Below are 144,179 nucleotides of genomic sequence, written 5' to 3' on the forward strand. Positions count from 1 at the left end.
CGCTGCTTTCTCTGTTTAAGAGATAAAAGGCCAGAATGTACAGTATAATGAGAACAGTGTTTCATTGTGTTCAAAGGCAAGCTCTGTTCGCCTCCTACTAATTTCCTTTAATTGGATTAAATACTTTGGCCTAAATGGTGTCATACTATTTCAAATGTGTCACCGCATTCAAGAAACGCACAATTTTCTAAAGCTCTAAATTGTTCAGGTAGAGTTGCCACAGTATTAGTAGTCTGTAACAATACCAGTAAAAATTCACAGTTCTCTCTTTCATTCAAATTATTAATGGGTTATGTACAGAAAAGTTATAGGCTATAAAAAAACAAGCAACGAGTGCTCCCTTTATAATCAGTGAAGCTGATATCACTCATGTCAGGCAAAGCACAAGCTCACTTTGTGAAAACTCCCATTATAATCAAAACAATCTGTCTATATTCAGAGGCAGCCGTTACAATTCAGAGGCCTGTTTCAAAGAAACAGGTGGTGACATTTGCAATTTAGCTGATATTTGGGAAAACAGCAGTCTTGCTCAGATGCTTATAACTAGATCCTTAAATATTATAAACAAGAACTCACACAGAGACTTTTTGCCGCATATCTAGAATTTTTGGGCCATTTTTATTTTGGTGGCATTTTTTACTCCAATCCCCCCTTTTTTGAGTGCAAGTTTCAGTTGAAACGTATAGTGTCACTTCTCAATGTTTTCTTGCAGATTTAGTTACAGGAAACAGTGCAAAAGACCATGTGAAAAACTATTTTACACATTTATTTGAGCAAAATATCTCAATTGGATGAACAACTACTGCTAATGCTTTTAAACAGTGGTTACATCCCAAATAGTGGTAACTCTGCTTCAGTATAAAGGCCCAAAAACACCAAGCCAACTTCAAAGAACTAGCAGCGATGTTAGCCGATGGTATTGTTGACTTGCGTCGACAGCGTTGGACCAAAAAGCTGCGCTGGAACACACTGCACAGACTACAACCGACGGCAAACTAACAAGTGCATTCTGCACATGCATGACAGGAACAAGCTGTTCATATCAGCAGCTATTAATAGTATACATTCGTCATTCAAAAGGAGAAATCAAAACAAAGTTATACAAAATAAACGCAGATATACGAAATGTACACAAAGCAGCACTTGCTTAAATGCTGAATCGGGCAAACTGCCACCGATGTGAGCCCAAGGAGAGCCGACTAGTGGAACACACCACACAAGCTCGACCGTCGCTGGGCTTGGTGTGTCCCGGGCTTTACTTTAACACTAGATTGGGACAATATACTCTGAGCAGAGTTGATTTAACTCTAGGGAACTTGCTGTGCGGGAAACACTGTATAGTTGGCAAAAAACAGTATGTGAATGGGATAGTATAATTTATTAACCTGTTAACTGTCACTTCACGTTTTTGAAGATAGACATGAATGTGCATGATACAAACCTACATTTTTATAATTCATGACTGAAAACATTTTGTAGCATGATTTTGATGTACCATTTACATGGTAATGCAATGTCTGATTTTAAAATGGGTTTTGAAGGATGAATTTTGATATTTTATGTTTTCAAGTGATATATAACTTCTGATGATTTCTAAAAAGTGATAGGGAAAAAGGCAACGAGGAAGTCTTTTTTTAAAAACAAAGGTAAAAGCTCCTTTTGTAATGTAGATTTCTGAGGGTGCACTCTTGTCATAAATTCATCTATTACTTTTCCTACATAATTTTTAACAAAAAATATTGGTAAAATATATATTTGGGAGTCTTAGACCTTTCCAACAATATATAGTTTGTCAAGATTAGATTAGATTTGATTGTAATATAGTATAGTCAATGTAGGCGTCCCGTATACGGGACGGGGTGACATTTAACAGGTTAAACAGTAGGCAAAAATCCCCGGATGACCTAATATTTCCCCCAATATTTTGCAGTGCCCATCCAGGGGACACTTTAATATCTCATGAGGCCACAGGAGAGGATTTTTGGTTGAGAGACTCTCTTAGGTCACATGACAATGACAACATGAAACATATAATACATCTGTATTAAATTCATACGACACAAATTCATACAATGGAATGCAAAGTAATTACTTATTACTAAGGAAGTACCAAAAGAAGGACACAGCCAAGGGCTTAAATACACAGAGGGTAACTGACAAACAACGAACTCCGGATGGTGTGTCAGTACTATCAAGGAGTAATGAGGGGAACCAAAAGAACTAAAGGACTACAGAACAGAAAACTAATTTCTTCAAATGTAATTATTGACTTGTACCTGAAGTAACAAGGTACTTTTAACAATGTGTTTTACAACGATTTAAACAGGTAGCATCACCATGACACAGCAGGTCATAAATGCAACAGCAGACTAGTGAGCTGTATCAATGTGCTCCTTCAGGCAAATGAGGGAAGAACAGTTCCTTGGGGACTGAATTAGTCTTTCTGATCTCTTAATCAGTTTTGAAAGTATAGGAATAAGTAACAGAATTCTACTTTCATAGCCGAAGAAAAAAAATCAGGTTGGTTGCGGGCAATTGGGTGGCAGTAAGAACGTTAATTTGCTTCTGAGTTTATCAGGTGCACTCTTATTCCACATCTATGCTTTTGATCTGTGCGGCCACACAATATGCTCGTAACACAAGCTGTGAGAAGAATAATCTATAACTTCAGGAGACCTTAATGTGGCAGGTGATCTTGCTCAGCCTGGAGGATTTGTTCACAAGTAGAATTATGTGTGTGGTGGTCTTTTGCAAACCTATATAAATCATAACCTATGGCAGAGTCAGAGCATTTGCATATATATAATGTAATATTCAAATGTGCCAGAGCACTCGTAGATGGAGCAGGTGAGTGTGTAATGATGACACAAAACCCTATGAGGAACAGAAGTGATTAATGATGACTGAACGCAACTCACCAACCTTAACACGCACATGCCAGAAAAATGGGGTCAAACTCACAGGTTAACACTCAGTCAACCAGCTGAACGCTGAATTATCAGCAGCCATTACTAGTCTTCAGAGTCACGTGATCCTTCAGAAACCATTCTAATATGCTGATTTTGTACACATTTAAGAAACAATTAAGAGACATTTCTTGTGATCATCAATGTCAAAACTGTTGTGCTACTTAATATTTAAGATACATTTTTTCATGAGTCTTTGATGAATAGAAATGTGGTTTTATTAACAAAGTTCGGGAGAAGCACGATCAGATAATCATCCATTTTGGCACAGCTAATCATCTTAAATAGCACACAAGCGTATATATATATATATATATATATATATATATATATATATATATATATATATATATATATATATATATATATATATATATATATATATATATATATATATCCAGTCTTCCTACCTCTTGTCCCATGGCAGTTTTTCGGCATCCCTCCTCCACCCCAACTCCTCACTTCTAATCTATTTATTCCAAATTAGGGATAGGGGGAGTTATTTGGGTTCGGGCTATGCTCCGGGCCCGGACCCCTCCCCCAGGACAGCACGCCAAAATATGCCTACTATTTGCCTTCAGATTAGATGTAAGGGTGAACTCGTGAATGGCCAAAAAAACAGTTTTATTTGAAATAGATATTCTTGGTAACATTATAAATGTCTTTACTATGATGTTACTTCACAATTATCTATTTGATTTATTACTCTTAAGATGGGGGGAAACGTACAGTAACTATAATAATATTTAAATACAATAGAACTGAATGACCACCTGGCGACCCCTTATAAGTGAGCAAGTTGAAGGAAGTAAGAAGAGTAACTGAATGACCATCATATTCATGTACCTTGCCATTTACATGGTAATTCAGAAAAGGTACTTTAAAGAATACCATGGTACAAAGCATGGTTTTACCATGGAATAAAAAAAAAAAAAAAAAAAAACTTATTTTCAAAGTCAAAGCTTACTTTTTTCATTTGCAGTTATCTTACAGCATAAAACTTATCTTCCAAGTAACTTAAACTGCAATAAATATACATGAATAAGTCATCTCTTGAGATAAAATGTTTACTGTTTTGCGAAAACATACTGTACTTTTCAAAACTATGCTTACTTAAACTTAGCTCAAAAAAGCATTGCATCTACTTTTTTAAAGAAGTTATGGAATGTTTGTACCAAGTAGGATTCATTTACAACACTATCAAATCCTTGGTATCTGCCAAACGGTGACAGCTGTCATGAAACTCTGACAAAACATTTAAATGTCTTAAAATACAGCCTAGTTACAAGCATACCTTGCTACATTTACAGAACTTGCACTTTTCACACTTCTAGAAACAAATCACTCACATACTAACCCATTCCCTTAACAAAAACAATAAAGATTTATTTTTACGTAATATCTACGCTACATTAAGAACCCCCAAAAATAAAAGTGCTTGGCTAAGCTGCTTATATGCTTTATTGGCTAGCTTGATTAGGCAGGAATTAATTTTTACCAAGACGGCAGGTCTCTGAAGTGTGTCTTAGTGGTTTTCCTTTTTAAAACTGTCGAGGATCTCCAGACAGCAATTTAGCACTTTAGCTCTTATAGCCCCGCTGTCTGAGATATAACTGGAGTCAGTCGCTGGAGACACCAACATTAAAGCCCAGCTCTTCCAGAGAGTCTCATTGGCTGCCAGTGTACCAGCATGCAGATGAGGCCAGATGGCAGGAGGCCCCCGCTGAGGCCCTGTCAGGTGAGCACCAGAATTTTCAATGAGGGCGGAAAGGGACAAAACTGAGGGGGGAGACAGGTAATGCTGCTGCCCTACTCAACCAACCTGACAGTTCCAAGAGAGAGAGAGGAAAAAAAATGTCTGCTGCCAGAGAGGATGTGGGGCCCTTGGACGATGCAATGTGTCTCCCTCTATTTTGCCTCATGGCAGAACTAACAAGGCATGACTGGAGAAGGTGTGTGTCAGAGACCTCCCCACAGCCCTGTGAGCCGAGAATCCAGCTGTGATGAGTAAAGCTCACCGAGGTGCCTCAACAGATGACTTCACCTGATTTTAAGCAAATGCAGCTAATGAATAAGCAGCAGATCTTTCATGAGGGTCACTGATTGCATACTGTATATATACATACACACACACACACACACATATATATATATATATATATATATATATATATATATATATATATATATATATGTGTGTGTGTGTGTGTGTGTGTGTGTGTGTGTGTATGTTTTTTTTTTATAGTAAAAAAAGAAAAAGCATTAACAGCAATAGTTCAAGTGTGCTTTGGTGTACTGACAAAGAAAAACTGCTTTAGAGAGATTCAAATTGTTCAAATTCCCATATACTTCAACTCAAAAAACTTTGTTTAAGTAACTTAATCAATATTTCAAATGAAATTGTATTGTGATTTAAAAAAAAGTTAAATCTTGTATAACTTAAAAATGCAGGTAAAAAATAATTTGATAAGAAAAAACGAATGGAAAAAAAAATATGTTGGCATGATTTACTGATCATATAATTTTTTACAGTGTACAAGAGCATTAATGATGTCATTTCTCCATTTATAAAAAAACAAAAAAAAAGCCAGGTTTTTTTTTTTTTTTTTTTTTTTTTTTACAGTAAATTTAGCAGGATATGTTTAGTGTTGCCATTCTTTTAAAAGGAGTTTAAATTCAGTGCCATTATTGTCATCAAATGGAATCACAAAAATAATGTATTTTTCCAAATGGGTTTCCCATGTCCTAACTCAAAAGCACACCATTCACTGAGTCAACATTACATTAGGGATAGAAGCAATTATTTTAACATGGGGCAAAAAAATATATATATCAGCATTTATATATATATATATATATATATATATATATATATATATATATATATATATATATATATATATATATATATATATATATATATATATATATATATATATATATATATATATATATATATATATAATAACAATAAAAGAAAATGTATGATTGTTTTTGCTGAACTAAGGTAGATAATGTTTTCAATAATACCAATGTTGACGCAGATAGTTTATCCAAAAATGAAAGAAAAAAATCACTATTTGCTTACCCTCATTTCATTCCAAACCTGAATGGCTATTTCCTTTGTGGAATGACTATCCCATTTTTAGGTGTTTTGAAACAGATAAAAAATTACTTATTGGATTTGAATATATAAGAAATACAAATGTAATCTGCTCTTAATGTACCTTTACCTCCGAACATGGTGTCTAGGGCACTGGATCTTTATCCTTTGCTTCTGATTTTGTCAGGGAATCTTCATTATCCAGGATTATTTAGACAGAGGTGACTGGCCTTTCATCCACCACCCCTGCAATTAATCGAAAAGATTTCAAAAGGCAGTGAGGCAGATCCCTTGATATAGCCATCAACTCTGTCTTACCCAGCTAAGAAACTCTGCAACAGAGACAATGATTTAGTGGCTGTTCTTAAAGGAAAGGTCATAGCTTTCTGTATCACTGCAGTGGACCCCCTGTAAATACCTCTCAGCTTCAGCTCACACCAACCAAACTACCTTAACTCACAGAGGTGCCTCATATTTCATTTTTCCCAAGCAAACTGGCTTGAGGTGTCTCTCTCTCTCTATGTGTGTGTCTGTGTGTGTTTACAGCTTTCTTCACAATTTAGCTCATAAATTGTAGCTACTAGACAACAGGTGCAGATGTTTGTAATGGACAGAATAATGTGCAATAAAAATCTTGCATAAATCACAGAGGTGTGAAGTAACGAATTACATTTACTCGCGTTACTGTAATTGAGTAGATTTTTTATGTGTTGGCCCTACTTTTTAAAGCAGTTTTTAAAATGTGTAATTTTACTTAATGACATAATGTGCTTTGCTACATTTGAAAACACATTAGCCTAATTACTCAGGAAATAAATTTAAAAAAGTATCGGATAAAAAAAACTACTCAAGTAGTTAGGTACTAGTTACTTTGGATCATATACTGTATATGTATATATATATATATATATATATAGATAACATTTCTGTAATGTGTGTGTTTTTGTATGTTTTTTTTTTTCAGCAGCCTTTATGCCAGTCTTGAGTGTCACACAATCTTTTGTCATTCATAATCGGAGTCTGATAGTCCCTCCCCATTCGTTACGTAATTAAAGCTGTGACAGTTGAGTGCATTAAGTGTCCAAGGATGTGTTAGAAATGGCATACTTGCTTACTCCTTATTGCTTACTAGCTAGTACACAGTGAATACTGCCTACTATTTTTTAAAGAATAGTGTGTGAAGCAGTATACAATAAGCAACAAATGTTTCAGAGTAGTATGCTAAAGTATTGTCACATGACATAACATTAATTCAGCACAGCTGCGGAGGTTTTATTTATTTTATTTCTTTATTTATTTGAACAGGACACTGTAAAATATATATTAACCTTAGAAAGGAGAGATGCATTATACCAGCTGTAGTCCCTGGGCAGGCTGATGACAAACAGATACATGTGTTAATAATATATTTACCCCAAAACAGCATTAAAATTACCACACCCTTAATTGATTCCTCAGCACTCTCACATACACATCAATTACAATACATTATGTGAACATGTTTGTTTTAGAAGAAGCCATTTTTTGGCCCGATGTGAGAAAGTGTTAAAATTTACACATGTGGTCAACTCTATTGGCAACTGATTCCACTGTCTGATCTCCACACTTGAGAAAGCTGAGTTGCCGAATGCTGTTTTACACTGAGGAATCCTACACTTGCCCCGAACAGCCCACAGAGTGGCTCAAGATGTAATTTCTGAACTCAGTGAGATTAACTTTTTTAACAGAGGAGCTGCAATACCATTTATTATCTTGAACAAAAGACAGAGGTTTGAATATATAATTATGTTTTCAAAACTTAATATACTATGTTTTTTAAGAATATGACAGTGATGAAATAGCCAATATATCTTGTCATGAACCTTAAGAGAACTTTTATACAATGATTCCAGGGGTCTTAATGCTGTTTTACATGCCTGTGACCAACTCGTCATGCAGTAACAAAAGTGCGGAATTATCATCGCATTTAGATATAAATTAGACGCATCTATAGTCAGAGAGTTCCTAATATATCTAAAATGTGCTATGTTGATTTTCATCATGTTAGTTATCTTTTTAATACGTTTTTTGACATTTTAATTTGGGTCAAGAATGACTACTAAATATTTAATTTGGTCAACCCTTGAGATTTCCTGACCTTCAATTATGATTTTTGGTTCAGTCATAGCAAGAACTTATCGCGGTTTGTAAAACACATAGAAACCATTTTGTCAACATTCAAAGTAAAATGAGAGTTTTTCAGCCAAATGGAAATCTTTTTCATTTCCTCGGTTAACTTTCGGGCAACATCCTTAGCAGTTTTACCATGAATATACACTGTGTCATCAGCATACATTATTGTTTTAGCATTAATACACACAAATGGAAAATCATTGATGTAAAGAGAAAACAACAAGGGTCCTATATAGAGCCCTGTGGCAAACCCATAGTGTACGCTCATAAGGAAGATAATATATTATTTATTGATACACACTTCTGCCCTGCACTGAGAAAGAATTTAATCCAATTTATTGTACTTATACTAATAGAAAAATGTGTTATCTATCAGCAGTTAATGGTTTACTAGTTGTTACCTCAAAAATAAATGTACTAACCATACGTTTTAAAAAGGCTTGTTAATTAAGGATTCTTAGTAAAGAATAATATATTGTCCAATTTAACTCACTTTATAATTAATAGACTACATACTGAACAGAACTAATAATAATTGTGTAAATAATAGTTAGGTGGTAGATATTTATATTTCAGTACTGTAGTACATTATAAAACAGTATGCAATAACATAGTGTGTTTAAATTATCATACATAAAAATATTATAAAATGAATGCAACTTTATTGGGGCAAACACCTCCCTATACCTATACTGCTAACCACCTAATAACACTGTATTATTAATGAGTCGTTTAATTTCTAACTTTAAAATATTTCCTTTATTTTTATTGAAAATAAATGCATTTCTAATCTGATATGTGGTGGGAAAAGGAGTAACTTAGAACAAGTTTTGGTAAAGAAAGGCCTCGAACTCGGGTCGCTCCTGTCAAAATCTTTCATCATATGTCTTTTACCCGCTGCGTTACTGATATTAAAGATTAATGGGCATATTTTGCAGTGCTGTTTATCGCAGCCAGGCATTGGTGAGCAGAGTCAATGGCAACAAATTATTTATATTTACTTATTATTTATATTATTCAATATCTTTAAAATAATCTTTACTGTATAAAGCACTATAGAGATAAAGGTGACATAATTTGACTAGAGATTAAAGTACAATTTAAGTCTTACTTACGATATTGGTTTTAGATACACAGCGATAGTTTGTAGTTTACAGTAACATGTATGGATAAAAGTGTTTTATAATTACCATTCCCCGCCTCCAGTTCACTCACGCGTTTGAAGATGAAACATTACATGGAGCGCATTGCATTCTGGGAAACAGTATCCCATGCAGTGTCTTCAGATGCATACATCAAATTTCAGCAAATGTAGCAGGTAATCTGGGCATTCCATGAATACAGAACATTCACTTACTATTCACAGTATACACTCAGCATACTGCAATATAGTAGGAGTTGTGTGGTAGTATGCCATTCTGAACACAGCCTCTGCACTGATTTCACTTTGTACTGATGGACTTGAGTTATATTTAGCAGATTCTGGTAAATATAGTAGGTCAACCGGGTATTTGATGCATACAGAACATTTGCCCACTATTGACAGCATATAAACTGGATACTGCAGCAATAGTAAGAGTAGTATGATAGAGTGGCATTTCGAACATAGCACAACATTCCACACTTTTGCCTTCTCCAAATACTGCCATTTGCCACTTTAAAGCCCGTTTGCGGACAGGAAATAAGTGTGCCAGACTGTTCAGATCTAAAAAATGCCAAAGTGCAGTGCCCTTAACCAGAGCAGTATTCAAGGCTTAGTGTATCCCATCATGCAACATGTTGTGGAAATAAATCGCGAGACTTAGAAGTATTGAAAATAAAAATTACAACTGAAAACAATTGTATTTTTACAATACTATAAGTGTGTCCCTTCAGGTAATGAAAAGTTTGACACACAGTTGTGGTCTTCATCCTCACTTGAAAACTTGGGCCAAATTTAGGAAATGTGTCATAGAGGTAGTCAAGTAGTCAAGTGCAAAGACCGCAACTGTGGGTATTTGGACACTTTTTCTTTTTGGAATTTTCAGTATGAATGCACTACTCACACTACTTATAACTAACTTTATAGAATAGTCCAAATGTATGCGATTTGGGACATACCTATAGATTTTTTTTTAACAGTTCAGTAAACGAGAAGTCAGTTAAGAGAATTGCATTTTTACACCATATTGCCTGTTTTGGCTCTATTCAACAACAAAAATAATTCCAAACACAACCACCGTAGCATTGTTTTGCATCTCTGAACAAAGATGGTGTTTAGTTCCTGAATTAGTCCAACCATGTAAATGATTCGATTTAATCGCAACGACTCACTTAGTGACTTGCTGAAACCTACTGCCAGTTTTAATTTCACATTTAGAGTATCTTTTCATTTTATATATATATATAATTTCAAATGAGTATTCAACATTTTATGTCTTATATATTAAAACATGATTTCTGTATTTGTAACTGCAGGTTAAATGCATTGATGTCCTGCATTATACATTATATATAATGTACATAATTTTAAACAAGCTACTTTTTTTACTTTTACCTGAATAGACTTTAAGACTTCTACTTTTGCTTGTACTTAAGTAAAATTTCATTAATGTAATGGTACTTTTACTTGAGAAGAATATTTTCATACTCTTTCCACCTCTAATAACTCATAAAAGACCATTTCATAAGCCATTAAAGCAGAACACTACAGTAGAACACTAATATGTCAAATATCAACAACACCAGTATTACTTAAATAACAACAAATTAAAATTAATTAATTCATTAAATAAATTATTAAATAATAACAACAATGATAATGATAATAATAATAATTATTATTATTATTATTATTGATATTAAGTGTTACTATAGCATAAAAAAAAAAAAATAATAATAATAATAATAATAATAATAATAATAATGCAGATTTAGTAGACGTTTAAAAAATACTTAGTGCATCTTTAATATTTGCCTTATTCCTTGGTCCAAGGTTCCCTGTCACACTAGATCAGTGGATATAGGGCACTTTCTTCTCTACAATATGACTGATGACAGCTATTACTCTTTAAAGCAAATGGAAATTGCCTACAGGATATTTTGTATGGTTACTCATATTCATATTTTAGGCCCTTTGATATCTCTTGTATGTAAAGACATCTCTGACATCAGAGGTGTGTGTAGTCCACTATTCAGACCTCTTATACATTTTCAAGTACCCAAGGGATTTCTATCTCTGTGTAAGTTAGAAACGATTAGCGTTTCTGGAGTGCCTACAAAAGTACAATGGCATATACAGGGTTACTTGTGAACATTTGTACCATGGGAACAGAAAAGGGCTCAGAGGAACACAGAAAATCATACTGCCATATGAGTGACAAGTGATGTGGTGCCCCATCAAGTACTATGCAGTTTTAATTTCATTAACGCGAAGGACACAGGCAGATAATGGATCCATACATCTGGCTGATATTAAAAGTAGTGTTTTAAATTACAGCCTTCATAATAATTTTGAAATGTGCAGCTCTTTAGATGTTAAAATCTTTCAATTTTATCAAAACAAAAGAATAAAAAAGATTCAAATATTAATTTAGGTAATATAATTCAATGATAATACATTTTACATATTATTTATATTTCATTTGATCATGGAGATTGTAGATGTAATACACGTACAAAGAAACAAATAACAAATCCTTATGTTTAGAGAAAACGTGGTTTCAGTGTTGAACACAAGGCTTCAGAGAGCACTTATTCTAGAAATGATCAATAGAGAAAATGGAAAAACAAAAGGTTGTTCATGGTGGGGAACATTCGTTCTCATGAAATACCTGCGCTTTAATCAACACAGATTCTTGGGAAAAGAAGAGGTACAGGGGCCAGTTGCAAAAACTGTTAAAAAGTTAAAAAGTCATAAATTGTTTTTTTCTTCAAGACTGGTCAAAACTTTTTTTATTAAGTTATGAATTGGTAGATTGGTCTTATTTGTATTGAAAAAAGAAGGACTGATTTTCCCTTGGCAACTGCTAACTGGCTAAGTTTATGCAGCTAGCCCCAGAATTTACAAAAAGCCTTTAAAAACCAACATAACATTCACATTTATTGATTTAACACACTTTTATTCAAACTGGCAATTAAGGGATGCTACAGCACAAGCAATTCATCCTAACTGAGACATAAGGGCCGCAATGCAACATGCCTAAATTCACACATATTCAAAGACACAAATGCAAGAGCTAAAATTGTGAGCAACATGCTTACATTTATCTTGCCCAGTTATTTGGAACATTTGTATCAATGTTCACATTGATGGATTTTTCTATATTATGCAAGAATGCTTGCATTCATCCGCCTGCAGTGAGCTGATAGCCCCTCAACAAGTGCTGTCCGAAGATTTCAAAACCGCCTTTAAAATATGCCTGAATGCTGTGTGAACTCAACATTATCTGAGGCCTCAATGCATGCTCTACTTCACAGACTCTGAAAGCTCCCATTCAATCAATGTTCTTCCTCTAAACAGCCTTCAAAGGACAGCTCTCTGAGGGGCATTTTAAAGTTTTCAAAGAAGGGCAAATATGTAGCACTGAGGTTATAAACATGTCCGTCCATTGGGTTTCCTGTGAGTTTAAAAAAATTCATACAAATTTCATACTGCTAACATCACTCTAACTGAATAAATCTAACATATTAAAGTATATTATATTATATATAATAACAAAAAATAAAAAAAAACAGTTAAGAGGTTCATAAAAGTTGTCTCATAAAGGCTTATCCTAAAACGGTCTTTATTAATTAGACAAAGACTTTTTTATGCTGCTCGAAAGAGGGGATTAAACCTAAAATATGGTTTGATGTAAATTCACTAAGCCACAGAAAACTCAACATCTTTACCTGTTAAGTTAAATGTTTTCAAAGAAAAGCCACTATTTATTCATCAACGGGGGACCTGTTCAGAGCCAACTCAAATAAAATGCAGTTTAAGCTTGAAACCTGCTTGAACAGATCGATCAACTGTAGGGGAACCTTGAAAAAAACAGTCAACATAAAACTGTTGTTTTATCAATTCTGCTCAGTGGGAATTGCTCACAAACAGTGTACAAGATGAAAAAGCAACAAAACTGACAGCAATGAACAACTAGCTGTTTACATCTCTTTTATTTTCTTACCACTTCACTTTTCACTATCACAGAGCACAAAATCACTCTGTCCAGAGAGCACACAACAATATTATGAATCTTATGAGGAAAATGTGCCAGTATATGCACAATAAAACTCTTATAGTCTCCACTAACACATTATCCAAGCCAATACAAAGTCTCTTTTGGCAAAGACAATGCACAAAATGGCTTAATTCATGCAAATTTTAACATTAATCTTTGATGGTACAATTAATGCAATGTCATAAAACATATGAAATATTGTTTAACAATATCTAATAGTCAGAGAGGCACAAATTTGTGTGATTGGACATTGAGTAACCTCCAAATATCTCATGACATTTCTCACACTTGCAGACTGAATATGTCCAGTTTCGTAACATTATGCTGAGCCGGTACTTATCCAATATGACTGCAATCAGCTGTAATGCTCACTTTTTACCTTTTTACCTTTAAGTGTAGTTACCTTTAAGTGTTAGAAAATGTCCACAGATATTCTTGAATTGAAAACTAAATTCATCTGAAACTGCTTTCAGCTTTCAGACATCTATCTAAAATAAACCTATAATGAAAACCAGTGCATAGTTGCCATGAAAAAAAAAAATGTAGAATTGTAAGAATATTATCAAAAATGGCATCAAAATAGCTTGCCACATTAGGTTTGAACATAATCACAGAGTTTAATATATATATACAGTACAGACCAAAAGTTTGGACACACCTTCTCATTCAAAGAGTTTTCTTTATTTTCATGACTATGAAAATTGTAGAGTCACACTGAAGGCGTCAAGGGTTATTTGACCAAGGAGAGTGATGGGGTGCTGCGCCAGATGACCTGGCCTCCACAGTCACCGGACCTGAACCCAATCCAGATGGTTTAGGGGTGTGCTGGACCGCAGACAGAAGACAAAAGGGCCAACAAGTGCTAAGCATCTCTCGGGGAACTCCTTCAAGACTGTTGGAAGACCATTTCAGGTGACTACCTCTTGAAGCTCATCAAGAGAATGCCAAGAGTGTGCAAAGCAGAAATCAAAAGCAAAAGGTTGCTACTTTGAAGAACCCAGAATATGACATATTTTCAGTTGTTTCACACTTTTTTGCTATGTATATAATTCCACATGTGTTAATTCATAGTTTTGATGCCTTCAGTGTGAATCTAAAATTTTCATAGTCATGAAAATAAAGAAAACTCTTTGAATGAGAAGGTGTGTCCAAACTTTTGGCCTGTACTGTATATCTTAACATCCATTTAAAAACTCACCATAGGGACCAGGATCCAATCAGCAGTGTTTTGCCCTTTAAGATCTCTATCAGACAAAGCGTACAGGCAGATTCACAGAAATCCAGACATGCCAGCTCCTAATTCAAGCTTTATCTCAGTAAAAATATTCTCACCTCTCTGATTGTTGAAAATCATAATTCACAGAGCTCACAAGTGAACAGAGACACCCATGTGCAAATTTCAAATAATCACTACACATGATGCTAGCAGAATATAGCGATATACAGACACAAAACCAAAAGTATTACAGTAATCCAAAGCTGAAAATGTCAAAATCATGCAAGTGCTATATTCCACCCTTTATATAAGCAGACACCAAGCAGGGATCTAAGAATATTCTCAAATTTCAGTGTATGTGACTAAAGTGTGATTGTGATTTAATCATATTCCAAAAATAACTAAATTTTGACTTAACTGGGCAGCTTTTGACGTGCATCTCTCTCGTTTGTATTTTGGTGTTTCCTTGTGATCACTTTTTCCTTTCGATTCAAGTCCACATCTGTCCACGTTTGGTCTGATCTCTGTTTTGAGATCTTTTAATGTGAATTTTTTAACTTAAAAAGGATTGCTTTGGTGACTGGGAGATGAAAAAGAAAACAGTCTTCAAAAGAGTAATCTTTCAATTACTTAAACAGTTTTCTACAATGCCAACTCCAGGTTCAAGCTACTCAGGGAAGGTCGTCAAAGAAACAAGCTTCTTTTTTGACAACTATCATTTTTGCTTGTACTATTTCCAATGCAGACTATTTGGGTGCTTTTGGTTTTCACAACACAACAATTATCTTGAAACAGGCATTGCCATAGCAACTGTGACAGTTCCGGAGCAATACTGTGAGAGGTGGTTTGTTTTCAGGGGGTTGGGACAAGGTTGAGGGTCGTTGACATGGACACAGATCTTATACGGTAAATGTCATGGGCAGTAGCTGCACTAATAAGGGTTAGATATAGAATGGACCCTTCAAGCTTTTCTTGGAAGGGTATTGATTTTGCTGTGTGCAGCTGATGGGCAAGTTTTGGATCAGCAGCAGGAGACAATGGCAGACTGGAGCTCTAATGAGAGCAGGGCATACACAGGAAGTGATGATGACATAGAATGGCGGCTGGCAGAGTGCGTAGGATACCATATCTGATCCATGTCTGCTCTGCTCTTTAAATAGTGGGTTGAATAAAGATTTGGCAATTAAGAGAAGATAAGAAGAATATGGGGGAGGGAACACAGGATGCTTCCGATAGCTGTTGCTTGTGATCAATGTCTTGCTGAGATGTCTGTTCCATATCACTGTCCTGGCAGTGTTTGAGCATCTAAATAAAGGGCTGTTGGGGCTTATTAGGACCATTTAACCAAGGCATGAGCCTTCATTGTCAAAAAGATAAATAGATAAATAAACAGAATTTTGGAAAAATATTTAGATTGCTGGACATTTTGCATCTCCCCCCCAAAAAAGGAATATATATTATATCATCATATAAATTTTTTATATAAATATTCATGTAAAAATTCAGTTGTACACACACACAGACATTTAGGGATATTATAGTTCACTAAAAATAATTCATATTTATCATATTTAACTATATACTTAATAAAATAAATATAAACATTAACTGACACATAAAGTAAAATATAATAAAACTTTTAATATAAGCTACACGTCATTTTATCTTTAACTAAAACTGAAATAAAAATGAATAAACACAGAAATAAACATAGAATAAACAAAGAAATACGTTCAAAATAAAAAAAAAACTGCCAAAAAATTACAAAAACATATGACCAAATGTTTACTAAAACTTTAACTAAAATTAAAATGAAAAATATATATATATATATATATATATATATATATATATATATATATATATATATATATATATATATATATATATATATATATATATATATATATATATATATATATATATATATATTAAAAAATGATTTGGTATATTAATATAAACTACAATAGTATCAAAATGATCCTAAAATAACATCCACTGTTAAACTAAACTGTGACTGCATAAATGTTATACTCCCAAGTCTCCTTTTTTTGCCACCTCTGTATTCCCCGGAGAAATAGACAGACATGCAGGATCAATTTTTGAAAAGTGTTCATCAAACTGCTGTCACAATATTTGCTTGTGAATATTTGTCTTACCATCAGTCTCTGAGACTGGCACTCCATTGCCCTGTGACTTTTGAATGTCATAATATTATGATGTATGTGTCTGCTGTGCACAGGTATTGATCCGGCACAGTTAAACCAGAGCTATAGATCAAGCTTCAGCTTGTCCAGTGTTGAGTAATTGCTCAATCTCTGATCAATAACAATCTAACATATATGAGCTGAAACCCTCTTACTATGCATATTTTCATTTTCAGGGTCCAGTCACACTATGTAGGGGCCATCGTGTGGTTTACTATTATTCAAAAACTGATGGTAAAGGAAACTTTTAAAAGATAGTCTCTTTAAAAATACATCATTTCAGAACAATGAAGCTGTAGCAAAAATGGGTTTTCCAAAGTGCCATGGGAATAGATCCATTTCAGCTATGAAAAAGTGAAAGAAGAGAAGCACAGAGAGCTCAATTTTGAAACAGAAAATGTCAGGCTATCAAGAAATGATGAAACATAAAACGTTCATTCAAAGCTGCCACTTATCATCCTGTTTCACACCAAGGATGATAACTATAAAGATTTAATAATCATTCTAAAAAAAGTGATGTCGAACCATTTTTTCCAGCTGTGGATGATAAAAAAATTGACAGATAATCAGAATCCACCCGATTTTGAAGAGTACGAGTATTTAAAATGGCAGACAACATAACTGGAGTGTCTACTCATAATATAACAAATTGTATAATTCCTGGTGTGGATGCTAAACATTATATTTATCTTTATAGCATTCTTGGTGTGAACAGGCCTTAAAAATAAAAGTGCTTCACGATGCCTTTTGTCTAAATGGTTCCATAAAGAACCTTTGACTGAATAGTTCTTTGTGGAACCAAAAATGGTTCTTCTATGGCATCGCTTGAAGAACCTTTTGAAGCACCGTAAATTTTTAGAGTGCACATGGTTAATCAATGATACATTGCAATTGCTGATTATACACAGTATATTTTATAAACATACAATCATTATGATATTAATTACTTGTATTTTACACTGTTGTAATGTGCATCTGGACCTTATCATAATAATAAGTCATTGAGAATTTCTATATTTTCTGCTGCTGAACAGAAAGAAAGATATTATAAAGAAAGAACAAGTTGACAGTAGCCACTGAATTCCTTATAGCATTTTTTCCAAGCTATGGAAGTCAATGGTTACCGTCAACTATTGGGTTACCAACATTCTTCAAAATATGTTCTTTTGTGTTCAGCAAGACAAAAAAATTCAAGTTTAAAAACAACATGAGAGTGAGCAACTTATGACAAAATCTTCATTTCTGGGTGGAACTATATAAATAAAGGTGACTTGACTTGACTTGACTATACGTGCTGTGTAGAAAAGTCCCGCTGAGACAGTTTAGTCCAGCAGCACTAAGACCGTTTTCTTTCAGGTAAAGCAGGGAGTTTTGTTCAGGTCGAAAAAATAAAAAAATTGGTCTGTATTGACAAAATCTTGAAAGTAGGTTCAGATTCAAACAGAATCAATTTTCATTCCATTGGGTCCCAAAAACATTTAAATGTTTAGAACAGGATAAGAATAAACGTCTTTAAGATGAATTTATATCATGCAATTTGGCAGAACTCTTATACATTTTATACAATGAATCTAATTTATGAATCCATAGAGAGACGGATGCCTCTTAAGGTGGTAGCCTGGTATAACAGGTACGCCTCTGCTCTAGTTAGAATAATGAAATGAAAGTTATGACAAAAGAAGTCAAGGCAATTTTATATAGATAACTAAATATTCATCAGTTTGACCCTAAAACCATGCAATGATTAATTGCATCCCTGATGAGATCAAAATTTATACACAATTTCAAAACCATGAACTCACTGAGCTGATACATCCCAAATTAGCAATTTGTGCTTAATGCATGAAATATGCAGTGTGCGGCACAGCTTTGAGTAGTCCAGGTCTTTCTGCTCCTGATAGCACTGATTTTTTCAATCAGGATGTCCTTCAAGAGAGATTATATGATTTTTGATACATAAGTATATTTTGTTCTATAACCAAATTTTGCACAAAAGACAAAAAAAAAAATAATAATAATTGCGTAAGATGCAAAATGTAGCCCTTATTCCACTAATTTACTGTTCCAGTAATTTTAACCATGAGAGAATATTCTTTCTTCTGAAAATACTAGTTAATGTTATCGTATTGGACTAAAGCTTAATTACTTTACTCACATTAAGCTCAATGACTTTGTGACAAAAAGCCGGTTATTTTTGATTGGGAACACGAAATTAGGATTTTCAGCACAACACCCGGGTTAATTAACTTAGTTTGGTCTGGATATTGCATAGATGTTGTTCCAAAGCAGCTTTATGCAGAAATCAATGCAGCATTACAAAGAAAACCAAAGCTGCTTTAAAGCGAAAATCCATAAATAAAGCAGTTATATAAAACTATAAAAAGAACATACAGGCAAGCTAAGCATTCTTTATGTTTTAGGATGCATGCTTATAATAGATTTGAATGACATGAGGGTAAGTAAATGATGAACATATAATAATTTCTATTAAGTATTCTACTCAACTTCTGTTCCGACAAGTATTATATGAAAATTTGGGTCTGACCCTGTGTTCTGCCTTGTTTGGTGTGTAAGATTGGTGTGGGTTGTCTTCAGTCCTCATTAATCACTTCTGGTTCTCTTAGGGCTTTGTGTCATCGTCACACACTCACCTGCTCCATCCTTCCATATTTCAATATGCCATCAGTTGCATGCAAATTTCTAAAGTCTGCCCCGTAAAATTGATTAATATTGCTTAATATGGAGCTGTGCGCATTGAGAGTAAATACATCAAGAGATGTAAATACATTTGCAGTATCATGAATAGTTCATAGTGAAAATGAATAGATGCCACCCCAAAAACATATCCATACTGTACACACACACACTTTTGTTTTTGTGAAAAGTGGGGACATCCCATAGGCGTAATGGTTTTTATACTGTACAAACTGTATATTCTATGGCCCTAAAAATGGGGACATGGGCTATGTCCTAATAAGTCACCCTCTTCTTGTAATACCTGTGTCATACCCATGTCATTATACAGAGTTGTGTCCTGATATGTCACAAAAACAAGAGCACACACACACACACACACACACACACACACACACACACACAAACAGATATATATATATATATATATATGAGTTTTGTAATCAAACAGTAAATAACTCAAATATACAACATTTACAAAGTGGGTCCTAGAAATTACAATCATACTGTACATCATTATGAAAAACTCAGAATAATCATCATAATGAATAAGGATGTGAAGTATCCATACACCAGTTTGAAAAAAACAGGTGAAAAGAACAGCATTTTCCCAACAGCTTCTTACTGCTAGCAGCCAAAAGTGATTTATTTCTTAAATGCTTACTAGTTGAAAACTCCAGTGTTTCTTTTTCTTTATAGCAGATTAGCAGATCAAAAGACTAATTCAATCCATGAGGAGCTGTGCTTAGACAGATATTCCCTAGGAGCCTAGAGTAACTCATCCATAAAACATTGAAGTCAATTGTGTCATTCACATCTCCGCTGTTAAACACTGGCTAGCCTACGCTAACCATTCTGAGCACGTTGCTGCAAGTCAGCCCTCTAAGTGTTTGCTTTTGAGGTAATTAAACTTCATTTGATAGATAACCTTGTTAAAGAGTGAAGTTTAGGTAATGACAATCCAATGAGATGTTTTTATCTACTGGAACAAATACAAATACACTCTAAAAAAATCCATGGGCTATTTGTTTAACCCAAATGCTGGGTTGAGCCTTTTTTGGGTTGTTTTTTCGGTGTTTGGGTAGTTTGTGTGTTACCAAGCTCATGGGTCAAATGTAACAGCCCGGTTTTTGGGTTGTTTTGCAGCTCCTGGGTCAGACATAAAGACCCAATGTTTGAGTACTTTTTAGTTATTTATCACAGGGGTGTTGCATCGAGAGAGAGAGAGAGAGAGTTCTCTTCATGAGAGAGTTAGTCGTTCCCCCGTTGAACACGACTCCAGCTCGGGCACAAGATCCAGCTCTGTCACAGTGGAAACAGAAAAATAGAAACTGTTCAATTACATGTAAATTATTTCTGTTTAATGTGATTTTTTTCTAATGTTTGTTAAATGAGTTTCTAAGGCCTATTAAAAATGATAAATAAATCAAGTTATCATACAAACTATTGGTTGTGTGGAGTATTTTAGAAAAGCTGAGAGGATTAAAGTCAGTCTGTAAACATTATTTAATGTATGAAGTAAAACAGAAATAAGATAGTGATGTAGTAAAAATGAATAAACCTATTAGCTGGGTTAAATAGACCCATTTTGCTGGGTTAAATAAACAAAACCAATTTGCTGGGTAAATTTAACCTAAGATGGGTTCTGTCCTATATTTACCCACCCCTTGGGTTAATAACAACCCAAATTGGATTGTTTTTAACGCAGTGTTTTTAAGAGTGATATAGTCTAAAATTATATAGCACTAGCTGCTGATGTTAATGAGAACAAAGCACATTAAACAAATTTTGACAAGAAGTGTACCAACATATTAGTAACTTACTCTCTTTGAAGAAGAAATAATATATGTAATTAAAAAAGTCATGATTTCTCTACTGACAAGAATTTAACAAGCAAGGATTGACTATTTCAACAATAGCTATAATGCCGTACATAATGATATTTGGCACAGACAGTTTGTTTGTAATAATGATGAGCTTCAAGGCTCTGTGTAATAACTTAAGAACAATTGGACGGCATCTGTTGTTATGGAGGAGGTTTATCTCAGAGGCTTGAGAAATCTCGCAGAAACAGTGTGATTTTCCATTATGTTACGTTGTTTAGCACCACCGAGGTCCAAACTCTGTTTAACAGCCTTACTGCCCTCACGGGGAGAAAAAGGCATTAGAAAGGACTCCGCTGTTTTTGAAAAATATTTATCTGTCTGAGAAGTTTCTGAATTATTCCCCAAGCAGAGCAAAGTTTCATTTTCCAGTATAAAAAAGTACTGTCAAGTGTGACTATTCCTTTTTTCAGTACAGTGCAGTTTTCTTTTTCTAATGCACAGTGCTCATGTGTTTTTAATGTACTTGTTTCTTGCCTTAATGTTAAAATACATTTATTAAATCTAATTCAGACATGGATAGCATTTCCAAAACTTTAAATGCAAATGAACACAAATGCCTTGTAATTAGAACTGTCAAAGAAACCCAATTGGATATCTTGCATCATTCTGAATATATTTGTCAAAAAATGGGAAGCACAAGGGAGTATCATGGTGAGATTTCAACAATAATTCCCAAAACAACACATAACACACACACACACACACACACTCAGGGCCCTATTTTAACGATCTAAATGCAAAGTGTAAAGCGTATGTGTGATCGACCAATTAAATTTAAAAAACGCAAGATGCAGCAGAATGCAGTGTCTTGAGACATGTTTGTTAAACATCTATTTTAATTTCCGTGGAGAAGCGGAAGAAGTATTTTGGTTGAAGGCTGAATGCTTGCCTTCCAGTGGCTATGATTATGACATTCCAATCTAAACCGACTAATAGGAGAACACCCACTAGATTAATGTGGAAAACGTCAGGTTAAGGAGACTGCAATAATTATTATCTCATGCAATCATTGAATATACTAAACAAACAGGAAAGACGTAATATGATGGAAGAAATCACAAACAAAAGAAGTTTGGGGATTAAGTTAAAGGCACAATATGTACTGTAAGATTTTTGTAAAAAAATATAAAAACACTACTTGCACATTGTTATATAAAGTGAGAGTGAAAAGTGGAAGTGAAAAAATTTAACAAATTAAAAAAATATATAAAAACAAATAAAAATTAAAAATATTTAATGCAGTTGTACACATACATTATCCCAAAAGTTCCCAAGGATTTGTAAATCCAGTGAAGATCCAGTTTTAAATAATGTCTCATCCTGATTCATTGTTGCCTATCAATTACGTAATATCCATGCTATCAGTTTCGCTTGTAGAAACTATGGCAACACACATGGACAAAAATGCTGCTGTAGTTAAACTAAATCCACTGCGGCAGTCGCAAATAATTCATTTTACAGACCTGTTGCTATGACAGCAAGTCCAGGATGAGCTTCGAAGAACCAAATAATCCAAGATCATGCCAAATAGTCAACAATCAAATTCAGCCATGTATGAAGAACGGGCCCCAGGACTCTGTATCGGGGGCAAAAAATAAAATAGATGATCGTGTTAAGTACCTGTCACATAGAGAAGCAACATACTGATTGGAGACTTCCTGGCTGTTTTTAGCTGTAGGAAATTATGAATTTATTAAGACAACAGTATCTCCTAAATATCCTTCAATGATCAAACAGTGTTACAAAATACCCGTGCAGCTCCAGGTAAATAAGGAAGTTACTCACCTTAGTTGGTTGCACAGGCATATACAGTACACTCTGTAATGTCGTGATTTAAATTATTATTTATTTTTTTATTATAGACCGTATTAATGAAAATATTATCTTCCTCTTTGTTCTCTGTCAAGGAACACTTAAAATCATACAAAAACAAGCTTACCAGCGAGAGTGTAAAAATGCATAATGCATAGGCTAACAGAAAATGTGTTTTAGTGAACAAACAATTTATGAATGCAATCTGAAAAATCCTCATATAAATAAAAACGTTTTATTCTTCAGGTTTATCAAGGGCCTTGTTGAGATGCAAATTTTGTTCACTCGGTTTAACAAATCGTACCCAGGAATTCAGTGTGTACCTCTGCTGCTGAGCATGTTTGTCTTGTGCATTTATTTTTCACTAATTGTAATTTGTACCATTTAATAATTGTTAAATATTAACACGATTCATTCTCTCTCCGTTCCTCTGCTTCCTTGGTTAGATGCAATTCAGTCTCTATTATCTCTCACATCATTGAAAAACATGGTGCATTCATGGTCCAGCGGTGAATTACATATTCCAGACTATTGATTGGGGTCATATGATATGTGTGTCAAGCTCCTTTATCAGTTGTAACTGTCCTTATTGATTTGGATACTGAGTGTGTGGGCCGTCACAGAGAGAACTTTGCAGAAGTGACCCTTGGAGCAAGTGTCTACCTTTAAAACCTCTGACCTTTTCCCACTTGCATATTTTATGGCAACCAAATTGGTTAACACGAATCAACCATGCATGGTGGAAAATATGGCAGAGTATGATATGAAATGTCAAGGGTTTGTTTAGAATATTGCCTGATTGATGTTTCCTTAAAGAAGAGATCTGTGCAGCACATCTGGATATTGCCTGTAAGTGTCTCTCTTTTCTCACTGCCTCCTCTGTGTAGAGAGAAGAGTGGATTGCCTTCTTAAAGATTCCATGAACTACCAGGCTGGAGGCTTTTGTGGATCTCTTACGACTCACTCCTCGCATACATACTCCTTTACAAACCCATCATTCTTTTTAATAATGCCCTCGAAGCAGATGACTTTATTTGAATACAACAGGATGAATAAATAACAATGCACAATCTTCTGAGAACGGATTGAGATTTTAACAAAGATGATTTATCAGAATATGAGATTATGCAACTTGCCTGTTTCACTTAATGGGAAATAGTAGCAAACAATATTATGCAAATATTAAAATTCAAAAGTCATCACAAAAATAAGTTGGATATAATAAATTCTCTTAATGTGATTATTTAATATTATTTTCCTGCACACTTTGAGGCCTGTATTGCGACTGCTGGAGGGCTGCTGAGAATTGTGGGAACGAAGGAAGTGCAACATCATACTGAACAACAGAAAGGTGTGACATGATGTTCATCTTGCTGCTTAGCCTTTAGAAAAACTTTTCCTTAAAAGTGCTGCAGGGGAATGTTCAAAGTATTACATGTATGAATCAACTTAATATTAAAAGAATCAATAATAACAAACAAAACCATAAATGCCTGGCATTTTGTATACATAGTACATCTTTTAAAATATGGACTATAAATCATATTGGTGTACTGAAAATGCATTTTTAGAAATCGTGACTATTCAAACTCTTAAAGAAATAGTTCACCCAAAAATAATACTTCTGCAGTAAATGGGTGCCGTCAGAATGAGAGATTTAAACTGCTGATAAAAACAATAATCCACAAGTAATCCACGCGACTCCAGTTCATCACTTAACAAAAAAAAACTGTTTTGTCTGAATCAGGAGAGAAATATGCACAGATGAAGCATTTCAAACATTTCGAAACAGGCAACAATTTAAAGTGAAAATGCTTTAATGGAGGATTTGTTTCTTACAAACACACAGCATTTCACTTCACAAAATGTTAATTGATGGACTGGAGCTGTGTGGTTTCTTGTTTTTTATTGTGATATTTTTATCAGCTGTTTGGACTCTCCTTCTGAAAGCATTCATTTCTTCTGTCAAGGTTGATCTATTGGTGAGCAAGTAATGTAATGTTAAATTTCTTCAAATCTGTTCAGATGGGAAATAAACTGCTCTTGGATGGAGTTCATTTTCAGTAAATTTTCATTTTTGGGTGAACTATGACCTTAAACTCAAGTTTATGAAGTCACCTTTTGTATTAATGCCACAGATACCCAGCAAATTTAGTCTAAAGTGAATAGGGCTCTGTGCAAACTTCAAATGTCAAAAGCACCATTTCCTGCTTTCACTGATCCTTTGAGACTCCCGAGCAATAAAAAGATAGACCTATACAAATATTTGTAAAACATAGGGAACTATTTTTATGAGCATAATAAAGAAATGATTAAAGTGATTGTTCCCTCTAATATTCTTAAATTGTGTACAATATGATCAGGAATCTGCATTTAGTAAATAAATAGGGTACATTTTTATTTTATGTATATATATATATATATATATATATATATATATATACATTAAAATACAGTGTCTTAAAAAACATTTATTGACTATATTTCAGTGGAATTAATTATGCATTCTACTGAATAATGGAAAGAAAACTGTACAGAGGAGAAGGTATGCAAAAAAAAAACATTACTTGGAGAATTATCGTGTCTGCAAAGATGATGAATCTTTGTCATAATAAATGCATTAAGTGAAATGATGATCTAAACTTGTCTTAATTGCTTGAAGTTGAGTACAGCTTTTGTGAGCTGGAACACCAAGAACATTTAACTAATCACTGAATCTTATGGTTGGGATCATTTATATTATCCCTGAGGCATGTCCCTGCAGCTCTTATAACAATTTGCTGAAGTTGCTGACTTCACAAAGCAAAACATATGTATATAGCTTTAGGAAAAAAAACTAACTGATATTTTCTAGTTAGGTGTGTGGTTTTATATGATTGCCCGGATTTAATGGATTTATCTGTGGGATTTGTTGAAATGAAGCTGTTTACAAACATAATTTAGAATGTAAGTATCACTACATTAGATGGTAAAGTTTAGGTGATTGCAAATGCAAGGGAAGTAGTCAAAAACACCCACATTAACCAAAATTAACACCTTGCACCCACCAACATGCAGTAATATGCTATGCTCAAGCCATGACAAGAAATATCAGAATGAGTTGGTGCACAGCATGGCCAGCCCTCAACGGCTCTCTCGCTGCAGATTTATGGGACAACCTCCAATCATTTCCCTCTGGAATCCATTATTCCTGCCTCCTTTCTTCTGTCAAGGTTGTGGTTGTCAAGTTGAAACAACTTTTCAACCGAAGCGTGCAGTTAAATTTAGCAACTGTTTGTATTTTACTTTCTGTTGGCTGTCTGTACCAGAACCAAAAAAAAAGAAATTAGATCACCCATAGGTTTTTTTTTCTATTTCCTATCTTCTTCACCAAATTGAGATTTACGGTCACAAAGCTGTGAAAAAGCAAATACAACGATAATACACCAACATTTACAAATCAAGTCCAATGGCAGTTTTACTTTCTTCATCTATGCTGCCAAAATAGCGATTTACTGGAAAATTAGCTTTTGGTTGAATCCTGATAGGAATGCAGATTAAGGAAATTTCTCTTAAGGATGTGTGTCATGTGACAGTTCAAGTTATATCCAATAAAGCATTTCTTCTTCTCTTCGAAAAATAATGAAGCAAGGAGAAGAATTACCCTATCTGCATATCATCAATTTTGTTGATTAAAATTATACCTCAAGGGTGCCTTGGAAGATTTTATTGCAATAGATCTGATAGTGGTGAAAAATGCACATGGTTTGATTGCACAGGTCGATTTGATTAATGAATTCATAAATCTTGAATTAGGGTTTTGTGTTGTTGTGTTGGTTAAATGCTGTAAAGATCTAGATTACTGGGTGCTGTGAAAGATTTTCAGATTAATGTATACATATAATTGTGAATGCAGTATCAAAAGCCATCCTTGTGTGTGGCATTCATTTAGCTTTGTGAAATCTTAAGTGTGGCCTTTAATATCTGAGGAAATCAAGGACGTTATAATCCTAAATAAATTACTCTGTGTTTGAATTGTCTGAACAGTGTCTGAACAGTGTTTTCATGTAAGCTTATCAAAAGTTCTGATCATCACTTTATTTCTTTGAAATAAAAGAAATGTTCCTTTTTTGTTGAAGAGAGAGAACTGGCTTTTCATGTGCAAATCTAAAAGGATGATATTTCCAATACAGGAAATAAAAGGCCCTAGGGGTCATCGTGCTAATGCAGAAACTCCCAGAAAAAAAGTACACTCCACTGATAAAAAATGATTTTGTGTTTCTTCCCAGACTTTCATGTACGTTATGTCTGTAGCATAAAATAAAGACTCCCCCTTGATCCTCAGACATGAATATTAACACTCCTATGTGTTCCAAAAAAATATATGCCAATAGTAATGCTGAGGGCAGATGAAAGAAAATTTCCTTGTGTCCTATATTTGAATATAAATCAGTTGATATTACAATGAATTTCTAATTTTATTGCTGTCCTTTTGAAGAATAATTTCAAGATATTACTTAACATATCTGAATAACGTCTTTGTAATATAGAAAATGCAATGCATGACACATTTAAAGTCAACAAGAAATCAAAATTGACCCTATACTTTCCTTAATGCATGGTCTCACTGAATGATTTAGATGTTTTACCAAATTAATAATAATAATAATTATAAGTGTATGTCTTGTGGGTCAAATTAAAGGAATAGTTCACCCAAAATTTTACAAAGGTTTTACTCATCAAGAACATAAAAGGGCTTTGTTTAAAAGCAATTATTGGACTCAGCTTATCAATTGCTCACAATATAATTAATCATGGCCAGTTGCAAATATCATATTTCTGCGATGATGTTAAAAATATGTGTGTGTGAGAGAGAGACAAAGGAGAGCTGTTTAAGCTTGACACATTATTGTCTCAACTCATGATTCTTCATAGTTTTCAAAGAATTTATGTTCCATTAGCCCTTGCCCTTTCTTGATTTTCCTCCATTTTTGCAGCTCTAAATAACCTTGTATTCATCCTTCCTATGGATTCTCTTGGTGTTAAAACACACCAAAATTCAACCTTTAGGAAACCTTGAGATCACAATTCATCTCCTAATTTGGAGGTGAGGCTATCATCTGAAACACATCTTGGAGACACAGCCCTCTGACTGCCACCCAACTGGTGCTCGTTCCCTCCAGCGGATAAAATCCATGAGCTTGAAGGGTTTTAATGAGGCAGAAGATTCCTGTTAGCTATGGCTTTTTAATTATCACAAGGACCATTTTGCTCATCTTAAGGAGGGGAAGGAAATGATTGGAAGCATCACATTTTGTTGAGGTTTTGGCGCTATTATTGCAGGACCTGGGGAAATACACCAAGGTTTAGCTGTTTATTCAACAGCAGTGTCTGTGATTTCACTAATCAGATTGAGTGGGTAAAAATATGAGGGTCCCCTCCCCAGTGACCAAAGTTTCATTTCTTCTTTATGACAGTGAAAGCAGATAGAAGGAGAAGGTTTCAGCAAACACTGAAAATAACCCAAGGAAAATATTCTGTGCAAAGATCAGCTGTCAACAAGACCGGCCTTGAATATTTAAGAAAACATGTGAAATAGATCTTTGTTGCCGTTGTCTGGGTCTGAGTGACTTTTATCTTCAGGGTTCACACACTTTTGTATACTCACAAAAATATGCACTTGCACTTGCAAACTGACTGTAAAAGCTCAATCCTTATTAAATTAAGACACAACAGCAGAAAACTAGTTTTTAAGTTCATCCTCAGGCATTACAACAATCACATATAAAGTTATATTTATTGGTCTTTTGTGTGTGTTTGAAATACTTCAATTCCATTTTTTACATCGAATCGATGCAATACATTGCAAAACAACATTCTGTATTCAGAAAAACCCTTACAGGAGAAGTTGTTTCACTTATATTGTGTCAAATTAATTTTTCCCTATATAGGTAAACCAAAAAATGGCCATTCCCGCTGAACACATTTTCCGATATACAGTTAGTGCCTGGGTTAGCACATCTGAAAACAAATGAGGTGTCTTTAGTTTACATCATTACTTCTAAATCATGTCGCAGTTGAAGGACAAAACAGCAGTGGGACGTAAACAAGAAATCAAGTGGCTGTTCCCAAAGCACATTTATTTTTGTCAGTGTGTATCCTTCGTAGTTCAATGGGCCTGCAGTACAAACACAATACAAAGTCATACTGTGAGGGACACCCAAGAGACTGGATTTGACTTTGAACATTATTACATCAGGGACCTTATGAACATATTGTTTTAAACTAGAGGTAATGTGCTCAAATCTCCATGTCCCTATGATGAATGCACACTCTTTGATAAATGCATTCTCTGTTTTTGGAAATGATTTGTTATGAGAAAGCCGATTCCCAATTTCAGAAACTTATTTGTGGTTTGCTGGCTTATGGACCTTTGAAATGTCGATCAAAAAATTTGCATTCAACAGGGAAAATTATAAAGGAAAAAAAAAGGGAACGCAGTGCACCTTGAGGGATGAGTGCACTATGGGGCTGCTTTACATTTTCACACTTTATTAACATTAACACTTGCAAAAACAGTTGTTTACAGACATTATGTACAATAGTAACTGTATGCAAGATTTCAGGCATCTGAAATCATAAGCTATGCTACAAGCCTCAATGAATATTATGGATTTGATGCCACTACTTTGATAGCCCTTATATCTTATGTCCATCTGAAAGGTCAACGATTTGCCATTAAAATATGTGATAATAACAGTTCCCCCAAACTGCCACCTAGAAACATTTAATTTTAATACGTATTGCGCTGATGGAACTTTTTACAGTCCAGTAAAAGGAATAAATAGATGACACTGCGTTATTGGTTAAACTGTAAAAGTGGCAGGCATATTTATCTGATCCTCTGTAGTCTGTTTCACTTCATGTCTGACCTTCGATGGCTCACAAGATAATAGTTACATACTTTTAACTAATTAATACTAAATTGAAATTAAATTGAAAAATATGTACTGAATGTAATATTCAAATGGAAGTCTAGTCTCCTATCTATGTATCAGATAAAGGTATTATTTTACTGATTTATATTTCACCTGGGGTCAGAAGAAAATTAAATCATCTTAATGTGTAAAGATTTTTAAGAATGTGTGCATGGACGATTTACAGTAGGAAATAACATTATCAGTTACAGAATATGAATGCATACCAAACAAATGTCTGACTCTTTCTGCAATTATTGAACTTTAAGGTGATGCAGATTACATAAGTAAAATTAATGGAAGAAACTAGTAGCTAATGGTACACAAAAAAAGAGGAAATAAAAACAGATTTATTTAAACTACAGTTAAATGATTAAAGCTCTATGTGCAAATTAACTGTTCATAGATCAGCTTTTGGAGGCCACTGTATTTCACATCGCCGCTTTGTTTGTTTGATTTTCTTTCTTTTTTTAAAGGATATTAACAAGGTCTCTACTGCCATTTAGTGGCTAAAGTCAGAAATGCAATTTAACCATGTATTATGTTAATAAAATATTTAATGAGATATTGGGACAACGATTCTGTTAATTAAATTTTGGGCACAAAAACTTAAAATCACGTGAGAAAAAGAAGGTTTTCTTAAAAGATATAAATATTTCTTCTAAATACACTTCTAAATGTTTTTCTTTAAATTACATGATTTGACCTTCAAATTAAGTGAAACAAAAGTGTTTATATTTCCATGTTTATAATATTGTTTGCAGCCTACTACAATTCAGTTTAAAACTTTAATTTGTGCTGAAATGCTTTGATTTAACTGGCAACATATTTAATTTTTTTTTTTTTTCTTATTAAATAAGATTTCATTGTGAGTTTATGGATATTCTAAAGAACTGACCAATATTACATAATTCATATTTCTACTGTATTTTATTGTCTACAGTAAATTTACAGAGTGAAGGAACATTCTTTTATTTATCAAGGGCTGCACTAAATGATTGAAATATTGCAAAAGTATTTCTGCTCCATCTGAAAGCACTGCAAGTTTTGCTTAAGTGCATTTGAAAAAGGCAACATGCGTCAAACATCTTCCAAACATAAGCATGTATGAACCTCTTGCCCAACATTTATTATTTATTATTTTTTACTCCAAACTCACTTCATAATTTCAGTCGAATATTTGAAATAAAATTCTTTCTGAGATGATGTGGCTTCTTATCCAGAATAAGATTCTTAACATATTATTCTATATTATTCCATGGTCTGCCTGCATAATCGATTCTGATTGGCTGGCAGGTATGCTTTAAGGGATAATCAACGGCTAGCCATGCATTAAAGGGTTAGTTCACCCAAAAATCTAAATTATGTCATTAATGACTCACCCTCATGTCGTTCCAACCCCGTAAGACCTCCGTTCATCTTCGGAACACAGTTTAAGATATTTAAGATTTAGTCAGAGAGCTCTCAGTCCCTCCATTGAAGCTGTGTGTACGGTATACTGTCCATGTCCAGAGAGGTAAGAAAAACATCATCAAAGTAGTCCATGTGACATCAGAGGGTCAGTTAGAATTTGTTGAAGCATCGAAAATATGTTTTGGTCCAAAAATAGCAAAAACTACTCTTGTGGTATGATGGAACTTTATGACTCCGATTGAAAGATTTTTAATGATTACAACCCCTTGCCTGCTCTGAAGATGGAGGGGCTTAAGATTTTTGATTTGTGGGGTCTCATTGATTATTTCTGTTACTGCAACTTGGTGATGTCTTGTCTGTCCCTTGCAGTGCCCCAGGAGATGCTTGAGCTCGCCGCAGTGGATAGCGAATCATCTGTGCCGGAGTCTTGCAAACGAAGGTCAAGGAGGAGGGCAGCAAGGTCCACTGCAGTTCTCCCAGAACCCACTCCAGTCCTTAAATCTGAACCAGAGCCTGATCTGAGTCAGGTGGTCCTGGATTACCTGACTCCGGTGATCTCAAGTCTGGTAGTCCTGGAGGACCTGACTCCAGTTGTCTCTGATGTCGTCACTGAGCTGCTCGATCTTCCTGCTGCTGCCACAAACTAGAAGATCGTCTTTGCCTTTCACATCAGGGCTGTTCTGCTTGCATGGGCCGCTTCAGAGTCCACTCCAGAGTCTGCTCCATCTGTGAGCCTTCAGAATACACTTGAGAACCCACACTGTAGTCTGAGTTCACTCCTGAGCATACTCAATTTTAAAAGTTCACTTTTGAGGTCGTTCCAGTCCAAGAGTCTACTACGGAGTCCGCTTTAGTTCCTCCCAAGGTGGTGGGTTCTGCTATATAGCCCCTCGAGGCAGCAGCATCAGGTTCAACTCCCCTCTGGAACATACCGTCCATTACAGAACACTCAACCTGCCCTGTTATGGCCAAGGAGACTGATTGAACGGTCTGCCTGTCCCGTTACAGCCTTCAAGAGTCTAACTAACATATGTGCTTCTCTTTGCAGTACTACCGGAGTTGCTAGGAGGTTCATCTGCCCTGTCAGCTTCGTTGAGGTGGTCATCGGTTACGCCTTTTATGGTCTGGCAAGCTCCTGGTTATGCCGGGGTTGTTCGGCCAGAGCCTCGCTGGTCTGTCGCTCTGCTTCGCCTTTGCTTCCTGCTCTGTTGGACCTGCACTGGCCCCCTGCCTTGCCATCTCTGCCTTGGCCTCCTGCCTTGCCAGCTCTGCCCTGGCCATCTAGCCTACCTCTGTTTCTGGGCCTCTACATGGGCCTGGCCTGCCCCATATTTCTCCAGTATCGCACAGCCCTGATACCCCTTTTTTTACTCTCTGTGCATGTCACAATACACTCATGAGCATGTGACCTTGTTATTAGAACTGCAATATGGAAGTATGGACTACATATACTGTGCATTTATGGATTTTTGTTTTATTTTATTTTGTGCTCCACAGATTTGTAACAACAATGCAGATTTTGAATGATTGGTTGATTAATTAACGGTTTTTCAAAATTCATCTGAGGAAATCAGAAAATACTTACAGAGCCCAAAATACATTATACTCTGAAATACAACCAGTGAAGGCCTACAATAACGTCCATAAGCGGATGCATTGGATGCAATGTCAATGTCCAGTCCATATGTAAACAAAATCTGTTTATGATCAACGTTTTGTTTATCATCAAATTCTAAAAATTATAATCACAAATTAAAAATAAATAAATAAAAATTTACCAGACCATTCCAAAATATCTGTAACCAACGGAAAATTACTGCCAACAAAGTCCTGACAAATACAAATCAAGTTCCTGTGTGACGTCAAGCAGTCAGTCAGGAGAAGGCTCGCGCACATTTCTCACCCACACACAGTGAGCTGCAATCGTGTCAGACCGGTTACCGTCTCAGTACTCTGTAAAACACATCGCTTGTTTTATACCCATTTTTTTCTCTCTTTTAGAAGAACTAAATCAAAATCAAAACTGAGGTTTCCTTAATAAAGGTAGGGTTCTTTTTTTTTTTTTTGTATTTTACGTAAGATAAAATGGCTGCTGTTAGGCGGTCGTGAACGCAGAAAATGGCGTCGTTATAGAACAAACACCTGAGAGTGTTGCTGCTTGCTTTAAGGTTAAAGCAAAATATTGATATACGTATCAGTCGTTAGATAGATTAATGTGTCTATTATGGCTTCTCTCTGTGTCCTGAAGCGTGGACAGTGTTATGTGACCAAACTCAGCATGCAAGCTAGCTATTACGCAAAAGCTTTTATAGTAACTTAGTGGAAATGCTGAGCTATAACGTTATCTGTTTACGTTTTTGTTATAAGCCTAAGTGATTTGTTCGTCTTTCAGGCTTTCAAAATAATGAAAACATAAAGACGTTAATATTTTTTTTCCTGGTTTTTCTTTGTTAGCCCTGCTAACGTTACCGTGTTTGCTCAAGGTTTGGCCTCTTTTGTTATGAAAGAAGACAAATAATTTGATTTCGACCTAATATATTCGTACTATAAACTATTTTGATAATACTTGATCTCAATCTCTGATATAGGCCGTTTCATCTTTAGAGGAAGAGGAAATCGTTCGATCTGATCAGACTATCTTAGTAACGTTACTTCCAGTGTGTGTAATACGCAGCCATTTCTGAACGTGCCAGTTGTGTTTTGTCATGTTTACTTGACTCTTTCTTACTCTGTTTTTCTGCTTTCTCTTATGCAGTTCGGATTTCCCCACCCCTCCCTTTGATTATTATTCTTTTGAAGATTCTTCGTTGTCAAGCCGCCAAAGTGGAGAGTGTGATTGCAGAAGGGGGTGCTTCTCGTTTCAGGTGAGAAAACATTATGAATTGGCAAAGACTTGGCTCCGATTCTTTCTTGACTTGTTACCCATCAATGGAAGAAACGGAGCTTAGCTATAGCTCTAAAATATTTTTTAAAAATTCCCCTAGAAATATATTTACATCGTTCGTTGTTCAGCAGAAGCCTTTCTTTTGAGACACCATTTAAAATGTGATTTTTCCCACTGTTGAAGCTTTCCAGGTCGAGATTATCTGTATAAATAGACCTATTCTCAATATTGACTGGCATTTCTCTCTATTGCACACTGGTTCAGTTGCGTTTTAGACCCGAGCATCTGCGTTGACGCTACGCCAGTCGCCTTGAGCAAGTGGAGAGTTCAGTTTAACTTAACTCATGACCAAGGGGTAAAGCATTTGCCTGAATTTTTACAAGGTTGTTTGAATTGAAGATTGATCAACTTTGAACGAGATGGGGGAACTCTTTTTAATAGGTGTCTTAAAATGGAGTCACTCAGATATAACTAGATTGGTATACATACCACATTAAATATAAAAAGTCATCAAGTTTATTAACTGGTCCACCATTTCCTTTCTCTATGGCTTGGTTTTTAAAATGGTTTCCACAACTCCAGTCATGTGTTGTCTTGTGGTTATTGTGCAAATGGCTTTCAGAAGTTGTCTAATCTAGCATTGCTTTTATAATTCTAGTGCTTCTTCGGGCGGAGGAGGAGGTAGGGGTGCCTCTCAGCACTATCCCAAGACTGTCGGTAACAGGTAAAAGTTTGTTAAAGTCAAGAATAATCCGGCATTGAAACATTCTTTGGAGACTCTAACCGCTCTGTTTGCCTTTCAGCGAGTACCTGGGGAAAACCCCAGGGCCTAGCGTTCAGAGATGGGTTCCTTCACGAAGCACTAGACGAGATGTCAACTCCTCCAATGAAAAAGAACATCACGATGCAATATTTAGGAAAGTGAGAGGGTGAGTGACCTTAAGGAGCATGAATATTCACTTCAGCAGGAATGGAGCTAAAAGAAGCCTCTGTTTTAAATAAATAAAATGAGCTCTTTCTTTTGTTCATTGTGCTTTGAGACATGTGAGCACGTTTTTGTGGTTTGCTAAGCCGATGATCTCATGCTCAAATAAGCACAAATCTCTACATGTGGTAGACAGTGGTCTTTATTTTAACTGGTGCAAGATGTTTATTCATTGCTCTTGTTTCTCTTTATTTAATTTTTAGCATACTTAATAAGCTGACCCCCGAGAAGTTTGACAAGCTATGCCTTGAGCTTCTCAATGTTGGTGTAGACAATAAAGTTGTCCTCAAAGGTGTCATCTTGCTGGTAAGATGCTTTTGTGATATATTAAAGTATACATAGTTTGATGACTGACCGTTCTATTTATTTTTTTTACCACATTTCATAATGGTGTTCAAGAATTTGATTGAACCATTTAAATGTAACCATGGTATTGTTTATTTGATCAGAAACATACTGAAAACAAAAATAATGTGATATTATGAAAAGTAAAATTCCTGTGATGGAAGAGCTGCATTTTCAGCAGCCATTACTCAGTCTACAGTGTTACGTGATCCTTCAGAAATCATTCTGATGTGTGCACACAATTTAATTTAATTATGCAATTGCCGCAAAAACTCAACATTCGCCTCAATCATGTTTTTAGTGCAAGTTGAAAATTGGTGAAGAGCTTAAAATGGTACGCATCTTGCTGACCTAAAACTTGAATGGTAGTGTAGTGATCAGCAAGCAATCAGTTGTTTCACTGTCGTGATGATTATAATAATAATAATAATAATAATAATAATAAAACAAATATTTAGAATGTATCTTACTAACCTGCTCATTACTTAGCTACTTCTAATAAATAAAATAAAAATCTCAATAATGGTTTAATGCTGATTCTGACCATTAAAGCAACAACAGTGCATTTTGACCAATTTGTAACGGGGATGTTAGGATAAAAAAAAACTATAGATATCGACATGCATTACTCGTGTTTATCCATTACGGAAAAACTGTGGTTACATTAATTATGTCATCTATCCTGTAGATCGTAGACAAAGCCCTAGAAGAGCCCAAATACAGCTCACTCTATGCTCAGCTATGTCTGCGTTTGGCAGAGGATGCACCAAACTTTGATGGCCAAACACCTGAAATACAGTCGTCACAAAAGCAGAGCACAGTAAGTACCTGAATCCTATTATAAATCCTATGGCATAACCGTATTTCTTAAATTTTGTTCAATCTGAAAGAGCGGTGTAATAATTCCCAAACAAATCTTTGTATTCCAAATTGATTTTCCCTGTAACTTAATTTTTTTTCTTATTGTGTACTGTTTGTTTGTCTGCAGACTTTCAGAAGACTTCTAATTTCAAAGCTTCAAGATGAATTTGAAAACCGCACCAAAAATGTTGACAGTGAGTTAATCCCCTTAAAACATCATAGGTGTTTTGTCTTTGACTTATGCTGTGTTGCAGGTTTCTAACATTCAGCTGTCTCTTCATTTAGTCTATGACAAACAAGACAACCCTCTCACCTCTGAGGAGGAGGAGCAGCGTGCCATTGCCAAGTTCAAGATGCTTGGCAATATCAAATTCATTGGAGAACTCGGCAAACTTGACCTCATCCATGAATCTATCCTTCATAAGTGCATCAAAACAGTGCGTATCTCTTGAAGCATTTTAATCTATTGGTTTCAAGATATTATGTTCTTTTGTTAGTGGTGGGTCAAAGATTTTGATTACTCACCCTCTCTACCCTATCCGTAGCTTTTGGAGAAAAAAAAGAGGGTCCAGCTCAAGGACATGGGAGAGGATCTGGAGTGTCTCTGTCAGATAATGAGAACTGTGGGGCCCAGACTCGACCATGAAAAAGCCAAGGTACCACCTGTCCCAAAAACCATTATTGCTATTCAGCAGTGCAAAATAGGATTGATTGATACATTTTAAAACACCAATTCATTTTTCAAATTTTCTAATTTTTAATGATCTTGTGACAAGTGAACACAGGTTGAAAGCACACAGTCAAATCTTGTCATTTAATCAAGAAATGATTATAGTGCGCTCAAGTGTTGAGAGTTGATTTGTGGTTTGTGGAAAAGTACCCATAGTACCTTTTAAGAACAAAACACATCTTAGACAGATAATTATTATTATTTTTTATTTTATTTATTTATTTTTGTGTGAGCAGTTTTAAGATATCTGTGACCATTGTAAAGAACTCAGAACAGGAGTAATTTAATCTCTCTTATGATTACCTGTCAAAAGCTTTGCCGCAGCATTTTGAACCAGTTGTAAGCATCTAAGCAATGATTTATTAATGCCAACATAAGAGTTGCAGTAATCTAGCCTTGTAAATACAAGGCAATGGTTTCACCTTGGCTATTAAGCTCAAGTGATTCAAAACAAGACCTAACCACAGAATAAATGTTTCTCAAACTTGAGATCATTTATTAAAAAGAACTCCTAAATTTCGCACTACTGACTTACATAAACTGCACAAATCAAATAAAATATTTGGAGCATCAAACCACACAACTTCAGTTTTGTCTTCATTCAGATTTTAAAAGTTTAAGGCCAGCCGTAGCTTAATTTCTTGTAAACAGGCAAAGATTCTATTTGCTTTTTACTATTCTTTTGCAAAGGAAGATACACTTGCATTTCATCTGCATAGAAGTGAAATGAGATTTCATTCTTATGAAAAAATTGATCCAAGGGGTAAAATATACAAAGTAAAAATGGATGATAATAAGTTCCTTAAATGATAACTAAGACTAAATGAACATGCAAAATCGTTGATGAAAATAATGACTAAAATGTAGTTAAAAGTACAAAAACTTGATCAAAATATTTTTTTGTTGAAAAGCCAAAATATTTCGAAACCTCAAGTCCCTCAATAAGTGCTTTTATGTTAAACGGATATGCACTCTGCCCGTACTTTTTGCTTTGTCCAATCAGGTAACCCTTCACACTCCCTCTGCGGAGGCGCTGTGATCTGAAAACACAGACATATAGTTCTGTTCAAGTAAGCTGGAGTTTAGCAATCTCCATTTGAGGTATTCTGCTTAAATGAAAGTGTCATTCAGCCAGTCTGTGTTTGCTATAGTGGTTTGCGAATTGTAACGTTACTTACACAACCTCTGTGCAGCAAGAATTCTTTCTGTTGTTGCTTTTTTCTATGATGTAATATTTGAGAGTAGGTTTTTGTTACACCACTTTGTATAATGTAGACAAGGTGAGTGTATATCTGGTTAAGGGCTTGTTGCACCAGCTAGACGTAAAAAAGCTAGCCGTAAGTCCTATGCTGGGCTTTGCAAAGTTTTACGTCCAGCCTAGTCTTACGACTGGGTGTATGTCCAGCTGGTGCAACCAGCCCCAGGTGTTTATTTATCCTCTAATTGATATCCTATTAATTTGGACACTAACGTTAGATTAGGTGAAAGAAACCATGCATACGAGTCAATTTTCTATTGATTTGTGCTTATTGATGAAAGTGTAACGTCTGATGAAATTTAAAGATTTCTCAAATGACAACAATCATTGCAATTTAAAATTGAGCAAAATATATATTTTCTTAATTTAAACAATTATACACATTTTCATAATATTTTCGTCTTAAATGTAAGTTTCCACTGACTAAAACTAGACTAAAATTCTCCGACATTTAGTCACCTAAAAACCTAAAACAAAACAAGTTAACTACATTTAATAAACCTACATTTGACACAGGATTAAGACTAAATTAAAAATAGTTGACAAAATTAACACTATACATAAGTGTTATTTGCAGGAATGATCTCTCATCCATTGTTGCCTTTCCCACAGTCTTTAATGGATCAGTACTTTGGCCGGATGCAATCCTTAATGAACAACAAGGATTTGCCTGCAAGGATTCGTTTCCTATTGCAGGACACTTTGGAGCTGAGAGAGAACAATTGGGTCCCTCGCAAAGCTTTCATCGACAATGGACCAAAGACGATTAACCAGATTCGTCAAGATGCAGTGAAGGCAAGTCAGCATGTTGTTGTTGTTGTTGTTGTTTATTTCCCCTTTTCTCAAAACTGTTAACCGTTATCTTTAAGTAGCGAGTCACTGACTCTGTTACAAACTGATGTCAAATTTAAATGTTGTTTATTACAAGTCTTTATCTTTCCCCTCTTCTCTAAAGGATTTGGGTGTTTTCATTCCACCCATGAACCAGGGAATTAGAATGGACTTCTTCCTAGAAGGCCCCTTCATGCCGAACAGGATGAAACTGGATAGAGAAACTCTAGGGGGATTGGCCGATATGTTTGGTCAGATGCCAGGTGAGTTTATCACCTGCCAATTGTGTAGATAGATGGATGGATAGATAGAAATCAATATGCTATGTATTTTTCTTTACTCTATTTATATTTGCAGGTAGTGGCATAGGGACTGGTCCAGGTGTGATCCAGGACAGATTTTCCCCCACCCTAGGACGTCATCGTACAAATCCTCTTTTTAATGGCCACAGTGGACACATGGCTTCCCAACCACAGTCACAGTTTGACTTGGGTATGAAGCCTTTCATCAAGTCTAACCAGGTAAGCATAGATGTTTTTACAGCACTTACCTCTATAATTACCAAATTCCTAAATAAAGAAATTACTAAATAACTATGTATCCCTAGGGACAGAATCAGCATTTTCACAATCAAAACCAGAACCATTCAAACCAGCAGCAAGCTCAATCCAAGGACATGCATCCACGTTTCAAGAAGGGGCAGCTCAATGCAGATGAGGTAAACCAGAGGCACTGAGTGCTTAGTAAAACCGAAACATCTTCCGCCCTGTGATTATAAAAAGACGCGTTATTCTGAGGGACTCCACTGGATGTCAGTTTTCTTACTTTGTCTGCTCTTTGTTTATTACTCCTCCTGTTTTTTCTCTCCTCCTCATGCTTCTCTTCTATCCCTCACTCTTAAACTGCCAGCCAGTCCACTGACTGCGATTATGAGATATGAGGGTGTGAATTGTGAAAATAGTATCAAGCATTTAATTCTTTGTAACTAGCCTAAAAATGTATTGTATATTTTTCCTGTGATCCATTCTTCCAGATCAGCCTTAGACCTGCTCAGTCGTTCCTCGTGAATAAAAACCAAATGCCAAAACTGCATCCCCACATCCCTACCATGATTCCACCAAGTGCTCAGCCTCCACGAACACAGACTCCACCACTCGGACAGGTAGAGCATTCTCTCAGCTTTGCTGAACTCTCTTTAGTTAATTTGGCATATCTTTTCAAATTTTCCTTGGAATTAAATTAGGAAAAATCAATAATTTCCTTGTGTTCTTTTTAGCCTCCTCAACTTGGTCTGAAAACCAACCCGCCTCTGATCCAGGAGAAACCTCAAAAGACTACTAAGAAACCAGCGCCTGCTAAGGAGGAACTGCTGAAAATGACTGTGTGTATCTTTGTTGTCCTACCCTTTTGTGCTCAAAGCATTTATCGCCATTTGTTAGAAACTTTCTAATGGTTTGCTGATTTTGTTTACAACAGGAGAGCATTGTGACTGATTATCTGAACAGTAAGAACATGGAGGATGCTGTCAGTGGTGTGAAAGAGATGAAAGCTCCCAAACACTTTCTGCCAGAGATGTTGAGTAAAATTATCTTGTGTTCTCTGGAGAGAAGTGATGTGGACCGGGAGCAGGCTAGCACTCTTATCCATACATTACGCACTGAGAGCTTAATCACTGGGGAAAACTTCATGCAGGTAAGTTACCTTGCTTTTTTCCCTTCAGCAGTCAAATATTTGTTTAGTGTTTCATTATATAATTCCCATGATTATGATTTTTGTCAACAGGCTCTGCTGAATGTCTTGGATCAATGCCCTAAGATAGAGGTGGACATTCCTCTGGTTAAGTCATACCTAGCACAGTTTGCAGCACGGGCCATCATTGCAGAGTTGGTCAGTGTGGCAGAACTGGCTCATCCACTGGAGAACGGCAACCACTTTCCTCTTTTCTTGCTATGCCTGCAGCAAGCATCCAAGCTCAAGGACCGTGAGTGGCTCACAGATCTCTTTCAGCAGAGCAAGGTCAACATGCAGAAGATGCTTCCTGGTATGTCTCCTTTCTACACACAACTCTGAAATATTTGTTTCTGATTGGTCATTCACAGTATTCTTTATTTATATATGTATGTGTTTGTGTGTGTATATACCCATATATTTTTTTATTAAATAGGATTGATTTTGATTACATGCTGTATTTAACTTGGGTATTTTTGTTTCTCAGAAATTGACCAGAATAAGGACCGTATGCTGGAGGTTCTTGAGGGCAAAGGTTTAAGTTTCCTTTTCCCCTTGTTGAAACTGGAGAAGGAACTGCTGAAGCAGATCAAGGCAGACCCCTCCCCTCAGGCCATCTACAAGTGGATCAAAGACAACATTTCTCCCAAACTCCACACTGACAAGGGCTTCATCAACATACTTATAACCAGGTACAGCCCATTAAATGTGCATTACATTCATAAATGGAGATATAAAAGACTGAGATTGATTGTAAATGACGTCATTGTTAACAACCGTTACTGTTTTTCCATTTAACAGCTTGCTGCAGTATATCTTTGCTGAGCTTGGCGTGGACGAAGGTGATGAGCAACTGGCCTCCCCTTCTAAAGAGCAGCTGGACCAGGAGAAGCAACTGCTACTCTCCTTTAAGCCAGTCATGCAGAAGTTCCTCCACAATCAGGCTGACCTGCAGGTCAGTGCCCTGTATGCCCTGCAGGTGCACTGCAATGCCAGCGCTTTCCCAAAAGGTACAGAAACTACTGATTGTAACCTGCTGTGCCTGTTAAGATTTTCTGAATGTTAATTTTTATTTTTTTATTAGGTATGTTGCTTCGCTACTTTGTCCACTTTTATGACATGGAAATTATTGAGGAGGAAGCTTTTCTTGCATGGAAAGAAGACATTTCCCAAGAATTTCCTGGAAAAGGGAAAGCCTTATTCCAGGTATGTGTATTTAACTACTCTAAACTTGAATGTTCTCAAATGCAAAGGTTTTTACTCTGGAGTAGAAGAATGTACACTTACAAGTCTTTAATCTTTCTTTTTCAGGTGAATCAGTGGCTGACTTGGCTTGAGACCGCTGAGGAAGAGGAGTCTGAGGAGGAAGCTGACTGATGATCCAGACTAATCTTCCAGTACACATTAATTTCCTGCAACATAACTGACTTTCTTCTCTTTGGTTCCTTCACACTTTGCAGTAGCTCACACTCGGCCAATTATAGTATACTTCTGCTAGGCTCATGAATTAAACAAAAGACCGTTTTCATAACATCTCTAATGTTTCTCGCATCATAACCAACGTCAGGCTTATCATCTTTAGTTTCAGAACCGCTATGCTTTTTCAGTAGAAAAAGTGGTAGTCAAATCTTCCTTTACGTGTTCTGTCTGGTTTAATTTGTTTTCGTTTCACAAGACACAGGACAGAAAACCATTCAGCGTCTCAGCAGGTGTGAAACTTGTATAGAACCAATGATTTGTTAGCAGTCTGTCTTGGATATTGATTAAAATGAATCATGAGATCCTTGTGGAATGGCCTTAATAGGTTATGCTGTAGATGCTTTTACTAGTGTTATTCTGGGTCGGTTGCAATATCCTTCACCCCAGTGCATGATTTAAACATCTGTAAAACTGTAACATGTTAGCGGTTTCCATTTCTACCTCCTACTGAATAAGCGTTATTTAGGCTTCGATTATGTGTAAAGTTTTAGACTTGAATTAAGATCCAGAACATCGGCGTAGTTTGATTTTTGCACAATACACTACCTAATATCTCCACTTACAATAGAGTTGAAGTGCTTTCCATTGAAAATTGCAGAAATCAGGCTACTAGTGTCAACTTGATGCCTCTGCTGCCCCAGCCTTACTTCATTAATGTTGTCTAAAGTGTGTTCTGACAAGGTAACTGCAATGTGTTCTCTGTATGATGGCAGTAGTACTGTTGTCCTTCAGGTCCCGCTGATCTATTGCAAATTATTCCAATCATAAACATCGAAGTGGTGGATTATTTGAACCTGCCTCAACGAAAATCAGAAAAATCTTTAAAACCCCTAAGCGATGAAAGGCTTTTGCCCTTGTCAGTAAGCGGTTCTCAAGACAACCCTTTATTGACAGGTGTTTTAACTGTATAGGACAAAGTTAATCTTGTGAACTTGCGTTTGCCAACATATTAACTGCAGACCAGCTGTCAGAAAGGAAATGGCTTATGATTGTCATTTTAAGGCTGTTTAGTGCTGTTTTCATCACCACTATTGCTGAATTCACAATAAAGGAAAAACTTGATTATCTTGAAGTGTTTTCATTGGCATGTTTTATAAGAAATGCACTGAGAATTTTACATTTCATAGCTTCCTTTGTACTAAATCTCTTAACCATAGGGATACAGTAACATTTGTTTTGTTTTTTTATATTTAAGGAGATTTGCAACATGTTTACAAGCAATATTTTGTTGTTTGTCTAGTTTTTAGATCTATTGCCCATTCACATTTATTCTTCATCAGTGGGGATCCAGAAATATTCCACTTTCCTGTTTCTCCTTGAACGTCCAGAATCATGGGTATCTGCCGTTGGTGACAGCTCGCTGAAGTGAGCTGGGCCGGTGTCCTGTCCAACTCGAGGGGCAGCCACCCTAAACATCGTCCTGCTGATCAGATGAGACTTAAACACAATACATCTGCTAATCAAAGTTTAGCATTGATAATTAAGAATAAGACCTACCTCCCTGAGCTCTTCTCTGAATCCTCACTGTTGAGGTCAGGTGTGGAGATGTACACAGGGTCTCCTTCCTGTTGGGTGCATGTTGTTTAATGCTATTATCTAGCAAGAAAACATGTGTTTACACTTTTGTTAATGTGTAGGAATGACAGGCAGGACATTTTACCGTGAAGTTCCTTGGAGTGCCATCTCGATTTTTTAGGATCCTAACCCTCTGGTCGCTTTCAGTCATGCACAGGAAGTAGCTCTTAATATTAGCTTGACACTGCAGTGAGATGGCAGTATGTGTTATTGTGCAATCAGTTAAAAAGCGATAATTTCACAAGATGGGTGGTAGTTCTATTTTGAAAATGCACTTTTTAAGTTATTTATTTAAGATTTATATCAAACATTATTCATATTATTCCCTTGAATATTTTAATAAAATTGTCATATTCATGACAATTAAAAAGATCTATTGGATCAGTAATATGTTTTTATGAATAAAAATACCAAATACAGTGAACACATTTGTAATATTGTGAAATATTAAATGTAAAATACCTCGTTTGTATTTTATATATTTTAAAATATAATGCACTCCTGTGATGCAAAGCTGAATTTTCAGCATCATTGCTCCAGTCTTCAGTTTCACATGATTCTTCAGAAATCATTCTAGTATGCCGATTTGATACTCGTGAAACATTAATTAATACTGAAAACAGCTGTGCCAGTTAATATTTTTGTGGAAACTATAATACCTTTTTTTATTTTTTTTATTTTTTTTTATTTTTTTAGGATTCTTTGGTTAATTTTTTCTCTTTTTTTACTAGAAATATTTTGTTACTTTGTAAATGTCTTAAACTTTTGATCAATTTAATGTATCCTTGCTGGGAAAAAAAGTATTAATTTAATTCAGAAAAAGTCTTACTGACCCCAATAGTCTGTGTGTGTGTGTTTGTGTTTATTATACAGTATATTTATATAATTTTGAATATACATTTATTTGACAGCAGATTTGTTGATTTGTTAACAGAAAAATTTGTATAATAAGTGATGGTAAAATTCACATATATTCATGATGGACTAAAGGAATGGCCCTACATTCGAGAGGACATACTGCTTTGGTCTGCCGGAGAGACTTAAGTTCTTCCTGGCTTCTGATGACTTCTGCCAGAGCCTGGTGCTTTTCTCTCCAGCTGAGACACTCCCTTGTGCGATCTTCCCTCTCCCGCTCAACTAAATGTCTTTCCTGCTCAGCCTCCTGCTGGGCTTTATTGGCCCTTTCTCTCTGCTCTTCAGCAACCAGAGCTCTGCGTCTGGAGTTCACCTCCCTACAGAGAGAGAGAGAGAGAGAGCATGACAGTGACAGACAACATCATGAACCAGACTCTTCCCATTTAGTTTTATTGCTTTATAATAGTCTGAAAACTGCCAGACCAGGATCCATTCACAATACTTGTATAACAAAGATAAATGGCATTACTGAATGCTTTTGTGCTTACTTTTCCATTATCTTCACATTCTCCTCAGTCAGCTCCTTCAGTTTGTGTCGTAACGTGTTCCTCTCATCCTCCAGTATTGTGTTCTCCTCCAGGAGAGCCTGCTTTTCTCCTGACACCCTGTCTAGTTTAAGCTTGCTCTCGAAGTAATTCTTTTCAACTTGAGCTAAAAGTAGCTGGACACCACTGTGCTATGGATGACAGTATGCAAATGATTATAGCGAGTCAAATATAGCATTATTTTGCATCTTGTGTGTATGATATTGTATCTGTACCCCTTTTTTCAGCAGATGTAGTTCTTCACAGAGTCGTGTTTTGTCAACCACTGCGAGATCTTTTTCTTGCCTGCTGTCCAGAGCCCGGGCCTCCGCCAGTGCCCTTGTCTTGTCCGCCTCTGTTCGTCCTCTATCAGCATCCTCAGCTGCCCTGGAACACAATGTCGCCCTCTGCTGGCTGACATGAAGTGTCTGTTTCAACTAATTTATTATAAAGAAAAAAAAAGGACAGAACCATTATTTTTTGTTCCTCTGCATCTTCTGTGATGTCTTATGTGTAACACACCTCTTTAACTTGGGCCCGGAGGTCCTGGTTGAGATTGCGCAGGTTTCTCATGGTATGCTCACTCTCAGTCCTCATCATTATCCTTTCCATGTGAATTTCGTTAGACAGATACTTGTTTTCTTTTTTTAGGTCCTCATATTCCTGAACAATCCAGATACAGTGGTTGGGGGGGGGGGGGGGACTTGCTGGAAATTCTATAGTTCTTAATTATATTTACCCTTCATATTATATATATATATATTAGATATATATACACACACACACAAACATTTACACACATACAGTATGTATTGTTTTATTTATTCTTAATTGAATGTATTATATTGTTGATTAATAATTTTTAATGAATATTTTTATTCTCTAATATATTATTATTATTAATAAACTGGTCACTTGTCAAGTTGTCTAAATTAAACTGAAAAATGTTTTTATGTTGGCAACTACCTAAAAAAAATAAAAAATAATATATATATATATATATATATATATATATATATATATATATATAAAATTATAAAATAATTATTTATTAATAATTATTAGTTTTAGTGTGCCATAATAACCCTGAAATTATGAATTTACATTTTTTGGTAAACTCTCTTTAATCTAAAAAGGAAAAAAAAAATCTAAAAGACTATTTTTATATATCAGGATCTAGTCTCATGTCAGCACCTACCTTCCTCTTCCTCACTAGTTCTCCCTGCAGGTGGTTGATCTGCAGGAAGGAGCCGCTGGCACTCAGAGCACTCACGGGTCGGACCGCACGTACAGGTCTTCGATGAGGGTGTGTGGGTTTCGAAACTCCTTTAATCTCCTCAATGCTTTCGAATCGGCCACTCATGTTGTTGCTGCTGTGAGAAAGGAACTTAAAAGTACCGCTGTCTGAAGCAGGGGTCCTCAGTGAAGTCAGAGCCTGGAGCTCTCCATGAGAGCTGGCCCTTAGGGTCATCGCTCTGACCCAAAGTCCCTGTAGACATAAATGCAATGGGAACCAAGGAGAATCACCAACATGCAGCCTAGATCAATAATTTATGAGGAAATGTTATACCAACTCACATGTAGCAGACACTCTATGCTACAGTAGCACAAGGGATCATTCACAGCTCCTTGACTAATTGCACCATAGTGCCTCACATCATCCTGAAATCAGCTGGTTAGGGTTAGCAGCATATTGGTAATGATGCCAGGATTGAAGACTGACTAGATTTTTTTAATTTCCTGACGAAAATGTAACTGGAGTTTACCAAGAATATCCTGCTAGCAAGATGCTAAGGTGTTAAGGGTGGTTCTTCAGAAGTGTCTTTGATATTCTGATAATTATATATGACTTAGTCTACGTCAGTCATGTCATCCATCATGTCACACCACATAATCACTTTGTCGCTCTCTCTCTTGTTTCATACAAGCACAGCTGGCATAATCTCACATCTCAGGTATTGATTGTAGTAAAAACTACCTCAGATTTCAGTGTTATTATTATTGCAATCAGTGCTGGTCCCAGACTTCTGGGGGCCCTGAGCAAAAACTTTGTCAATTTGATGTTGATTCATATTAAAGTTACTAAAGTAATTCAGTGAAGAGCAGTGAATGATTCTCTCATTTTCTTTTGTTGTTTGATTAATAACAGAGAAAGCAACAGATTTATTAGGTTTCTGTCACTTTAAGACAAAAATATACTGACAAGCATGACTTATTTTTGTATGTATTTGTTCCTTTAAGCACACACCAAAGCACAGAGTAGCACATAGGCTACTTGTCCGTACATGTTTCACTCCATCTTGGGTCACGTGCACTGAAAGCCTCCTGGGGTACAGGGTGTCTTTCGCAGCTTAGTATGCTTTTAAATCTTTTTTTAATTTTTTATTACTGAGTTCATCCAGCAAGTGATTGTCTATTACAAAAGTCATGTTACATGATTTGACTGATTTGGATGATAGGAAGGGCAGTAGTGCACTGCTTTGAAGGAAAGGAAAAGAATACACCATAGTCTTTCCATAATCACTGGAAGCCAAAATTATATTATTAAAATTCTATGCACAGCCCTTATCATTAAAACATCATGAGCAAGAGGTCCCCAGGTGTTTCGAGGGGCCCTGCGGTACTTGCATATTTTGAGTATAGGGTGAACAGCACTGATGCAAAATGTGTACAGTTTTTGTCTGTATCTTAGCAGATTGTTTTGCACATTGTAAAGGGTCATTCATGCAGAATGGGTTTTTGCATTCCACTCTGCTCCTTTTCCATAGTTTTTCTATGGAACGCACTAGAGAGACATGTTTGACCGTTACACTCAACTTTGAAAAAACATCCTGGCCTGTATCTTACATTTTTAAATGCAAAATAGTGTCCTGTTTGAATGGTTCCTAATGGACTTTTTTTTTTCTTAAAGGAAGTTTAAAACAACAGGTCATATTAAAAATCTATTAAACTCAAATCAATATTTTATATCCATATATTTATTTATTTTGTGATTGCCCATTAACACAACATTCAGGCAATTTACTACATATATTAAACCTCCAATAACACATGAAAAAAGATCAATAGCATAATTAAATGACTTAACAAATAATTATTCAGAATCATTTGCATTATGTTTGCTGTTATAGTAACAGTCAACTGTAATAACAGCAGATCCTTTACAAGTATGGTGTACAAGATTGATTCTCTTTACTTTACAGAGCAAGGAAATTCAACCCCCTCCATTGTAAATGTATTATTCAAGCAGAGTGAAGCAGCACAAATAGAACAAGTTCCACTGGCCCAGATAGCTTTGTTTGTGGTTTTGCTTTAAACCTCAACTGTCTAACTACAATTGTATGGGACTATGTCAAGTGCCTTGCGAAAGTATTCACATTTTATGTTACTGCCATATGTTAAAATACTTTAAATTACTTTTTTTTCTCACATCAATCTACATTCCAAACACCATAATGTTGAATAAAATAATAATAATTAAAAAAATTATTATTATTATTAAAAAAGATGTTTTTGATATCTTTGCAAATTTGTTCGCAGCAATCGGCTTGTTTCCCTAGGATCACTGTCAAGTCCGGTAATTATTGTCACCACTCCTATGCTCTCAGCACTCCCCAGTCCAGTTGTGTCACACCAGAGTCTCTACACAAGATGGCTGCCAACACAGAGCCTCTCCAAAAGATGGCCGCCATTCCAGAGCCATTCCATGACCAGTGCCTCAAGGTCAGTACCAAGGTATTTGAGATTATCATCCAGTGTGGAGGATCCACCATTGATACTGGTGCGAGCAGCAGGTATCCCAAGGGCCTTAGAACAAGTCCTCACAGAGACTGTTCCCCTGGACATGTGTGTGGTTTGGGCCACACACACCACTGCAGTTCCTGAAGGAGGTAGCAGCCTTTGCTGCAGAACCTTCTGAGGAAGTGGTGTTTGTTCCAGTCACCGAATTCACTCCCAAGTCTGCTCCACTCCCAGTGTTTAGTAAGCAGTCTGCTCACAAACCCACTCCAGTCCTTGAGTTCTGTTCCTATGACTCCAGTTCCCTCACCACGGCCAGGAGTGCCGTTTCCTGTTCCAATAACTCATGAGTCCAGCACTTCCTGAGGTGATGGTTTCTGCTACAGAACCTCCAGAGGCAGCGGTGTCTGCCTTTAAACTCTCTGACTGTCCTGTCAGAACAGCTGTGTTTCCACCACTGGAACTTTACCTAGAAACTTGGTAGTTTAGACTGGTACTTGGTGTGTTTCCACTGCTTGCAAGGTAGTACTTTTTCAAAGGTCCGGATCTTTCTGGGGCGGGACTTTGGCACTAAACATGATGATTGGTTGAGTGCACGCTGCATTGTGATCTCAACCACCGTTTATTCTGATAATTTTCTAAATATTACTGTTATTGTGTCATGAAATTTAGATTTAAACAGTATTATTAGACGAGAATGTAGTCGTTTAAAATTCAAATCTGCGGTTTATTTATAAAGACAGCGCCCATTTAAAAATGTTTTCATTGATTTCGGAGATTATCAGATATCAGAGATTATCTATTCTGTTTGCACTTGCATCGTCCCATCCGCGGGAGTTCACACTCCCGAGTCAAACTCGCAAAGTTCAAACTTACTGAGGATGCAAGTCCGAAATTTGCATACTTTTTTTTGTATTGAGAAACACACACCAATTGCTGAGTATTGTCTAGCCCAGGGGTGGCAAAACTCCAGTCCTGGAGAGCCGCAGCCCTGCAGAGGTCACCTCCAAGGTTAATTAAAACTCACCTGCCTGTAGCTTCCTAGTAGCCCTTCCGACGTTGATTAACTTGTTCAGGTGTGTTTGATTAGGGTTGAAGCAAAACTCTGCAGGGCTGTGGATCTCCAGGACTGACGTTTGCCACCCCTGGTCTAGCCTGTTTAGTGTTCCTGTGTTTTCCTAGTTCCTTGTTTCCTTGCCTTGTTTTGACAATGGACTGTTTACTTTTATCTGGTTATTCGCTTCCTGCCTGGACCTTCCCATGTTTGTGGATTACTGTTTTGTCTCACCCTGGATTATACCTGTTTGCTGTTGATTTGACCCTGTCTAACTGACCACTCTTGTAAATAAAGCCTGCACTTGGATTCTCAACCCCGTTGTCACGTCTCCACATTAGAATTATGGTGTGTGGAGTGTAGATTGATGTAGAAAAACAATAATTTAAAGCATTTTAACATAAAGCAACAACTTACAAAACCTGAAAAAAATGAAGCTGTATGAATACTTTTTCAAGACACTGTAAAAGAAGCATAGTACACAAACTTTTTCAAATGTCAAATGAGTAATACTTAAAAAAAATGGTCAAAACCTTTTGTCATCTTCCTGTGTTCTCAGAAAAGTCGGAGAAAAATATGTTTATGTTCTAAGTCAGGAATTTAAAGATAAGATAATTGTTTGAATCTGCAAAAATGGTACAGGATGCTATGAATAACTTCCTATAATTTTCTACTTCTCCCCTGAGTGTTCATTTAGAGGAGATGCTTTCTATGCTTAAATGCAAGATCATCACTATCAAGTAACATTGTTTATAAATCACTGTTCTCTATCCCAGAGCTTCTTACAAAAGCATGTCACTTTGCTGGTTTCTTTGAAAGTGAAAGTGGTAATTAGCCTTTCTGTATATTTAGCCTTCAGAATCACAGACAGCACTCCAAAGAATGATCTGCAGAAGGAAGCAGGCCTAATTCAGCAGTCTTTTGCTATAGTCACACATTAGGCTTATAAAATTCTTCTCCAAGGACACGTTTAGAGGAAATATTTTTCCAGTAGATTAAAAGTGTCAGTGACCTCAACAATGTGTTAAGTCAGCATTCACATTGAATTTTACCTGAAATAATAATTATAATTATATAAAACTTTTAGAGAGAGAGAGAGAGAGAGAGAAAGAGAGACTGAAAGAGGTGTCTTATAGTAGACTGATAGTGTTTATAGTGCCCAGTATAGCTGCTTGGAAGTCAGATATTTTTCCAACTTGACCAGAATGTCTATATGTACATAATGTATCTAATGAATTCAAAGATAATGGGCAAAACTGTTACACAACCACAGGAAGTGAACGTTTCTTAGTTGTCCTCTGCCCTAGCTTAAATGCCCTCTTTGGGAAGGTCGTCTTACAGATCATCCTCAACCTCCTGTTTCCTATTTTAATGGGTCTCTTTCTGCAGCAACATCAGAATGAGTGTGTTCAAGCCTCTGGACAGTTTTGCTGGCATGTTCTGCATGGCTAGAGCCTGGTTACCATTATATCTACTGTTCTTCTTATTTATAAGCACACCCTGTCTAGATGTGAGTCAAATTCAAGGTAGGTTTATCTTTTTCTTTTTCCTCTTGATTTCCAATTTTTAAAGGTTTGTGAACTTTTGCATTTTATTAAAACCTTTTTTTTTTTTTGGTTGTTTTTAGTCCCTACAAATGGAATTTCTGGAGTGTTGTTAGTCCAATCCATGACCAATGTGTACAGTTTTAATGCCACCACAGCCAAAGAGGTATGTGAGACTATCAAAATGAGAATTGCTAAAAAGGCTGAAGTGGAAACAGCAAACAAAAATGGCTTACAGACATGCAGGTAAATCACTATTTAAAGAGAGATATTAAATAGACATAGTCAAATGAAAAAATATTATTGTAGATATATGATATTGATTTGCTCTTTTAGGACATAAGAATCTTATTTTTAAATAACATTTTAAAAACCTGGATTCCTTATATATGTAATTTTAAAGTACAGTACTTTGTCATTTAAATATAATATGGGCCTGCTTGAATGTCCAGTACACAAACCTTCAATAATACGATACACAAGATACACAAATGCTTGAAGTTCAACTTTGAGAAGTTGGTTAAAAATTATCTTTTAACTCTATAGTTTCTGTTTTTGCTAAGAGTGCAATATTATGCTTTCACACAGGTATGGTTGGGTTGAAGAGCGAATTGCAGTTATTCCTCGAATCGAAAAAAATATAAATTGTGGTAAAAACAACTTAGGCGTTATTGTTTGGACAACTACAATCAGCCAAATGTTTGACGTTTTCTGTTTCAAGCCAGCAGGTAATAATACTGTATGTATAATATTGATAAGGAACAACGATGTTTAACCTCTTAAAACCCGAGAAATTTTTTTCCCATGTCTTTACATTGTTTATAGCATTGTAAATAGATATTTCATTCATAAGTTATGCTATGTTCTCGTAAGAGGACATTGGGACTCAATTTCTTTAAAAAACAAATAATAAAAAGACATGAATGAACATTTTTTAAATCACCAATACATTTTTAATTTTCAAGATTTTTTTTTTTTTACTAAATATTGTATAAAGATGTTTCTCGACTATGTTATAACAGAATGATTCAATATACAGTATTATTATTATATATTACAATATATAATATAAACAGGTTTTCTCATTATATAAAATGTATCTATAAATTAAATCTTATTTGCAAATTAATGTGTTTTTGGGCTACCATGCAATGAAAATAGAAGTGCAATAATGGGAGTAATAAATTATAAAGTTTACATAATATATCATATTTCATAGGATATTGAAATATAATTTCTTTCCTTGTTCATTTGTTATGTCTCCCAAAATGCGTAATAAACATGCTTTTAGTCTCTGTGTCCTCATATGAGGACATGTATGAAATCAACGTCCTGTTTCGTAACAGAAAGTCATATTTTGATTTGAAACCCCATTACATTTTCCTGAGATGTTGATTAATGACACACAATTAAAAAATATGATTTAAAGGATAATCACCAAATATGATCATATTTCCATAAGAGTGTCACAAAATTAATTTCAGATATTTTTGAAGACCAAAGAGAAGGAGTGGTCATAGTGAAACATCCAATCATTTGGTATCTCTGAAAAGCCCTGAAAGTTCTTTGTACAGGACATCCAGACTTAAAACTGTGGCATGAACAGTCTCAGAGAAATTCACAAAAATATAATGTCCTCATATGAGGCCGCAGGGTCTTAAGAGGTTAAAATGTGATTAGGAAGAAAATACAATATGCCGATGTTGACATTTTGTAACAAATATATAATTATAATATTAAAGTCAGTAATTAAATCTACTAACATTGTCAATAAAATGTGCTAATCAGAATATGTCTCTCACATTGCACCTCAGGTCCTGGTGGATCATTTGAAACAACATCAAGCAGGTTTCAACCTACTACAAGAGAAAGAACACCCTCAAACAAGCATTATTCCACTAGAACAACCCATCCATCATCCATTAAGTCAACCTCTTCTCCTACCTACACTTCTAGATCCCTCCACACATCCAGTCCATCCATTTCCTCTGCTTTCAACACTTCCACAACATTTACAACACTTTCTAACATCAGAAACAATTCCCAGGCAACGACAAGCCCTCTGTCTCTCTCATCAACCGAATTTTCAACCTCATCCCCCATATCTTCCACTAATTCATCTACTCAATTTCATCTTCAGCATAGTTCAACTCCAACAAGCCAGCCTGCATTGTCCCAGACCACAACACCTAACACATCGCCCATTGAAGGTTGGGTTTCAAAACTTTTTCTAGATGACTTTTGTAAATGAGCTTTCAATGTGAATGACTTTGCACATCAATTTTTATCACGTTCTTTTGTTTTTGTTATATTTTAGCAGCTCCCAAAACATTTGTCATCATTTCTGTTGTGCTACTGTTCTTGCTGGTAGCGGCAGGTGCATCTTGGTATCTTAAAATGTAAGTGTTTAATCTACTGTCGTGAGAAAAGAGTTGTAATATGCATACTCTTCACTGACTAGTGCTTTGCTTTAGTAAACGACGACAGCGGTTTCCATCCTGGACCAGAATGAGGCCAAAACAGATTATTGAAACCGAAATGTGGAAACGAATAAGTGAGAGGCATTGTATGCCAGAACATACCAGCAAAGACAACAACAATAGGATATTCGACAACCTCATCCTTCAAATGGAACAAGACCTGGACTCACTCTAAAAAACACTCAATTTTTGTAAAAACACAGTAGGCCTACTTTGATAAAAATAAATAAATCATTAAAAACTGTCACTGTAACTGCATGTACTTAGCACATTCAGATTTTTATTCTGTAACATAAAAAAGAAAGTCAAACAGATTTGGAACAACATTGTAGTTCTTTGGGTTTTTAAATGTTACTTTGTTTTTAGTTTGCTGCTTTTAATTTTCAAATATTATTTCACTTTCAGATATCAATAACTGATGTAAATACTAATATGTTTTTTAATGAGGCCATATGATACGCCTATATGATACGCTTTAAATTCTTTTGTTGTACTTGTTGACTTGTCTGTAGTATCTATGGTAGTATCAAGGCTCAATGGATTTTATCATAGAGCGTGCTCATGACATCATCAACCCGCGTCAAGGTTTTTGTTGTTGTTATCATACTTATCATCTTGAATATTTGCCAGGATAAAACAAATGTCAGCAGGTTTGTAGTCATTTATTTGCACGTTTGTAGCTTATACTAAGTGTTGAGTGTATTTGCGTTACTGTCTTTATGTATTGTTTCTGCTAGCCAAGCTAACACTAGTAACGTTAACTTAGATGTTTTTATATCAACATCGTCGATTACAAATGCACATGGTTCACTCGTCTACTTGTTTGTGCATGTTTTGAAAGAGGTAAGAAGATTATTAAACACATATTCTGAAAGTAAGGTGCACGTATTACGAATAAATGTATCGGGGATTATTTCAAAGTTTGCGAAATTTACCACTAATGTCACTGACAACTTGAACCTTTCATCGATACGAATAAGTAGTGTGACGAATCATTTAATATTAGCAGTTTATTATGATTCATTTGTGGACATGCTTCTTTTTTTAGCACATCAGGTTCACATTGTTTTTCTGTAGGTGTAGTAATAACATGAGCATAATCTTCATTTGTATCAGTATTTTGAATATTGAAACATGGACAGTGGGGTCCATGTTTAACTTTCCATTCCTTTGCCATTACAAGTCATGTCTTTAGTACAATATGAGTGAAAGGTTAAACTGCAAAGTTAAAAAGATAAAAAAAAAATGTAAACCATGATAATCATGTTATCCTGCTTAATTTGAGAATGGTTCAAATCAAAGCATTTTATAGATTAAGTCCATTTTAAGGAAGCAAGGACATCTGACAGTGTGTACAAAGTTCACATGATCAGTGTCACAAAATGACTTATATTAACGATTTACTTACTATTTTTTTCTTTCTCTTATTAAAAATAATATTAATAATAATTTCTCTCTCTCTTTGAATCCCAAGTTTTCAGTGTGGTTTCAGAGTTTTGGACACCACTGTGTATGTCAAAAAAAAAAATAATGAATCACATTTTAGCTTTTTGAACTTCACTTAAATATACGTACATTTGGTGTGACAAATTAATTTGAAATACAAATTCTGTGTATGCTATATTTCACGTGTAAGAAAATGCCTATTTAAGTTAGTTTTTAAAGACGTATAACATGTCAGACTGCATAATGTGTCATATCAACATCCTCTCTTATCTAGGGCCTCCAGCGGTGAATGAGGTCTAGAGCTGTTTTGGAGCAGCCCTCCATCTGGAACCAAGATGGGCCAGCAGCTTTCTGGCCAGGCAATGACCAGACTGCCTGAGAAACTGATCAAACATGCGGGGCTTGTGCGTGACAGCGGTTACCTCACCTATGATGAGTTCTTGGGACGTATGGCGGAGCTCAATGATGTGTAAGTGAGGTTTGAGGATTAAACATTTTAGTGACACTATAGCCTGCTGGAGTTTGATTCGAATGTGACATCCCATAAAAAAATAAAATAAAATAAAAATTATTAATAATATTAAAAGTAATATAATATTAAATACTACATTTAAATAATACCATAGTTTTCTCTCTGGCCCATCCTGTACATAATGTGTACCCAGAAAGTGTTTCTTTTCCTGCAAGGGTAATCTAATTGTGAGCTTATGTTTGTAAAACATTAATTTAGTTTGGATGTTAAATCTAGTAATGAAAACTGTTTAGTACATCAATAAAAAGAGCTACAATCTGGGTTACAGCAAGGCACTTACAATGAATGAGGCCAGTTCATAAATGCTTACATTTTTTAATTGTAATTTAAATTTCATTATAGAAAATAATACAACAATAATAAATACAAATATATACTGTAGTATTTATAAAAAAAAATATTTCTATATTTCTTGTTTATTTTTAAGTCTGTACTTTAATCTGAAAACACACACATTATCCAGTTTGATGTGATGTGAAAGATATCTGAAAGATAAGAATCTGGCTTCATTTTCTTCCACAGAACTGCTAAACTAGCCTCTGGCCAAAAGAAACATCTTTTGTTTGAAGTACAGACGGGATCTGATGCAACAGTGTTATGGAAGGTTGCTGTGAGAATAGTGTGCACCAAGGTGAGATTAATACACACACTTCTCAATTTCTAGCTGGAATGTATTAAAAGGATTTTTACAATGTCAAACTGTTTTCTAAAATACAGACATCAATCATTTATTCCGTACTGCAAATTTAAAATGTGTGATTGATGTTTATCTAGGGTTGAATGGCAATTGTTACTGCTCTCTCCTTGTGCTTGTAGATTAACAAGGAGGATGGAATGGTGGAGGCCTCCCGTATTATGAATCTGTACCAGTTTATCCAGCTCTACAAAGACATCACCAGTCAGGCAGCTGAAGTACTGAGTTCAAAGGCTACGGCAGAGGGATCCTGTGGACCGCTGTCATCAGAAGACACATGCCAGGCCAGCATATGGATGGGCAGGTACTTCAAAGACTGTGTTTGTTCGGTTTACCAAATCTGCACCTGATGTAATGATGCATAATAGATGACTCATTGTCTCACCATGCAAAATTTGCTGTGTAACAGGGTGAAACAGTTGACTGATGAGGAAGAATGCTGTATCTGCATGGATGGGAAAGCAGACCTGATTCTGCCCTGTGCACACAGCTTCTGTCAGAAGTGCATTGACAAGTGGTATGAACCTGTGATTCATTATCATTATTCATTTATGGATAAGTTCACCCAAATAATAAAAAATCTGTCATCCTTTACTCAACCTCATATTGTTCCAAACCTGTACGACGCGTTTGAGATAGACGGGGCATAGAGGACCTACAGTAATGTACAGTATTTGAAAAATAATGTTTTTTTGTTTTTTTACATTAAAGCATGTCAACATATTCTGTTACACCAAATACATGAAATAATGGTCTTTTAAAAAAGCATCTTATGACCCCTTTAATTAAACAGGCCGAAATTATAAAGGAAAAAGGTCAAACAGGTTTGGATCAACATTCTGACCATAACAGAATCCATAAATTATTTTAATCAGCCATTGACAAACCCAGCTTGTGTGTCTGTGCCTCATATAGGAGCGGTCAGAGCCGAAACTGCCCCGTCTGCCGGATTCAGGTGACTGCCGCCAATGAATCGTGGGTCATGTCAGATGCTCCCACGGAGGAAGATATGGCTGGGTACATTCTCAATCTAGCGGATGAAGCTGGGCACCCACACAGACCTTAGAATGAAACCCCATGCCACTGTCATGCTCCCTGTCTACTCATGACAGATGACCTTCTTTGAACAGTTATTTAGGGTGACTGGGTTTTTGTTGCACTTTGTAGTGTCACTCACTGGAGGCAATAACTGCTGATTTATTTACTTTTTAAAAAACAATTTTTAGGTTAATGCATAATATTATAACACCTGGTCAATTCATAGACGTGACTGTGAACTGTATGCAGGTAAATGCTAGACAACACGTAGCAGCAGAACTTCATTGCCTAGTTGCACTTGCCATTTTATCTTGTGAAGTAATTGCACTTAATTGCTTTTGTTCCGTAAAAGCCTTGTAATACCTGGATAAGCGTCACAGTATCAGCATGTGCAACAGTTTAATAGTATTGATGCTATAATTCAGTTTTACATGATTCAGTTACATTGACTGTACAGTTGAAGTGCATTTATAATCTTAAGGTTTAATGGAATTACTGTAGTGATCTGTTTGACACGAACTCTCTTATGTTTTTCTAAGTTGGACCAAAAGTTAATTGTAGGGCATGACTCGTATAACATTCATTATGAGACATAATTGGGATGAATTAACATTTGAGAATGAACTAATTTGCTTGTTTTCTTTTGGAGCCTAATGAGTTGCAAATGAAGCTTTTATTTTATGGGGCATCACCTCAGAGGTGGTTAGTTACCGTTTCATATTTTTCTGGTTTGAAATCTTATGACTTTTCATCCTGCACTTTTGTGTGTATGAGAGAGACTGTGAATCTATGGGCTTAGGAAATGCACTTGTATTATAAAAGATATGTATAGATCAAACTTTATATACAAGTCCAAATTTGTGTGGAAGTTGTCTAGTTTTTAAAAACGTTTGTTTCTGCAATATTGTCACAGATTTATAGAGGTGAGACTGAGTGTTTGAAGTTTAATCTGAGAAAATGACACTAGTTACTGCTTCCTTTTGTGACCGAGTACTTTAACATATGGACTGAACTTGGTTGTTTGCCGTTCCCTTTTCTTGTGTAAACCTTAAATAAAGTAAATTGAATATTTAGTTCTAGCTAGTTCTTGAATGAAGGCTGTAAGACATCCCGCTACTTCCACTGGGCTGCAGTGTGGAGCAAATAAAGAATCATTTCTCTGTTCATCTTGAATATTAACAAACTAGTCATGAATTGATTCAGCGAGGCTTGTTTTGACACCAATTGATTTATTTGACTTTGAAAGCAGTATTCAGATACTGCTGAACATATCCACCACTGCATAGTTTCAAAAGACATTATACCACATCCTTATCAAAACAGCGTAACCATCTCTGTTGGTATACAAAATGTGCAAGTTCATGTACACAAGATTTTGTGACAAAAATAAAATGACACTCCATAGGTTGGCAAACAGAATAACAGCTCCAGATATTCAAGTTGCAAACAAACTAGTTTATCAAGGCAAATATCTCTTCCAGTTGCCAGTTTTTTTAAGCATAAAACATTTATCTAAAAAATACATTGTTCAAGTTACAATACCGAGGACTTCCTCGTTAGAAAAGGTAACAAATGTATGCTCCCTCAAAAAATTTCAATCATAATGCACCAAGACGCATGGCTCCATGTCTTGCTACAAGAATGATGTATTTCCATGATTCTGGTGCAAGATTAGGTTTTATGCTGATGTCTGGTCCACTCGTATGGACTCATGTTCTAGCCTATCTATCACCCTGCGATGTTTATGAGGCTTGTTCAGCCAAAGCTTCTGACTTGGCATCCACTAGGAAGCTGAGCTCATTGCACAAGGTCTCATGCCGAAAGGCCATTCGGATCTGTGCCACATTTGTTCTACGGATGTCATTTCCCTCTGGTCCATCCTGTAGATAATTCTCACCCAGGAAGTGTTTCTTCTCCTGTGAGATACATTTAAATGTCAGGTTAAACTAGAAAGCGTTTAGCTGTTTTGTGTATGAAAGGCCATTGACTGTTCCTCAATGTCACCTCAATTTTTGCTTTTCTTGGAAAAAAAAAGCAAAACGCAAAATCTTTTCTTGGCTTTTTAATGGAAACGAGAGATGAGCTGAAATTATTAGTAAATCATAACCCACAATATTATATTGAAACTGTATGGTGTCTAAGTAATTTAAAAGATTGAAAACAACTGCTTTATAGTCTAGGAGAGAGAGAGAGAGAGAGAGAGAGAGTACCTGATGAGACAGACCACTCTGAAGCACACTATTTCTGGCGATCTCACACACATCACATGTGCTCAGTTTCCACAGTTGTGCTGCTATGGCATACTCCTCCATCAAGGCCTCCTAAAGGTACATAACATAAAATCACATCACCTGACTGCTCTAGATAATTGCACTCAAAGTAGATTAATAATCAATTCATTCAGTGCACATTATTGCCAGTAACTGCTCTGCCTGACCTTTGTATAGTGGAACTGTAATGGATCATCTGTGGAGAGAGACACACAGAGGCCCTTTTGCAGGAACTCTCGGAGCGGATTCTTGGAATACTCCAGGAACAGGCTGTTATTGCTGAGTGGAGACATTGCAATGGGCACCTGGGCCAAATAATACAGGTACTGCAGGACAGGACTCTGTATTGAGAAATGGAATAAGAAAAATAGTTAAATCACAAGATAAGACACCATTGATACTATTAACTGAATTCTGAGGAGTTGTTGCAAGTTTATAAATTACTTTATTTTTTAAAGCTTAGTTCAAATGTGTTCTATGAATAAACAGTGCTCATAAACAGCTGTTGAGATAACATTCTCAATTGAAACAAGTACAGGCTTGGAGAAGGAAACGATGCTCTTTATTTCACAGCTTAACAAGCTAATTGTGTGTTATTTGGTGGATTCTGAAACTACAGTGTTGTGTGGTTTGATGTGCACACGGTCCTCTTTGGCACTGACCTTCTTCAGATTGAGTCCATGAGAGATGTTGTCAGCTGTGAGGAAGGCTGATACCAGATGGGTGATGGATCCAGCCTCGCCACAGTGAGGACGGAACTGGAAGGTATTAAGACCACGTTCTCTGAAAACAACAACAACAAAAATAGCATATTCAGCTATTAAATGGTTTGTGACTTCAATTATAAAGCATTTGGCTCAATTTGAGATTAACTTGTTTATAAATGTATTATGTGATGACAATGGATTTTAATGCTGAAATCAGCTTGATCTTAATAGCGACTTACTTTCGTAGGTTGTTGAGGACCATGATGTTGGCATACATGTGGAAGAGGTAGTAAGTGTATGGTGGGTTTTCCTCCATGGTCCACTCCTCAGGTTTTGGACTCTTATAGCTGAACATGTGATCACTGTGTTTGGACTCATCATCTACACTGTCAAACCCTGTCACCTGCAGAAAAAAACAGTGAAAGCTTTGCTGAAATCTATCCTCTGCCATTTTTTGCCATTAATTTCCTTAAGGCTTGTGGCTTGTGACTGATCAGGCTTTTCAGATATAGACTTCAGTGGAACCACATAAATGTTTTCTGTTTGTTTTTGTGACAAATTTGAATTGAGTCACAGTCCTCTGAGGACCTTGTTAAGAAGGCATCTGGCATGAGAGCTTGATGTAAAATGACTGTTTTGTGTTTAAGCTGTTAATTGCACTGTTGGTTATTAAATTGTTCTTATGTGGCATGATCCTGCTCTGACTGGTCTTGCCAGCTGTGATCAATCACTTACATATTTCAGGAAGACATGCGTTTCTTTGTGTTTCTGAGGGTTAACAGTGGCCTGAAACAGTGGGAGGAAGATGTTTTCTAGCATCTTGGCGAAGTTGGGAATAATCTTCTTTGATCTGAAAATGTCACTAAAAACAAAGTACACAATTTTTAATAAATGTATTTTTTTATATATAAATAACATACACACACACACTATGTGTGTACACTCATATATATATATATAATTTTATTTTCACGTTATTTTTTTTATTTATTTTTTTTCAGACTTGACAACTTTTTTTAAAATATTTTTTTTATTTTATATTTCATTTGAAATTTTTATTTTAAATATGGTAATACATTTGGTAATGTTAAGTTGCCATAGAGAATGACTTACTAGATCCTGGGCACCTGTATGATCCATCTCATGTTAGGGGAGTGCAACTTTTGATTGATAAACCATTTGGACAGGCTTTCCCATTCTTCAGGGGCTCGGCCATAAATTGAGAGACGGGGTTCTGCGTGCTGATATTTACTCTCCTCCAGTTCATGAGCAACCTCCTGCGCAGGACAGAAACAATTTCACTGTTTCCTGCTTAAGAACATAATCTGGATTTATGCAGATAAGCTTATGCAGTAGCTGCTAAATCAGCATGAGAGTTGATCAGTTTTACCTTGATGAGACGTGCGAAATATTCTCCATTGATGTAGTTATCGCTTTTGATGTAGATCTCTCTGAGCTCACTAGCACCTACTGGGTTGTATTTGGAATTGAATTTATCAAAGCGATGAAAGGTTTGTCTGCCCTGTAACAAACAATATTCCAGTTCCTTAATTACAGATCTATTCTGCATGACAGCGTCGATAAATTAAGTCCTGAGGTCATTTGAAATACATACCGCGTGTACATCCAATGAATCTACTGTGAGGTCATATGGGTCCATTTTTAGATTGTCAAACACCTGCTTGAGGGTGAACTTCTTTCCGTTCTTCTCCAGCACCACTCGGTGTGCCTCTGTCTTATAGGTGTCCTGGATGAACTTCAGTAGATGCTTCTGGTTCATGCAGGCAGCTGCGTGAATGTGCGTATCAACCTGAGTATTCACAATTATGTATATTTAGAAGAGAAAACGATCATTATCCATTAAGTAGTGTACCACTAATACATTTGAAATACCTTTCTGACATTGTAGAAGTCTCTGTGAGGAACACATTTCAGTTCCTTTAACTCTGCCATCTCATTCAGCATTTCATGAAGCTGGAACTTAGACATCAGGAAGTTAAGCCTTCTGTGACAATAGGTCTTCCTATAAAACAAAAAAAAAGGTCTCAATAATGTACGTCCTTTTTTGTTTATTATCACCTGTCATGTTTAGTATTTAGCAACACATGCAAGCAGTATTATCATTTTAGAGATTGTATTGTCTTAAAGTAATAGTTCACCCAAAAATGACAATTTACTGAAAAGGCCATACAAGATATAAATATAAAGGAGTTGTTTCTTTATCAGAACAGAACAGGAACCAATATTATAGAATACAGACTTATATTTTGGCCAGAAGCAGCGGTTTAAATGCCTTAATGATGGATTTATTCCTTACAGACACATAACTTTTGCTTCACAAGACACTAATTGATGGACTGAATCATCTTGGATGGCCTAAGGGTGAGTACATTTTCAGTAAAATTCCATTTTTGGGTGGACCATTCCTTTAGAAATATAACATAACCAAACTCACGTTGGTCCGTCTGCAATCATGGCAAGGACGTGGCTCATGTCAATAGCAAAGGTTTCCAAATCAGGATATGGCAAGCTCCGTGGCTGATCCTGTTTTAAGGCGTCTTCATTATTATAGACGTATATGATTCCGTCTTTCATCTTTAGGGAGTAGTTCAGATTCTGTGGAAGGTCTTCCATGCTGTAGGGATCCTCACCCTCTCTTGGAACAGGGCAGCTTTCTGTTAGCATGGAGATAAAGCACAAAGGTAACTTTTAGATCTGATGAATACTAATGTCATGTTATATTTATGCCATGCCATGAATAGAAACATGTCTTGTTTTTTTTATAGTATCGGTTTCCAAACCTTAATAACAAGCTACAGTTTTTGAGATAGAATATTAAAGATTTAGTCCAGTAATTAAACACTTATGTTTTCCCATAGCGATGTCGTTAAAGGGCTTAGAACAGGTAATTGTGCATTATTGCTGCATGAACTGTTGCCAACTAGGACATACCTGGCAGCACTTCTTCCTCCTCGCTCCATTTCTCATTACTGGCACTCCTTAAAAACCTGGCTGTGATCCTGGGAAAGCGGTGATATGCCAGCCGTGAATATTTTTCTCTGATGAAGAGTGCTTTCAGCAGGGTTTTTGCTGCTTGCTCATAGTCCTCGACTGTTATCTGTCAGAGGTGATGAATTCATTTAGTAAACTGCACCACCTTGTTCATGACTGTTCAAAAGTGTGGGGTTGGTAAAAAATGTTTTTAATGTTTTTGAAAGAAGTATCTTATGCTGCATTTAATCGATCATAAATACAGTAAAAAGAGTAATGTAAAATAATATTACAATTTAAAATAACTTTTCTATTTCATTATTTAAAAATGTAATTTGTTACTGTGATGCAGTTTTAATATCCCTCTATAATATTTATTATAAGTTGAAAGTTTTGTAGCTTGCAGGTCATATCTTGTTTTTTTATATGCCAGTGTACTTTTAAAAGTGACAGATGTGGACACATACAAGACAGTCATGCTCCATCATATGAGAGATATCCAGTAATCAAACATTAATCATTATGTCATGGATCCTCACTCACAATGCTTTCTTTTTCTAATTTAATCTACTAATCTACCACCACATCCAGAGTATTTGATTTTGAAACCACACCTCTACTGGTCATGCAAATCATAACTGAACTGGTGACTGAACTAAATGAAATAATTAACTCATAACTGTTCAAATTAAATGCCCAGCCCTGTTTATTCACTTCCTTGAACTACCCTTTATATATAGACCATATACATGATATATATATATATATATATAATAATTAGCCTCTTACCCCTGCACAGTAGTCTCCACTGATGGTGACCCTCTGGAACTCTGGGATATTGATTGGTGGAGGGCCTATAGGTGAGGACGGGGTCAGCAGGGGTGAAATCACAGACACTACCCAGTCAGGAGCAACTGATTGCAAGGATATAGACTGGGATCGCATCAGCTTGAAACTCTGCTTTCTAAAATGGGGCATACATGTATTTAAAATACATACTGAATACCTCATTAACGCAAATCACTGATTGGTTCTGCAGCCTGGACAATATTTAAGCTCACTGACCTCTTGACAGATTCCTCTGACCTCTGCTCCGCTATCTCTTTACGTAGCTCCCACTCCTTAGCCTGATGCAAGCCAATGGGACAGTCCTCAGGGACGGTGAACATGGACAAGGTGTTTTTAGAGTCTTCTTCCTTCAGAGCTGAAGCGTACACCTTCTCGGCCAAGAGTCGCACACTCTCATCCACCTCGTGGAGAGAGATCTTCGTGAACTGACGTGACATTTCTGCAAGGAGTGGTGTCAATAAAAAGATTCTATTATTAGTCAATGTTAATGATCAGGTATCTAGTAACAGCTTATGTACATTTATTCAAAGAATACTCTGGGCTGTACCATTTTTTCGTCAGCTTCTCAATCTCAAATCCAAGCCTGTATCTATTCCACAAAATCCCTTACCGTGGTCAAACGAGTCTTAGTGAAAGTGTACTGTTTGTGCTAGGCGAATAAGCGTAAAGAGCTGAGTTGCCAACATCTTGCCAAGACTTAAACAACTAGACTCTTACTTTGTAATTAATAGCACGTCACTATTTGTTTAATTTGTAATATTTTGGATACGAAATTAATGGCTGTATTTTGCCATAATATAAAACCATTACTGAAAATGGTAAAGTAAGTCAATTTAATGTGGCAATGTAATATTTACATGTACGTGTCATGGCAGTTTTGCAACTGCACAAATCATGGTTATAAACACGTCTTCAAGTATCTGTCCACACAGTTCAGGTTTCACTCTGCATCCTGTGCCTTGGTCTTAGTCAGGTATCTGTGAGGTTGTCCTGAGGTCAGTCACTAGATTCCCAAAGTGTCAGGCCAGTTGTTGTTGTGTCCTCTGGCAGCAAACTGCACATGGTGCACAGTAAGCACGGCATACACCTTCATTTACTTAGTAGGAAATCAAAAGTCATGGGAAAAGAACCAATGAAAGATTAACTAATGCAATGTTCACAATAATACTTAAATGTTTGTGCTCTAACCAAGCAATATTATCAAGAGCATGTTAAATATTACATCATTGTTCTTTCATATATCAGAAGGCTTGAACAATCATCACTGTCAAGAAGTGTAACTACGTGATTTAGTTATAAATGCAACATCAGTTTTTTATTTACAGGTTTATACAGTGAGTAGAAAATATTCTCTCAACTTTAAACAAAGTAAATATTAAGTGACAACTTAAAAGTTTATCTTAGAATATTTATCTATAATAATGTAAACAACATGTTGCCTCAGTAATATGATGCTTAATATAATATAACCCAGTATAAAGGAGTTTTTATTACATAACTGCCATTATACAATTTAATAAATATAAGAAATACTAGATTTGGGGGTTCTTGGCATCAAAAACTTTGGAAAGCCTGTCATGCAAGAGGCTTTAATATTGGATAAATTATATATGTATTAAAAATTGTATTTACATTCATTTTCTCTAACATAATGTTTCACAAATAATGATTTTAGGACTTGTCCGTTTTTTCTTTTTCTGTTTTTCTCACATGCTCTTTCTGCCACTAGTAAGAGAGTGACAATTACAACCTCAACACACTTCTTCCATTCACACACAGACTCCCTGAGCTTTCATAACCTCATTTACAACCTATCAGTTCCCATGTCTTGGCCACCTTTCTATTTCTCATTTCACATTATATATGTTTAAAGCAGGCCGGTCACATCCCTATAAACAGTTTTTAATGGCTGACAGGGTTATGGAGTCAACTGTTGATTCCTGTGTTGACATGTAACTGGATATTCCACTGCAGTGTCAACAGTCCGCAAGCCTTCATATAGAAGCTTGACAAGCCTGTGAGACAGTTGATTCCAGCCTACTCCCAGCCCTGCCCATCTAGGAAACCTAGATACCAGACGTCACTTTCACCACACTTCTAGAACAACTGTGCCTTTCCCATGAAAGTAAAGCCCTCTTAATATACTGAATTAATCATATATAGTATACAGAGAGATAAAGAGTGAGAACATACAGTATCTTACAACATATTGCGTAAATAATATTTATACGCATGTATATATGCATTTATAACATTTGTACGTTCTAATTTGACAATCACTTAAATACAAACCTATTCATAGTAAACAAAACCATTTTGACAGTCACTCATTTATTTTAACCCATTGAAAATACACATTCTGTCAAACAATTGTGCTAATGTTGAGCTATTGTTTAACACCATGTCAACATGTTGACTTTCTATTGAAGAAAAGTTTGTCACAGTTTATCCCTTACTTCAGTTTGACCTTTTCAAAATCAAATCATTTGACTGTCCCTGACCTTTCTTATTCTGCTTGAGCAGCCCTATTGTACCAAATGTTGGAATATACACTTTCTCTTACCTTCAGCACCTATTTTTTCCATGGTTTTACTGAATCTCTGTGTATGGACTTTCTCTTCCTGTTACTTTCTAACTGTGGTCTTCAGTTCTAGGTCTTGTTCGTCTATCAGGCGGCTTCAGTGTTTTCCAGTCTGGAGTATCCCGCACTCCCCTATTTAAAGCGTTTGACAGCATTGTGTCAGCAAAGAGCTTGGCTGGACATCACAACAAGCTGTAAGCTGAACCTGAGGTCCTTCTAAATGCTGGCAGGTTCTGGTTATGTCAGGGTAATTTCCCACCCCTCCGTGTTTTTATAAGAGAATAACATTGACTTGGCCTTGGCTCGCTCATGTTCCAGAAACATTACTTAACTTTTAAAGTAAAGCTGGCTATGCTATGGCTTAACATATACTGTACAATGTACACTACATGGCATTAAAAGCCATGTTAACATTCCCAAGCTCAACCTTAGCAACCTGTCATGTATAACATCTCAACCTGATTTTAGGTCAGCCCACACCAACTACACCCTACCCTGCACAGGTAACCAGAATCACAGGTTACTCCTTTTTAAGGCAACATAACTCATATGCCGCCAGTATACTGTAAGTGCATTATTATTAGTAAGCTTCTGGAAAGCACAAGCTGACACGCACACGGCCCAAAGGAATACTCTGTTCCAAACAGCATCCCGTAACATCGTAATCCGTCTTCATATACCCCCATGGCTGAAGTTACACTCACTTTGTTTTCCTGGATCTTGAAATGGTCATGGAAGAACACAAGGCTAAAAGTAAATGAGCAAAACATTCTCAAAACACTAATTCAGTACACAGTGAGAATATTTATTTACCTGCAGCTTTGAGAAGATCAGGCTACCACGCAGTTGTCTCGAAGAGAGTACAGGGGGTGACTAACAGAATAGCTATTTTCATTTGTGCCTATTAAAACTGTGTCTCCTCCGACCTTTCCTTATTTGTTGTGAAACAATTGGGAGAAGCTAAACTCCGCCCTGCAGCGTAGCACTGGCTCCATACCTGCCCTTCCCACCGAGCCTCTGCCCCCTCCACTTACCTCACATTTCTCTGTCTGAATAACTTTCTTTCTATACCATCTCAAAGACTGAAGATAGTTACTTTCATTTTAATATACAAGTCCTGCCTACTTTGTGCCATACATTCACGGTATGCATCTTGTTTTGCAGCATTTGATTAAGTTGTCTTTACTTTCACAGAATCGAAGCATGCAAACCATTAAATTGCAATAAAATCATTCTCATAGGGCTCTATTAAACACCAAATAATTAATGTATTCAAACTGAATGCATGTCATTGGTGTAATTTAAATAACTTTCTTTGCATTTAAAATGAAAACAAAACATTTTGTAAAACAAAAAAACAAAAAAATGGAGGGTTGCACAAGTCATCGACACTTAGCATGAGGTTAGTGCTTCATTGCGAAAAGGCTATTTATAGAATCATGCAATGCACTTTTGATAGAGCACTTTATGACATGCTTGCAAAGAATGTTGAGGACACATTGCCATGCTATGTTTTAAACCTACTTTGACTGAGTGACAACACCAGATAATATGTCTGCAGGCCACCTTTTAAGAGTTTGTACTAGTGGAGCTGCACATCGGCCTCTTACAAGTAAACATGCAGTGTTCAGACAGAAGTTTATCATACTATGTCAAACTTACCCCTCCCTAAGCTCGGCGTCGATTGTTGCTTGGATAGAGTTCCTTTTCTGCTCATTTTGTACAGTGTAGTAGATGCGACACGATCTATAGTATAACCAGAGAGACCAGATGTTCTTAAAATACATTGCAGGAATATTCATAGTATCATAGTATATATCCATAGTGTTAGGAGAAAATTGTTAGCTTGAATGCAATGTAAATCGCTCTGGATAAAAGCATCTGCTAATTGCATACATTTTATTATTATTATTATTTTATTTTATTTTTTGTAAAAACACCATGATGAATGTATGTGTTACTTTATAAGAATACATCGACATGGGCTGTTTACCGCTCAGTGAGATGAAGATGGCTAACAGCCAGTATTGAAAAACAGGAAAAGGAAACTGGTAAGAACTAACAATCTAGCACACTATTATTACAACGTCAGATACAAAAGCAAAACACATGAATTATTGTTACAACACATATGCTAGAGTACATTTTACTGGTGTTTTGGTGTAAAACAGTTCCCACTCAACGCTTATCTACAAGAACACAGTTCTGCAGTTGTGAATAAGGAAATGCAACATTTAAATAATGCTACCACCCCTGATAAAACTGTGCAGTGTTTAATCCATGCATGTTAAAGATTAATCCATTTTACAAAGGGAGATCTGTTAAAAATTTTAAACAGTGTAGGATTATGTCATGGTTTAAGATTAAAGAAAAAGAGCGTGGAATGAAGCATGAGCCCACAACAGGTTCAGACCTGCAGGAGATGATTGAAAAGAGGCCACAGGTTACAAGCACTTCCAGCTGTAGTAACAAAACAGCCAAGGGGTTAGTAAACAGTTTTAAAATAGATATTTACCAAATCACCTTAAATGTTCAGAGCTATGTAGTTGTAGTTTTCTCCCTGCAGTCTTGCGGTCTCTCTGTGCGTGTAACTGTCCCCTGTGACAGTCCGCTATGCTCTGTAGTGCAACACTCACTGGGTGTGAAGATATGCATCAAGGCTCTAACAAGCTGCTTCTCCAAGTGAAAAAATGTCACAGCATTTAACTCTTTCAGTGCTGGAGGTGGAAACTTTGTTTTTATGAGACTTGAATCTTGTCTGGTGAGCTTTTCTGGGAATTTCATTTCTCTGAAACTTTCATTGTGTGCCGCATAAAAAAAGACTTTTGACGTCGTTGTACCGTAAATTTGCATAAGAAAACAAAAATGAGCGCACAAAAGGCCACATTTTGGTTGTTATTCACTGTATAAACATACACCTGCCATTGTTATTGGTCTGAGCAGAGAACTGGCACTGAGAAGAACTAGAAAGCTAATTGATGCTAGCTTTCACATAGGCACACGTTTTTGCGCTCAACGTTACCACTTTGAAAATTTTATCCATATAAAAATATACACGGACGTCACTGACTGCTGCTCGCGTGCACGAGCACCGCGTTTTTAACTCGCTGTATTAAACAATGTGAACTTCAACTTCTAGCTCATCTCGAAACCAATTAATTCATCTCATTGAGAGTGTACATTAATTAAAATGTCTTTTTATAAGTAGGCTATAATTCTTTTAAATGTAACTTTTCTTTCAATTAGAAAAAATATGGAAATGTCTGTTTTGCTTATCTCCCCAACTCCAGATGAACGTTTCGCAAGACTGCCTTTTTATCTGAAGGTTAAATGACAGTTGCATTATTACCTTATCTTTTCTTTGCTTATGATTTTATCAGTGCTCTTCGTTTTGTTAGGCTACTTTCTATTTCTAAAACTTGAACGTAATGGCATGTTGCTTTATCCAGCGTGTATAATAATTGAAGGGGCAAGTGCGCCCTCTCGTGGTGTAGTTTCTCATGCTAGATGACACAAAAGGTATTTATTTGTTTATTTATTACATTCAAGGTACAGAACTGAAATCTGCCATGCAAATAACACAGACAATTTTCCCTCACTCTTGCTTGAGTTTAATTGATTATTAATTAACAGGTGTCACATTATTGAATGATTCATGTGGAAAAAATGCTTTCCATTATAGCGATATGAACTTGATAAACATCTTATTTCAAAATAAACTATGGATGCCCTTTTTCTGTATACAATAGTTTCTTAAGAATACATGTACAGTATGTAGGGTAGATATAAATATATGAACTTTTAACATACATAATTTTTTTTGTATGTTAAAACAATAACACAATAAAAGTACACAATACTTATTCACAATAAAAGACTACATAACATATTAAAGTGAAATATTGCACGGCTCCCACAGAATATATAAATCAGTCTTCAAGTATATGGATGTCCTTAAGGACGGCAAAAATCATTTCTTTCATACAGAATTTTCTCTCTGTTCTTCATCATTGGTCCTCCAGGGCAAATAGCTTTAAGTCATAAAAGTTAGTTATTTTTCCTCTTGCTATTCTCTCTGCTCTTTAATGTTCCTTCATTCCACCAGCAGAGGGCGCATCAGTGCTGGAGAAGACACAGAGTCAAGTCCCAAAGCTCCATTAGAATGTCAAGAATGCTAAACACATGCATTGATTACCAATTTCCTGTCATATTGCCTTAGACCCACACATTCATGTATATATATATATATATATATCCTAACTGATTGCACTTCTTTTTTCCACAACCACTTTAAGTGACCTGAATCCTTCAGTCCAACCCATAAGGCAGAGGATGGAGAGAGGGATGCTCCAGTTGCTCCTTTGTGCCTGAAGAGAGCACACTTACGTTCAGCAAAGGAAGTATCAGAAGTATCTCAGTAGACCAAGCAGATGAACACCAAAGGCTCAGGACAAACCGCAGAGGTGTTCACGGGGTGTTCTTTAATCCCCTTTGTGGATGGATTGTGGAAAGTTAGTGCAAGAAGGTTTGATGGGAACTAACGTCTCCGCCGCCGTCCGTAACCCTTGGAGCTGATCTTTTCGGTGGGGGCGTTGTTCGTCTTTGTGTTGATTAAATTCAGCAGGTGGGCCAGTTCATGCACTGAGCAGGTGGACAGAACACATCCCGCTCTTTCCACTCTCTTGACCGAGTAGGCTGGATCTGTCCGCTTTAGCCTCACACTCCTGGAGAGAAACAGAAAGCAATTAGTTTTACTTTCCCTGCCAGTAACCAGCAAAAAGAGAATGTTCTCAGAACATTCTGAGAAGGTTCTCTCAAAGTTATGAACAAACATTTAAGATTATAGACTTTTAATTCAAAGTTATCTGGTCTTTAATAATATGCACAAAAGCATTATTTATGCAATATTCATGGAATGTTTTTTTCTGAAACGTTCATCTAACGTTCATCTAAAAACTGGAATGTTCTCTTAACTTTTCTATAACCAACAAAAAACATTTTTCAAAGCGGGAATGTTATTGAAACATTCTTAGAACATATTTTGTTTGCTGGATAGTGAATAGTCAGTTTTGCCTTGATATGCATCTGTTCAGTCAAAATGTTTCATACCTGAGCTGTGGTACAAATGACTCCGTATCATTGTTCCTCTGAGTCAGCAAAGCTGCTGAGTCAATCTCACTCCTCTCGGACAAGCTGTGGACATCTCTCCTCACCCTACCTTGAAGCCACACACTGAGCCTAGCCAATGACAGGAGAAACCCATTAGATTTGATTCACAGTCAGAAAGTCTTGAATAAGAAGACCGGTTGAGCGTACCTTCTCAATCCATCCGTATTTAGAGGTTTTGCGCTCATGATGCTTGGCAGAATTGTGGTCAGCACACACCACAGGAACGCCTTCTGAAGCACTGAGTTCATTGTGAATGGAACCTTTGGAAGAACATGCAGAAATGTTATAAGTCACATAAATTGACGTGATCTTCCTGTTCCAGGTTGACTCCATGCTGGTCACTCATTTATTTTGAAAGTTACACAGAGGTTAGTTTTTGCTCAAATGTGTAATTTCCAAATAGAAAATCTTATACTTTTTGTATAGTCAAGTGCACCATTGGTGCAATGATAAGCACTGGCCAAAAAGTCAAATGTTTTGTTAAACCATTTTTTTTTACCTTGACCTTTAAGGTCACCAAAGTCAAGAATCCACAAATCAGAGTTAACAAACCAAGGACACATACCTGATATTTTCAGTTGGTCTCTGGAATTGACTGCACGCTCGAAAAGTGATGATGGTGAAGTCTGTATTTTTGTGTATTTCCAAGTAGCGTCCAAATCTTGGTTGGCTAGGGATGAGTATTCAGCTGTGACACTGCTAATGGTCTGAGTTTCACAGAAAAACCTGAGTGCTTTATATACTTCACAGGGGGTGGGAAGGGGCGGGAGCTGTCTTGAGTGATAGCAGCCACATCCCTGTTCTAAACTAGCCAACAACTTTACGTGCCCTGTCTTAAAAGGATGGAATATATAAACCCTCAGAGAAATCATTACTTCAGCATTCCTCTAATATTGTTTTTAATTAGATGACACCATTTGTTTTGGTTCAATTTCATATCTCCCGCATGTCTGCATTCACATGGACAGACAGAAGTGTAAATGGAAAGATTCATTTACCGGACAAATATGCTTCAGCATCAGCCTTGTAAACATCTGATGACTAACTTCCTGCGAAGCTTCTGGAATGCACATCTCATTTTTTCAAATGATGTTGTCTTTGGGATAATGACTCAAGCCCTCACAGATTCCAGCCACATACACATTTTGTTAGGAATGTGGAATTAATGATTTTACAGCTAACATGACACCAGATGCTTTGCCAAAATAATCTATAAATGGAATATGACCAAATTTGTAGCTGAATGGAGAAAAACAGTAGATAGTAATTATTCCTGTTCAAACATTTTGCTCACACAAAAAAATTGACTAGGTTCTTCTCTCTCTGAATTGTAACCAGTTCATTTGGCATATTTTTCCATCCATGGATATACAAATAAATGGCATTCATTATATACATTGTATGTACTATGCCATTCAAAATTTGGTGCTTCATTAGATTTTTTTTATAATTTTGAAATAAATTGCTTATATTTACTAAAGCTTATCATTTATTTGATCAAAAATACAGCAGAAATATTAATATTGTGAAGTATTGTTAGAATTCATACTAACTGTTTTAATATATCTTAAAATGTAGGCCTAATTTATTCCTGTGATGGTAAAGCTTAATTTGCAGCATCATTACTCCAGTCTTCAGAGTCACACAATCCTTTAGAAATCATTCTTATACGCTGGTTTGCCCAAGAAACATTTCTTAGTATTATCAGTATAAATACAGTTGTGCTGCTAAATATTTTTATGGAAACAATTATACTTTTTTTCAGGATTCTTTAATGAATAGAACATGGCTTTAATCAGTTTATTTCATTATTTCAGCTCAAAATAAATATTTTGTATCATTATAAATGCCTTTACTATCTTTTAAGGTATCATCGTGGGGGATTTTTTATTTTATTTGATTATATGTATGCAGTATAGTGCATAAACAAATTTACTTTTTTTTTAAAGTGCTACTCTTGTATACAGATGTGATCTGTTTTTAAAAGCACCATTTCAGCACATTAGACACATTAGAATTGCAAATAGGCTGTGTGACTTTGGTAATATTACGTTCATTGTCTCATAAAGCTGCTTGTTTCCGCCAAGTAAAGACAGGCTCAGAAAAGACAACTTCACTCCTACCATTTTCCATTGAGTTCAACAACACCCAATTCTATTATTAAGCCAGAGCAAAGACTCTCCCTCTCATCTTTTTATTTGTAGAAAGTGGAAACAGTGTCAGTTTTTTTAAGATCTGTTCTGGAATGATAAAGCACAATCTGCTGCACTCTGGCTCAGATGTTTCTGGTCGTACAATCTTGGTTTTACTGACAAACTGACTGTCTGAATCTATTTGTGGTCTATCATGCCAGATAAAACTATAGGGGAAGTAGTGAGGGAATGATGTGGTGTGGTGACTAGAGGTAAAAATAATACTGTCTCTTTATGACAGGAAGGAAGCTAGATTAAACCAGAATTGAATTCTAACAAAATTAACAACATTGTTACGTCCATAGCGGACTTCTTTTTGGGGTCACATGTTTTGATGTAAGCATGACAGCTCAGCTGTGATGTATTTCCTTGTCCCAGTAATAGAGCGATTACCTATATGTTTGAGCCACACCCCCATGTGAAAAATACCAGCTGTGAAATGTGGTTGAAGCAGGTTGAAACCAGACTTTGGTTATATATCAGCACATGAGCGATGACTTCAAAAAAATTGAGGGTGTATTCCAAGCAGATGGGGCAAGTTCACTAGAGGCATTGTTATTGCAACATCATCAAGCCAATGAATACAGACAGCTACAAATTATTTTAAGCCTCAGGAAGAGAATCTCCTCCATGAAAATGGCATGTCTCATCACATCCCCATGTCATGACAAACATGTTGTCCTGTTTACACTTGCCAAGTAACGTATCGCAGAACCACTGTTATCTGCTTGACACTTTTTTTAATTACTATTGGGTGTCCTGTACATGTTGGAGTAAGTAAATTGAAGCAATGACATGCTTGTATAGCACATGTTAGTTCTTTGTTAATAATCTGAGCATCAAAATTAATATTACTCCTCACAGGCCGATTGTATAACCGTCCCCTGGTGGAGCGCCAGTCAAAACGAGTGGTTCATATCTTTTTTACTATCAGTCTTTGCATAGTGTGAATGCTGTTTTCAGGCTCAAAGAGAAATCACTAACAGATTTGGTAGTGATGTTGTTTCATGGAAGCATTTATGTGGCCTGCCGGTTACTGCAGTAGATCCGTTTGATTTTTAAGCAGTTTTTTTTTTTTTCTTGAGATACAGTAATACTTGTTTTCAGACAGTATATCTTAAATTGATTTCTCTCATCCCATTGTTGGTTCTCTGAAAACAAGTTTTGCAGTTTTGCTTCTTAAGTAAATGTATATTGTTTTACTTAGGTTAAGATATTTTAATTGGAAAATAATTATAAAAAAAAAAATACAGATTAAAGGAGCATTGCGTAGGTTCTGAAATTTCTAACCGTTACTGACACCAGTGGCCATTAGAGGAACTGCAGCCAGTCTCATGCTCGTTCTCAGTGCGCACGCTCGTACGAGCACGACCACATCAACCAGGGTTGCCGCAGCAACCACTGATGGCTCATCGAGATTCATCAGCATGTTTGAGGTAAGAAAAGTTAACTATGTAACTATGTCTATGTCTATGTCTATGTCTTACCTTTGCAGTAAAAAGAAAGCCAGCTTGGGATCTGTTTTTATATCCAGCGCTGACCGGAGCTCCCGCCAAGAATCAAATGCCGCTCCGATGTTGACGCTTGACTTTGCCGGACGCCGGTCGCTCTCTCTTTTTGCCACACTAGATACGTTTTTTTTTTTTTTTTACTTACGAGGAGTGTCCGTGGGTGTCTGAATTGTTCTGCCGGAGGCTGATCCCTTCTTTCCATCCACAGAGTCCATCTGAAAACACTGCCTACTATAATGCCTACACTATAATGGCTGGCATGCCGTACGGTTGTAAGCCCAAGTAGACGAGAACGCGCATGGCGTCACATTTTGTGAATTTTCGCGGCAATTTGGAAATTTGCGTCACCCAGGTTACCTCGACTCTTTTTTACATTGGTTTTTTAAATGGTTGCAGGAAATGAGGTCTGTAACGGACAAAAGATAATGATCCTTACATATTCGGTTGATCATGATAATCTTCACAAGTTAGCCACTTGTTAGCAACCATCTTTTTCGCTACATATAAAGGCTTTAAAAAAGGCATATTTCTGATGTATATAATGCCATAGAATCAGATGTAAAAATATCCAGAGCTTGTGTTAACCACAGACCTTATTTCAGACATTTGATCAAAAACCCACAAAGAAAACCCATTGGGTTTTCAGCCTAAATATTGATATTGAATTCTGAACATCTCTGTATGTTGCATATCTTCTCGGTAGTACCTGTAGTCTGCTTTTTTATCTCACAAATATAACCACAAGTTCTTATAGGCCGCAAGTTCACATCAATTGTGACATCTGGGATGTGAGATAAACTGAATAGATCTGTGTGTGAATTGTTTAGTTTTTAACTGCTATTTAAAGATGTTAGACTTCGAAATCACATTTTCAAGGAAGCATAGCATACTTAACCAAAACCTGAATGTTTTCACATGCTTAAGAGGCACGCATGCCCTCATAAATGACTTCCTAGCAGCTACAGGTCCCAAGCTTTCTTGGGAAAACAAGCTTTCCAAAGTTTATACTCGTAGCTTAAGCTAAGAAATGTTTATAAGAAAACAAGCTAACAGGAACTGTGGATGATTCATCTTCTTTATTTCAGTTAAAAACAGCATAAAAGGCGTTTCAGGTAATTAGCTGGCAGCTTTCTGGGAAGAATCACCTGAAAGATGTGAATGACTTTCTGAGGAATGAATTTCCTTAATATAAAGTCTATAAATGTTACAGTCATTATTTAGATTTGGCTGTTCTTACACTTATACTGCTTGTCTATTCTCTGTTTTGTGTTTGAGTCACATCATCACTTCAATTCGAAAGGCATTTTTGCTCTCTGGAACCACTTACATCTAATCTTGCATGGCATTTTTCTAGCTATTATTGTCTGGATTTTTATTACTCACAGTTGCTGGTATTGCACAGTTTTGATTGGTCAGTCATTGTGCCTAATCTGATTTTAAAGACGCTGTGGATCACTTATGTGTCTAGCAGAATGTGAAGTGAAGTATTAGGCTTTAGAATAAATACCTTAAGTAATGATTCTTGGAAATGCAAACAAGATCCCCTGATAGTCAACCATCCTTCCTTGTCACAATCATTTGCTGCTGTGCTGTTGCTCATGTTCTGTCATGCAGAGATGTTTTAGCACTCATCTGTTGCCATTTGTGACATCAGTTTATAATCATGCATTTTGTCTTACAAAGATGGTCTTTTATGTGGGATATGATGGTTATGAATTATCAATGCAAAACACTCAATAAACAAGTTTATGTATATGTATATATATACATATATATATATATACAGTTATTGGGCTAGGATGTCTGAAATCATAAAAAGAAGTCTATAGGTATAATGCCATTAATAGTAAAAGCAACTTTTTTGTTTGTTGGTTTGCTTGAATTGAGTTCATATAATTCAAATTATTTGAAATGACATGTAAATGTTTTCATTGTTTCTTTGTTTTTTATTTGCCGGAATTCTGCTGGTCCAGAGGTCCACCTTTTAGTGCTTAGCAGGTTAATAAGTGTCAGAGAAATGGCTGTATAATGTATGCCAGTAGAGTTGTGGAGCAGGAAAACAACACCATAAATCGATGTGCTGTGTCCTGAAATAATGTGGTTTGCAGTAGAGGTGTTTGCAAAGATTAGAGTTTTGAAAAAAGGGGGCCCATACTTTCCATACTTTTTTTTCTTTTTTAATAAACAAAAGCTACAGTAAATAAAGGCTGTTCTTTTTAACTTTCTATTTATCGAAGAAACTGTTTCCAACATTGATGATAATAAGAAATGTTTCCTAATGGCCAAATCAGCATATAAAAATGATTTCTGAAGGATCATGTGACAATAAAGATTGGAAAAATCAGCTTTGCCATAAAAATAAATATTATATATTAAATTTAAATGTATAATAAATAAATAGATTTAAATTTGAATGCTCTCACAGTATTACTGTGTTTACTGTTTAAACAAATAAATAAGAGACTTCTTTCAAAGACATTCAAATATTTTACCCCAAACAGTAGTAGAGAATTGTTTATTGGTTAACTGGCTCAGTGGATAGTTAATGCTACTGGCATGTGAACATGTGAAAACATGTCACGTGAAATGAAAGCATATAATTATTAGTGTGTAAAAAGTTAGTGATGCTGATTGTGTTTTTGTGAATAATTGTTGCTTTTGAAGTCACCACTAAGGTTATGAGTAAATCAATTATTTCTTTAAATAATATAAAATAACATAAATCAATCTTGTGGGAGGTCTTAGTAAGGCTATATTTTACTGTCTTTCATTGTTATTAGCCAGTTAAATACAAATGATGCATCACGCAAGACTGAATTACCTGCTAATTGTTAGAAATTAAGTAAATTAATTGTGACGACCGTTAAGTAAATTTACACAAGTTTTAAGACATAATTTCTGAGGTAATGAATTACTGAGGCAATGCAGAGTATGTCTTATTTACAGTTTATGGTGTACTGTGAAGTCTTTCGAAGTCACACTTAACCTGTGTGTCATTAGAATCCTTGCCATTAACCGGCATGTCATGCTCACAAAGTACAATAAAATATTTTCCACTGCATTTGAGTGATGACAAATTTGACTCTTTATGTAATCTTAATATTGTAGCCAGACTATGTGTCAGTAATCAGGACACAGTAATCCAGAGATTCTTTGTTGGCTAGTTTGAGTGTACAGTCTAAGTTTGCTTTTGGGATAACAACTTTGGTTCTTGGCTTATTATCTTGTTTGTAGTGACAGATGTCTGCGCTCGCCCTATGTTGCACTACATAACCTTTAATTTTGCTTATGTAATGCTTGCTTAATAATTGCTTATGTGTCTGTTAATATTACTTAATTTACCTAAGACTGATCAATTATACATATGTGTTGGATCTTTAAAGGAATAATTAACCCCCAAAAAATCACAATTAGCTAAAAAAAAAAAAAATCCTCAGACCATCCAAGATGTTTCTTCTTAAAAATGTAGCATCACATCATTGCTAACCAATGGATCCTTTGCAGTGAATGGATGCTGTCAGATTGAGAGAGATTCAATCAGCTGGAAAAAAAAAACATCACAATCACAGTAATTCACATGACTCCAGTCCATCAATTAACTTCTTGTGACGCGAAAAGCTTTCTGTTTGACAAATCCACAAATCTATCAAGATGTTTTTAACTTCAAATTCAAACTTTCAAATTGTTATGAGTCCTCTGTTCATAATATTGTGTCGTCTGAATCAGGAGAGAAATATGCACAGATCATGCAATTGTTTACAAGTGAAAAACAAGTTTTAAACAAATATGTCTGTGTTTTTATCAGCTGTTAAGACTGTTTAGACAGTCTGCCAGCACCCATCCACTGCATCCATTGGTAAGCAAGTGACAAAATGCTACAGTACATTTCTTCAAATCTGTTCCAATGAAGAAACAAACTCATCTAAATCTTGGGTGACTTAAGGTTGAGTACATTTTAAGCAAATAAAAATTTTTAGGTGAACTATACTTTTAAGGAATTTCAGCAACCTGTTTAGAATGCAAAGTGATCCATGCATGAGTAGATAACGCAGGAAGTTTTACTTGCAGAAAAATATATATAAATTCTGGCATTTATGATCAGCAATAGAAATCTGTGTTCATATTCCTAATTTATGAACATGAAATGAATTACGCCCCACAGAGAACATCTGAACATCCTTCTGCAAAGGGGCAATGCAGGACGTGCACGGTCCAGGAACAGCTTCATCAGAGCTTTTCACCAAAGCAGATGGAGATCTGCTGAATTAAATTGAGAAAAACCTTTCTGATACTTTTTACTATTTGGAGAAGAAAGCCTTTGCTCTGATCTGTTGCCCCTGTCAATCCAACATGAGGCTGATCAGATTATATACCAGGTTGGCTTTTATTAGTTTACCTCTCATTTTTTAATTTATGAGAACCCGTGCTATGATTAATTTGTCCATAAATTATTGGATTAAAATGTGTGTGGGCTGTTGCCAGTATTCTTGTTTGTTGAAAACATAAATGATTGATGCTTCGTTTGGCCTGTGTTAGGCACCAGGGGGTGGTTTTAAAAACACACTTGCTCCGTAAAAATGAAACGGGTTTGTGCATGCGAATTATTTTTAGCACTTACTTCATTATCTGCTTCGTGTTAACTGTCCCTTTACTATTCCTCATTCTTAATCTGTGACCGCATTCCCTGTTCACATCTTGATTTAATCCAATTCTGCCCTTTATTTATGATCCGTGACTAAATTTGCTCCTACAGATGAATTTTGACTCAGCACTTTAGAATTTTTGCCTGTTTGTTAGCGCACGTAAACCACGGTCACTCTGGGATGAAATTAGTTTTTAGTGGCAAAAGGTCAGGATGTTTAAGCATCTGCAGAATAAGAATTATTTATGTGTCAGAATTATTCAAAACAGATTTTTTTTAATCACATCCTGATTTTTTAAACCTGATGCAGATTTTTTTGGTGTAACTAGATTTGTACACAAACTGAATTAAAGAATATTCAAATCAAGCTTGATGTTGTGCAAACATTAGATCATGTTTCATTATTGGAAAAACAAATGGACACAGCTGCAAAAGAAGTTTCCTGTTTTTTTTTTTTTTGTTTTTTTTTTAGCAAAGAACATTAAAAAATTGTTTTAACCTGTCCACTTAGTTCACTTAATTAGCACTGTAAGCAAATAAAGTAAAAATAAAATTAAAAAAAATGAAAATTATAATCTTAGTTTTGTTTTTTACTTTTTATTAAATGAAAAATCTGTAGTCATGTCACTCTAAAATGGTAGGAGATATTAAATACATATTTTTGTGTTTCATAGAAGAAAGTCAAATAGGTTTGGAACAACAGAAGTAAACGACATCCAAAGCATCCAATCACCCAATGTGAAGATGTCATGACAATAAAATGTGTTTTTGAGACAGACAGAATATGATTTTTAAAGTCATACTGTAATGCTCATAACCTATTGTATAAACACTTGTATCATGCATAAAATAAAGACATTTAGTTGGAAAAAATTGCCGGTTCTCCCTCCATCCATCATCAAATCCGACTGGCTTTGAAACCCCAACTCTGAGTTTATAGAGTCAGGTGGGGTCATCTTGTAATTAAAAAAGCTGTATTGCACATGCACGTTTGAAATGCAAAACATGTGCTTAGTGGCTATTTTTCAGTCATTACACTAATATGCTATGATTGCTTTGAAATTCAACGTAGCTGTAGATGCATCTTGTTTATCCCCAGATATGATTTGGCTGAAATGAACATGTGTGTCCAATCAGAATTACCTCTTGTGCATGGAATGTGTGGCATTTATATAGTGACTCTGGTGTCAGAAGTCAGATGAATGGCAAGCTGCAGCACAGAATATGTTTAACTCTTAAAGATCTCTTTTTACACATGCATGAGGTGTATATAGTTGTTTTGTACAGCAATAATTTTCAGATTCACACATTCTGTGTTCATTGCACAATGGACACACTTGTGGCATAATGTGATAAACACAAAAATTTGCAATGGAAGTGAATGGGAAAAACTAAAATCCTCACTGTTTCAGTAGCCACACAATATGAATACTATGTTACTATAACATCATTTTAGTGTAAAAATGTCACTTACACTGAAAAAAAAAATAGCATAGAACAACTTTCACTTGCTAGTACATGTCATAAATATTTACAAAGAATCACATTTAACACTTGTGAAATTCAACACGTGTAATTTCGAAGTAGAGAGACTGAAATAGTAATTTCTTGTAAAATATATTCCAATAATCTTTGTTATATTTACAACAAAAATGTAAGGTGATGTCCAATATTAAAACCCCATAAACACCTATATCGACCATACAATTGATTAGAGCAACTTCACAGAATGAACTGCAAATTAACTTGTATTAAACTTGAAATATTCAATAAACATGGAACTATTAATATTATTGTTTGCTTGTTTTATACTTCAGTTTTTACTATATACTGAGTACTGACCGTGATCTCTTTCTGTGTGGTAAATCTTTGTGTTTACCTCACACTTTTTATTGTTTTGTTGCTGTGAAATACATCCATCATTGTGGTTGGTGGTGTATATGCAGAGCATAAGTGAGAGCAGCTTATGTCCTGCAACAGTTAGACTGTTTCCTTATGAGTTCCTTGTGGATGAAGGGGGGTCTGCAGGCTCGTGCCATTTTCTGAGACCGTGCCAGAGATAAGCGCTGCTTGTCGGAGTCAGAGCAGAGAGACAGGGGACCTCTTAACTGCTTCAGCCCCACTGGCTCCAGCCAAGCGAATTCTGACCACGGTGTCTCTACATCATCTATGAAACATTTATGCAGCTTATGGGTTATATGGGGCTATAAAAAAACTAATTCAGATCATTCAGATTTGCACAACCTTCAGAGTTCTGGGTTTATGTTTACTGGGAATAATGTCCTGCCATATAATGCTATCTATGAATGACTTCTGTTAGTACTTACTGAATTTGTGGAGCAAGAAGCTTTGAAAGACGTTCAAAACATCTTGTTTTGTGTTCCACAAACTCTCCAAATAATGACTTTCAGTGTATGGACACAAATATAAAATAAAAAAAAACTCTTATTTTACAGTGATAGTGTAAGGTTATGTGCACTTTTATGATCTGCCATTGCAACAATAACATAAATCCAAAAACTGCTGTAAAATTGACAAGAACAACTTTACAGCTCAATAAATACACCAGCTTAAACAAATGTATTAATGTAAGTGCTCCTTATAAAATTATAAGCTTCACATTTTGATTTATGAAAACAAATGATTTTTTTATGGTATGGCCCAAAATACTGTTGATTGATCTACTGTTGATGAAACTTAGCAGTTTTATGTACTAGTAGCAGTTTACAATAAGGTCTAATTTTTTAATATTAGTTAGTTATTATTAACTATGAGCAATATATTTTAAAGGACTTAGTATTAACCTTTTTTAATACTAGTTAATAAAAAAATCTATATTTGTTTGTTCACAATGCATTAACTAATGTTAACAGAGGATTGTTTTTTTATATATTAGTAAATGTAGGAATTGAAATTAACAAAGATAAATAAATGCTGTAGAAGTAGTGTCTATTATTAGTTCATGCTAACTTATGTAATTAACAAATGCTAACTAATGGATCCTTATTGTGAAGTGTTATCAATATCTTCAAGCTGGTTTGAAAAAAGAAAAAAAAGACTGATTTATTGTAACTGACAGCTGCATTGTTTCTAAAGCCAACAAAGGAAGAATGTATCTCTCTCACTGTGGGTTCATGCATATGAATAAATAATACAAATAAAAAACATAGACTAATAAAAAACATTAAATCTGTGCCAATTGCTGCAAAACCAGAGTATGTTCGTTTTGAATGATTTGAACTGAACATGGAACATATTTTGTTTATATTGATTCTAATACAGGGTTTCATCACTGCATATAATTTGCATTGGCTCCCATTTAGTTTCCATGGTTACATCCTAACACATGCACAGACAAACAGTGTCAGAAACGCAAGCTGTAACCGTAACACCTGCACACCCTAATCCCAAAACTGGAGTCATCTGATTTGTATGTATCATATTACCCATGTTTTCTAGATTTGGGCTGCAACATAATACAAAAATCTCAGTGTTCTCAATGTAGCAACAGCAACAATAAAAACACACTGACAAACAAAATTAGCACCAACAACTGCCTCATCTGCAGATGAATTTCAGTGTTAAAGTGATAAATATACTTACAGCTGTAATGATTCGATATTTTAAAAGGGCTCGGCTAGAAAATAGGGATAAAGCTTTGAACGACAACAGACATGGGACAGTTGGAATATCTGACACCCCAAGGATTCCCTCTGGTTTGAATTAGACCTTCATTCCTCCGGGTCCAAAGGGTATTGTAAAGACAGTTTATATATTTTGCCAGAAATAGTCTGTCTGTTGGGCTGTCTCTGCAAGCATCGGATTGTAGTTATGATTAAAAGCACTACCATCTTCAATTCAACACTTTTATGGTTATGCGGCTGGATTTTGAGTAAATATGTAGGAAGAGCTTAGTAGGATTTCAGGTAGATCATTTTTCCTGAGGCCTCAGGTGTATTTTGAAATGTTTTTAATGATGAGTCAAAAGTCATGTGAGTTGAAGTGATAAATCTTGCATATTTCGTATTATTATAAGGGTTGTGACTATTCCTATTTGGCATTTGAAAAGCCATTCATATATTGCAAAAGAGTTTCAGTCACATGACAAGATGCTTTTAGGCTTGTTTTAAAGCAGTTTAGAGCTGTCTGTATAAAGGTAGCGGGTTTATGATGATACTTTAAAACTATAAGAAACCAGAACGTCTATGCTTGAGAACAGGAGGGTTATCAGTGGAAAAAGATAAATGTTATGTTAGTAAGGGTGTCAATCATGTGCCATGTTTAGTAATATGGAGCGGTCGTCATCCGTCTAATGTTTGTTAAACATTCTCCGAGCCAGCTTATTTAATTCACAACAGTCCTCTGTAATCTCAAAAATAATTATTTCACCCCCAACGGCCCACAAGATGATTGCATTTGATTTACGTTCATTTTAAATGGAATATGAAAAACAAAATTGGAACCTAAGAACAACCGCTGTGCCTGAATATTTTTTGTGTGTGTTTGTTTCAGTTGGAATGTAAATGTTTGATAGAACAGGGGCCAATATGGGGACAACAGATGAGCATTTTCTGTTTTTCCTTCTTCTTTTTACATTTTGTCTCTATCACAGTGGGGTCAAAAAATAAAAAGAAAGGAATACTGGGAAATAGACAAAGTTGAAAGAGAAAACATCAATAAAAAAAAAAACATTCTGTACTATTTTTAAGTCAAATTTGTAACTTTGATCATGTAAACTTATTTTACAAAAGCACAAGATGGTTTTCAAATCATGCTGGAGAACATGATCATTTACATAAACCAATGGAGTACATGCATCTTGACTGTTGCTGTAAGCAGAGCCAACTGAATAGCTGCTTATTAAAAATAAGACTGAAATTCAAATTGTTAAATTAAATTAAACTCACACTCTCTCTCTCTCTCTCTCTCTCTCTCTCTCTCTCTCTCTATATATATATATATATATATATATATATATATATTAAAAAAGTATGTTGTATGCTCACTATGGCTGCCTTTATTTGATCAAAAATACAGAAAAAATAGTAATATTGTAAAATATTATTACAATTTAAAATAGCTTTTTCGATATTAAAATATTTTAAGATGTAATTTATTCTGCAGCCATTCCTCAAGTTTTTAGTGTCACATGATCCTTCAAAAATCATTCTAATATGCTGATTTGGTGCTCAAGAAACGTATTATTATCAATGCATTGCTGCTTATTTTTTGTGGAAACCATGACACATTTTTTCGAGGATTCTTTGATGATTAGTCAAAATGAATAGAACACAATAGTATGAATTGAAAATTATTTGCTTTACAAAATATCTGCCAGTTGCCATGAGATTAACATCATTATATTTCTAAGAGTTTCTGCCCTGAAACCTGTCAGATTCAAACATGTTACAACAAGATAGCAATGATGTCAGTGCTGTTGATTCAAAAATGCTGTGTGTGCCTGTGTGGGGGGGTGAATGAAGAATGTGCTCCAAATGCTTTAGCATGGAAATACAGATTCATTTGGATGCATTTTTTTGGCTTTTTTACATCCAATTGTTCATATAGGCCATCCACTTGCTTTGCTTCTGACCCCTGCAGATATTTTCCCAAATCAGTCCAAGCTTCATTGCAACATGGAAAATAAAAGAATAAATCACATTGCCAAACTCTTTGAACCTGTGAGGCCGCAGACACGTTTTTCCTATTTAGAGCCTCTCTCGAAGTCTCTCTGCATCCACGGCACAGCATCCATTCCAAGAGTGTGCACACGCCAGTGTTGCGTGATGACTGCAAGAACTACGCTCTGTTATGTTCCTTGCTATTTCCTCCCATCAGACCACAGGCTTTTTTCCCCTCATTTGATTAATGCTGAGTTAATGACCCCCCCACAGACCAGAGAACCAGGCAAAAAATGTTGAGCATCTTAAACCGTTGCAGCTTGTTTGGTCAAACTGTTTATGGGGCACAAGGACATGCTATAAACACAGAGTGAAGAGCAAGCAATGGAAAAGATTTTGTGCGCTCTGGAATGTACCATAGAATGTCCTTCGCTTTATTTCACGAGATATGTTTCATATGTAGTTGAATTACTGTTTGGCGCCCTAGGATGATACGGGTGCAATTGATGTGTTTTTTTTTTTTTTTCAGGAACACTGGAATAGAATAGATTAGAATAGAATAGAATAGAATAGAATAGAATAGAATAGAAAGTATCAGGCAAAATTGAACACATGCTGGAATGCACTTTAGAAACACTTCAGGGGGAGACAACTTTAAAAGACAATATATGTAAAATGTTCAATTGTGTGTCTAAGATACTGTCCAAACCAGAGTATGGGAGCGGAGCGGAGCGCGGAGTGGATCAGTGTGATTTTGACTGTGATTCTATTTTATTTTTATTTTATTTTAATATAGGCTACGTTATGAACATAAGATTTCAAACTTACTGAAATACTTTTTTTCTGTTTCTGGTATCAGTGAGAGCGGAATTCTGTCTTGAAAGTGTGTGTGTGAGGGGGAGAGAAAAAAAGACAAACTGAAAGTTCATATACAAGGTCATTTAAAGGGGTCATATGATATTGCTAAAAAAGAACATTATTTGGTGTATTTGTTGTAATGAAAGTTGTTTATGCTGCTTAAGGTTAAAAAAACATTAAATTGTTTCTCCTCTATGCCCCGCCTTTCTGAAACGCATCGTTTTTTTACAACGCTTATTGGTGTGAAAAGCGAGGTGTGCTCTGATTGGCCAGCTTTCCAGTGCTTTGTGATTGGCCGAATGCAACAGAAATGTTACGCTGTTACGACATGGTCCCTACACCGTGTTCATTGCTCCCTGAGCAGGGGAATTTTTTTTATTTAAAAAAAATTTGTGGAAACTGATTTATTTTTTCAGGATTATTTGATGAATAAAAAAAAAAAAAAAAAAAAAAAAAAAACACATTTATTTTAAATAAAAATCTTTTGTAAACAGTAGCCTATTAATTTCAATAAAAAAAATACTAAAATCAAAATTAGGAAATACAATTAGGTGTATTCATTTACTTATTCATTTATTAATTGATTTTGAAATCTGTTTAAGTTTACCTCACTTCAGAACATCCTTTTTTTTTGTGCTGCGCAACGTCTTCACACACGGACAAGTGTGACATTACAGTATATACCTCTGTAAATAAATAAAACTTTAATTAATGTCTCACACACTTCAATGCACTTTGAATGGAACATACAGTATACATTTGCTTTGAAATGGAATCACGGCGTAATATCCTGTGATGTCCACTTTGCAGGGCACTTACATTCGAATAGAAAAGATGTCTAAAGCCATAAGAGAAACATACAAAATGTGTTGAGCAGGGAGGACTGGAATTGAGAATCGCAGCTCTACACTGCTCAAAACTCGAGTTTGAATCATCAGTGGCAAATTCTTTACATATGTAAATGTACTTACAGAGTGTGAGTCAGAAGCACTGGCATAGTCTTCTCTCCCAGGATCAGGAAACAGTTCTCCATAAAATGTGCTGTACACTAAAAATTTGGGATGAACTGTTGTGGAACAGTGTTGTAATAACCACTGATTTCTAGTTGTGTCCACTTTTGGAAGGCCAAACAAAGTATTTACAGCATCTCCATGACATGACGCCGGCGGCAACAGTGAGAATAAATGGTAAATGGACTGCATTTATATAGCGCTTTCAACAGACCACATGGCCATCCAAAGCGCTTTATAATTTGCCTCACATTCACACACACATTCACACACCAACTGCGGTGTCTGCCATTCAAGGTGCCATCCAGCTCATCAGGACCAGCTGGGGTTAGGTGTATTGCTCAAGGACACCTCGACACTTGGTTAGGTGGAGCCAGGGATTGAACCACCAACCTTCCGGTTTGTAGACAACCTACATGAACCACTGAGCCACTGCCGCCAGAATAACAGAATAAAAGTTATGCCTTCTTTCTTTGCATGAACATTTGGACAGCATTATTCAAATCTTCCCACATTGTGATGTAGACATGTGGGGGCGTGTTTAAACGAGGCATTTTAGGAGGCCGTGGACAAATCCTAACTTTTATAAAGAATATCTCTTTGGATTTGAGACTTTAGTCTTTGCAACCTAAGGGATCTATTCACGAACAGCTTGTAACACTCCAAAGAGAAAGGAAAACTTGAAATGGCATCATATGACCCCTTTGAAAAGAACCATCTGTTGTTTGAACCTTCCTAAGGCATTGTTCTCTATTGCAAATTACGTTAAACGAATGTTGTCTCTGCCTGTTGACCACTTGTCTGCACCAAGATTCGATCCTGTTTTTTCTCTTTAAGATCTCTATTGGATTGACTCTTGTCATCTTGTAAGGTAGCACATGTCATGAGTTTGTCGCTGCAGGGCTGGACCTTTTCACTGTTTATTAAGGATGACTATGAGAATGTTTTCAAGCCAAGTTTCATGGAAAACGCCGCCGCTCGGGGAAAAAAACATGAACAAAGAGCGGGGGAGGGCAGGTTAATCAGTAATAAGAGATGAGTTTAGTATAAGTCGGAAGCACCTGTATGTGGGTGGCAATCACTGCGGCTTCTGTAAAGAGGGGAGGAGGGAAGCAGTCATTTCCCTCTGCCTATTTTTAATTAGACAAATCAAAAATAATTTCTTAAATTTTTCAGTCAGTAATATTAGTCTAATAGTAATTTATTATGAAGTTCTGTTCGGAAGTTTGGGGTCTCTAAGATTTTTTTATGTTTCTGAAACAATACTCTTAAATGCTCACCAAGGCTGCAGTTAGTGGTCCAAAAACACAGTGGAAATGGAATATTGTGAAATATTGTTAAAATTTGTAAAAAAGCAAAGCTGATTAAAAGTTATTACTCTAGTCGTCAGTGTCACATGATCCTTCAGAAATCTAATATATGCTGAAAATTATTGTGCTGCTTAATTTTTTTTTTTTTTTTTTTTTTGGAAACTGTGATGTTTTCAGGATTATTTGATGAATAAAAAGTTCAAAAAGCATTTATTTTAAATAAATATATTTTGTTACATTATTGTCTTTACTGTGACATTTGATCAATATAACATGTTCTTGCTGAATAAACAGTAGCCTATTAATAAATAAAAAAAATAATAAAAAAAAAGCCTTACTAAAATCAAAAAATGGCCCCAAACTTTTAAACAGTACTGTATTTTATATTGATTATTTATGATAAAATTTTCCTTCACTCCTTCTGCAGGTTATATCGTTACGCCAGCTACGAGTCTTTATGAATCATTGATTGAATCATTGAATCATTTACTCAAAGAATTCATTCACAAACACTGATTCACCCTGCGTTCCATTCGGAAGGGCTCATCCCTATATGTCTTAATCCCTTCAAAGGCTTTACCCTCCGGAGTCAGAGCTTCGAAGGGTTGAAGTGTGAGGGGACCAAATAACTGTTTCTTGAAGTGCCCTTCTCCATCATCATCACGCGCCCACATGGAGGCACCGTGATTATTCAAAGAATCTGAGCAAAGAATCAGTTGTACCCTTCGAAATCCTTCATCCTCCAATATGGCGGCCATGATTGTTTTCACACCGAAGTGCCCTTCGGAGGGTGATATATCCCGTTTAGAATGCACCGTCATTCAGAAACTAAACAAGTGATTTTAAGATGATTCACTGAATTGATTCGTTTAAAAAGGCTTAATTCAGACTCATTCAGGAAATAGACAGTTCTTGTATATCTCCTTGATGCACAACGGCTGATTCTGTTGCTTTTTTCTTGTCTTATTTTTGACACTGGAGCAAAAATAGACAAAGTAGGTTACTGGCAATATTGTGTTTAAAATTTAAGTAACTCACTTTTAACATCTTGTCTATTGGACTGTTGTATGAAACATAATACACGAATCAGTGTTTTTGCTCTGTATATCAGTATGGTTGTGATTACCTCAGAACAAGAATAGTCTCTTTCTCACCGTCTCTTTCTTTGCTCGCACCTGTTAACCAAGTTTTCGGTTCTAAGATTTAATCCTAATTTTGTTCATGAGCGAACTTTGGTGCTGATAATTGTGTAGATTTGTAACAGCGCTCCTCCCCTCCTGCATTTCTTCCGCCCTTTCCAGAACTCCGATTTGACCCCCATGTACAGGGTCTGGTCATATTAGAACGTCATCAAAAAAGTTGATTTATTTCACTAATTCCATTCAAAAAGTGAATCTTTTTTTCTGAGATACTGAATTTGGGATTTTCCTTAGTTGTCAGTTATAATCATCAAACTTAAAAGAAATAAAGATTTGAAATATACCAGTCTGTGTGTAATGAATGAATAATAATTCAGTTTTTGAATGGAATTGGTGAAATAAATCAACTTTTTGATTATATTCTAATTATATGCACCTGTAGAACCAGAGCAGGTGTTTTAACATGCAAGCTACATTTATGAGAGACATCTTGCACTAGTGAAATATAATGACCCCTTAAAGACTAAATGCTGACTACTTCTCTCCACTCCCTTTCTTTCCATGCCATTATTCATAGAATTCATCCTCCTAGACTCTGTTTTATGCCCCCAGCAAACTAAACCAAAACAGAGAATCCTATCTTTCTTTCACAAGCATCCAAATGACCAGAAATAAAAGTAAATAAGTAAATGTTAGTCAGGAATGCATAGCTTTTGTTTGGTTTACATTGTTGTTTTCGGGATTGTACACTGAAATGTTTATCCTCTTCGCACAGAAACAGGGACTTGGCCATGTGTTTCCAATATATTTTTGTCTGTGTGTGAGTAACAAAGGCACTTACCTCACTTTCTGAATAAAGATGCTGGATATGGACGACTAACACAGGATTTTAAAAAAAGACTAAACCAATTATCAGCTCATCCCTCGTCGTCATATTTCATTGTAAGGATGTTTTGCATTCTTATCATATTAATCATGTGTTGAACTTTAACCCGCTCTCATATAATTGCACTTATAGTAATTGCCCCCAGCCATCACCCTCTGCCCCCATGTGTACTATTCAGAGTCTACTACCTCCCCATCGCTTTCTAAAAATACACTTGCTTAAGGCAAAACACATGTGTACCGTAGCAGAAAAGCGCAAACAGTACAATCGAAAGCCTGATGGATTTGGGGCAGAGATTTGAGAATGCACCCATCATCAGTCATCATGCATAGAGTTCTGGGTCTGGAACATCAGGTTCAGGACATTAATAGACAGTCCGATGTGATAAACATCCTTAAAACGAAACCCTTCTGTGTCTGAGAAACATGCAGGTTATGACTAATGTAGGATCAGTATCCAGTGCTGAAAAGGTCTTTAATTGTTCACAGATAAATCAGAGCAGACGTTTTGCCTCTGAATGCACATATGAACATATGAGAACGCAGTCAAAAACAATACACTGGTGGACTGTACATTATCTGTAATAGCATGCAGTAGAATCTACTAAAAGTCATTTTAATTGCAGGTAAAATAACAAAGCAGATCATGTGCTGTTGAACTTTATAATAAAAGCCTCATTGACTAAATCTTGATCACTGATTTTGCTCCACCTTTGTACTACTTATTATCATTTGCTCCTTTACTTTTTTTTTAGACATCCATCAGCACATAGCTAAAAACAAACACTGTTACTGGAAAAAAAAATATTTATGAAGGAAATACATATGAGAGATTATTAAAAAAGTCTTTGAAGTCATTCTAAGGTGCCAAGTACATCTTAACTTTGGAATAATTCAGATTTTGGGGTTTTGAAACATGAATTTATTATTCTTATTAAGGGTGAATTTATTTGATCAAAAATACAGCAAAAATACAGTAAAGCAGTGATTGTTAAATATTGCTACAATTTAAAATAAATGTTTTCTGCTTAAATTTCAGTGATCCTTTAGAATTCATTCTAATATGCTTGGTGCTCAAGAAACATTGCTTATTATCTGTGCTTATTAATTATTATGGTAATTAGAAGTAAAAATAAAAATACAAATTTGGCCCTGGAAATCAATCCCAGGGGGGCAAATATTGCCTCATAATGGAAACGTTAATTTCTGTTAACCACTGTGGGGCTGCTACTTTATGGATTTAAGAAATATTATATTTGTCAAATGATTAAAAATTCTTCAAAAATGTTTTTGAAAAATGACTTAATCTGACCTAAATCTTTTAGATTGCAACTGTCATCATTAGGAATGACATGATTTCCCTTGAATCATCACAGTGCTGTCCACGATCTCTAAACTGCTTAGTTAGACACAGAAAAATTTAATTGGAGTTTGCTGTCTGCACTGAAGGAGTGGATGCCGAGTTGCCATATCCTTCATACTGATATTAATTATTTTATTACATGATTTCTTGTTTGACTATTAATCAAGTTATAGCAAGAGTGAAATGTGTAACCTTATGTGTGCTGTATTTCTTTTCCTCAAGATTAATGTCCACATATTATGTGTGTGTATCCAATCGTAATGATAAGACACTCGCCAGTGCTAGAAAGCCTTGAATTTTAGATAAGTTCTCTGTGTATGTGTGTTAGTATCTGTCTGTACAGGGAGAAGCTCAGACAGTCCCAGGACAAACGATCAACTGCCAGTGTCCAGCATATCAGATATACGTCTTTGGAGAGTTTTATCTAGGTTTTGGAACCAATCAGAATTTTGTTGACTCATGTATTGACGCAATTAGTATCCTCTGTCAGGGTATAACTGTGGTTGATTTTGTATTGTACTGGGGGCGGCCTGCGAACTCCTTCGAGAGTGTTGAAGCTGACTTCTGCTGATGAAATTGCAAACTATTTTCTTCAAGTAAAATTATTATTATTAATTGAACTCATCTCTGAGTCCTGGTCTTCATTGCGACATATCTGGTCCTTGGGTTTTAACTGTAAATTCCCCTACAGTTAATGGTGGAGGATGCGGGCAATAGTTCTTTGGTGACATCCCTGATCAATCATCAAACCAAGGTAGGAAAGATTTTAGATTTAATATTATTGGTTAGGGACTGTCTGTAAGTGGAGGGGGTCGAGAGAAGGAGGAACGATAGACTCACTCAGACGTGAGGGGGTAGACACCAGCTCCAGGGTGGAGTAGGTAAATTGGTGTCACAATATACCTGTAAATAAGTAACCTTGTGAGTATAAGGGGTACAAGTACACATCGGTAGGTCTTGATATAAGATATTTAGAGATGTGTACAGTTACAGAGGGAACAGGTGCACACCTATAGGTCTTAGAGAGAGACGTAAAAATTTTCTAGGTGTGCACAGTCCAGGGGGGGACAAAAACGCATTCTTAACAGGCATGTGAACCCGTAAAGGGCAGTGCTGGGTCAAGCACTGAGGGACAAGGGACACATAGAGCCGTAAATAGGCAGTGCTGGGTCAAGCACAGAGAGCCAAAAAGCACGAGAGGCCATAAAGGGCAGTGCATTTACGGCCAGGGAAGCCAAAGTAGGGGTATGGGAAATCCCGAGAAGAATGTAAGACGCTAGACGGGGGTTCTAGTCGTATCTCGCTCTTCCAACTCTCGATCACCCACCATTACAGACAGGGGCGCCCCGAGCTTAGAAATAGGCCAGGTCAGTGGTTAGGGAAAAGAGTATCCAAAATTTGTGTTTAAAAATAAATAGTGATAATTCATATGTGCACCTATAAAAATATAGGGATATATGCAAAGGGAAAGTATTGATTGATCTGGGATGCCTCAGGAACAACCCCAAAAGAGCTAAAATGTAGTTTTCATGACCCTGATTGGATTGGACCAGTATATGGAAATTCTGGAATATACTTTGCAATTTCATCACGCAGAAGTCAAGTGCTGTTGGTAAGATCGCCGCCTCAATATGTTTTTGGTTTATGATAGAAATATGACTGACAAATTAGGTAACCTGGTCAGCCCTGATAGAAATAATGAAACAGAAGAGAGCAAATGCTGTAAACAGTTTGGCTCTGAAGCTCTGACTTTAAAAATATTCTCTGAATTCATTGAAAGAATGGTCAGTCTGAGCTTTGATTCTGATTGTAATGTTAAAACAAAAACTTGATTGGCTTTAAACTTAGAAAGAACCTGAGAAATAAACATTTATAAATGTATGTGCCGATTTGTTAAAAATAATCCCAGAAGTAACTGAGTGATGATTTAATCTGATTCTCTGTGCATAGAAGGTTTAAATGACAAAGAATGATATCATAAGACCTGTTCCAGTTCCTATATAATTGTTGAAAGTCCTGACAAGGAATACTGAACAGAACTCTGGGTTAGTGAAAAAAAAAAACTGTAGGCACACAAATTGGCAGTGGCATTTTGGAACAATTTAGAAGTTTAGAAGTTAGAAATTTAGAATGTCTTGCTTTAAAAGATAAGATTGCTTTGACTGCAATGAAGCAGTTGTTTTTATCTCATGCTGGCCCCCACCATGACTCTGGCTTAAGCTTTGAAAGTACCAGAGACATGTTCTGAGTAAAAAAAAAAAAAAAAAAATGTAATTCCTATATTTACTAATGTTTGGCCAAAAGAGTAATTTTATTGTTGGATTGCAAAATTGTAGTCACGCAGCATCATAAAAAAAGAAAAAAGAAGAGAAAAGAAAATTATTTTTTGTTTATGAGATGATAAAGTTGTAAACAAGTAACATAAACGGGGGTTTCAAAGTAACTTTGAAGACAGCATGCTAGCAAGACCCAAAGTAATATACCTGGGTCAGATAACCTCTGACAGATTTAAAACCAATGTTGAAATTCAGAAGCCATGGCCAGAATTAAGTGAATGGATAAATACAAGTTGATGTAAAAGTAATGACAATGACTGCAAAGAACTTTGAGAAACATTTGAGTTGCGAAAATAAAGTAAAAATACAAATATAAAGATGTTTATTTTTAAAATGCCTATAATTTCTGACAAGTTTTAAACTGGGCTAAAATGATAAAATGATAAAATGATAGTAAAATGATAGTACGATGAAATTATGTTAAAAATGAATGAAAACGCATTGTTACGAGTCCTGAATCCCTCAGAGTTCTCTCTCTCTCATTCAAAGTAAGCTAAAATGCCGTTATCTGAGCTTGTGTTTAAGTGATAATATATTTATAGTACAGCACAGTGTTTCAGTCAAATCATAGGCAGAGTTGCTAAAGGACATGCTAAAAAGAGTTCAGATTTAATGCATTAAGAGGGCAATTGGTAGTTAAATGTTCAACTGCCCAATGCATGTAAGAAATAAGAGATTATAAAAATAATGAATAACAATTTAGGAGCAACTGTTGAAGAGACATGAGGGCTTTAAAATCATAATACAGACCCTGAGCTATAGATGTAATAATTCTGAATAGTTATACAGTTGTATTGCTATTTGTTCTATGACCAGTAACTTATCTGTCTTATTTTTAGTCTCCACCATCATACAGGGCCTGATGGCTGCAGCTACAGAAGCAACAGAAAATTACAATTAATGGACGGGTGTGAAAAATAAATTCACTGAGTAATCTCAGCATGATAGTTTGGAGGTATCCAATTGAGTTTAGCGATTAAATATTAGTTTGATTAACCCTTTTCAATGTTTTAACACTAGTAGGTGCTGTCAATGGCTCTCATGGTTCTTGAGTGCACCTTTCCTAAGCTGCAGGAAATACTGGATTCTGGAAGAAGACTGTCGAGGATGTTGCAACGGGAAAGAGTGGTTACCAGTGTGCATGAGGTGATTTCTCAATGACGGGTAAGATCCTCTTCTGGCCAATAGGGGACAACCTAAGGCAGGGGGTCACCGCCACTGGGCACCTGCCCTGAAGGGAGGTGTTATATGTGAGATGGTAGTGGAGTTGAGCGGATGCTTGATAGGCCTAGAGCATCATTAAGAGGGGAACTGTATGAAGTACAGCAATCTGCCTCAAAATGTGAGCTCCTCCAGACCTGATCACCAGCAACCGCATTCCTTGATTGATTGTAGTGACAAGCGTCCACAACTCGATGCCACTATGCCAGTGGATCACACCCTGAGGACAAGGAGCTTATTTATAAAAAGTTAATGGCAATGGGCTTTCAAGAACCATCTGAGACCATGTGATGATAGCCATTATTTTGAGACAAAAATTTCTTATGAGGCTAAAATGATATTGAACTAATATGTCTATATCATAGTCTTTACTCATGCAGGTCATTAGGCATGACACAAGATGATAACAAGATATGGTGGTGGCTAAAAATGAAGACTGCTTCTGCTTAATCAAGAGATGGTTTAGATAACAAAGGTTAAGGGAATTAAGCATGTAAGGTAAAAATAATTTTAAAGAAATGTTCCTAGCATTATGTATTTTAAACAGTTTAAACTGAGATTTTAGATCTAGAAACTTTGACATTTTTAACTTATTTGAATAATTTAGGGTTATATGTTGTAATGAATTTTATATTATAGTCTAAGTTAAAGTTTGGCAAAAATTGTCAAAATAAATAAATAAATAATATTTTGCACAGTAAGAGAGAGAGAGAGAGTGCTTGAGTGGAGGCAGGGATAGTGCTCTTCTTCTATTATTGGCCTGCTAAGAAAGAGTAACCAAAACAGAGCAATAATTTTAAGACCAAAACAACCCAGCTGATTTTTCTCAAAATAAAAATCATTAATGAACAGGCAAACTTTGAGATTAGATAAAAGACTAGGTTCAAACTAGGTGAAATGCACAGACAATGTTTAAGTTTAAATCCTTCTGATTGAATTCCAAAAGCAAACCTTAAATATGAGCTGTTAAAATATTAATGTGTTAAGTATGTGCATGCATGAGGATGGCTATATATATATTTTTGGGGGACAATTCTGTTCCTGTTTTGTTTCAATTGAGTCACTAACCTCTGGAATGAGTGTTTTATCATTACAGATGTGTTGAGTGAAATTACTTTACAGAAGTCGATAATTCTGAGTGAAACTAATGAAAAGACAAGGCCGAACATGGGACGAGCTTTAAGAGGATTGGTTATCCAGCTCTGTCTGCTACTGGTAATAATGACTTGTTTGGTCTTTTATAACGCTGATTTAAATCACTCTCTGGATTAATATGTTAAAGAGTGTTTATATGATTGGATTTGGGAAATTTAAGTTTGCCGTCCAAAATGGGTTTAAAATCCATGCCTAAATTTAAATGAGGGTCTAAATTTTAACATGTTAACACTTTGTTGTTTGAATGGTGAAGGTAAATATTTTAGACTTGACGGCAGAAAAACAGTGACAGATTGGCTACGTCACTAACCAAATTATCCAGAGAGCACCCTCACATAAAGAAGCCTGGTGGGAAAACAAAGGAGTGAATCCTGCTTGTGTAATATAGTGCAAAAGCTTTATGTAGTGGTTTATGTAGAACAGAGATAAGTTGAACAAAAACGTGTGGATAGCCCCTTAATGGAGCAAATCCATAACAAGAGGTTTGAATTAATTGAAATAGCACAGCAAAAAAAAAATTATAATAATAAATTTTGTTTAAACAACACAATTGTAATAGGCTCTATGGAGCTGCTTATGAACACTTGTCAAGTCAAATTAATATTGTGAACACTGACAGGTCTTTTTGATAATGTATACTGTTTCAATACAGATTTACAGAAACTGATGATGTCTCTTTAATAAATATTTGGCCGTTTAGAACTAAGTAATAGTATTGTTCATTTAGTAATAATATTGGGAAATCTGTGTGCTCTTTTTCAGTTTATAATAATTTTGAGTAAATAAATATCACTGCCAAATGACAAACATGAACGAGGGATTTTAAGACATTGATCAAGTAGCTGACCTGTAAGCATTTATCACTGACAAAACAGTGAGAACTAAATTGACTTTATACTAAGTATTGAGGATTTGCTTCTGAATGTGTCGCTAATATAGTCTGAGTACAGTAATATGGTATGATAATTGACAAGATTTGCATTTAAAAAAAAAAAAAAAAGGTAATAATAAGGCAATGAGTATGGTTAAAAGTAATGTCATGGTATAAAATAAATACATGCATGACAATAAGTGGATCGGTTAGTTGTATTTTAAAAGTTAGACACTTCGATACTTAAAATGTAATTTTAACCAAATGTGTTAACAATGACAAGGTTTATGGTTCATGTATGTGTAAACAGCATGTGAACTATGATGACTGCAAATGGATTTGCGGTGAAAGTAAAGCTTAATAAAAGGGCTATTAAGTAATAAACTAGGAACTGCTCTAGGTTTTCGAGGAAATAATGATTATGATTATTTTTATTTTTAAAGATGGCTCAATATTGATCTTACTTATTTTTGGTTTGTTTATTTTTGTGTTTTTAACACCAAGTTTGGAATGAAAGGGTAAAATGGATATTCAATCTCTATAATTGTACCATTGATTGGGAAAATGATAGATTTTCATAAAATAAGGGTATCTTTACTGGGATTTAGGTTATAAGCAATGTCTGTATTTGGTATCTGTGAGGTGACTGAGGGTCTGACATATGTCAGGAATGCAATAACAGTGGTTATTCATTTAGCCCGGCTTCCAGAGAATAATATATATACGTTTATTGTAATGAGTTTATTTTACTATATGACCAAATTAACTAAAATTCATCATAGTTGTATAAGATATGTTAAAAGAAAACAAATAAGACAAATATCCTTCTTATGGGTTAATTTTTTTTTTTTTTTTTTTTTTTTTTTTGAATTGGTTATAGTGTATGCGTTTTTCTTTAATGATTTGTTAAATCTGGTTAATGAATATGCAAATTTAGTCTTAAGGCTGTTGGATAAATGTTTGGTTTTAGAGGGTAAGTGTGAAGTAGCTGTAGTAGGAAGAGAGGTATTTACAAAGATATGTTGATGAAAGTGAGGACACTTTTCCAGGTAGAGGGACACACAGAATGATTCACTGGAAAAGACATTATGTGAAGAAAGACTAGTGCAAGTGCCGATATTGTGGGATTAAGTAAGTAGATTAATGTATATGGGAAATAAGAATGTATATGGGAAGTATTTTGTACAAAATAATGTGTTTATTACTAGATATGTCAGACAGTACCAGAGATCTTAAGTATATGCACCTGCTTAAGTTAACCAACAGCCTGCATTCTTAGCATGCATCACAACTACACCTGACCTCATTTATTAGACCAGATGTGGGGTATTAGACCCCACATTGATCTAAAACGGGGGACTGAAGGAGTGGATGCCGAGTTGCCATATCCTTCATACTGATATTAATTATTTTATTACATGATTTCTTGTTTGACTATTAATCAAGTTATAGCAAGAGTGAAATGTGTAACCTTATGTGTGCTGTATTTCTTTTCCTCAAGATTAATGTCCACATATTATGTGTGTGTATCCAATCGTAATGATAAGACACTCGCCAGTGCTAGAAAGCCTTGAATTTTAGATAAGTTCTCTGTGTATGTGTGTTAGTATCTGTCTGTACAGGGAGAAGCTCAGACAGTCCCAGGACAAACGATCAACTGCCAGTGTCCAGCATATCAGATATACGTCTTTGGAGAGTTTTATCTAGGTTTTGGAACCAATCAGAATTTTGTTGACTCATGTATTGACGCAATTAGTATCCTCTGTCAGGGTATAACTGTGGTTGATTTTGTATTGTACTGGGGGCGGCCTGCGAACTCCTTCGAGAGTGTTGAAGCTGACTTCTGCTGATGAAATTGCAAACTATTTTCTTCAAGTAAAATTATTATTATTAATTGAACTCATCTCTGAGTCCTGGTCTTCATTGCGACATATCTGGTCCTTGGGTTTTAACTGTAAATTCCCCTACAGCACACTACGGATAGAATTAGTAGTTTTTCCAAACACATCTGTGACATTTTTTAAAAGCATGCAGGGATACTTGTTGATGGTGAAACTGCACGTAGGTTTTCTCAGTTGGAACCAGAGCCAAAACTTTGTGAATTCATGCAGGTCTATGGCATGAAAAAGAAAGCGGTCGCTGTTACATAATGATGCAGATGAAACGAAACATAGGCTTGGGTGAACATTTTCTTAGAAATTCTATAGATGGAATGTTCTCTATGCTGAACTGTTGATGTTAATATATCTTTAACATGTCACGACTTCTGAGATGCTAATACATGCTCATAGCCATGTATGTCACTCTCAATAGACAAAGACGTTTTAACCCATCACAAATGAACAATTTCCCAACCGTTTCAAATAAAACTAGAAATGTATCCTGCAGAATTATTTACCTTGGTATTAAAATAATCTTAGAAATGTGTTTCACCTCTTTTCAGAAGCATTGTTTTGAGACAAAACAGTTAAAGGTGAAAATCCTCACTGGAAACAATTATAAATAACAGAGTGAAAAATAGCCATTGTCTGCTTAAAACATGACTTCCTATACTGACAGTTCATTAAAGCTGTTTAGAGTTACGCTTTTTTTTCTTGAAAGATTATACTCATCTGAAATAAAATATGGTGCTTGGAGTGTGCTGATCGATGGGAAGGATCATAATGTTTTCTTTCCGAACAAAGATGGCTGTTATGGCGTACCCCAGATGACCCTAGAACACTACACACCGAGAGGTAATAATATACAGAGAAATCTTAAATGGACTGTCTTGTTCTATTAATTGTTCCTCGGTTTGTCTGTTTGCTCTCTGCTCAATCCACAGTGATAGTGAAATTGCTCACTAAATGAATTTAGGTTGTCCTATTCCATGTTTTATTCTGAGAATACAGCAGTGCAATGGCAGACTGGCTTTTCTGTGTCCCCGCTGAACACTTCAGATTGAGTTTCAGTCCAGAGGTCAACTGGGGTTAATTTGGCTCTTGGGACTTTTCTTTTGCTTTTCCATTTAGAAGTTAAATAATGGAAAATACTTGATGGCATTTTATAACACATTTGATGGTTATTTTTGTACATATATATATATATATATATATATATATATATATATATTTGTAGGCCACTAAATTAAGCATATATATATATATATATTTTTTTTTTCTTTTTTTTTTTACCCAGTTGTGCTGTAATGCAGTTTGAATGATCTGAAAATCCCTAGGAAAACATACAAAGCCATTTGGATTGTGCTGGCACTGGAATTTATCTTATATACAGACAGAAAAACAAAGCTTATGGTCATATTCCACCCCAAAAAAACCTTGTTCTGTGATGTTTTCCTTGTGCAGTGTTGCTAATACTGTGCTATGAACTTTTAAGATTTACCTGTTCTTCAATGCTCTCTTTGTGGTAATTGAGGAAGATGTTGCATGACTCATTTGCTGTAGGCTGTTTCTCTTTGGTTATGTTTTCATAGACATCAGAGAATAACACAGGCACGGGTTCAAGTCCTTCAGTTTGAATTTAGGTGATAGACTGAATCAATTGTTATCTGATATGCAATGCTCAACTGCTGTTGAGAACCAATGTCATTTGAAAAGTCTGGTCTAATTACTCAATTTTGATTGGCCAGTCACTCCATCTAGTGGTCAGATATTTTCAAATATTCAGCGTTGTCCATGGCAACTGTACTGTATATCAGAACACACACACAATGAGGAGAATAACAACATGCAGTAAATGGTAAAAATGTTTGCAGTACAAATCAGTGTGTTCTTAATTAAGATAACAGATTAAAATGATGTGATAGGACACATCAATTGTCAATATCAAGCAGCAAAACTAACTATTTTGTACAATGAAAAATAGCGGGACGCAAATGAGATCAAAAGCTAGACCCATATAATTTACAAATGGCGGCTCCCGTTTTTATGTCAGAAAAAAGGTGGATACTTCACTTTCCACGTTACGTTCTGTTCTGTCGCACACACAGCCTAATTGCACTTCTTTGGTTGCTAGTGTGTGGATCTTCTTATGGATTTATTCAAGACGGTTTGAGCCGTCATCTTTCTCATTGTGCAAGTGGTTTACAACCAGGTTTGACAAAAAATTATAATTTTCAAATGACAACAATCATTGCGATTATAATTTTGAGCAAATTAATCGTTTTACCATTATACAGCATAATGAAAATGTCTTCATTGACTAAAACTAGACTAAAATGAACAAAAAAAAGTTGACTAATAAATAATAATAGCTAAAAAGACTAAATAAAAAACTTGCTGACAGAATTAACACTAGCTGAAGTTAATATGACCTATAGTTAATATTATGAAATAATTTAAAATGAAAATAAATATTTAATTTCCATGTTCAGTTGTTAAGTGGGTCTAATATAGTCGGGTCTCACTTTTAATTATTGCAAAACTAATTCTAAATTAGTGTTGTTATTGTGAATTGAGGCTAAAAATATTTGAAATTGTTATGTTAATTGAAATGAGGCTGAGTTAAAAATTAAGAAAGAAAAACGTAAAAAAAATTAACGATACATACACTGTCTTGGAAATAAAATGTTGAAGTGCTAAAATGACTGAAATTGTCAATTTCAATGAAAATTGACAGAAGCACATAATTAAATTACTGAAACTAAAATGAAAATAAAAGGGGTGGGGGGGGGGCTAAATCAGAATGTTATATTATTAAATACTATATTAAATACTAAATACTTTATATTAAATATAAGGAAGCTATTTTACATAGTCTGTGTAATGCCAGTTAGCACGTTTTTTAATAATTATTCCTTTCAACTTACATGACCCCTCATAATCGTGTGTAACAAGCCGTGCTGTGAAGGTTTCACAGTTAACACAGTCATCACAGAGGACTTTCTGAAGTGGTGGTCCACAGGGATCTGGATGCAGAAGATGAATGATCTGCTGATGGGGAAAGTGCAGATCTGACTCATTCTGAGATCACATGACCACAGCCACATGCTGTTGGTTTTTCTCGTTCTTGTCCAGGTCAAATTAACAGCACACAGGGTTATGAAACACTTTTATGTTGGAGAATTTGTATAGTTTGATGCCTAAAACAGTTTTGGCATTTTAATCTCTTTAATAAGGTTTGTGACTGCTCAGTGTTGGCAGCATTTGCACTGTTTAACTTATTAGCGGATGACATGCTTTGAAAGGTCCTAAAAAACTACCCTTATTGTTGATATCCATCGTGACATGACATTAACATGCATATAATCTGGACTCCAGGACATACTGGCGTTCCTCCATTGAAAGAATGTAAACTGTTTGAGGCTATAGTTGATTCCAGCAGGAAAACTCAGTCTAAAACAATCACGTTTGGTTCACATCCTTTTGATCTGCTGACATTTTAGTAATTGTTGGTAGCATAATTGTGCAAGTTCCTGTTTGCAGGTGATAGCTTTAGCTTTAAGCAAAACTGACAGATTTTGCCTACAGTACACAATTAAACTTCCCCCTAGTGTGAAACACTGGTTAAACTGTTTAAAATAAATGTAGTTTCTCTATATGCAAACCAACCCCCTACTTAATCATTGACAAAAGTTCAACCAGCCCTTCCTGATGGTGTTGTTGATAGATTTATTCTATTATTGACCTTTTTTGCACTGGCCTGCGTTGTTCTTTTATTTTCTTTCAGATCTGTCTACCCTGTAATATTTTAAGCACATCCAGTTCTTAAATGTAGCAGACTGTCTGGGCCAGCTGGCAACAGACACAGAGAGGTGAGAGGTGCCTGTATTGAGTTTCTCTATTAGTCTCTCTTCCTTTATCCAATAACCGCAGGCAACAAGAGCCCATGACATCAGACAATATAAGCTGCCAGTGTCAGATTTGGTTTATACTCCTATTAATAGAATCATTGTAATATAGATTTAATTATTAATTCAGCCGGAAAAAAAAATATTTTCTCATTATTTACCCTTATGTTGTGAATATGTTGGCTTTATAATACAAAAGGAGAGATTCTGAAGATTCTTAAGATATGTAAAAGTATTTTCATACATTCTGCTTAAAATACACACTTTCTTTGAAGAACCACTGTAAAAACATACAAACATGGATATATGAGGTAACCTGATTTAAAAAGTGTGATTTCTAGACCTGGAGAAGTCATGCAAATAAATAATGCAAATAAATACAATCTTATAACTCCATTGGCATCTTTAAAATGATTATACATTTTCATGGTTATACCAAGAATTGTGTGAAATTTGTAAAAATCAAGATCCAGTAAAATTACTAAAGGCAAGACAAGACCTTTACTATAAGACCCATCAGTTGTAAATGTTGTGCACAATGTGGAATTGGATGAACAATCATAAGCAAAGCACTCTGAAGTATTACCATATTCCAGTCACCACCTATGTCTTCATTTCATTGTTTAGGCTTCTGTCACTTATTAAATTAATGGGCCAGTGAGTGAATCCTTATTTGTTTGGGGTTTGTTTTTCTGAGCTCTACTCTCCAGCCAAGAAGGATGGATCTGTCTGCTACCGGTCATTTAGTCTAACACAAAAAAAAGTTGTATACATACTTTTTAACTTTTACTCTCCGTTAAGTCTTTACTTATAACTAAAACAAATATTCTCGCTATCTGCAAACATGGACTCACTCATAATTGTCTCATAATGCTCTACTCCAGTGCCGTTAATATGACCCTGATACATTTATCATCCCTTTGTGTCTCTGTCTTTCTTCGGTTATGCTACTTTCAGAGGTTCAATGTAAATTTCAGCAGAAGCTTGCTAGTAAACAATACGTTGGTTGAACTCCAGGCTCCTGAACCAGGCCAGACATCTCAAAGCCAGAGGAATTATAAGGAGACACAGATTGTGAGGAGTTGGCGGGAAAGGGGTTAGATCCATGGGGGGTGGTTCACATTTTTTTTGTGGAGGCACTGATGTTTTATATTTGTTCATTTCCTCACATTCCTCTGTGCTAGAAGCAGAAGAAGAAGAGGAACCGGGATGAGGAAGGACTGTGCCTTAAAAAAAAAGCATGAGAGAGAGAAAGAAAGAGATGAGTTAGAGTCGCGGTGTAGGCATTTTGTCTGTCATTATGAAACTTCTGTGTTGGTTGAGTCTTCGTTCTATATAAGTGGCTTCACAAAGGTCAAAGTGGCCACTGAGCATATTTATAACCAGAGAGAACAATTTAAAGGGAAGGTTTTCAATATACCAATATGTAAAATTATTTGAGGCTCTTTCTTTTTCCCACTACCTCAGGAAGAGGTAAAGAAACTGGAGGAAATGACCAGATGATTTCGATTAAAGTATTCAATCATTACTCAGCACATTTAATTTATTTTGCAACGTGCAACATATAAACAACAAAAAAATATGCCTTTTTAGCTTTAACAAATATTACTCTCTATATGAATGTCTTTGTGTGATAGATAGATAGATAGATAGATAGATAGATAGATAGATAGATAGATAGATAGATAGATAGATAGATAGATAGATAGATAGATAGATAGATAGATAGATAGATCAGATTATGCTGATTTTAAATGAAAACAAAATGTCTTATGCATAAAAATGCATTACAGTTCTTTTCATGCATTGAAATTCTTTACTGCATTATATTAATGAGAAATGTAAATATGATACAACAGACACATGGTTTCAATGTTTTATGGGTACAAACTTTACAAACTGTATTTTCTATCAGCTTTGCCTAAACCTACCCCTCACACGAAACCTTCAGCTATATTAGAATTTCAAAAAAACTTCATTTGTATTATTCATAAGCTGTTTTCCTTAAGGGAACGGAGAAGAAATGTCCCCACAAGATCAAATGTACTGGTATTTCTGTCGTTTGTGGAGACATTTGTTCCCAATGATGTAGGGAACCACAAGACCATGAACATCTTAATGGTCTTAACAAATGTTCCTTATGTAAAATGTTGTTTCAAATATATCTACTATAAATAGATTTATAATATATTATTATTTATATGATTAAATATGAATATATTTAACTTTAACATTTCATCAGTTTTCCCTATAGAAACTGTTTAGTGTGAGTTGAATGATCTTTATCTTTATTCATATCCTTAAGTCTTCCTTATTATCACAGCATTTAAAACATTATAGGCCAGTCTCCAGAGCATGAATCAGTTTTGGTAGGGGGCGGTTTGGGGCAGTCACAGCTTGTTTAGACCGGACAGTAAGTAGCTCTGGCAGATCATGTCAGACAGTTTCTTCATTGTGGTGTATGTACAGTATGTGTGCATTAATTTTACTCTGTACAGCTTTGATTACAAAAGAAAATGCTTGGATCTGACCCATTCATCATATCATCATCCTATAAACCTGAGTTAAATTAAATCTTTTTGGAACTGTAACATTTATGGATCTTTTCGCTGTAATTTATTTGCAACTTATTTTTATAGATTAAACAAATGCCTGCAGACTATCAATGCAGAACAAGCCACTAATCAGTCCCATAGATAGCTGTGACTTTTACAGCACTCGCACATTCCAAAGACTCAAAGAATTAAACTGAACATGGCTCCCCAGAGATGCTATAGCAGCTTCGCACAGCGCAGATGTAAAAATGCCTTTCCGTGGACACCCCAGAGCCCTTTTTTTTTACAGTATCTACTGAGGGGCCACGGACAGGCATAACCCAGCGATGTATTCCAGATCAGGAATTTGATGCATTTCTGTTTCACATCATTTCTCTGGAATGTTGCGCTAGCGCAGAAGGCCCCAAACCGGAGCTGATGGATTCAAGGAAGTTTGAAAAGAGGAATGATGGGATACAGGCGCTGCTGGGGAGCGGGGCGCATCCGGAGCACCACCTCGCGATAATGTTAATGACCCTCCATCTCGTTGCGTAAAGCGTTAGTTCAGCCAGAACGCCGTGCATCTGGAGTGCACATTTACCCCTAGCCTGCTTCTTGCTCTCCGTCACTCACGTAGTATGTAGATATTTGCACAATCATTAGATTTTGGTTTTAATATCGAAATAATTTTGGAGGGTCATTGAACAGCTCAAGCTTTCTCAAGTGTTGAGTGGTGAGATGTGAATTACGTGACGGAACTAAAAACGCTGATGGATGCAAGTATGGGCGGCGATATCAGAAATTATTCTGTTGTTGTGCTCATTCTTTAATGAATGCTGCACTTTTTTTCTGGACGTACATCAGATAGATTTGGAGGAATGCAGAGAATCAATCGCCCATTTACATCACTTATGACGTCTTTCGCCAAAGCCAATCAATCAGCCTGGGGGACGTAGTTGAAATAAATATTGCTTTTATCATCAAATATCTGATTGCATGTGAGAACACACGCGAGGACCGGGTTACATTAATGAGCTAAAATAATTCAGTAGAAATTGACTGAATGGTTGCTGGATGGGTCTGGGGTTCGCTAGGTCTGTCTCAGCAGTAAAAACAGCTTTAAGTGGTATTGTCAGGTACACCATCAATAAGGCGTGCACAGCTGTACGTGTTACATAAGATATTAATGCGGTGCACCTTTGTGTAGTTTTATAAATATTTATTTGTAAATCTTATTTTAAATTTGTGTACATTTTATTTAAAAGTGTCTTTATTTGCATAGAAGTATTTAAGCACTGATATTTTTTAATTCATATTTTTTATTAATTATTTAAGAATGTTTTTATCTGAAATGCAGCACTTGAAAGAAGTGCATAATGTAAAGAATAATAATAACAGTTTTTGAATATATTAAATCTGTTTTATAATAATAATAACATATTTTAAAATATCTGTTTATTTGTTTGCATAGAAGTGTTGAAGCACCAATTGATCTTTTTTATTAACAATGTAAGCTTGCTCTCCTTTTGTTTTATTAATACCCAAATATGACACACAGCACTCAAAAGAGGCACATCATGTAAATAAGACATTTTAAATACATATACATATGTATAGTTTTATAAATATTCATGTAAATATATAAAAATTTTAAATATTTAATAAATATTTATGTATTTAGTAACTGTGTTTTCAGCAGTCTTATTTTATTAAATAATGTAGGGAACGTTTTATTTCTATATACTATTATCCATATGACACACAACACTTAAAAAACACATCGAGTAAATATAAAACATATTTTTAGATACATAAAAATAAAAATTTCACTAGATGAGTTCATGTAAAACAATGGACCCTTGTGAATAATAAAACAAATCTGACATTTCCGAACAAGAATGATAGTGAGATAAATTTAATATGTAAAAGTGTTGATTTCTCTTAGTTAAGGGCATCAACCTCTGCTCCAAGTTAATTATAGAATCACAATTCCAATCTCGTTTTAATCATTCCGTGTTGTACATAAGCAGGCATGCTAAATAAGAAATTTGATTTCCTCCCTGTTATCTGAATACATGGCTCCCCTTTGAGAAATTAATCTGAATAGATGTCTTCATTCCACCAAGTCAAAGTTAAATTTGTGCTTTGTTTAGACTATGAGTGATTTTCAGACACTTATACAGAAATAGTTTATGGAAACTGTGAGTGTGTCAGGAATCCAGTTATCATATCCACGGAGAATGATGGTGGCCTGAAAGGTGGCCAATCTTTTTAATAGCCTTGTGTCACGCTTGATCAGGAACACATTTCTGCACATGCCAGTTCAGAGACCACATTCTAGTCTTCTGACCCTCTTAATCACAATTTGCCTTTCGAGGCCCATCAGTTTTCATTATTCGCCCCATGTAATACATCTCAAATATAGAATGGAGTACATTTTAAAACTGATATAAACCTTGACATTACAAAATAAAAGCGTGGACTATTTGAGAGTTCTCAAATTTAAATTTATCTACAGATTTGTCAAATTATGAATACATAACATTTATAGATACATCAAAAAAAATGTCAATAGATAGCCATATTCCTTTTAAACCTATTTTAAGTTTCCTCACACCCAATATCCCAACTATTTCTACACCAGCAGCTTAAAGACAGCTTGTACATACGGCGCTCTGTTGACCTCTAGTGGCCGTAAAACCGCTATCACCTTCCACGCGCTCAACAAAATTACTCCGCTACGTTTGGTTTTGGCTCTAAATAAATGGAAAGAAATGAACGAACCAATGAATGATGCATTTATATAGCGCTTTATTGTGTATTGTTGTACAACCAAAGAGCTTTACAATCATGGTTGGGGGGTATGTAAAATGTAGGTAAAACACAAATGTGTTAATAAATTGAGCATATAAATTAGTTCATACTGCAGTCATGCCTCCTTGAATGATTTATTACTATTTAAAACGTAAAACTGACATTTTTGATACTTTCAAATACTAAATTAGAGATGAAAATGCAATGTATGTATATATACACTACTTGGTCAGATAGGTTAGTTACTATTAAAATATATATATATATATATTAAAACTCGAACTATGGGGCTGAAACATCTGCCATTACTTTGGTGGAAATGCACCAAAATGTATACATTCACAAGATGTATTAACATCATACAAAAAAAAATGTATAAAATCATCAAAGCAAAGGACACTGGAATGTTACATGAAGACTGGAATGGTGAGACAATTCTTCAGATGAGTCCAGACTCAGCTTTTAAGTCAAGTGGCCAACAGTTTTAGTGTGGCAGTAGTATTTACAGTATAGTGATTATATCTACAGTAACGTGTATTGACAGGACAGCAGATCTGCAGATGGAAAACACTACTGGGACGTAGCAGGCCTGGTTTTCTTTTCCTGCCAGTCTTTCTCTCTCAGACTCAGCTCTGTCTCTGTGAATGCTGCAGGTCCCCAGTTCGTGATTTTCTGAGGGTGCTTGGGACCTGAAAAGACAAAACATACACGATAAATAAAGTATGGATATTAATTTATTCAGCAGACTTTTATCCAAACATTCTCATAAATTAGAATAAAAAGAAATTATTCAATTCAGTCAACTGCATTTTTAATGGTATTAGATGGTCAGTAAATAATAATAATCATTATATAATACATTATACAACACTATTAATAATAATAATAAAAAAAAAAAAAATATATATATATATATATATATATATATATATATATATATATTTTATGATGTATGATGTAAATAAGGCTGAACCTAAAAATAGCCATATGTAAAACGATTAGATGCTTGTATATACATGTTAAAATAAAAAATTTAAACTCTTGCATTTTTAATTAAAGAGTACAGAAAAGGATGTCACCTGGCTGAATGAGCCGTATGAGCCCTTCATGATAAGACACCTTGTCCTTCCAGCTCTTTGTGTTATTAGCGGCATCTGCTAGTTTTTTCATCACCTCCTGTTCAAATAAAACAAATACAATCACAATCTCAACATCAGAAGTAGTAATACCTCACATTGCTCTATTCAGACACTTGATGGCACTCTACACAGGAACTTTTTTCAGCACAACTTATAACCACAAGCATAACTAGCCTCCAGCTATTTTGTTCTAGCGTCTTACCTCATATTGCTCCAGTGCACCCTGTCTTTCAGCCTCAAGCTGCTGGAGCTGCTGCATGGCAGACTGCAAAGCGCTCTCCTTCGTCAGCTGTTCTCGTTCCAGCTCCAGTTTCTCTGCCTGAGTCTGGGAAATGGTCTGCTGTTGATAGAGGTGTATCTGCTCCAGCTCGGAGCGCTTGGTTACCTCCTCCTCCAGCAGCCTGCAGCAGATAAAGATGCACATTCTCACATTTAAATAACACTGTCATATTATATTACTTTTTATTTATTTTTCCGTACAAGCTTTTTTTAGATCTCTATTAGAAGGGCAGTAGAGACAGAGAGAAAAGTGGCAGTAGGAAATTGGAAATCCTATATGTCACAAGCCCTTGTGTTACAGTTGCGCCTCAGAAAAAGATCGTAAATGATCATAGTGTGTGAATGAGCTAGTACTGCCCGTGCCAGTACCGTTGTTGTGCAAAATTCAACATTTCAACATTTATTCCTGTAGCAACTCTCAATTTAACATCATTACTCCAATCTTCAGTGTTACATGCTGCTTCACAAAACCATCTAATAAGGAACAAGAAGCTGCTCAAGAAACATTTCTTTTAATTCTGCTTTCTTGCCTACAATTCTGAATCCTGTTTGCTCTCTTAATTCAAATCCAGGAGTTTTTTGGGAATAAAAATAAAACTTTCACAACCCAGTTCTGAATAATAGACTCCATATAAATGAGGGGAATTCACATGCTGTTAATAGAGCTGATTGTGTGAGTTTGGGTAAAGTGATGAGCTGGCGATGGGTCAGCACAAGCACAGGAAGAGAACTGGGTTTCGTGGGGTGAGACAGGGAACAGGAACTGCAGACTTGAACAGACATCTCAGACATCCTCGTGTTTGTGACGCTACTCGAACTTCCCACATTACAAGGAAATGGACAGCCTTTTGTAGGCTGACCCATTCCTGGTGTCACATGATCTTTCTTTAAAGGTTTTGTCGTGCCGCACCTGTGTGTATATAGTATGATAAAATGTTGCTTTGCCACTGCAGGCCAGATCAGGCTACAGCTTAAACCTTATTCTAACATGCACTACAGTGAGGATCTGAACAAATAGGCTTGGAAGAGACAGACTGGGTGAAGATCATTATATTACAGACAGCATGAACTTATAAACACATGTTAATATTCAGTCATTTAAATGTATGTGAATTATTAAACTGAATAAGAAAGCTGGATTTTTTTCCATACAGAACAGCACACACACACACACACACACACACATTATATATATATATATATACTTTTTGATAAATCACAGCCTTTTTGATAACTTTTGAAAAATCCTATATTTTTAATGCTAATATCCAGCCATATAAATGCACGTGATTATTAATACAGTCTGGTTCAGTGTTTGCTATAAGCTGGTCCTTCTCAGAAAGCATCCACCTACCCCAGTTCCACCTGTCTAGATCTGCAACAGGATTTACGTATGCCTATTCAATGCAGCAGCAGCATACTGTATCTTACATGCTCACTAGGGCTGCACGATAAATCGCATGCAATATTTAATGCTGCACAAAAATCGTTATGATCGTGGTTTTGCGCAGCTTGTCAGTAAACAATGGCTCGGTGTAGTAAATGCTGCTCCATGTGAAAGCGCGCAGGTGGTGAGATTTACCGCTGATTACAGAACCAGCTTTACTGACAAGATGTGCATTAAATATTGCATGCAATTTATCGTGCAGTCCTTATGCACACAGCAGTGTGTCTGTGTCTGTGTATCTTTTGGCAGCAGCAGCATGCATAACAGATATAATGCACCAATACCAAATCCATTAACATTATCATATCCATTAATATGCAAAAACTATTCTGAGTTGTCATGACTGAAATATATTTACCTGGCCTGTAGTTTTCTGACAGTTTCCTCATCTTGTCTGGCCTGTCTTTCCTCCTCCAATGCTCCTTCTAAGTGTTGGTACATGTTCTCCAGCTCACGTACGCGCTTCAGGTACTGCTCTAACTCGCTGGACTTTTGAGCCACCTGTTCCTCCATTTGCTGCCGTACCTAAAACATATATATAAATGGACTTTCTTTATTCTGCAGAACAGATATTTAACAAAGAATGTTTCAACGGTCAAAAGAATATTGGACCTACATAAGAATGATTCACGACAACAAATTTTATTTTTAGGTAACTGTCCCTTTAAAAAAAAAAAAAAGAGTGTGTGTGTGCATTGTGTGTGACTGTGTGCACATTTTGTGCTTCCATGTTTCCAGTTATAACTGTAGAAAGCAGAACTTATGCTGCAGCGTACTTCCTGTAATATTCCAAATATGGACCTGTGGAACTGAAGTTATCCAGAATCTTAATGGTCAGAATCTCTCTGAACATAATAATCAAAGGATATAAAACAGTCAGTGCTAAAAGCATGTTAACAATATAATAGCCAAACAGTCGCCAACCAAGTTTAAATAGCAAACAACTACTGTACCATTTTCTCTTTCTCCATTTCCACCCGGTAAAGATCCTGCAGCTCGTTCTGGGTCTGCAGACGTCTGCATTCTTCTTCTGCAGCATTGACTGCAGCCTCCTCCAGTTTCTGTGCAACACAAACACTTTCTTCATTTGTAAAGAAATAAGACAGAAATCTGACTGAGTGACAGGGCAGGTATTGTTTTAGTATGAACTCCTCATGGTTTGGGACTCCAGCTCTCTCCCCAGGCACTTATTGTCCTGCTATGCACTAGAGGACAGGGACAGAGGCACTGAAACATCAATGTTGGACTGTTCTCCATTCAGACAACAGTTCAGACACAATGAGATCAGACAATGAGAACTTGTCATCACCGTTAATCAAATGATTGTTCCCAGTTAACACTATATTTACTGTGTCAGACTGGTTTTCTTTGAAAGAATATTGTGTTGTGTGTAATTTACTCTACTCAGCCATCAGCTGACTTTTCAGTAAGATTATTTTTAAAAGCTTTTGGATAATGGAGGATATTATGGCATACTCCTTTAAACAGTAAAGATTAAAATAGTCTAATATTTTTATGCCAAGAAATAAGTTTTAAATGCACACACATTTTAATGTATTTTAATGTTATATATATTATATATATATATTTTTTTTAAATATAAGATAATTAAAAACAAATTAAGTCAAGCATATTTTAATTTTATTTAAATGTTTTTATCTTGTTTATTATGGTTGCTGCATAATGCTTTAAAAAAATATATGTATATTAACAAAGTTTAAATGTGTTTTTGTCTGAATTTATAGACCTAGAAACAATAATAAAGAAGTAAGCAGAATAAAGAAGTATCTATCTATCTATCTATCTATCTATCTATCTATCTATCTATCTATCTATCTATCTATCTATCTATCTATCTATCTATCTATCTATCTATATATATATATATATATATATATATATATATATATATATATATTGTGTGTTTGTGTGTGTGTGTGTGTGTGTGTCTGTGTCACGTCACTTTCACAATTATATTTATAGAAAAAGTGAAATGATCTACATCCAAGTATGGTGACCCATACTCAGAATTGGTGCTCTGCATTTAACCCATCCAAAGTGCACACACACAGCAGTGAACACACACATGGAGCAGTGGGCAGCCATTTATGCTTCGGTGCCCGTATATGAAAATATATATGTGTGTGTGTGTGTGTGTGATCCTTAACTCACTGGGGTATATTTTTAGTAAAAGTAATAAAAAATAAAAAAAAATAGTATGGGTCAAAATTTATTATGCAAAAAAATTATTAGGATATTAAGTAAAGATCGTGTTCCATAAAGATATTTTGTAAATTCCCTACTTTAAATATATCAAAACTTAATTTTTGATTAGTAATATTCATTGCTATGTATTCATTCGGATAACTTCAAAGGTGATTTTCTCTGTATTTAGATTTTTTTTGCACCCTCATATTCCAGATTTTCAAATACCCTTTCCTGCACACTACTCAACATCTGAGTGCTGAACATTAAAATCTCACAAATCTTTGTAGGTTGACCAATGTGCACAGTATGACACATGGTCAGGCTTATTTTACTGATTTAAATCCACTTTTTTTCTATGAAAAAGCTTGTTGGGCATAAGTCTGGCTAAACTCCGATTTAACAATATTAAAACAATCAACCAGAAAAGATAATCAGGATAACGAGAACTTAAATGAAAGAAGGTTAAGAAGGGTTAAACACCCAACCCCCAACTCTCACAGCTACATGCTCAATCCACATCTCTATATTGGGTGTGAAACCATACACTTGAGCTAATCTAATTTCAGCTTTCAGTACAGGCCATAGCATGAGACAACTTCTGCAGAAAGGTTTCTGTAAGAGGACCTGAATAGAGAAGGCGGTACTTGAAATCAAAGGTGAAAGTTTCAGTGAAATCAGAATTCATGAATAACTGAGAGAGATTACAAAGAGCCACCACGGGCTCCTGAATGGTCAGTGTGGCAACAGACACAGTTTCTGTTTCACTCATTAAACTGCAGTGCTGGAGGCATGTTTGTAGTTCTGTTCTAATACCAACAGAACTTGCTTTTCTTTTTAAATGCAAGACGCTGTGTTGCCATTTACACATGCATGAGTAACTATCAGTCTTTCTACAAGTCTATTAATAGTAGCCAAAATCTGATTTTTCAGACATGGACACATCTTGTATGGATTTTTGGTTGTTTTTTAATCATGGAGTAACAGCCATATTTTGTATAGTAAAATGTAGAAGGAACAATGTGACAGTAAAAGGCCTGAGAGAGACATTTGTTTGTGTAAGTTGCTAGAAACAGAGAGATTGGAAGCTCAGCAGCTGTTGTTGCAGAACACTACAGACCTTCCTCAAGGCTTCCAGCTCTCTCTGTTTGTTCTCATTGGCCGTCTGCAGCTCTTTCATCCTCAGCTCCAGTTCTTCCTGCTCAGCTTGTTGTTTCTGTCGTAACTCTCGCCGCTTTTGCCGTGCTTCGTGGTGTGGAGTTGGACGTCCCACCTTCAGGAGTGTGATGCAAGTCTGAATAGCTAAGTGGACAGAAAGGACAGAAGTTGTATACTTCAGTATGTACATAACACTATATATCCAGTATATATAGAATACTTAACACTGGGTAAAAAAAAAATAGAATTTAAATAGAAAACAGTTATTTTAAATAATAATAATAAATAATATGAATGAGAGACTTCTTTCAAAAACATTAAAAATGTTCTCACCAGTCTTAAATTTAGCCAAATGTTCCTTATTAGAAATATTTTTCAAATTTTTGAACAATAGTCGAAATTAATATAGAACTAACGTCATCAGAATTATGAAATGACAAATGGAAGTTTGCAAATTATGTTGTGACTTACAATGTGTGTGTTTTTTAATATATTTTGCTTCTTTAAAGTCGCCACCCTGAAGTACTAAATAAATTTGAACTATTTAAACATTAATATTTTAATCAAAATGTTTGAAATGAAAAATTTATTAATTTAAATGAGTAAATGTAAACTCAGTGTGATCATTTTTGACTGGCAGTATCTATTTTTCTTTTCTGTCAAAGTCACAATAATGAGTCATCAAAATGAGTCAAATTTCACCTTGAATCCACTCTTGTTTTTTCTTCTTATCGGAGGCACTTATTTCATAGCTTTTGTCAGAGCACTTGACGTAGAAAAGGCACCTTTTCCCCTCTTTATCAGGTAAGGACTGCACATGAATGTGTGAGGTCATCACAATAAGAGGAAAAGGAAAGGCGTTCATGAGAATGATGTCACCATACAAATTAAAACCATAAAACATTACCAAAGCATTACTTACAGTAAAAGGCAAGCTGAAATATTATTTAGAATAAATCACCGCTCATCTTTGATCAGCCCTTACCTCAACACAACAGTTTTCATCTATTAGTATTTCTCCTTTCTTTTCTGTGAGATCTTCACTAGCATAGTATGAAATTAAGTTGGGCTTCAACAGGAACCACCGTTCAGTCCAGTTCTTCCTTTTGTGGCCCTTTTTCATCAAGTAACCCTGAAACAGGTCAAAGAAACTGGTCACATTGCATTTCAGTTTCCTGCTGGTGGAAACAACGATGAGTTCTGCTCCTCAAATGATCTACGAGTCCTTCTGTATCACTGCTACAAGTGCTAAAAATCTGGATCCTGCATGCTGACTCACATTTCCTTTTTTTTTCCTAAGGCTTCATTAATGCTAAATGCACTTTTCACCCATGTTAATATTGCATCCTGTTTAAGCATCAATTTCATATGACTATGTTAGTCTGTATCTGATCCTGACTGCCGCTGCACAGCTGGCCCTGGCTCTCTCATTCAAAGCAGGAAACAACTCTGATGCCAGTGTGCTTTATTCACACTGCCCTCGGATCTCCAAAACATACTGACTTCAAAACACAGGCAGCTGATATCATGGCTGACGTCGTCTACTAAAGGTCATTATTAGTAGATGTCTACTGCATAGGCTACATCCAGGTATGACCTACTTTCTTAAGCATGAGGAAATGGAATTGTAACAGGTTTGACAACAACTGGGTGGGTACAATGAAACATTGTGGTTAGATCAATCCAGATTTGCAATCCAGTTCATTAAAAAAATGAATGTACTGAAAAAACGAATGCACAATTCTTCTCATATATTCACATACAGAAAATCTACTGGTTTCCACAAAAATATTAAGCAGTACAACTATATCCAACATTGATAATAATAAGAAATGTTTCTTCTTCAGCAAATCAACATATTAAAATGATTTCTAAAGGATCGTGTGACACTGAAGTCTAGGATAATTACTGCAGGAAAATTCAGCTTTATCATCAAAGGAATAAATTACATTTACATTAAGCTGTCTATATTAGAAACTATATGTATGCAGGATTCAAAATAAACATTTCTCAAGCGCCAAATGAGAGGAAAGGCAACAACATGTGGAATATTCTGTTAGATGGAATACTGCCATCAAAAAGACAATATGAGGGGAAAAAAGCATTTGTTACAAGGGAGATGAATGCTGGGAGATTAACATTGGCTCGTCACGTGCTGAGAGAGTCAGAACAAAAGTTTTAGTCAAAAATATGCTGGAAAAAACAACTTTGCAATTCCATTTTTATAGGTACAAGTTTATACTGGAGCCGTACTCCTCTTACCTGTTTGAGCATATCCAGAATGAGTTCCTGGAACACTTCATTAATGCCCATGGAGAGGGTCTGGCGGTCCATGCCCTTACTGAAGTGACCCATACCCACCAACTCAATCAGCTCCCACACGTTCAGAGACTGCTGCTTGCCGCTCAGCTGGATCTTGTATTCTTCAAACTTTTCCTCGATCCAGCTGCCACCCATGGCTTCCGTTAGCTTACGAAGGAAGTACTCTATCTGAGGGGTGACAGCATACATTTAAATATGTGAAAACGGCATGTATTTTCATGGCCTTAAAACAACTGCAAATGTTTGTTGTTAGATGCAAGTTGTTCTTGTGCAACAACACATTCAGCCCCATCCACCACCCCCCGAAAAAAGTCATGACTGAAGGACTATATTGATTTCACTAAGAACGACTATAATAATCTTGATATTGTTCTTTCTCTCCGATAAGTAAAGACATATTACACTGACATAATAACAGAAAGCTGACAACTTCCTTTTTTAAAGATTGATCACAATCATAACCAGAATGGAAGACAGAAGTGTGTAAAACAGAAGTACCAAGTACCAAAGAATACAAATCTTATTTCCATAAAGATATCATGGGAGATTAGAAATGGGAACTACACTATTAATGTACATGTACATTTGCATCGCTTTACAAATGTTTTTACCAAGCTGCCTACTTCCTTTTTTGTACAATTTTGTTGCAGAATTAATCCTTCTCACCTCCTCTGACACCATGACCAACGGATATTTATCCTCAGAGAGGAAGTTGAAAATGCACCAGATCTTAAATGCATCATCATTTGAGATAAGCAGGTGATTTCTGTTGAGGTTTTTTCTGGCACACAGAGTCCAGCACATCCTGTTAAAATCCATTCGGTCAAAGTTGTCCTGGACCTGCAGGAAATAAATCACCCCGTGAGACTTTATCGAACTGAGAAATGCAAAAAAACAATGTGTAGATTCCAAACAACTCTAATTAGATTTGATGCACAGATCAGAATGAACAAAATGTCCTGATTCTGGTTTACAAGTGGAAAGAAGGCCTGAAACCTATTCAAGGCACACACAACACTGCAAATAAGACATGTTTTTCCCCCAGTACTTAACTAGAGTTCCCATGGATACTTTTGGGGAGTTCTGGGCACAGTTTTAAATCCAGTGCCTATCTGACTAGTGCTGAACATTTTGTTGGGAAACTGCAAAACATCTGACAAAAGCTAACGGAAGCTAGTCTACTCTAGCACATGTTACAGTTATTATTTAATATGAATCAAAATGCCTCTAAATATTACTGACAAAGAATAAGATAAGATTTAAAAATAACAACCATTTTAATCATTTTAATTTTAACAGCTGCTGTTTGAAAATGTTGCATGTTTGGTTTTATCAGAGATTGTGTGCAATTTATTCTTTCAGCTCCAATGAAAAAATCAAATCAAATCAAATTTCAATCAGTTCAACAGAATTCCACATATTTTATATAGAAAGAAGCACAGAAAATGTGCAGATTTCATCTAATAAGTTGGAAATCGACAACTTAAGCCCACAGCTGACTTAAACTGAGATCTTATTAATTCACTGCTACAAACTCATACATTAAAACCAAAATACGAGGAGAAGCTGAACTACTCAAATGACCTTTTGTAGCTATTTATGACACTATTTATAGTCCTCCTGGAGTAATGTTAGGAACAAAAGAGACCAGACAACTCCCATGAATCACTGTCACTGTAATCCACCAATTTGAGCGCCGTCTCGGTTGCAGTGGTGTAAGTATGTTTATTTGGAAATGGCAGCTCCTCTTGACAAGTATATGTTCCTGACTTCATCCCTTGCTCACATGCACCTCCCATCGTGCCCAGGGTTTCTCCGGGAGACTCACAATAAGAGCCTTGTGGAGACCTGAGTGACCAGTGGAGCCTCTGTTCTTCTCCAGATGGAGCTGTTCATTTGTATTCAGTGGAGCTCGGGCTCTATCTCATTCATAAATAGACTTTATCATGCCTGTGAATAACTGCTTTATGGTTTCCCTGACTGTAAGGGGTCATGAGGGTGAGAAAGTATTATAGTTTTACTGTACGAAGTGTTTGGGATGAGCAAGACAGCATGGATTCTGATAGCTAGTCAAAGCAATCAGTTTTCTGAGTGAATATCTCTAGCTTTGGAAGACCTACATGTATAATCGAATGGCACACACTGAATCTTGTGAGCTAGAAGTCACATTACACATTCAACTATTTCATATAGTTATCCGTACACTATCCTACTTTACACAGTTACTTAGAAAATAAATAAATGGACTGATTTGAGTTTAAACTTCAAACTATTTTATTTCGCGAGAAGTTGCTGCTGAGTGATACATTAAAGGAGTGATTAATTATGATTTCATTCTTTTAACTTTAGTTAGTGTGTAATGTTGCTGTTAGAGCATAAACAACGGCTGCAAAGTTACAATGCCCAAGTTCTATGCAAAGGTAGATACTGAAATGATATTTAAGGACTACAAAAAAAGGCTGGTAGAGACTACAACAAGTTTCATCCTGGGTTTGTGACTTCACAAACCCCGATTCTTACATAAACCCTACCACTGGGAACATGCAGCTACCCTTAATGGTAAGGGGGCCTGATGTTTCCTGATAGTGTGCACTAGACGGTTAGCGAATCACAACACAGTGGGCCAGCTAACCAATCTGAGCCCGACTGTGTGTTTCTGAGGGAGGGGCTTAATAGAACACTGTAGACTGTAGACTGTTTTGATGAGAACAGAAACAGCAGTGTAGAATAAAGATAAAATATATGAAAATAATGCTTTTTTTTTTAGTAAACATGGACATGTAACACTGCACCGTATAAAAACAAATCAAGCCTTCAAAAAAAGCTGATCAACCACCCCTTTAAACTAGCACATGTAACAAGTTAATTGCCTGGGACAACGGTGAATTATATACTTTAGTGATCATTACTGAAACATAACCATATATACATAACTGTAGACTGCTGCGACTGACCAGTAAGAATTAAATTATGTAAACTACTGTAGAAACATTTGTGGTCTTTAAGTTTTTTTGAATGTCTTTAAAAGAAGTCTCTTATGCTAACAAAGGCTGAATTTATTTAATCACAAAATACAGTAAACAAAATTATATTGTGAAATATTAATTTTAAAATGTAATTTATTCATGTGATGGCACAGCTGAATTTTCAGAAGCCATTATTCCAGTGTTAGGTGTCACATGATTTTTTTTTTCAGTATTCTTTGTTCAAAATAACTGCATTCATTTAAAACTGGAAATTATCTGTAAGAATTTTATTGTCACTTTTTTCAAATGATTTGAATAAAAGTATTAATTTAATGAATTAATATTCATAAAATTTTTTACTGAGCCCAAACATTTAAAAGATAGTGTATGATTTTCTTTAACCATCAACTTACCATCGTCTCAAGTAAAACATAGCTGGGAAACAAACTCATTTTGATCTCTGATCATCTGGTCACAGCATGTTATACTGGAGCGTAACAACGTATTAGCAACAGTGGACCACAATGCATTAGGCGTTTGATAGTGTCACTCTATTTTGAGGGTTGTGCTTGAGAACGGGTCTAGAAGCTTTTGTTCCTCAATTAATATCAGAGCATTTTACAGAAAATGCATTCCTGGAATCAAGAGATGTGGGGCATAATTTACCAAAAAAAAAAAAAAAAATCACAATCATTCATCGTTGTAAAATGAGAAGTAATATGTGTGACTAAGCTGCTACTGCACTATCTCAGACAGAAGTCAATGACTATGGGTGTGTGAATGTATAAGTGTAAAAACAAGTAAAGCACTGTAAATTGTTTTCTTCCTCTGACCACAAGTTAATTTACTTGGCTGAGAGTCAAAATGGAAGGCAGAAAAAGAGGAAAGGTGGGTCTCTTTGCTGCAAGGTGGAGTGTGTGTTTGATCACTCATACAACTATACAATTAAAAGCAAAAGTGTGACCAGAGGTCAACTAAAACAGGAGACCTCAGACAAACATAGAATAGGCAAAAGGTATAATTTGCCTTTCCATTGTCGGAATTTTTACATTGCAATTCTACATTGCTTATAATACCTTTCAGTGACTAATAGTTTTTGCATGAACACAAGAACGTAATACTTTGTGGTGCATTGTGAAATCGCTTCCATCCATCTGTTTCCTTTTTGCACAAGAAAATGAGAAATTACAAAGAAAGCAATTCTTTTTACTTTCAACATCATTTCTCTCACAAAAAGAAACAAATTAACGTGTCTGGAGGCCTTTCATTATGTTCAGTAAATATCTACAGTAAATGAACAAGTTGTTTAGTCAAATTGGGGTTAGTGAACCATGAGGATGTCAAATTTTCACATAAGAAAATTAACATCCATAAAAATTTTTTACAGCATTTGTGATAAAATATAAAGCTCAGCATTTAAAACCACATGCTGTATATAAGAATGGTCCTCAAAAAAAAATTTCACTCTATCAATTACAATCACTCTATCTGCACACATTTTATCCAGACTAAGACCCAAAAAAGATGGAAATCCAAATATTTTGTCAAGTCAAACTGCCAAAAAGTCCTATTTGGACAATGACAAATGTGCTCACCTTGTCCAGAATGAACCTGTTCAGGTAAGGCATGTATCCCTGATTGGAAACAGGACCATCATCATCATCTCTAAAGTGTTCCTCTAGAGCTACAGGATCATGAGGGATATTCATCACTGTACACAGATTATGGGAAAGCACCTGAAAGACATCAATAAATGTAACACCAAAACATATCCAATAATAACAATAATCATCATATAAGTCAGTGCTTAAGCACTTATGAAGTAGTGATTTTTAGTAGAATATCATTGTAGCACTCAATCACTTTGTGTCTCCACTATATTTTTGGAAGAACCTGCATCCTGATATTACATCATACAACTATCCCTTATATATTGCTACCATTAGTATTGATATAATCAGCTTAATTTGCCAAACAAAACTCTTCCATTTCATCTGAATGTATTTAAATAAGAAGGTTCGGGAAGGATTAGAAAATAACTAAATGTTTGTAATTATTCGGGTTGCAGTTATATATTACATAATTCCTCATCCGTAACACACTATACACTCAGAGACCAGAAGCAGAATTCTCAGTTCCACTAGAACTTTATAACGTTTTTAATTTTCGAAACAAACTAGAGTTTCAAATTCCAAAGAAACAAAAAGTAACTTGAAACAATTTTACTTTTACAGTCAGTGCAGCTAGTGTGATTCACACATTATTTAAAACTCTTAAGAATTTCCTGCAATGAGTCACTGGAACAGCGTTTACTCTAAAGTACCCGATTTTAATAGAACAAAGTTAAATCAGTGGCAAAAACAAACCTTCAGTTGTGACTTAGACACTTTCCCACTTTTATCCACATCCAGGGATGTGAAAGCATGCCATATTGCCTTGAGGAGCTCATCCCTTAGTCCCATTTTCAGAAGTAGTGCCTCCGGACTATTGGCTTGCGTCGCAGTAGATGTGAACTGTATTCTCAAGAGGTTTTACAATAGAGCGGTCACGTGACCTTAGAACCAGAACTGATCTCGCGGTTCGAGCACCACTCAGCGATGAGCGCGTGCTGCAGAAGGATATGGCAGGAATTTATGACATCAAAGCATTTGCCAGGCTGACAATTATAAACCTCCCACAAACTAAAATAGATGTGTACGTAACATTTGTATTTCAACTGTGTTTACAAAGGTTTCAGTAACCGCAAATATTCGCCAGAGGGTAACGTAGCCATAGAAACAGCAAGTTGCTTGAGCATGGATAATGAACTGCCTTATATATATATATATATATATATATATATATATATATATATATATATATATATACTTGGAAACGTCTAACGTTATTGGAATGATATAAACAGCTAGTGACGTAGAAGCAGGCGTTGATCTTCATCTGTGGAGGCGGTTCTTACAATAATGTTGCCAAAGTTACACAACCTGTCATTTTTTTTTAGACTAACGAAAAAGTTTAGTTCTGAAACTTACAGTTTGTTTTTATAGTACATTTACGTTTTTTGTGTCAACAGATCAATGGAATTAACTACTCAAAACAAACTACTCAAAAGAATAAGAAAAAAATCCCCCTCAGCTCTTCACTCTAAAGTAACTGCAAATTGGCATACTATTGAAGTTTATATAAATCATACTAGGCATTTTTACGTGAAAACAGTTTATTAAAATGAACGGATTTAAAGACAAAATGAAGTTTTTTAGTATTAACAAGACCAAATCTAAACAGTACCCCATCTATGTAGTTGAAGTAACACAAAAGTCAGAATTATACATTATTAACTAAGGACATCAGTTGAACCGGACAAAGATTGTTTTAATGCTACAAACAGGGTTGGAGATTTAGAAAGCATGTGTACATTTAAATCATCGTTTGCTTCCAGTTTTAGGCTTGGTTTATCACATGGTTAAATTCAAGACTGGACAAATTAAAAAAAAAAAAAAAGAAATGGGAGGATTTAAAAAGGAAACAGTTACTGGAGCACAAAATCTATTATGATGATGAGATTATGAAATATAGCTTGTTTGGATGGATAAAATGATTTAAAAGTAAAGAAAAAAAAAATCTTCCAACCCTAACTGGATACAGACGAACATGAATAGCAGCAGGTTTTTTTGTGGCAAGCTCACCATTGCCTCCAAAGTGCTCATTTAATGGCAATCTAACTCGAGCCCCAACTTCTGTGGCCCAACAGGCATTTATCACAGGCAGTAAGGTGCACAAATCTTTGATCTGGTACATTCACATAACAGGGCTCAATAGGGGCACACATCTCCCATTTGGTAAAGAGCAACACTGCACCTCTGAGAAAGCAAGTGCAGGGAGACCATTTTGATCCTTACCTATGAAACTTAAAGCAAAGATTTGGAAGGCAGAACTATACTAAAAGTCTTAAGGCAATTCTGTCAAGAGATTTTGAGAAAACAAACCTAAATGGTAATCCAGATCTGCATTATGTATTCAGAGTGCCAATACAATGCAGAAGGACCCAAGCTTCAGTAAAGACAATGGTACTTGTACCAAACAGTATAAGCACTGTAAGTCACAAAACAGTCCGTGTCCTCCTTCTGGCTACAGACAAAACTGTCTGTGTCCCCAAGTCTTTGATAAGCACCACTGTAGTTCCCACTTAGGACTGGTCATCTCCTTTGTCTTTAGGTTCAGTTCAGTAAATAGTGAGACTAACGGAACGGTTCATCTTTTTCCCGACGAGTCGAGAAGTTCTGGAGCTGGATTGGACTGTTGAACGTGTAAGAACACGGTCTGTGGACAGAACCATCTCTTCTGCTGCAGCCTTTGCCATCTGAGCTTTCTTTAGCTCCCTGAGAAACGAAAATCAGACCTCTTATTTCAGTTAAAAAATAAAAATAAAATGTTTATTTTCCAACAATACCATTTTTTAACAAGTAAAATACTTCAAAATTAAGCCTGAAATCGGTCCATGTAAATGGAAGAATATATCACTTACTTCTGCAGAAGTGCGTTCTTGAATCTCTCAGCATTGAGCTCTACACGCAGCTGGTCAGCACTCATTCTAGAAGCAGTCAGAAGAACGGGATGTCTGATAAGGTCAGAGGTTGAGGGTCGCCGTGTCGGGTCAGGATGGATCATAAGCTGTCAGGAGGATATATGCACATTTTAATCAAACGTTCAACACCCCAATCAATGCAGTTCTGGCAAAACTGAAAGCACTAAGAGAGAAGTTGATATAATTAATTCTTTGTAGTAGAAACCCTACCTTTAATAAGCTTAAAAATTCCTGAGAAAGCAATTGTGGGATATGGGGCAGGATGCCCTGTCGGATTTTATGCCAATTTTCCCCATTGGTGGGAAGGGGCTCTGCTCCAGAGGTACTGACTACAGTCAGAGCCAGGGCAAATATGTCTGCCTTTTTCAGGTTGCTGTAGTCCTGAAGGCATTAACAGCAAAATTAGTACATGACAAAAAACTATGACCTGCAAGGAATTTCTTTAAGACCAAGTATGAATAAAAGTGCTTACCTCTTGAAGAATTTCATTTGCCAGGTATCTGCTGTCACCTTCTTCGACTTGTGGACTGGTCACCGTTGTAACATGACCTAGATCACCTAGTAGATAAATTACTGTCAAAATCTTGCCCAGTTCATAAAGCCAAATCTTGATAAAACTTTACCATCATCTGGGGATGCAATTTTTGTATCTTACCTATTTTGTAAACTACACTTGTGATGGGACCATCTTCTTCATCTTCAAATTCCTCTACAGTGGCAACAGGTTTGCGTGAAATGAATATATTGCCTGAAAAAAAAAAAAGAATTAATATCTATATATTGAGAGAGAGAGAGAGAGAGAGAGAGAGACAGAGAGAGACTATAACTCCAAAATACATCAAAAATATATTTTAAAGGGTATAATGAGTATATACATACTTGGCTTGATATCCATGTGAACAAGTGCTGTAGAATGAATGTACTTGAGTCCACGAGAGACTTGCAGCAACAGATCCTTCAGCTCCATCTCAGACAGGAAGTGTAAGCGTCTATTGTTCTCAGCAATAACATCAGACAGGGTTCCTCCATTGCAGTACTCATTCTGGATCAGCATGTGGTCATCTTCTGCCCAAGCAGAATAATACCTCACGACGTGGGGGTGCTGTCCAAGAACTGCATGTGCATATACCTCACGAAGTGCATTTTGCCTATTGGGGTAGAAATCATAGGAATAAATAAAAAGCAATAAGAATCTCCATTCAACAGCTGGTGTTATGAGGTATAGAATAGTATTCAAAAAATCTTGTTCACTCACTCATCCACAGAGCCTGCCAGGGGCTTTTTAGAACGTTTGATGGCATAGATACAGCCGTCCAACCTCTTGACACATTTGAAAACAGAACCAAACTCTCCAGAACCAATCTTCTCCAGCTCATGGAATTCAGACGCGTATCTGGACATCATGTTATTCTCCATCATAGTTATCCTCTGTGGAAAAAAATCTGTTTTAATTAAACATGAAAATAAAGCAATACTTAACTAGAGTAACTAGGGGTGCTTTCAAGTTCCTGACACAATAAAAGTATTGCAAAGCTTAAAATCCTGGCTATAAACTAATATTAACATCCAAACAGAATCTTTGACATGCAAAAAGTCCAAAGTCTGATTTAAAAAGCAGTCAATTTCAGCTTCAGTCAAAAAAGTTAAGTGGTTCATTAGATAAAAACGTACATAAAACTAATAGTCAATAAAAGTAATTCATAATTATAATTAATTAAATTTTACCTTTGAGGGAGGAATGAGCTCATCCTCTATCTCAGGATCACTTGCATCCATGTCCTCCCCACATGAGCTGCTAAAGACATTATAAAAAAGGATGTAAATACAGACATCAAACACTAGGGGCAGCAGAGAGGCCTGACTAAGCACATGGCGCGGTGAGTGAGCGAACACGAGGGGCTGGTTCCTCGCCAACTTTTTGTCTTCGAACATAATTAGGAAACGGATTTAACGACCATTCAGTCCTGCAAACCTGTGCCACACCTGTCCAAGATGGTCCGAGTGTTTCATTCTATTAAAACTACTTAACGGCGGTCCGTAAACTAGAGGTTAACTTGTTTATGAAAAAAAGCATGAGGAGATGCTAGAAAAGACATGTTTGAACTATGGTCAACATACTCATTCCAGTGTGCTCGTTTCCTGTTATTTCTTTGTAGTGTCGATGACTGCATCAGAATGGAGTCTGGTGTGAAGGGGTTGATGTTTACTAGGGGTGTCTGGTTTCGTCTTGCGTCCAGACAGGCTTTGCTGGTGGAATCCACATTAGAAAACAGGGCGACTCTCCGTTCCGTCGATACCATCGTCCTGGCCTTAGACAGTAAGCTCTGTAGATACAATGATATGCATAATTAACTAATTGCATTCCTGAAGCAAACATCACAGCAGAAGAACAGGTCTCAAGTCAAGACACAAAAACAGGGGAAAGCCCTAACATTACACATTTCAGATGATGTAATGATGTGCTGGTATCAATAGACTGATTCACTGGTGTTACACAACTTTCGTCCAGTATCTGGGTCAGTCTTTAGGTGAACTCATCCAACTGGTTAAGGCTCAGGACTGCCTTTTTAAATCATAACTTAGTTTTCGAAAAATAACAACTTGGGGTGGGGTGGGCTAATAATACAAACGTAAACAAAATATAAAAATACAATTCTATATTCACACCAAATACAATTTCGAATTTTGTCTATCAGTGAATACGTACCTTTGGGGTGTGAGGGGTGTCAAACAGACGTAGTTTTCTGAAGGTTTTATGGGGTGGTGTGTCAGGACAGTCCGGGACAGGAGAGCTGGATCCTTCCATGTCATCATGAATGTAACTCCTCTCAGGTGAGCTGTCGTAAGCCTGGGGACTTTTTCGTGGCGATGGAGAGCGTTTCATGTAAAAATCGTGTTTTGCGCGAGAAGGTGATCCGAAGCCCTCTTCATCCCAGGACTCGTCGTCGTCTCTGGTTCGGCTGAGAGGACTGCTGCCGCCGCCCATGTCCTCCGGCCTCTTACCGCTGCTGCGCCGCACGGATACCGGGGAGTCCAACTCCGTGAAGCCCGACTCGGCCCCGGTGCTGTTGTTCGGATCTTCAATGCCGTCTTCTTCACCATCACTGGCCGAAAACTGCAACTTCTGGCGAACGGGTTTAATATTTGGAGACTTGCCGTGCCTCCGTGTAACGAAATTCATCTTTTAGGCAAAAGTTCAGTTTTTGTAAAAAAAAAAAAAAAACAAACAAACAAAGCAAGTAGTTTAAAACTATAAAACACAGCCTAACTGGCTGAAAAATCAGGTAGAGATGATGTGGTCTAGATAAACATATCTATTACGGGTCTTGCAATGCAACAACCCGAGCGCTGATGAACGGTCTTGGAAAAACGGCGATGTGATTCCCAAATTGTTCCGAAAGGAAAACAGTCTGTTAAATTATCAGAGTAAAATATCTTCTCTCGCTGAACGATATGTCCGTGACAAGTCCAAACGAGCTCGGTGTAGTCGCATAAAATCCGAAAGACGTCGTAATCGTATTAACCAGTGTCCACGGCGACGTTTCAAATGAAAAAAATGGCTGCTCCACAAACTTCCAACTGATATCTAAAGAACTTGAAAAAAAGAATCCTAATAATAATTAAGGGATATAGGAGACGCCGAACTAAAAGGTCAAACTCTCAAAACATGTCAAAGCATCCAAAACAGCAACGTTTAAGACAATAATGTTTACAAAACTATTTTGAATGGCGAGCTACTCCTCCCACCAACAAGCGTGGTCAAAGTCTTCCCGCGACCGTTGGTCATGTGACGTGGAATGTTCCAATGAGTGCCGACTTCCAAAGTTTAAAAGATGGGAGGAGCTGTACGTCCGCAAGTCCCTCCCTCGAAGTGCGCAAGAAGGGCTGTGACCTCAATTTGGCGCGAGTGCGTTTCTTTCATATGTGTAACAGTCTCGTTTGATCTTGGAGTTGATCTTGATCGGCTTTCATTATGACACAATGTGATCCGTTCTTTGTGACAAAGGAACACATTAAATGAATAACATGACATTATATTTGATGAGATTAATGCTTTTTTTGTGTGTGTGTGTTCATGGTTGTGTAAATTAGCCACATGGGTTTGTTTTGATTGCAGAGGTTCTACAGTAGAATTGCAGGCAATCCGTTAACAATAGCAATCACGTAACGAGTCTGTAAGTTTCATTATTGATTTTTTTTTTTACATAAACATATTAACAGACTTTCCAGTCACTTAGTATATTGTACATAAAGCCCACCATGTCTGGAAAGTACCCATTGTGTATATGGTAAATATGAATTGAATGCTAATCAGTTTAAACTTTTTTTTTTTAAGTTAAAGAATACAATACAATTAATTTTTTTTCTTTTTTTAATCATAATTGTAGACCTTTTCTTAACAGCTTGCAAAAAATAGCATAATCAAATATATACAGAAAAAAACTACTTTTAAAACAGTTATGTACATATCCACACAAAAATATCTTCTTGGTATATAGCTATTAGCATTATGAAAAACTATGATCCTTGACAAATTTCAATACCCAGACTTGCATACATACTCACTCACAACACATCAATCCTTGAGAAGTTTAGTTCACAGTGATAAGTTTTACAATGTGAGTTAATCGTCCATGCCAGGGGTTTCTCCTTGCTGTATTCTTGATGCTATTCTGATGGCTTCTTCTAGAGAGGGCTGATCACTGAGCTAAGAGGGGAAAAAGTGAAAAAAAAAAACATGTTTACAGATGCAGTTCAACGAGTAATTTCAAAATTGTTTTGGTCAATGGTACCCACAACCTAACACAGGCTTCCCTTTTCTAGAAAACAAGACACTTCCCCTTTGTTGGCAATGAGGCCACATTAATCAGAAATGAAAGGCACGTCGGTGTAAAGATCAATACATTGTTGATTTGACTAGACCAGTTCTCTCAATTAGTTCTCCATTAGTGCAAAATAAAGACAAAGTGATACAATGACTAATCATAATTATTATATTATTTTCTGCTACTGATTTTAACTATTATCACATTAAACTTGTTATTTATAAGCTAGAATTTTTATTCATTAGAGCATAAAACTGGTGAAGGATACATTTAAAGTTTACGGTCACATCCATTCTGCACTCATTTTCTCTCTCAATGCTCCATAAAACTGTAAATCACATTTATGCACATTAAGTCATCAGAAGACAAAAAGATTTTTGCTTCGGTGTAAAATGTCCTTTTTTTAAAGTGGAAAAAAGTAAACTTTTTTTTTACATTTGATCTGGCCTAGTTTAATATAACTTATATCATGCCGAGATGCGGATCGAAGCAAATTTTCGTTCAAAAGTTTCCAAATGTAAGACCTACAGAACCATAATACCAATTCAGTTGGGACCTACATCATTAACACGAATCCTAAAAACACGCACCTAATGGAAATAAGTTGCAAGCCCCAAACACAGTCTTTTGAGAATAATTGCATGTTCCCACCCTAAATGGAGCTTGGAAGGTTTACGGCATTAACTGCATTTTATTATTTACTCTCAGGCAAAGTAAACACATGATTTAAGTTTTGCAACCCCTCCCAACTGTGCATGTTAATGTGACTGTGAGAGGAAGAGTCCATGACGTTTGTGTATATGTTCTATACCTGCACAGCTATGTGTGTGCCGTTAGAAGTAGCCAGCAGCGTGACTGGGTGTGGGCTTGTGGAAACAACATGCTGTTCCTGATCTTGTATGAGCTCCCCCTCTTCTGTCTGGTACCCAGACATATCTGGCGTCACAATAGCCACCTAAAACACAAATAAACATTTTACATAATAAGCTCAACTTGTGTGTATTTAGTTATATAAAGGAGTTCCGCGGTAGAACACAAGCTAGTAAAAGGGATGGGCCAATAAAAAAACATGTTTGTCAAAAAATTGGTCATATTTTACTCGTCCTCATGTCACTGCAACCCTGTATATAAATAAACAAAACATTTTCACAGTTTTGTGTCCCACTGTCTTTCATAATGTGGACAAAAAATGCAACAGAATTCTGAAATGGTAATTGATTACCAACATTCTACAAAATATCTTCTTTAGTTCCACAGAAGGATGACATTCATACAGGTTTGGAACAACATGAGGGCTAGTAAGTGATCACAAAATTTTCATTTTTTGGTGGACTATCCCTATACAGTATCAACACTTACCTGTCCCTCTGTACCATCTGCGGACACCATAGTAATAGAATGTGATCCCCCTGAGGAAAGCATTGCTTCATGTGCAGGGATGGTTATGGTGGTTCCTTCTTGTGTTACCATGGTAATTGTGCCTCCCATGGCCTGAATATCTGCTTGAGACAGAATCTGAGAGGGAAAAGACTATAAGTATTTACCTGGAAGATAACTGCAGATCAACTACCTTCCAATAGCTTGTATTACAGTAGTATGAAGTCTGAGTACAGTACTTAAGCATGAAATAAAATAGGTCTTGATTATATTGTGTGTGATCAATAAAGTGGTCTACATGTATTCAAGTCATTACTGACCTGTTGTGTGCCATCCTGAGATATGAGAGCCACATGCTGTTGTCCCATGACCTCTGATCCTGACACCTGCTCAGACCCAGAGTCATCTTCCACTACTGCTGGAGTATACATTAACCCAGGGTCATCAATGGCCTCTGAAAAAGATGCAATTTCAAAATTCACATTTTTAGTTAATCAATATAAGATGGTCATTGTTTGTTGCCAGACAACCTCAAAGTAAACAGACCTGCTGGAGGCTCAAAATAAGCTTCTTGTTCCTCTTCTATGGGCTCGGTGTCATTGTGTGCTGTCCGTTTATGCATGGCTAAGGTCGAAATCTGCTTATACGTCTTCCCACAGTGGTTACAGTTGTAGGGTTTGCAGGGTGTATGAACTACATGGTGCTTGTACAAGCTGGAATATTCAGTGAAACGCTTGTCACAGCCAGGAACTGTGCATACGTACGGCTTCTCACCTGAATATGATAAGACAAACATACTTTTGAGCTTATAGTGTGAAATTACACCTATACCGCTTGCAACTTCGAAGCTTCTGATTTCTTTGAAATGTATGCTTAATTTGATTTTGGAAGCAGTTAGAGCAAATAGGACAAATACCTGTGTGAATCCTCATGTGGTTTTTATAATTGGTGGCACTAGCAAAGGCCCTTCCACAGCTGGGTTCAGAGCAGTAGTAGGGCCTCTCGCCTGTGTGAGTACGGATGTGAACTTTACGAATGTTGGATGTGGTGAAAGATCTCCCACAGCCTTCAAATGGACATGTAAATGGTTTTTCGCCTACAATATGAACAGTTATGCAACATTAATCACAAATTTAAAAACAGAGCTAAATTTTTAAAATAATAGACAACGTAATATTATAAACTAGATGAAACCATTATAACAGGCAGGTAAATATGACAAACACCTGTATGTGTTCTTGTGTGTTTTTGTAAGTCTCCAGAGGTTTTGAAAGACTTGAAGCAGTTAAGCTCCAGACATCGATACGGTTTCTCTCCAGTGTGTGTTCGGACGTGACTCTTGAGACCATACCCTTGAAAACAGCAGTGAGAAAAAAAAGAAAAGAAATGAATGTGCAAAAATGTTGGAAGAGGAAAAAAAAAAATGTTTTCTAAAAAGTCTTTACCCGTTGCAAACTTTTTGCCACAACCCATTTGTTCACAAGTGTATGGCTTATCCCCAGTATGACATCTTTCATGTACCTAAAAATATTTCCAGAAGTGGATAAATTAATACAGAGACCAAGCACACATCCAAACACGGTGAAATGTGTACTGCATGTCTTCTCTCTTGCGTGATTTCACCTTCAGATGGTGAGCAGTAGTGTAGAGTTTGCCACATCCCTTATGTTCACATCTGAAGGCTTTTTCCCCAACATGCTGGACTTTAGTTGACTGGCTGTCTTGACCCTGCAGTATAATCTGAGCACACAAAAGTGTGTCACTGCTTCATTAACATGCAAAGTATTCATTTTATAAATTCTGTATTTAATAAATGCAGAAAATAGTTTTCAGTAGAGACAGTACCTGCATATGCACACCATCAGAGTCCCCTCTACCAAGTAACCCAGTACTACATTCTGTGGCCTCCATCTGCAAAAGATATGAAATATATATATTAGTATTTTTTTTATGGATTTAAGGGTAAATTTACATAAACTTAATGCTTTCTCTAAACATGAACAGTAATGTGATACAAATTAACAAAAAGGAGATTCATATACAGTACATAAAGTATATATACACAAGTTTAATTGGTTTAGCATTCCATTCCACATTAATTTATGAATTAACACAAAGAATAGGTGAACTAAACCATATGAACACACAATGAGGAATATGAATACAGAATAAGTGACAGGGTAATGATCTTAACCTTAACAGAGTATTGCTCCAGCACACTGATAGTCTCAGCATCAATTGTGCCCTCTGTCTGTAAGTCTGCTACAGTACCATCTGCCTGAATGGCCAAAATAGTGTTAGATGGAGGCATATGTTGAATATATGCAGTGGTGCCATCCTCCAGCTGAACAGCCTGTAAACCGCCCTGGTCATATGATTCTAAAAAGATGAAATACATGGAGATTTGCTCATTTGATAACAAACACAACATTTAAAGGACTCGTTCACCCAAAAATGCACTAATAATATATATATATATTATGGTTAGAGGACTCCAGAAGCAGTTTGAAGTTAAAAACACCTTAATGGATTCGTTCATTACAAACACATTAATTCTCCAAATGTTTTCAGATGAAAAAAACTAATTTATCTACATCATGAATGGCCTGAGCAATTTTTCATTTTTGGGTGAACTACTCCTTTAAGCTGAAAAGTAATGTCTTAAAAAGAATATAGTGTCTGTATGATACACAATATACAGTAATATATATATATATTTTTAAGAGACAGACCTTTGGGTGCATGGATGTAAGCAGTTGTTCCATCCTCCAGTTCCACAGCTTGCCCATCTTCTAGTCTCAATCCTTCTCCACCTAAGAAATGTTTAAAAACATAAAGGCAAATGTTGTATGGTCTTTATAACACAGAAGTTGTCTATGTCATATCTAGTCTTATCGTAGTAAGACAGTCACTGATCATAAAGCTGCATCTATCAGAATGAAATCCATATGAAATACCTGATTTAGACATTGGTAAGTGCTGAACATAAGCAGCAGATCCATCCTCCAGCTGAATCACTTGTCCTTCCATTATTTTATTTTCTGTGAGAGAAACTATTGTATGCTGTAAGATTGGAAAAGTGACCAAGCAGTAAAATTTGTGCAGGTTTTGTAACTACACAATATTTGCTGTATGATAAATGGAATGCAGGACATCCTCAATCGAGCAAATAACATTTCTTAGTATTTTATTTCTCAAATATAGTCTATATAGAAATAGTCAAACGAACAACCTGATGTATATATATTAGTGAATATACAATACCTTAGTGCAGTTACAATACCTTTAGGGCTATGCTGGATGTATGCTGTAGAGCCGTCCACCAGAGTCACAGCCTGCAAACTCACAGTGTCCATTCCCTCTATGCTGTCATCTGTGTGATTACAGATGGCCATTATGAGTCAACATTGCACTAGGAACAAAATATAATATTGCTGTATAGATTTAATATACATCCACCTCACCTGCAACTGTTACTGCCTCGGTCAGGCAAAGGGTGACCTGCTGTGGGTCCCCATCCATACTTTGAAACTCCATGCCCTGGGTGTCCCGGTTCACCTGGGCTAAGAGCATGATCTTCCTGTACAAACCAACCAACAGCCATTAAAGATTTACTATTAAAACCCATGGCCAATCAAGGCTTTGATTTATTGGTGGGTTTTTTAGTACTCTTTATTTAATAAAAAAAAAAAAAAAAAAAAAAAAAGAGACAGATAGTCCAATAACTACTTTAACAATATAAATTTGACATACTGCAAACATAAAATGAAAATATGGAAGGATATTATATTCTTAGTTATCAATTATGACTTTTGTGCTTTAGTACTCCTCCTGTATGGCCCAGTTTTTAAAGATTTAAACATATTAAAAAGAATTATCTGATATAGTTAATGCTAGTACTATTACTAATCCAGTATTGTTTAGAACTGTTCTTGCGTGACTTGCTAATGTTCTGTCCTATAGCAAGTCATTATTATGCATTTCTTAAGACTAACTAGTATCTGTTTTTGTCCTAGTACTTTCACATTTTAAAAATACTTTATTCATTATATAGTTGTATTATAACGGTGTATTGTGATTCAGAAATCAACTGGTAGCACTCCAATATTAGTCCAGAAATCAACACTAGTAGTCAAAATGTTTGGGTACCATTTCTATTTAAATTAATAACTTAAACAACTAGAAATTATTTCTTAGATACTATTTAAATTCCAGTAGATACTAGTTTCTCTTTCAGCTTTAGGTTACATTTCTTATCTCACTTTTTTTCTTTTCTTGAGTTTTTACTTAACATATACTTATGACTCATGATGTTATGGTTCACTTAACACTCTTCTAGTAATAGTAATCATGTTACTTGTACCAATTAAACACATTTTAGTATCTATTCAATTAGTAGTGATAAAATTAAATATATACCAGCAATGACTACAATACCTAATAGTCAGGAATTAAAAAGTGAACCACTGATCCCCAAAGGATTCTATGATAATTTGCCACTATTAGAATCCTAAAATATGTATGTATTACTACAATTATATATATATATATATATATATATATATATATATATATATATAAACACACACACACAAAACTTACAATAAAAGTACTAGTAACACAAAAAGTATATATGTATTATAGAATTATAATCAAAAAATAAAAATATTAAAACTCCCTGCCGTAGAATATACTGGTTAGCTTCCTGCAAAAAGAGTTCATATTTTTTGCTATTCGGCACGTGTCGCATGCAAATACTCTGTTAAAGCGGGCATTTAATCACTAATGCCCATTTTAGTCAAATAGTTAGGAAACAACGTTGTAAAAAAAATAATAATAATAACACTAGGATTATATAAACATTTGGGCAGGGATTCAAATGGAGCCCGGCTACAGTTTCTCACAATTTATTAGATGTACAAGTTGACAAGACATCTGTCATGCTAACTGTTCATCACATGTTAGCAAATATGCTACAATAATGCTCGCGTTTTACCTCTGCCGTTTCCTAATGTTTACATACTAAAATCACCGTTGCGATTCACGTTACTATGCAATACTAAGTAACACAAAGCAATATTGTGCCTTATAAAGGCGTTTAAACATAAAGCACCGATCGTTAGCCCAAACTAAAGTCGCTGCTGCGGTAACTTGACAATCAGAATTCTAACGTTAGAATGTTTCAACCGATTACAACCCCGAGTCCAACTGCTTTCAATAAATAAAACACCGCTTCCGATGCGTTTTCACTCGTTTATTTCATTCTGTATCCCACATAGACTTCCTCCACAATTCCATCATTGCACTCTCAGGCTAAGCGGCGCCTGAGGAAACAAGGCACACTGGGTAAAAACACATTTATATACTAACCTCCGAAAATTTTCCAACAATCCCTTCGTTCGACCACCATGCACCAGGGCAGGAAACGCTGTGTAGAAAATACAACCCCAGAACCTGAATATAGGAAGCATTTCTCCAACTGATCCTTAATACGAATATGTGATTGGCTGAAGCAGACCACCGCCGCGCTCCCATTGGCTGAACGCCCGTTCATGCGAATTTGTGCTGTCAGAAATTCTCGTTCAGGGGCACCTTAGGGACGCCATTCGGGTCTGCTGTGTGTATTGTTCAAGCGTGAATAAGCAAATCTACTACAGTAATGTCTACCCGTGACAAATTAATTTGGCGGATGGATGCGGCGGGTTTTGTTTGCATTTCTTCGAAAGTAATGAAATTCCCAGTGGTTTTATTGTATTTATAACAGCACATTTTTACAGTGTGTCACAGAAGGCTTGGTAGCCATTTTGAATTGTATTATGTCATAGCTGGAGCGAGGATGCTTGGGCAATGCAGTGCAGTAGAAAGGCTTTGCCTTTACTTTTGACTGAAGGAGAATATGGAGTGCTCTGTTTAAATTCTAAAGAATTATAAAAAATGATTAAACCAGAAGAATAAAAATTATTTTATATTATTATTATATTAATTATTATATTTATGCAAAAAATTAAAGCAAAATTCAAGCCATAAGATCCTAAAGACTACAACAGTCCATAGCATAGCATGTATACCATAGAAAAATAAGTGTGCATTCCATTGCAAGTCCATTTTTGCAGGCGAATTGCAAATGAAGGAATGGTTATTTCAGTTTTCTTGAGATTTTCTGCATTTGCAATATTTCTTAATCTGTTGGTTCCTTTTTCGAAAACATGTATTTGCATCAGCTTTTCTCACTTCAATGTCATCCTCCTCACTTCTGCTTCAGCGGAAGAGGAGATGACAGTATATAAATCTATTTTAGGACTGAGAGTCTGTGACAGGATGGACGTCATTGCACTCAGGTTCAGGAATCAGGTTCAGGTTTCCCTTTATGGTGCAGGATAACATTTAATGGCATTTCTTGTCAAACAACATTTCTAAAAGTTTTATCCCTTCCTTTTACTATTGCTTCTATAACACAAAATAATCCTACTTTCAGAATGCTGAATTATAAATAAATGGCACAAGTCATTTCAAGAGCCTTAATAAAATTAATGCCTGTAGAGTGGTTCATTCTTCAAAAAAATGTTCTTTTGTGTTCAGCAGAAGAAAGAAATTCATACAGGTTTGGAATAACTTGACGGTGAGTAAATTATGACAGATTTTAATTTTTGTGTGAACTATCACTTTAAAACCTGTTTCCATACACATCAGATGTCACTAGATGGACAGTGGCTCACTATGGCAACAGTACACAGTAGAGACAGGAATCATTGTTCAGCAGGTCATTACCAGAGACCGTACAAAACTGTGTTTTGGGAAACAAGAACGGTATGAACACTTTTTTGTGTGTTTGTTTTATTTGTATTTTAATTTTTACATTTGCGTTCTATATGAAAAGATGAAAAAAGCTAGGCTATTTGTGTTACCAGAAGTTAGTCGGATCGGTCCTTAATTCAGCTGCGAATGAGAAAATTCTACTGTGTTGCAGATAATTCTGTCAGACTTGATAATGTCATCAATGCCTCAGGTATCTCACAGCCAAAGTGTCCTTCCCTTGTTCATGGGTAAAGGCAGAAATATCACCTTCGTTCTGGACTCCTCTGTGGGAATGAATGGCTTTTTGGGACCAGTGAAGAATCTCATCATACAAACCTTGATTACTAAAGCTTCACTAAGAGACTCACTCTTCAACATTATCAGCTTTTCATACAAGGTAAATTTACAATGAATCATTTTATATGTATACGTTTTTAATGTCTCACGTTCCGGTATTGGACAATGCAGTATTATAGTCTCCAATATAGATGATGCTGCATGTTTGGTTTATTAATTTTTTTTAATCAAATATAAACCCTGGACAGATTGTCGGTCCATTGCAGGATTAGGCTTATATTATTTAATTACTTGCATTACTGGCAAACTATTCTCCTGTTTGACACTGTAAAGCTTCTTTGACACAATCTGTATTGTATCATACGCTATACACATAAAGTTGACTTGACTTATATTTTACTAGTCAACACCGTGGTCTTCTCACATGATGCCCTGCACCCCTGATGTAGTCTATGAAGCACTGAGCTGGATCCACACATTACAGACAAGTCCTGGCAGAGACCTCCACTCAGCACTGGCCTTAGCTTTCTCTGACCCTGTCTGTCATTCTGTCCACTTGGTGACCACCGGTCTCCCAGACAACCCATCACAATGTCTAGCTTCATTATCAACCCTGGTGACGCGCCCCGTGAATCCATTTTACATCTCTGACAAGACTCCCATGAACACGGACATATCAGACTTCTTGCAGTGCATCACCTCCACCACTAGAGGAAGCTGTTACGTCATGACGCTCAACTCAGCTGGCAACGTGGACCAGGTGAGATATTGAATGTTTGTATGGTGTCCACCACTTATAAGGTTTATCCTTTGTTAATCAGATTCATTTATTTGAAAATGTAATGTTTTTAAACGAACAGGTCAGTTTGCTGTATTCAACGGATGACTTGATTCAAAAGCCATCATACTCTGAGGACCCGTGCAATTCAGTGGACTTCAATCAGGTCCCAATCTACAACTTCACAAGTGTCTGTTCCTTACCATACTGGTAAGTTTTTTTGTTTTTTTTAATTGGAAAGAGAGTAAGTAAGACAAAAGGCAAGAACTGATTACATTGTGGATTTATATCTTTGCAGGTGTTCCCCTATGAATCCTTTTAATACAGTTTCATGTGTATCTGCAAGGGTAATGCGAGGTGCTGAGCTTTTTCCTGGCTGTCGTGTGTTAGCCAGAAGAGAGATAGATGGGTTTTACTACATAGGGACAATCATACATCAGGTACCATAAATATAAAGAACATTATCATGAACACTCCTGGTCAATAGGGGGGGTCTGTTGGTTTGTTTCTATAAAAAGCCTTTTATTGTCAGCAAGGTTGAATTTATTTGATAAAATATATATATATAATAATGTAAAAACAGTAATGCTGTCAAATGTTATTTCATAAAAAAAAAAAAAAAAAAAAAATCTAATTTAATATGTAATTTATTCCTGTGGTGGCAAAGTTGAATTTTCAGCAGCTATTACCTACATTGATTTGAGATTCAAGAAACATTTATAATTAATATTGAAAACGCTTATTTTTGAGGAAACTGTGATATATATATATATATATTTATATTTAGGATTTTATTTCTTAAATGAATGGCAAGGTCATAAGAACAACTTTAACTTGATATAAAAACTTTTGTAGCATTAAAAATGTCTTAACTTTAATGCATTCTTCCTAAAAAATGTCTTTAAAAATGTTTTTATAAAAATTAAAAATAAAAATAATAAAAATACTGACCTAATTTTTAGAAAGTGTTTCTTTAAATATAGTCAGCACTTCAAATTCAAAATAATACTGATTTTTTTTTAATCCAGATCACAATTTATTAAACATTAAAAAAAATTCTTGTCTGTCTCCAGGGCAGAGGAAATCTTTACACGGTGGAGTTTGATAAGTTTGGACCTGAAGGAAATACATTCATGGACACATTAAATACAATTCAACCAATTTGCCAGCCTGATATGGTCAGTCTAGCCAGTGCACATAGGCACAGTATTGTACCAGGAGACACTGTTCTGGCACCGTGGGAGCCAGACATGAGACGATATGGGCCTGGAAGAGTCATCTCTGGTATGGAGCCAAGAGATCCACTTAAAAGTAAGATGTATATACAGATTTTGAACCAATACTTTTTGAGCATCATATGAGTGATAGGCAGAAATGAATAAACCTAGGAGAATTGGCTCAAATCTGTTGTCTCATTAAAGGTGACGAAGGTCTTTTGGGACTCCAGGTTCTCTTCTGGAATGGGATGACAATTCATGTTCCCAAACAGCTGTCAGTATGGATTCCAGCATCTCATCATGAGCAAATTATCAAAGACCTCCATCATTATTCATCTCGGCCATGTTGCTACAGGGTTTCCCACTGCGGCACCATTAATTGTTTTGATTTGCCATGTCACCAATGCAACCACCACAGTCTGCCCTCCATCCCACCATGCCACTGTCCAGTCAAGAGATGCTGGCCAGTGTTCATGCCATCTCCACTACTGAATAATCAAAGGAGAGATGAGCTGAAGAGTAAATTAGATCTCCAACTGAAAGAACTACAGAGCTCTCAACAGACACAAGTGCCTTCGTGTTCTTCATCATCAGCCTCTGACTCAGATGAGAATGAGGAGGATAATGCAGCTGAGAAACACAGGCCTTCAAGGTCAGAACTTGTGAACCGATCAATAAACACAGACATTTCCTGCCTGAGAAAGCCATACGCTCAACCTGAGACCAGACTGGCCTGGAGATATTGGAAAAGGGGATCTTCAGAACCACAGCACAAGAAGCCAGGTAATGACAAAATATTTACAATATAGCTGTCAAAATGGACAAATATAATAATAATAATAAAAAAAAACACTTAATGAACTGACAGTTTTTTTTTTTTACCATATATAAAATGTTTGGGGTCAGCATGTTTTTGTTTGTTGAAAGAAATAAATATTTTAATTCGGAAGGGATGCATTAAATTGTTTAAAAGTTACAGTTAAGACACAATGTTGCAAAATATTCCTATTTCAAATAAATGCTGTTCTTAGTCCTGAAAAAATTATCAAAGTATTTTATCAAGACTTTTATGAACACCAAATCAGAACTGTTTTTTTTTTTTAAATAATGATTAAAAATCATAATCATCTGATCATAATCATACTGACCACAAACTTTTGAACAGTAGTGTACTGTACATGGTACGAAAATGTGCAGGTGAACTAAACAATTTAGAATTATTTGGTCTAAATTCAAGTGCCAAAAAAAAAACAAAAGAAACCTTTGTCTTAAAATAATTTTGTACTGACTCACTGAGTGTTCTTGGTATTTCAGGAAGAGCAGTCCCGTCTCCAAATGTCAGCCATTCTTGGCCTAGGGACACTGGGAATTCTGGGAGCTCTACAGATAACACTATGATGACCAATCACAGCTCTTTATTTAAGCTGGTTCCTGATTCACCAAAAAGAAGAGTTAATATGAGGGAAATATTTGGATCAGCACAAGGCCAACTAAACTGATAGTTCCACAGCCAAAGTGTTCTGAGTATCGCCAGTGAGCTTTTGCTGATTCCCTCCACCCCACCCTCCACCCCCAAATATATAAATATTCCTGAATATTAAACAATAACACTTATGAATACTCAAAAAAAAAAGTCAGTGCATTTACAATTGTGCAAGTCCTCAATTAAGTCACTTTATTTTAGATATAATAATATACAGGTGAGGTTCCGAGTTTGAATGTAAGACTCATGCTTTCTTCTGCATAGATGTGGACAGTTTTCGTCTGTGACTTTGGGTCCTGCATGGCTGCTGTGATGGAATAGGTGCCTGGAGACACTTCAATAAAGAAATCCTCTGGTTCTGATGAACCCTTTAAACAAATATGTTGATGAACCAAAAGAGTGGATTTGCAGAATAAACTTTGTAAATATGGCCTGGTTAAATATAGTTCCTCTATGCTCAAAACCAACATATTTTACTATGCTTTTACGTTAAGTTCATACAAAATATGACATTTCACACTGTGACCCCAATTTATCATCAGCTTTTAAAACTGGGTAATGGAACATTTCCCACTTGTACTGTAGAAGCAGAGTTAGAACTGTTTTTTACCCAGGGTATGAAACTCTTCACTGGAGCACTGTTGAACCATTAACCAAACATGTCCAGTGTGAAGCAATGTGGTGTTAGAATGTTACAACTAGATAATTAGCAACAGACACCTGATCACCCGGCTCATATTCATGTGCTTTGGACAGTCACTGAAAAACTTGATAGCAATTGCAACAGCCTATGTATGGTTTTATGTAAACAACTGCATGCGTCCAATCAAAGACACAGACTCTTCAAATATGCAAAGAACATCAACACTTGGTTTAGAAATGTACAGTTTGAAATGTCAGCATACGAATACCCAGGATTAATTGTTAACCCTAAATAAATTTTGAGCAGTGTGAAACGTAAAGAAAGATAACCCAGTATTCCATCTAACTGAGGTTTAGAATGACCCAGGGTTAACTATTTCAAGTGTGGAAATCCCTATAATGGCAAAAAAGTATGGCATATATTTTTGTCAAGTTCAGTACTTACAGTGTCTCATCTGATGGCTGCACTAGCATTCTGTTTCTGGTCTGCGGTCCTCAACATCTGCTGGGAATGGTAGCGACAGATGTGTTCTCGCTCTCTGGGCTGAGCAAGGTGCATAGTCTCATAAAACTTCTGTCAAA

The 144,179-nt window shown here is 35.9% G+C and overlaps 9 protein-coding genes and 1 non-coding gene across 19 annotated transcripts; 5 read left to right on the forward strand and 5 right to left on the reverse strand.

The window, feature by feature from the left end:
- The first annotated feature begins 33,488 nt into the window (after window positions 1-33,488).
- LOC127934731 (eukaryotic translation initiation factor 4 gamma 2) lies at window positions 33,489-43,799 on the forward strand. Its single transcript, XM_052532298.1, has 22 exons — window positions 33,489-33,669; window positions 34,382-34,490; window positions 34,775-34,865; window positions 35,169-35,234; window positions 35,314-35,439; window positions 35,699-35,801; window positions 36,529-36,660; window positions 36,829-36,895; window positions 36,987-37,138; window positions 37,247-37,357; window positions 39,302-39,484; window positions 39,645-39,783; window positions 39,878-40,041; window positions 40,128-40,238; window positions 40,554-40,682; window positions 40,797-40,901; window positions 40,997-41,212; window positions 41,303-41,561; window positions 41,736-41,940; window positions 42,050-42,258; window positions 42,333-42,454; window positions 42,560-43,799. The coding sequence occupies exons 3-22, from the start codon at window positions 34,855-34,857 to the stop codon at window positions 42,623-42,625; spliced, it is 2,676 nt and encodes an 891-aa protein (XP_052388258.1). The 5' UTR covers window positions 33,489-33,669; window positions 34,382-34,490; window positions 34,775-34,854; the 3' UTR covers window positions 42,626-43,799.
- LOC127934800 (small nucleolar RNA SNORD97) lies at window positions 40,282-40,466 on the forward strand. Its single transcript, XR_008147909.1, has one exon. It is a non-coding gene; the product is annotated as a small nucleolar RNA SNORD97 (small nucleolar RNA).
- Window positions 43,800-43,802: 3 nt separating the features above from the next.
- Window positions 43,803-47,212, reverse strand: LOC127934103 (calponin homology domain-containing protein DDB_G0272472-like). Its single transcript, XM_052531274.1, has 7 exons — window positions 46,940-47,212; window positions 45,978-46,178; window positions 45,706-45,893; window positions 45,321-45,534; window positions 44,388-44,486; window positions 44,225-44,292; window positions 43,803-44,150 (listed from the first exon to the last, which is right to left on the reverse strand). Exons 1-7 carry the CDS (start codon window positions 47,210-47,212, stop codon window positions 43,994-43,996), a joined length of 1,200 nt encoding a protein of 399 aa, XP_052387234.1. The 3' UTR covers window positions 43,803-43,993.
- Window positions 47,213-51,873: 4,661 nt separating this feature from the next.
- On the forward strand, window positions 51,874-54,810 carry LOC127934733 (lymphatic vessel endothelial hyaluronic acid receptor 1). 2 transcript variants are annotated; one of them, XM_052532304.1, is made up of 6 exons: window positions 51,874-52,059; window positions 52,161-52,323; window positions 52,666-52,805; window positions 53,892-54,287; window positions 54,398-54,476; window positions 54,552-54,810. In XM_052532304.1, exons 1-6 carry the CDS (start codon window positions 51,933-51,935, stop codon window positions 54,730-54,732), a joined length of 1,086 nt encoding a protein of 361 aa, XP_052388264.1. In that variant the 5' UTR covers window positions 51,874-51,932; the 3' UTR covers window positions 54,733-54,810. The 2 variants fall into 2 exon arrangements, with proteins under 2 accessions (XP_052388264.1, XP_052388263.1); XM_052532303.1 differs by having other exon boundaries at window positions 51,875-52,059; window positions 54,395-54,476.
- A 271-nt stretch (window positions 54,811-55,081) lies between these two features.
- LOC127934734 (RING finger protein 141-like) lies at window positions 55,082-59,340 on the forward strand. Of its 2 annotated transcripts, none has more exons than XM_052532305.1 (6): window positions 55,082-55,207; window positions 56,278-56,472; window positions 57,058-57,166; window positions 57,352-57,533; window positions 57,639-57,746; window positions 58,145-59,340. In XM_052532305.1, the coding sequence occupies exons 2-6, from the start codon at window positions 56,339-56,341 to the stop codon at window positions 58,293-58,295; spliced, it is 684 nt and encodes a 227-aa protein (XP_052388265.1). In that variant the 5' UTR covers window positions 55,082-55,207; window positions 56,278-56,338; the 3' UTR covers window positions 58,296-59,340. The 2 variants fall into 2 exon arrangements, with proteins under 2 accessions (XP_052388265.1, XP_052388266.1); XM_052532306.1 differs by lacking the exon at window positions 55,082-55,207 and adding an exon at window positions 55,253-55,400.
- Window positions 59,341-59,476: 136 nt separating this feature from the next.
- LOC127934732 (AMP deaminase 3) lies at window positions 59,477-70,354 on the reverse strand. Of its 4 annotated transcripts, none has more exons than XM_052532299.1 (16): window positions 70,189-70,354; window positions 69,328-69,411; window positions 65,301-65,523; window positions 65,025-65,199; window positions 64,197-64,362; window positions 63,700-63,919; window positions 63,138-63,267; window positions 62,860-63,054; window positions 62,635-62,766; window positions 62,358-62,521; window positions 61,980-62,106; window positions 61,484-61,647; window positions 61,200-61,320; window positions 60,705-60,878; window positions 60,478-60,588; window positions 59,477-60,183 (listed from the first exon to the last, which is right to left on the reverse strand). In XM_052532299.1, exons 2-16 carry the CDS (start codon window positions 69,380-69,382, stop codon window positions 60,010-60,012), a joined length of 2,331 nt encoding a protein of 776 aa, XP_052388259.1. In that variant the 5' UTR covers window positions 69,383-69,411; window positions 70,189-70,354; the 3' UTR covers window positions 59,477-60,009. The 4 variants fall into 4 exon arrangements, with proteins under 4 accessions (XP_052388259.1, XP_052388260.1, XP_052388262.1 ...); XM_052532300.1 differs by having other exon boundaries at window positions 70,181-70,344; XM_052532302.1 differs by lacking the exons at window positions 69,328-69,411; window positions 70,189-70,354 and adding an exon at window positions 68,479-69,302.
- Window positions 70,355-110,064: 39,710 nt separating this feature from the next.
- swap70b (switching B cell complex subunit SWAP70b) lies at window positions 110,065-124,181 on the reverse strand. The gene is made up of 12 exons (XM_052531967.1): window positions 123,967-124,181; window positions 123,196-123,336; window positions 119,301-119,474; window positions 118,575-118,802; window positions 117,298-117,444; window positions 117,015-117,123; window positions 116,275-116,456; window positions 113,903-114,010; window positions 113,308-113,474; window positions 111,426-111,624; window positions 111,164-111,260; window positions 110,065-110,773 (listed from the first exon to the last, which is right to left on the reverse strand). Exons 1-12 carry the CDS (start codon window positions 124,060-124,062, stop codon window positions 110,655-110,657), a joined length of 1,767 nt encoding a protein of 588 aa, XP_052387927.1. The 5' UTR covers window positions 124,063-124,181; the 3' UTR covers window positions 110,065-110,654.
- Window positions 124,182-124,796: 615 nt separating this feature from the next.
- Window positions 124,797-130,404, reverse strand: LOC127934382 (wee1-like protein kinase 1-A). 2 transcript variants are annotated; one of them, XM_052531733.1, is made up of 10 exons: window positions 128,890-130,404; window positions 128,301-128,506; window positions 127,908-127,974; window positions 127,438-127,610; window positions 127,062-127,330; window positions 126,838-126,930; window positions 126,655-126,740; window positions 126,393-126,563; window positions 126,123-126,268; window positions 124,797-125,976 (listed from the first exon to the last, which is right to left on the reverse strand). In XM_052531733.1, the coding sequence occupies exons 1-10, from the start codon at window positions 129,361-129,363 to the stop codon at window positions 125,820-125,822; spliced, it is 1,842 nt and encodes a 613-aa protein (XP_052387693.1). In that variant the 5' UTR covers window positions 129,364-130,404; the 3' UTR covers window positions 124,797-125,819. The 2 variants fall into 2 exon arrangements, with proteins under 2 accessions (XP_052387693.1, XP_052387692.1); XM_052531732.1 differs by having other exon boundaries at window positions 127,908-127,977.
- A 132-nt stretch (window positions 130,405-130,536) lies between these two features.
- Window positions 130,537-137,916, reverse strand: znf143b (zinc finger protein 143b). Of its 2 annotated transcripts, none has more exons than XM_052531731.1 (16): window positions 137,756-137,916; window positions 135,850-135,965; window positions 135,669-135,758; window positions 135,343-135,426; window positions 135,118-135,198; window positions 134,580-134,764; window positions 134,231-134,296; window positions 134,009-134,125; window positions 133,831-133,906; window positions 133,612-133,737; window positions 133,302-133,481; window positions 132,932-133,159; window positions 132,706-132,839; window positions 132,368-132,523; window positions 131,820-131,963; window positions 130,537-130,890 (listed from the first exon to the last, which is right to left on the reverse strand). In XM_052531731.1, exons 1-16 carry the CDS (start codon window positions 137,854-137,856, stop codon window positions 130,807-130,809), a joined length of 1,968 nt encoding a protein of 655 aa, XP_052387691.1. In that variant the 5' UTR covers window positions 137,857-137,916; the 3' UTR covers window positions 130,537-130,806. The 2 variants fall into 2 exon arrangements, with proteins under 2 accessions (XP_052387691.1, XP_052387690.1); XM_052531730.1 differs by having other exon boundaries at window positions 135,343-135,438.
- Window positions 137,917-137,943: 27 nt separating this feature from the next.
- ca18h11orf16 (chromosome A18 C11orf16 homolog) lies at window positions 137,944-143,396 on the forward strand. 3 transcript variants are annotated; one of them, XM_052531727.1, is made up of 11 exons: window positions 137,944-138,110; window positions 138,965-139,004; window positions 139,076-139,192; window positions 139,353-139,577; window positions 139,881-140,237; window positions 140,338-140,465; window positions 140,554-140,695; window positions 141,329-141,566; window positions 141,677-142,255; window positions 142,787-143,005; window positions 143,220-143,396. In XM_052531727.1, exons 1-10 carry the CDS (start codon window positions 138,079-138,081, stop codon window positions 142,969-142,971), a joined length of 2,043 nt encoding a protein of 680 aa, XP_052387687.1. In that variant the 5' UTR covers window positions 137,944-138,078; the 3' UTR covers window positions 142,972-143,005; window positions 143,220-143,396. The 3 variants fall into 3 exon arrangements, with proteins under 3 accessions (XP_052387687.1, XP_052387688.1, XP_052387689.1); XM_052531728.1 differs by having other exon boundaries at window positions 138,968-139,004; window positions 142,787-143,396; XM_052531729.1 differs by having other exon boundaries at window positions 137,945-138,110; window positions 139,392-139,577; window positions 142,787-143,396.
- Window positions 143,397-144,179: the final 783 nt, after the last annotated feature.

This window comes from Carassius gibelio, chromosome A18, assembly GCF_023724105.1.
Source record: "Carassius gibelio isolate Cgi1373 ecotype wild population from Czech Republic chromosome A18, carGib1.2-hapl.c, whole genome shotgun sequence".
In the NCBI taxonomy this organism is placed as follows: Eukaryota; Metazoa; Chordata; class Actinopteri; order Cypriniformes; family Cyprinidae; genus Carassius; species Carassius gibelio.

Bases quoted from the DNA above. Each gene is read 5' to 3' on its own strand.
- LOC127934731 (XM_052532298.1), top strand. The intron at 41,562-41,735 runs GTATGTCTCCTT...TTTGTTTCTCAG, and splicing joins CATGCAGAAGATGCTTCCTG to AAATTGACCAGAATAAGGAC. The intron at 41,941-42,049 runs GTACAGCCCATT...TCCATTTAACAG, and splicing joins ATCAACATACTTATAACCAG to CTTGCTGCAGTATATCTTTG.
- LOC127934103 (XM_052531274.1), bottom strand. From the start codon at position 47,212: ATGACCCTAAGGGCCAGCTCTCATGGAGAGCTCCAGGCTCTGACTTCA. The intron at 45,894-45,977 runs GTACAGATACAA...TGTCATCCATAG, and splicing joins TACATCTGCTGAAAAAAGGG to CACAGTGGTGTCCAGCTACT. The intron at 44,293-44,387 runs GTAAAATGTCCT...TGCACCCAACAG, and splicing joins GCACTCCAAGGAACTTCACG to GAAGGAGACCCTGTGTACAT.
- LOC127934733 (XM_052532303.1), top strand. From the start codon at position 51,933: ATGAGTGTGTTCAAGCCTCTGGACAGTTTTGCTGGCATGTTCTGCATG. The intron at 52,324-52,665 runs GTAAATCACTAT...GCTTTCACACAG, and splicing joins AATGGCTTACAGACATGCAG to GTATGGTTGGGTTGAAGAGC. The intron at 54,288-54,394 runs GTTGGGTTTCAA...GTTATATTTTAG, and splicing joins TAACACATCGCCCATTGAAG to CAGCTCCCAAAACATTTGTC.
- LOC127934734 (XM_052532305.1), top strand. From the start codon at position 56,339: ATGGGCCAGCAGCTTTCTGGCCAGGCAATGACCAGACTGCCTGAGAAA. The intron at 57,167-57,351 runs GTGAGATTAATA...TTGTGCTTGTAG, and splicing joins TGAGAATAGTGTGCACCAAG to ATTAACAAGGAGGATGGAAT. The intron at 57,534-57,638 runs GTACTTCAAAGA...GCTGTGTAACAG, and splicing joins GCCAGCATATGGATGGGCAG to GGTGAAACAGTTGACTGATG.
- LOC127934732 (XM_052532299.1), bottom strand. From the start codon at position 69,382: ATGAGCAGAAAAGGAACTCTATCCAAGCAACAATCGACGCCGAGCTTA. The intron at 62,522-62,634 runs GTAAAACTGATC...TGTCCTGCGCAG, and splicing joins ATTTCGCACGTCTCATCAAG to GAGGTTGCTCATGAACTGGA. The intron at 61,321-61,483 runs GTAAGTCGCTAT...TGTTGTTTTCAG, and splicing joins GTCCTCAACAACCTACGAAA to AGAACGTGGTCTTAATACCT.
- swap70b (XM_052531967.1), bottom strand. From the start codon at position 124,062: ATGGGACTAAGGGATGAGCTCCTCAAGGCAATATGGCATGCTTTCACA. The intron at 113,475-113,902 runs GTACAGTAGTTG...TATATGTTTTAG, and splicing joins AAATGGAGAAAGAGAAAATG to GTACGGCAGCAAATGGAGGA. The intron at 110,774-111,163 runs GTGACATCCTTT...TTGTCTTTTCAG, and splicing joins CATACGGCTCATTCAGCCAG to GTCCCAAGCACCCTCAGAAA.
- LOC127934382 (XM_052531732.1), bottom strand. From the start codon at position 129,363: ATGAATTTCGTTACACGGAGGCACGGCAAGTCTCCAAATATTAAACCC. The intron at 127,331-127,437 runs GTGAGTGAACAA...CTACCCCAATAG, and splicing joins CTGGCAGGCTCTGTGGATGA to GCAAAATGCACTTCGTGAGG. The intron at 126,564-126,654 runs GTAAGCACTTTT...TAATGCCTTCAG, and splicing joins CAAATGAAATTCTTCAAGAG to GACTACAGCAACCTGAAAAA.
- znf143b (XM_052531730.1), bottom strand. From the start codon at position 137,856: ATGCTTCCTATATTCAGGTTCTGGGGTTGTATTTTCTACACAGCGTTT. The intron at 135,439-135,668 runs GTATTGTAACTG...AGCATACAATAG, and splicing joins CATCCAGCATAGCCCTAAAG to TTTCTCTCACAGAAAATAAA. The intron at 133,160-133,301 runs GTATTTGTCCTA...TATCATATTCAG, and splicing joins CCACATGAGGATTCACACAG to GTGAGAAGCCGTACGTATGC.
- ca18h11orf16 (XM_052531727.1), top strand. From the start codon at position 138,079: ATGCGGCGGGTTTTGTTTGCATTTCTTCGAAA. The intron at 138,111-138,964 runs GTAATGAAATTC...TTTTGTGTTCAG, and splicing joins TTGTTTGCATTTCTTCGAAA to CAGAAGAAAGAAATTCATAC. The intron at 140,696-141,328 runs GTACCATAAATA...GTCTGTCTCCAG, and splicing joins TAGGGACAATCATACATCAG to GGCAGAGGAAATCTTTACAC.